The 141,180-nt window shown below is 38.4% G+C and overlaps 11 protein-coding genes, 5 long non-coding RNA genes and 1 pseudogene across 18 annotated transcripts; 8 read left to right on the top strand and 9 right to left on the bottom strand.

Moving 5' to 3' along the window:
• Positions 1–7,837: 7,837 nt before the first annotated feature.
• Positions 7,838–8,111, top strand: LOC121643064. Its single transcript, XR_006011026.1, has 2 exons — positions 7,838–7,942; positions 8,041–8,111. It is a non-coding gene; the product is annotated as an uncharacterized LOC121643064 (long non-coding RNA).
• Positions 8,112–13,880: 5,769 nt separating this feature from the next.
• Positions 13,881–16,604, top strand: LOC121643504. The gene is made up of 7 exons (XM_041990952.1): positions 13,881–13,926; positions 14,009–14,130; positions 14,445–14,768; positions 15,366–15,716; positions 15,825–15,947; positions 16,270–16,331; positions 16,430–16,604. The coding sequence occupies exons 2-7, from the start codon at positions 14,043–14,045 to the stop codon at positions 16,550–16,552; spliced, it is 1,071 nt and encodes a 356-aa protein (XP_041846886.1). The 5' UTR covers positions 13,881–13,926; positions 14,009–14,042; the 3' UTR covers positions 16,553–16,604.
• A 1,371-nt stretch (positions 16,605–17,975) lies between these two features.
• LOC121642777 (E3 SUMO-protein ligase KIAA1586-like) lies at positions 17,976–21,014 on the bottom strand. The gene is made up of 3 exons (XM_041989725.1): positions 20,338–21,014; positions 20,028–20,123; positions 17,976–19,855 (listed from the first exon to the last, which is right to left on the bottom strand). Exons 1-3 carry the CDS (start codon positions 20,489–20,491, stop codon positions 17,976–17,978), a joined length of 2,130 nt encoding a protein of 709 aa, XP_041845659.1. The 5' UTR covers positions 20,492–21,014.
• Positions 21,015–25,833: 4,819 nt separating this feature from the next.
• Positions 25,834–28,315, top strand: LOC121643505. The gene is made up of 6 exons (XM_041990953.1): positions 25,834–25,876; positions 26,007–26,333; positions 26,876–27,226; positions 27,464–27,598; positions 27,695–27,741; positions 27,809–28,315. The coding sequence occupies exons 1-6, from the start codon at positions 25,834–25,836 to the stop codon at positions 27,935–27,937; spliced, it is 1,032 nt and encodes a 343-aa protein (XP_041846887.1). The 3' UTR covers positions 27,938–28,315.
• Positions 28,316–34,397: 6,082 nt separating this feature from the next.
• LOC121643506 lies at positions 34,398–36,056 on the top strand. The gene is made up of 5 exons (XM_041990954.1): positions 34,398–34,748; positions 34,844–35,180; positions 35,299–35,441; positions 35,521–35,558; positions 35,651–36,056. The coding sequence occupies exons 1-5, from the start codon at positions 34,424–34,426 to the stop codon at positions 35,777–35,779; spliced, it is 972 nt and encodes a 323-aa protein (XP_041846888.1). The 5' UTR covers positions 34,398–34,423; the 3' UTR covers positions 35,780–36,056.
• A 4,124-nt stretch (positions 36,057–40,180) lies between these two features.
• Positions 40,181–41,840, top strand: LOC121642776. The gene is made up of 4 exons (XM_041989724.1): positions 40,181–40,223; positions 40,360–40,686; positions 41,220–41,570; positions 41,680–41,840. The coding sequence occupies exons 1-4, from the start codon at positions 40,181–40,183 to the stop codon at positions 41,838–41,840; spliced, it is 882 nt and encodes a 293-aa protein (XP_041845658.1).
• Positions 41,841–42,121: 281 nt separating this feature from the next.
• LOC121643507 lies at positions 42,122–42,372 on the top strand. Its single transcript, XR_006011117.1, has 2 exons — positions 42,122–42,210; positions 42,302–42,372. It is a non-coding gene; the product is annotated as an uncharacterized LOC121643507 (long non-coding RNA).
• Positions 42,373–48,406: 6,034 nt separating this feature from the next.
• Positions 48,407–48,982, bottom strand: LOC121643455. The gene is made up of 3 exons (XR_006011115.1): positions 48,868–48,982; positions 48,627–48,688; positions 48,407–48,524 (listed from the first exon to the last, which is right to left on the bottom strand). It is a non-coding gene; the product is annotated as an uncharacterized LOC121643455 (long non-coding RNA).
• Positions 48,983–49,047: 65 nt separating this feature from the next.
• Positions 49,048–50,072, bottom strand: LOC121642775 (annotated as a pseudogene).
• Positions 50,073–55,529: 5,457 nt separating this feature from the next.
• Positions 55,530–57,763, top strand: LOC121643276. The gene is made up of 3 exons (XR_006011080.1): positions 55,530–55,628; positions 57,232–57,455; positions 57,542–57,763. It is a non-coding gene; the product is annotated as an uncharacterized LOC121643276 (long non-coding RNA).
• Positions 57,764–63,545: 5,782 nt separating this feature from the next.
• On the bottom strand, positions 63,546–65,471 carry LOC121642626. The gene is made up of 6 exons (XM_041989400.1): positions 65,429–65,471; positions 65,002–65,343; positions 64,476–64,826; positions 64,250–64,372; positions 64,009–64,070; positions 63,546–63,906 (listed from the first exon to the last, which is right to left on the bottom strand). Exons 1-6 carry the CDS (start codon positions 65,469–65,471, stop codon positions 63,784–63,786), a joined length of 1,044 nt encoding a protein of 347 aa, XP_041845334.1. The 3' UTR covers positions 63,546–63,783.
• Positions 65,472–70,282: 4,811 nt separating this feature from the next.
• On the bottom strand, positions 70,283–71,955 carry LOC121642774. Its single transcript, XM_041989723.1, has 5 exons — positions 71,927–71,955; positions 71,423–71,829; positions 71,196–71,318; positions 70,955–71,016; positions 70,283–70,851 (listed from the first exon to the last, which is right to left on the bottom strand). Exons 1-5 carry the CDS (start codon positions 71,953–71,955, stop codon positions 70,729–70,731), a joined length of 744 nt encoding a protein of 247 aa, XP_041845657.1. The 3' UTR covers positions 70,283–70,728.
• A 6,195-nt stretch (positions 71,956–78,150) lies between these two features.
• Positions 78,151–92,114, bottom strand: LOC121642773. The gene is made up of 5 exons (XM_041989722.1): positions 91,790–92,114; positions 79,003–79,353; positions 78,777–78,899; positions 78,536–78,597; positions 78,151–78,433 (listed from the first exon to the last, which is right to left on the bottom strand). The coding sequence occupies exons 1-5, from the start codon at positions 92,112–92,114 to the stop codon at positions 78,311–78,313; spliced, it is 984 nt and encodes a 327-aa protein (XP_041845656.1). The 3' UTR covers positions 78,151–78,310.
• Positions 92,115–101,652: 9,538 nt separating this feature from the next.
• On the bottom strand, positions 101,653–103,525 carry LOC121642771. Its single transcript, XM_041989721.1, has 5 exons — positions 103,483–103,525; positions 103,057–103,398; positions 102,176–102,523; positions 101,943–102,072; positions 101,653–101,656 (listed from the first exon to the last, which is right to left on the bottom strand). The coding sequence occupies exons 1-5, from the start codon at positions 103,523–103,525 to the stop codon at positions 101,653–101,655; spliced, it is 867 nt and encodes a 288-aa protein (XP_041845655.1).
• Positions 103,526–110,015: 6,490 nt separating this feature from the next.
• On the bottom strand, positions 110,016–111,616 carry LOC121643299. 2 transcript variants are annotated; one of them, XM_041990656.1, is made up of 6 exons: positions 111,554–111,616; positions 111,154–111,447; positions 110,678–111,013; positions 110,376–110,516; positions 110,243–110,292; positions 110,016–110,163 (listed from the first exon to the last, which is right to left on the bottom strand). In XM_041990656.1, the coding sequence occupies exons 1-6, from the start codon at positions 111,594–111,596 to the stop codon at positions 110,032–110,034; spliced, it is 996 nt and encodes a 331-aa protein (XP_041846590.1). In that variant the 5' UTR covers positions 111,597–111,616; the 3' UTR covers positions 110,016–110,031. The 2 variants fall into 2 exon arrangements, with proteins under 2 accessions (XP_041846590.1, XP_041846591.1); XM_041990657.1 differs by having other exon boundaries at positions 110,376–110,513.
• An 8,433-nt stretch (positions 111,617–120,049) lies between these two features.
• Positions 120,050–127,386, bottom strand: LOC121643243 (signal-regulatory protein beta-2-like). 2 transcript variants are annotated; one of them, XM_041990556.1, is made up of 8 exons: positions 127,382–127,386; positions 125,363–125,365; positions 121,961–122,018; positions 121,530–121,859; positions 121,050–121,406; positions 120,816–120,944; positions 120,694–120,731; positions 120,050–120,601 (listed from the first exon to the last, which is right to left on the bottom strand). In XM_041990556.1, the coding sequence occupies exons 3-8, from the start codon at positions 122,001–122,003 to the stop codon at positions 120,488–120,490; spliced, it is 1,011 nt and encodes a 336-aa protein (XP_041846490.1). In that variant the 5' UTR covers positions 122,004–122,018; positions 125,363–125,365; positions 127,382–127,386; the 3' UTR covers positions 120,050–120,487. The 2 variants fall into 2 exon arrangements, with proteins under 2 accessions (XP_041846490.1, XP_041846489.1); XM_041990555.1 differs by lacking the exons at positions 125,363–125,365; positions 127,382–127,386 and having other exon boundaries at positions 121,961–122,086.
• Positions 127,387–135,560: 8,174 nt separating this feature from the next.
• On the top strand, positions 135,561–139,076 carry LOC121642573. The gene is made up of 3 exons (XR_006010918.1): positions 135,561–135,608; positions 138,141–138,205; positions 138,334–139,076. It is a non-coding gene; the product is annotated as an uncharacterized LOC121642573 (long non-coding RNA).
• The last annotated feature ends 2,104 nt before the right edge of the window (positions 139,077–141,180 follow it).

The raw sequence follows: 141,180 nt of genomic DNA, 5'->3' as shown, positions 1-141,180 counted from the left end.
ACAAAAAACAAACAAACAAAAAACAGCAATGATCCTAATGGACCACTGGGGAACCAACAAAATGAAGAGGGGATGCTGAATAGGAATGAGCCCCAATATTTTTTTTCATAGAAAAGTTCCTGCCTGTAAGATATGATTTGAACGGGTAAAGGAATTGAACTTTTCGGTAGAATTCTTGGCCTGAACACTTGGTTATCAAACGCATGTATCACCCATGGGATAAAGTTCATTGATAACTTCAATATCTTTTGGAACTCTAAGGAGCTATTCAGACCTGATGGTGTGCATCCAAATCTAACTGGATGCAGATTACCTTGTGCACACTTGCAAATCCAAACATGAGTGTATAAATAAGAGCGAAGGACACAGCAGAGAAGTGATCAACTCCCAGCTCTCCCCCCCTCACCAGACCCTTTTCTCCACATCACCCAAGGTCTTCAAAGGATGTCTCTATCCCGGTTTGAACCCCAGCGACCACCATCTACCAAGAAACACAGGGCTCCCCCACCTCCTCTTAGATCATCTGTCCTGACAGAGCAGGGCACGAGAAGATGTGCAGGAGGTTCACAGAGCAGCAACAGCAGAATTCACAACAACGATAACATGCCATGATGCGTTCAGGGTCCTTGCTGTAGTTTTGCTACTACTGACAGCTGTTCTGAGATCAAGCCTGGACCCAGTAGGATTCCTGTGTTAGTTAGCAACATAAGAAATTGATCACGGTCAATTTGTGGGGTGAATCGATCAAATCTGTTAACTAGACCTTGTATAACTCAGAATACAACCAGCGTAAACTTCATAAAACTAGCTGTACTTAATGTTAGATCTCTGTCCAACAAGTCACTGTTAGTTAATGACTTCATAATTTCTCACAGTTTAGATTTTCTTTTTCTGACAGAAACATGGTTAACAGAAGACACAAGTGCTACAGTTCTTAATGAAACAGCACCCCCTCATTTTAGTTTTATGAATAAATGTCGAAACGGGAGGAAAGGGGAAGGAGAAGCTGCCTTATTTAAAGATTCATTCCAGTGTAAAGAGATTTCATTTCATCTCAGTTTTATTTTAAGGGGCATTCCTAAAAACCAATTTCTTTAACAATTTACAGACGTCCAGGACACTGTGTAAATTTTATTGATGAATTTTCTGAATTATTGTCGGTTATCTTTACTGATTTTAACCATTTCATCTTAACTGGGGATTTTAACATTCACATAGATAACATGACGGATGGTAATGTCAAGGAATTTTCTTCCATATTGGACATGTTTGGTTTGTGTCAACATGTAAAAGAACCGACCCACATTCGAGGTCACATTCTGAACCTGGTTATTTCAAAGGGTGTTGATATTTCTTCTGTTGTGGTCACTGACTTGGCCTTGTCTGACCATTTTTGTATTTTGTTTGATTTACTGACCACTCAGAATGTCCAACCAACCTGCTCCTCGGTTAGGGAGAGGTGCATTAATGAAAGAACAAGTGCTAAGTTTGTGGAGGCCATAGCTATGTTACCAACAACCAGTGCAGAGTCAGTTGATGGACTCCTGGATCATTTCAATCTGAAAGTCTTGAATGTAATGGATGCTGTTGCAAGAATCAAGAACACAAACAGAAAACACCAGGGAGAAACACCACTGTGGTAACCAGCCTAAAAAGAGAATGCAGAAAAACTGAGCGGAAAGGGCGGAAATGGCAAATGGTCCGTATTTATATAGCGCTTAACTGTACCTGGGATGATACCCAAAGCACTTTACATCATACATCACATTCACCCATTCACACACCCCTTCACACACTGATGGCGGAAGCTGCCATGCAAGACGCTCAACCATGACCCATCAGGAGCAATTAGGGGTTCGGTGTCTTGCCCAAGGAAACCTCGACGTGAACTCGACTTGGCCAAGGATCGAACCGGCAACCCTCGGGTTACAAGACGACCGTTCTATACTGCTGAGCCATGCCGCCCCCGCCCCCTTGATGCTATGTCGCAATTTAAAATGGTTGATTTAAAAAATTCTACAAGAAACAGTTTGACATTTGAAATCAACAACATGCACTCTGGACATGATACCATCCGACTTTTTAAAAACAGTTTTTACCTCAGTAGAAAGTGATCTCCTACTGATAGTTAACAGCTCACTGGCATCAGGCATTTTTCCCAAGTCACTAAAGATAGCTGCTATTAAGCCACTCCTAAAGAAAAGGACTCTAGACGCCTAAATAATATACAACTATAGACCTGTCTCTAACTTCTCTTTTATTTCCAAGATTATTGAGAAAGTTGTGTTTCACCAGCTTAATGACTTTTTAAATGAAAGTGGAAATCTTGATAAATTTCAGTCTGGCTTCCGACCTCATCACAGCACTGAAACAGCTCTGGTCAAAGTGTTAAATGACACTAGGTTGAATACTGATTCTGGTCAAGTATCAGTCCTGGTTCTGCTGGATCTCAGTGCTGCGTTTGATACTGTAGATCACAGAATCTTATTGCACAGGCTGGAAAACTGGGTTGGACTTTCTGGAGCGGTCCTTAACTGGTTCAGGTCCTATTTAGAAGGCCGGAGTTATTTTGTTACGATCAGCAGCTATGAATCTGAGCGAGTGGCCATGACTTGTGGAGTCCCCCAGGTGTCAGTCCTTGGACCTCTTCTGTTCAACTTGTATATGCTCCCTCTGGGTCAAATATTACAGAACTATAGCATTAATTATCAAAGTTATGCAGATGATACACACCTTGATGTGTCTGTCACCAGATGACTGCAGTCCAATAGACTTATTGTGTCAGTGTCTGGAGTAAATAAACACCTGGATGAGGGAAAATTTTCTACAATTAAATGAAGACAAAACTGAGATTATTCTGTTTGGTAGCAAAGAGAAGAGGGTCAGTATTGGCAAACACCTGGAGACTCGGGCTCTTAAAATCACCAGCCAAGTTCGTAACCTCGGAGTGTTGATAGACTCAGATCTGACTTTCAGCAGCCACATCAAAGCTGTCACTAAGAAGCTTTTTACCAGCTCAGAAACATCAACAGAATTAAAAGTTTAGTCTCCCAGAAAGACCAAGAGAAACTCATCCATGCATTCATCTCCAGTAGGCTGGATTACTGTAATGATTTTAACAGGACTTCCTAAAAAGAGCATTAAACATCTGCAGCTCATCCAAAACGCTGCTGCTAGAGTTTTAACCAGGACTAAGAGATCTGAACACATCACACCGGTTTTGAAATCTTTACACTGGCTTCCAGTCAGTCACAGAATAGATTTTAAAACCCTTCTGATTGTTCACAAATCCCAGAATAGTTTAGGCCCAGAATACACCTGTGATATGTTCAGAGAATATAAACCTAGCAGAGCTCTTAGATCCAAAGACTCTGGTCAACTAGTCCAAACCAGAGTCCAGACTAAACATGGAGATGCAGTATTTAGCTGTTTTGCTGCAAACAAGTGGAACAAACTGCCAGTGGAGATTAAACTTTCACCAAATGTAGACATTTTTGAATCCAGGTTAAAAACATTTCTTTTCTCATGCGCCTATGCATGAAATTTGCATGTTAACTTTTTTTTTTTTAAACTTATCTTGCTTTTAATCATTTTAATGTAATTTATTATTTCATTGTGATTATGTGTTGATGCCTTTTACTATTTCTAAATATCTGTAATGCCTTTGTTTTATGTAAAGCACTTTGAATTGTCCTGTATATGAAATGTGCTATACAAATAAACTGCCTTCCCTTGCCTTCCCTTGAACCAGGACAAAGCTGGGCCTTTTATACCAACAAAATTGTTCCAACTGAAAAAACAGAATATTGTGGTCTATGGTATCAAAGTCTGCAGATGAGTTCAAAAGAAAAAAAAAAAAAACAATAGAATTCCCTGAATCTAGAGTATAAGGGGTAGTGCGCCTAAAAATGTGTTTTTTGAGCTGTAAACAACACATTATTACTTAATTGTGATGAAAATCACATATACTGTTGATAAAATTTGTATTTTATTTTAAAAACAGGATTTTGTGGGTAAAAAATGGCTTATAATGTCCTCTACAGGGTAAAACCAGGTTATGATTTTTGTGAAAGAAAGAGGTTATCTATGTCACGAGAAAATTTTAAAAACCCCACAGCCCCCTCCCTCCAGATGCAAACATGGATCCTTGCTTTGCAGGCATAGAAAACCACGCCCACCAATGCATATGAAGGGATATGAGCTTATATGGTCTAGATTTGCTAGTTTCAGACTTCTATTCTTTTACAGAGTTTCTGATAAAATATTCCTGCAGTGGGACGGATTTGTGCTTTGAGGGGTGTAAAAGTAACATCGCACTTTATTCTTTATCTGCCGATCCTTATCTAAAGCCTTGTACATGCATGAGGATTTTTGGGCTGTTTTTGTCCCGATTTTGCTTCTTCCCGACCTCGGACAGCAAAGACACGTACATTGTGAGATTTCCCTGTCCAATTATCATTTGGTCTGGAGTTGTTACGAGCAGATTTGTCCTGATAATCCGCTCTGAAATGGGTTGTAGCCAACAGTGGGAAATATTGAACATGTTCAGTATTGTAGAGCCGATTTCTGAGGAACGCTGATGACTCGTGCATTGTGACCAAGCGGCAACCTTCGCCTGTAAAATGTGTATCCTATGCGGAAGTGCAAAAAATTGCAGGTCATCCCTCATCCGCTAGGGGTGGCTCCAAAACACAGCAAATCCCCATATACTCCCATGTTAAAAAGACCAACTTCACAGCAGAAATGAACATGTTTAAAGCCTGGTACAAAAATCCATTGTAGAATTAATAGGTCAAGTTTACCTTCATGACAACTGTGAGGAGGGTGAATTTTTTCTAACTCATCCGTTTGGGTGTTATTTAATCTTGAAATTCTGCATAATTAGGGGCGTTTTCTTTTGATTGACAGGTATCCAATATTCTCGGAAAGAAGGGAGAGTGCAGCACAACATCATGCCTTAGCTTTAGCCCGCCTACCTTCATTAGCTGGTTAGCTACCATTTTTTGGGGTTAGCTCAGTTGGCTCTTAGCTACATGCAGCTCGGAGTTTGTCAATCATCCACCTCCACCTTCACAGTCCCCCTCTCAGTTCTACCTCTTTGCCCATTTTTGGATTTTTTGAGACTAACGACAAGCGTCACACAACCAAGATGGCGACGGTGGGAATGCCCAACAAGCTTCACTTTTGCTCTTCAGAAACCTACGGGTGACGTCAAGGAGGCTCCGCCCATCCTTTATATACAGCCAATCTTTGTGACTGTGTGGATGGTGATATGAAACGGAATGTAGCCAATCAAAGAGCGAGCTGGCTGGGGAACAAGGAAGTAAATAAAATCCGTGTTTACACCATCTCCAGTCTGTTTTTTTTTTTTTTTTTTTTTCTTTAAATTTATGTGTTTCTAAAGATTTATGAAGTTGATTTAAAAACTGCTGTTGCCAAAACTTTGGAGAGAAAAGGTAGTTTAGATATTGGCCTGTAGCTGGAGAGAACAGCATATATATACCCATTTCACTCTTGAATTGTGATTAGAAAATTCTAGCTAAGGTTGTGGCATGTCGCCTAGAAAAGGTTCTACCCAATATTATATCCCCTGATCAGACTTGTTTTGTAAAATTTAATTGTTTTAATGATTTATTTATTGAAACAAATTTGCCTCTTTTGAGCAGCTGTCAACTAAATATAATCTGCCTGCCTCACATTTTCTTAGATATTTACAGATTCAACACTTTGTTTTATGTTCCATCCCAGGGTTTCCAGAAGAACCTCATGCTAATGTAATGGATGATGTGATGTCTTTTGACCCAATGAAAAAGAATGCAATCTAGATTGCTCAGCCTGATTAACCATTAAGATTCCACCTCTATGCTGGCAATAAGAAGGTCCTGGGAGCAGGACCTCCAAATGGACATCGGTGACCCAGAATGGGATGATATCCTGAGGAAAATTCACTCATCTTCCATATGTACGAGACAATGTCTTATTCAGTTTATAGTGGTCCATAGACCACATGAACAATAATAAAACTGAAATTCTCCTCATTGGCACCAAATCCACCCTTTCCAAAGTTAATAGTTTCTCCCTCACCATCAACAGCGCCTCAGTTTCCCCCTCCCCTCAGGTCAAGAGTCTGGGTGTCATCCTCGACAGCACCTTATCATTTACCTCACACATCAATAACATCACCCGCTCAGCCTATTTCCATCTGCGCAATATCAACCGTCTTCGCCCCTCCCTCACCCCCCACACCACCTCTATCCTGATGCACAGCCTTGTCACCTCCCGCCTGGATTACTGCAACTCTCTCCTCGTTGGCCTCCCACAAAAATCCCTTCAGAAACTCCAAATGGTTCAGAACTCTGCTGCCCGCATCATCACCCGAACTCCTTCCTTTCATCACATCACCCCCATCCTGCAAGAACTCCACTGGCTTCCCATCAAGTACAGGATAGAATACAAGATCCTCCTCCATACATACAAATCCATACATAAACTCTCACCCCCTTACCTCTCAGATCTTCTCCACATAGTCACCCCTTCCAGATGTCTTCGCTCCTCCTCTTCTATCCATCTCTCTGTCCCTCCTGCCCGTCTCAGCACCATGGGGAGCAGAGCTTTCAGTCGCTCTGCTCCCCAGCTCTGGAACGCACTTCCTCCTGACCTCCGCAATACCGACTCTCTCCTCACCTTCATCTCCAAACTCAAAACTGATCTTTTCAGAACAGCATACTCTCTGTAACATTATTTTCAATCACATCCTCGCCACTCTGCCCTTTATGTTTAGGTTTTTAGATTGTGTTGTATATGTGTGCCTATCCTGTACTTTTAATGTTTTATTATTTGTTTGTACAGCGTCCTTGGGTGCCCTGAAAGGCGCTTTAAATAAAATGTATTATTATTATTATTATTATTATTATAGACTACACCTTAATAAATCTAAATTGGCCAAGATCTATCCTAATGTTGACGCTACCTGTGACAGGTGTAAATCAGTGGAGGCCACTCTAATCCACACTTTCTCACAGGGTCCCAAAATACAACAGTTTTGGGAAGGTATTTATGAAGCATTTTCCTGCATGTTTGGTATTACAGTAACTCTAAACGCCCTATTGTTTTTGTTCGGTGTCAGCCCAGAGGGATTGACATTACCTGCTGGGGGTGGAAGCTCATTGCTTTTTCAACGTTGCTCGCATGATGCCTGAAATGGAAGGATGTTGCTCCACCCACAGTATCCCATTGTATTAAAGATGTGTTATTTCACTTAAAGCTTGAGAAAATGAGATATGTCACAAGGGGTTCTGAAAAGAAGTTTTATCAGACTTGGAGGCCCCTCCGGACCTTTTTTGACCAACCGTCTACAAATATGCAAGAATGATAAACAAGACTGAAAATAATTTTTAAAAATAAAAGCTTGTTTTGTCTTGTTTTTCTTGTAGCACCACCAGCAGCATATGGATTTATTGCATTGGTGGTCTCTGTAACCTGCTTGGTCATTTCTGTGATCATAAACATTGTTTTAATCTGTTACCGAAGAAGAGCAGCATGCAGACAATTGAAGGGTAACGACTACGTTTTACTGAGTACTAACATTTTATAACTTTAGAAAAGTCAGTGTCACCACAGAAGACAACTTAAAACTTAAGTTCAGGAATAATAGTTACATGACATATTATTATCATTTGTAGGACAGTCTGAATTAATCCGTTCCACGATTACCTTCTTACAGTTAAATCTTCAAAATGCACAAAAATAAAAATTTACCAAAGGAAGTATTTTTCTTTTTTTTTTCTTTTAGTTTTAGATTAAACTAGTTTAACCTACTGTGGATCCTCTTTTGATGTATTTGGTACATGAGTCTTTTAATGCTTTCTATCCATTTTCAGGGCAAAAAAGAACCTCTTCACATGCAAGACATGACAGCTTAAGTCAAACTGGAGATGATACCGTAATTAAAATTCAACTCATTGATATTATAATTGAATGAATTCCAAAAGACTGTTGTATTGATATAATTTTGTAATGATACTTTTCTTTGCTGCACAGACTGAAGGTGGACAGGACCTGAACTACGCTGCTTTACGTTTCTCTGGAGGAAAAGCTTCAAGAGGAAAGAAGAAGAAAAAAGTATCGACTGAAGAAAGTGTGTATTCTCAGATAAAACTGTAAATATGATTATATGTTTCTGTGAGATTGTTTTATTTATAGTGTCAATGAATAAGTGTTGTTAACTTTAAAAGCAGATTTGTTTATTATAAGGCACTAATCACAACTAAAATACAGTTTTGTGTTAAATTTTTCTCTGGACTCCAATATAAGTTTTTGTACACTTGTTTATATGTTAAAGAAAATAGCTACAGCTGCTTCTCAAATTATTTAATTTTTTGAAGCCTTATTCTTTGTTAAAGCCATGAAGATTAACTTTTGGTCAGGTGTTGGTGTATTTGCTAGATAAAAAATATTAATATAAACTGATGAAGTACTTTGTGAATGTTTATGTGTATTTGGCCTGGAGTTGTGGTGAAGGAGACATCATGATGCATCTTGAAGGACACGACTTAATTTAGTTTATGGATAAATCTAGAGCATATGTAAAGACATCTTATACAGCACATCTATATATAAATATATTTTTTATTTCATGAATGTTATTTAAGATATTTTTGGTCAAATGACCTTCTCTCTGAATATTCAGCTCTCCACCTCTTCCTGATACCAGCGGTGTCTTACCAGAAGTCTTTGCCCACCCTTCATGCACATCTTTGCTTTGAGGTGATGCAATCGCTGAAAAGTTTTCTTCAAATTCAACCATTTTAAATTGTTTAAAATCTTTTCAACAGTTAATGTCTAATTTAATTGTTCTTAGACGTAATACACCATTTTCAAATTAAGAGTGGCCATGAGTTGCATTTTTCTTGGTTCTTTAGCATGACTGTTTACCTTGAGTTGACAGGACTCTAGCTTATTAAAAAACAGAACATAAGATAAAAGAAGTCTTTCGCCTTTAAATGTGACAAAAATGAATGAAACTGACTATATAGTTAAAAGTCCTTGATTTCATACAGTCAGGTCCCTGCTGTTTCCTGATTATTTTAAAACAGGGCGAAGGACCCTCAGCTAATGTGTATACTGGGTCGGCAGCCAACTCATATGTAAAAGGATGTGCAAGTCCCTTTATCTGTTGAAGGTGCTGCTCATTTCCTTTTCTGGCTCGGCACACTCTGTGGTCACTTGGCACCTTTGATTTAATTGGCCTGAATTGGATCCTGGGGTAACACCTCTGAATCAGCTGTCATTGCTGTACCCATCTCCAGTCTCCTTAGCCATCTCTCAGACCCAGCACTGAACATCTCTGAGTTGGCTAATGTTTCCTTGATTCCTCGCCCTCTTTTTCCGCTGCTGCACCCGATCTCTTTGCCACTGCTTGTGTAACTCAGGTGCTTCTGACCAACCAGTAAGAGGTGGACAAAAATGTGCAAAGTCCGAACCAAGTCAAAAGATAGGTTTATTACAAAAAAGGGTTCAGGGAACATTAAAAAAGGAATAAAACTTGGTCCGTTACTCCTAGTCATCAATCTGTAGCAACGTGCTACAGTCGGCCAAGCGATGCTTGTGTTTTGGCTGTATTAGGGGTCAGACAGCCCAGACCACCGACTCAGGCCCATACAGTTCCTCCTTCTAGGCAAAACCAGGATCCCCCTCCGAGCACACCTGGACACAGAGTTCACCACGCCACAAAGAGAGGAAGAAAAGCATAACCATGAAATGTCTCAATATAACCCCATTATATAAATACAAGAATAAAATAAGTACCGGTACAATGTGTGTTATGCCAATATCCAGTTACCTGGACACAGAGTTCACCACGCCACAAAGAGGAAGAGCATTATGTGTCTGCTGCTTAAATAAAGTAGTGCTCCCCTGAGCAGATTGCAAACACCTGGTTCACCACACCCACAAACACTCCCACAGCAAACCACACAAAAGAACATAGGCTGGATACAGCTCTACCAGGTTACATCCCTCCCTGCTTGAATGGTTGTCGTCCCAGCGACCACTTGGCACACAACGCTAGGCATCTCTATAACGTGGGGGTGGTACTCCTCTGGTCACCCTGGTGGACCCCCGTGGGTCTGCCACATCTGGATGAGCGACAGTATCATCTGTAGGCTCAGTACTCCCTCTGGTGTCTGGACCTGTAGGAGCCCAAAACCCAACCCATGAAGGACCTATATCAGGCTGAGGAACTCCCTGCTTAAACCTAGGCACAGGATTATGATGACCTAGTTGACTAGGTTCCAGTCTTTGTTCTGGCAATGGGATTAACAAGTTCCCATGCACCACTTTCTCCAGATTCCCTCCATCACGTCTAATCACATAAACAGGTAAGTCAGGGTCCGGTTGTCGCACAACTGAATATGGTGTTTCCTCCCACTTATCAGCAAGTTTACGCCGTGCCTTGGCCCTCATGTCCTGTAAAAGTACCTTTTGACCTGGTTGCAGTGAAGGTGGGGCAGACCTCCGGTCAAACTGAGCCTTCTGACGAGCCATTTCAGAGTCTTTACATTTCCTTGCTTTTTCTATTGTAAACTGGAGACGCTTTTAATGACAGGTCACCCAGTTTTCCGCAGAAGTGCAGCCAATGCTTTCAGGGAGACCTAAAAGACGATCCTGTAAAAGAAATCCATGCCTTCCAAAAATTAAATAATGTGGAGTATATCCTGTGGTGCTGTGAACGGAGTTATTATATACCTGCATCATCTCGGGTAAATGTTCGTGCCAGTTTCTCCTCTCCTCCCCCAGGGTGCCCAACAACCCCAGGAACGTACGATTAAGTCTCTCACAGGCTCCATTCCCTGAAGGGTGATACGGTGTTGTATGGCTCTTCGACATGCCATACAAATGACACAGTTCTCTCATTAAGTTAGACTCAAAATTTGGGCCCTGGTCTGAAAACAAACGTTTAGGCGCTCCAAACTGTTGGATGATCTTAGTGTTTTAGTTATTTTTTTTTGTTTTAGTTCTGGCTTTTTCTGCTAACAATAGTCCGAAGACCACCATCATTCCCTCATTCTATATATCCTCTTCCATGCTGTGTGTTGTGTTTTCCGGTTGTTGCTATGCTTCTTCTTCTTCGTTTTTTGCTGGTTGTTGCTATGTTTCTTCTTCTGCATTTCAACGTTTGTCCAGCTCAGAGGACTAGATTGTCGATGAGTTGCGGGACCGTCATGTGTGTGTCATTTGTGTTATTCTGTGATTACATTATTGGAGCACACCACCCACAGTATGATTAAAACTGATTTTTATCTTCACAGGTAAGGTCTCGACCAGATAGAAAATCTCATAAGATTAAAGAAATCGTTGTGTGTACCAGGCTTAAGGAGAGACAGCAGCTCAAATAGTAGCAGCGGAAATTTACAGCAGCACTTCCTGCAGCTGCCACAACCTGCCGCAAGTCGCCACAGCTTTCCAGAGTCTGCTGGAGCTCCTGACAGGCCAGTGTATCAGTGGTAACGGGTCAGACTGATACAGTTCAGGATCTCCTTATTTTTGTGTAGCTGAGGGAATTCAGGAGGGGAAAAGTAGCGTAGGTGCTTTGTGAATCTCGCTTTGCATCTTGCTAATGAGCTGAACTGCTGCCTGTCAATAATTTCTGCCTCTGTATCACAACCCGCCCACTCGCCGCTAAATGATCACCTCACACCTTCCACCCCAACCCTTTTCAGGCACTTTTCAAATTCGGCAGTGGGTGGAGTTCAGAAGAAGTAGAGGGTGTAGTTACACCTTAAAAACTATTGAAAGGGTTGTCTCTGTGCTGTGGCATAACGTAAAACCTGTCTGAAACTCCTCACAAATCTCATGTGTTTCTAAAGATTTATGAAGTTGATTTAAAAACTGCTTTCTCCAAAACTTTGAAGAGAAAAGGTAGTTTAGATATTGGCCAGTAGTTGGAGAGAACAGCATATATATACCCATTTCACTCTTGAATTCTGATTACAAAATTCTAGCTAAGGTTGTGGCATGTTGCCTAAAAAGGTTCTACCCAATATTATATCCCCTGATCAGACTGGTTTTGTAAAATTGAATTGTTTTAAAGTTTTATTTATGGAAAACAAATTTGCCTCTTTTGAGCAGCTGTCAACTAAATATAATCTGCCTGCCTCACATTTTCTTAGATATCTACAGATTCAACACTTTGTTTTATGTTCCATCCCAGGGTTTCCAGACGAACCTCATGCTAATGTAATGGATGATGTGATGTCTTTTGACCCGATGAAAAAGAAGGCAATCTAGATTGCTCAGCCTGATTTACCATTAAGATTCCACCTCTATGCTGGCAATAGGAAGGTCCTGGGAGCAGGACCTCCAAATGGACATCGGTGACCCAGAATGGGATGATATCCTGAGGAAAATTCACTCATCTTCCATATGTACGAGACAATGTCTTATTCAGTTTATAGTGGTCCATAGACTACACCTTAATAAATCTAAATTGGCCAAGATCTATCCAAATGTTGACGCCACCTGTGACAGGTGTAAATAAGCGGAGGCCACTCTAATCCACACTTTCTTGCAGGGTCCCAAAATACAACAGTTTTGTGAAGGTATTTATTTAGCATTTTCCTGCATGTTTGGTATTACCGTAACTCTAAACCCCCTATTGTTTTTGTTCGGGGTCTGCCCAGAGGAATTGACATTACCTGCTGGGGGGAGGAAGCTCATTGCTTTTTCAACGTTGCTCGCACGATGCCTGAAATGGAAGGATGTTGCTCCACCCACAGTATCCCATTGTATTAAAGATGTGTTATTTCACTAAAAGCTTGAGAAAATGAGATATGTCACAAGGGGTTCTGAAAAGAAGTTTTATCAGACTTGGAGGCCTTTCCTTCTTTTTATTTTATTTTTTTTTATGTGGGGTGGATTCTTTTATTCACTACTGTTTTGTATGTACAATGTGTATACATATGCATATATATATGTATATGTGTATATATGTGTAAATGCTTTCTTAGTTTTTTTTTCTTTTGTTGTGTGTTTTTGTATTGGAAAACTTCTTTAATAAATATATTGAACACTAGTTAGGGTTTTGGGGGGGTGGGGGGTGGGGTGGGGGGGGGGGGGGGGGGGGGGTTTGGGTTCATTGTCTGCTGGTTTTTCTATTCTGGTCTTGTCATTTGAGTGTTATCTTGTTTACTGTTTTTATTTAGTTAAGTTTATTCCCTTGTCCTTTCTGTTCAGTTTACTTCCTGCTCCCTGATTCTGGTTTCTCATTATCACACCTGCTTCTTGTTTTGTAATCAATCCCTCTGAATATATGCTCCAGTTTTAAAGAAACATCATTTACATAGATGGGCATCTTGGACACATCATCAGTAAATTACCCAGGGTCATTGGGTGTTTTGGGTCTTTGATCTTCACACACCCTCACCTGAGCGACCCAGCCAGGAGTGACAAGACCCCGGCTTGTGTCCAAGCAGCTTGCTACACCATGGATTCCCTCTTTTGATCCACAATTTCCTGTAAGTGCTCTCCGCTACTTCACTGATGTTCTTGGTGGGTTTCTTATCCTGCAACCCTCTGACACCAAGGAGCTTGTGTGTGTGGTGCAGAGACTGGCCTGGAAATCCCCTACAGCACACTTCAGTTGGCTCATAGTGTGCCCTCCACCCGCTCCTTCTGCAGTTCTCAAGCAGCTCCTGGTACTTGGGCTTCTTATGCTTGTGAGCCTCTTCAATGCAGTCTTCCCAAGGGACTGTAAGCTCCAAAAAGGCAAAAAAAAAATAAAAATAAAATACATAAATAAATAAATGAGCTAAATAAACCAAATAAACCTAAAGCTTAAATTCGCCTACCCCTTTTAGCAACAGGAGAAGATGAACATTTCTCAAAAATCATACCAAAGTCATTATTGGCAGAGTGTAAGAATTAAAGGTTAAACAGTAGAAATAAGGAAGGAAATTACCAGTGGGGCAGGAAATGCACTTTGATCATATATTCTGTTCTAACCAATCAGATGTGTTTGACGCTCTGGATTGCCACACCTCCTCATGTCACCTAAATATGAACACATTTTTATAGTGAAGACAGACAAGATGCGTGTGCTGTGGGTTACACTGCTCCTCCTTCATCAGGGATGTAAGTTCTGTGATTTTTCATTTAAATAGCTCCGTATTTATTTCTGACTGTTTATTTTCATGTTTATGTGCTTGAAATTATAAGCAATTTGTTGGTTTTATTCTGTTTGCTTGTTATTTATGTTTATTCTTTAATTCACAGCATTTTAGCATATTCCCTCTGCTTTTATTTAATTAATTGCATTTCTTTTAATCTTTTTTTTTAATGCACTTGTATTGCTTTTTGCACCCTGCTGTAATGATTTATGTAAAGCACTTTGAATTGTCTTGTACATGAAATGTGCTGTACAAATAATTTTGCTTTTGCCTTTGCAGATACGCTGGTTCCAGTGACCACGGGTCAACTTGGTGAAACTGTAACTTTGACCTGTACTGTGCCAGTTGAACAGCGGAGTAGTACTCCTCTCCATTGGTATAAGCAGGGTGCAGGAGATACTCTGAAACTGATTTTTACGGAATTTAAAAACAAAATTTCTAAGTCTGTTCCAGGAGATTTTGCCTCTAGAATGAATGTAACATATGATGGAAAAACCAGCCACCTGACCATTTTTAAGACAGTTCAAGAAGATGAAGGAATGTATCACTGTGCTATAACTCAGTGGAATGATATATGGAATGGGGTCTATTTGTCTTTAAAAGGTAATTGCATGGTATTATTTGAGTGTTCATTGAACATATTTAGCTGAATTTATTATTATAATCTTTAGTACTGTAATGATTTGTGCACTTTAAACAGCAGGTGCTCTCTCTAAAGAGATAATTTTCATTTCTATTATTACATTATTATTTATAACAAAGCTTGTAAATGTAAAAATGTGTTAAACAGAAACAAGTTAATAGCAGCAGACTGTCAGTAAGAAATCTGCATGTTAGAGGAAAAAAAAACTCAAAGAAAGTACAACATTTTTACAAAGTTATTCACTCTAACAACTGTAAATATTTCTCCATTATCATTTTATGAATACAGTGAGAAAATGTACTTCAGTGATTTCAGAAAAGCAACAATTTTCAACAAATAACCTCATTGAGAAAACATATATTTAATTGAAGAATTTTATTCGGGTCTGTTACGACCCCGTCTCAAATCCAGGGGACCTAGGGCCAATAACAAAAACGAGCCGGACTAAACTTAAAGATATATATACACAATTATTTTAATACAAACCAGGTAATACAAACATTTGCTGCAAATTAATTTTCATCTCTGACTCACATAGTTTATGTTTTATACCACAGGGAACAGTGAGAGGACATCAAACTATACTGTTGTTCAGACAGCATCAGATCCAGCCCGTCCAGGAGACTCAGTGACTCTGCAGTGTTCAGTCTTCTCTGACTCTGAGAATAAGACGTGTCCAAGAAATCTCAATGTGTTCTGGTTCAAAACTGGATCAGATAAATCTCTTCCACAGATCATCTACACTGATGGAAACAGACTTAATGAATGTGACAAGAGATCTCACCCTCAGAAGAAATGTGTTTATAATTTCTATAAGAACATCAGCTCCTCTGATGATGGGATTTATTACTGCGCTGTGGCCACATGTGGAGAGATTTTATTTGGAGATGGAACTAAACTGGTAACTGGTAAGATGTTATTTTTAGCTAATATTGTAACTGGTAATATAGTGATGTAAACAAGACTGAAAATAATTTTTAAAAATAAAAGCTTGTTTTGTATTGTTCTTCTTGTAGCACCACCAGCAGCATATGGATTTATTGCATTGGTGGTCTCTGTAATCTGCTTGGTCATTTCTGTGACAATAAACATTGTTTTAATCTGTTACCGAAGAAGAGCAGCATGCAGACAATTGAAGGGTAACGACTACGTTTTACTGAGTACTAACATTTTATGACTTTAGAAAAGTCAGTGTCACCACAGAAGACAACTTAAAACTTAAGTTCAGGAATAATAGTTAGATGACATATTATCATTTGTAGGACAGTCTGAATTAATCCGTTCCACGATTACCTTCTTACAGTTAAATCTTCAAAATGCACAAAAACAAAAATTTACCAAAGGAAGTATTTTTCTTTTTTTTTTTCTTTTAGTTTTAGATTAAACTAGTTTAACCTGCTGTGGATCCTCTTTTGATGTATTTGGTACATGAGTCTTTTAATGCTTTCTATCCATTTTCAGGGCAAAAAAGAACCTCTTCACATGCAAGACATGACAGCTTAAGTCAAACTGGAGATGATACCGTAATTAAAATTCAACTCATTGATATTATAATTGAATGAATTCCAAAAGACTGTTGTATTGATATAATTTTGTAATGATACTTTTCTTTGCTGCACAGACTGAAGGTGGACAGGACCTGAACTACGCTGCTTTACGTTTCTCTGGAGGAAAAGCTTCAAGAGGAAAGAAGAAGAAAAAAGTATCGACTGAAGAAAGTGTGTATTCTCAGATAAAATTGTAAATATGATTATATGTTTCTGTGAGATTGTTTTATTTACAGTGTCAATGAATAAGTGTTGTTAACATCAAAAGTAGATTTGTTCATTATAAGGCACTAATCACAACTAAAATACAATTTTGTGTTAAATTTTTCTCTGGACTCCAATATAAGTTTTTGTACAATTGTTTATATGTTAAAGAAAATAGCTACAGCTGCTTCTCAAATTATTTAATTTTTTGAAGTCTTATTCTTTGTTAAAGCCATGAAGATTAACTTTTGATCAGGTGTTGGTGTATTTGCTAGATAAAAAATATTAATATAAACTGATGAAGTACTTTGTGAATGTTTATGTGTATTTGGTCTTGAGTTGTGGTGAAGGAGACATCATGATGCATCCTGAAGGACACAACTTAATTTAGTTTATGGATAAATCTACAGCATATGTAAAGACATCTTATACAGCACATCTATATATAAATATATTTTTTATTTCATGAATGTTATTTAAGATATTTAAAATATAATGTGTATACTGGGTCGGCAGCCCACTCACATGTACAAGGGTGTACATGTCCTTTTATCTGTTGAAGGCGCTGCTCATTTCCTTTTCTGGCTCGGCACACTCTGTGGTCACTTATCCATTTCTCAGAACCAGCACTGAACATTTCTGAGTTGGCTAATGTTTCCTTGATTCCTGGCCCATTAAAAATATACATACATGTACGTTGGCCCACACTTTTAAGCTATAACAGCTTCAACTTTTTAGGAAGGCTTTCCACAAGGTTTAGGAGTGTGTTTCTAGGAATTTCTGACCAGTGGTGTAGTGGTCCATGGAGAAGTGGGTATACTCAATTTTCACCACGTTTTTTTCCTTTTTTCCAAGTAGTCCAAAAAAAGCTGTTTTAGAAACAGTGACATGTTTAGACTACTATAGTTGTTTACCCAAAAATCCATCGTTTCTACTTGCTCACTGTTATAAAATGATTTATGACTTGATTAGGAGCAGTTTTTAGTTACTACTACTGGTCACACAAGCAGCATGGATGAATGTAAAATGTATTTACAATGAGGCACACATGGTGTTTCAGTAATTTTTTTTAACATTTATTTAAAGAAAATACTTCAAATCTGAGGTTGACAATGCATCCTTGTTCATTTTTCATCATAAATAAAACACACAAATCATTCTCTTCCAAACATAAAAAAAAATCAGATAAACTTAAAAGTGCACTGTCAGCAAATGTAAATGAATAATTTTGTTTTCAATAACTGAACACATGTACATAAATATTGCTACAAATATTGAATTTCATTTTTTGAATATCAGACTAAAGACTTTATACAAAGGGAAAAGAGGATCAGCTTTCACTCAGCTTGTACTTTCTTCAGTGGGCATGTTCATTCATTTCATGTTCATTAAAGGGGATACATACTAAAGTACATTTCAGACAGATTTGCTTTCAGGGGTTTTCACCCTGCACTGTCTGGAACGCAAAGAAGAGGCATTACGATGGCTTTTCAACCAGGTCCTTGTATATTTTCTAGGATCAAACCTATAAGTTGGTGGGCCATTGATATTAATAATCATCAACTTTGATATGTTTGAGATCAGAAGGACAGCCCTCTTGTCTGAGCTTATATTGTTCATAAGGCTAAAGTTCCTCTCACACTCTGCTGTGCTGACAGGGAATGTTTTCATACAGTTGATAAGTGGTTTTAGGTCCTTAGGCTCACTACTGGGCTCTTCCAGTAGGTCCCACATCCCATTCAGTGCTTGGTCTGTGCACAAGTTAAATCGCTTGCACAGTCGCTTAACTTGTTCTTCACCATGGCGAATGCTGGGCTTTGATGGCCACTTACTCTGATCAAGGATGCTGAGGTCCATGACGGTCTCATCTTCAAAAGATAAGCGCTGCTCCAGATTGTTCACAAGGCTTTGTAAGAACTGACCTGGATTGATGGACTTCAGCTTTGCATTTGTTTTCAGGGTTATAGACCGATACTCTCCAGTCTGTTTTGCTTCTAAAGCCTCACTATATTTCTCACCTGGACTTTCTTTGAATGACTGGATCACTCTGATTGAGCGTTTCAGCAGATGCTCTGCTCTGAGGAGAGTTATAGAACGAGACTGAAGCTCCTGTGACAGAACACTTAATTCATGGAGTGTGTCGTACATAAGCCCAAGGTCACAAATAAATTCTGGACTTTGGACACGGTTTAACAAACCTCTGTACATCTGCCTCTCTTTTGTGGACCTTATCTCATCACTGCAAGCATTTTTAAAGTGCTGCACAAGAGCTCCCAGGGATGTCCAAACAGCACGAACAGTTCGAAAGCTACTGGCCACCCAACGTACATCCAAGATTCTGCCAATGCGAAGAAGTTGTGAGCCTACTTCAGCTGCTGCATTCACAAGTTCACGTTCATTTTTGTTTGACACACTATACAGAGAGTATAGCTTCTGGATAAAAGCTTTAAAGTGATTGACAGAGTTTACCTCATCAACTGCATCTGACACAGCAAGTTCAAGTCTATGGTTCATACAGTGCCATACAAAAAGCTTCGGGAATCTCCAAGTCAGCCTGGTTGCTACTCCTGACTTCTTTCCTAGCATGACACTGGCTCCATCAGATACAAATGTTACCCAGTTTTCATGAAGCCACTCTTCTGTAAAGCCAGCATTAGTTAAACAGGTAAGTAACGCCTGTACTATGCCATCTGCTCTCTGATTTTCAAGTTCAACAAGTTCCAGGAATATAAACTCAGGGCTTTCTTCTTGAATTGATGCTTTAATAGAAACTGTCATGACAGCCTTGTGACTTAAAGAAGATGCCTCATCAATCAGAACAGCTAACTTACTGGATGATGCTATAATGCTACTGACAATTTTGCTCTGCATCTCACTAGCAACATGCTGTATTATTTGCGTTGCACTGTAACGTGAATGAAGTATTGAGCCCATTTTTACACCATTCAGTTCTTGCAGCTCAATGAGGCTTTCATGGTCAGAAAAGGGTCGGTTATTTTTGGCCAGATGGTAGGCTGTTCGAAACACAGCTTCAGTTTCCTTCATGTAGGACTCAGTCATGGTCTCCATTGCATTGTCAATGGCAGCTTCTTTCTGTTGCTCTGCCACCTTCACAGCATGAGAGTGGGCCTTGGACAACGCATGTTTCCTCACCTTATTTCTCAAGACTGACAGACTTGTTGTTCTACTTTCATGGCCAGACACTTGAATTTCAAAGTTCATCCATTCTCTTGAGAGTGACACACCTTGCTCCTTGTTGATCCCAATGGAGTTCACACTGCTACAGACCAGACATCCTGTGAAGCATAAACAAGCAATGTAATACTGTACCCACAGCTGTACATGAGAATGGTCCTTTTACACACACACACACACCTACACACACACCCACACACACCCACACACACACACACACACACAGTTTCAGAAGTTACCTAGTTAGTTAACTGGCAATCTACCTAAACTTACCTAATTTTTTGTTTTTGGATCCCAACCAGGGGTTCTTGGATTTGAAGTCTTCTGTTTGTTTAGCACTCCACAGGTCTGGCCAGTCATTATTTATGTCTAAATAAAAAAAATAAAAATAAATATTTTGCATCTCCATGTCTCTCTCTCTCACATACACTCACAATAGTCATCAGCAAGACATGGATCATGGATCCCCCGATTTTCATAAACAACCAACATTCAAAATGAGGTGTTATCTGTCAAAATCACCATTTGTTGAGGCTTCACTTTTCAATAAGCTGGAGAATTTACTTCCTCTGTATGTTCTGACCTGGTGGTGGTAGACTGGGTTGACTTGCCTGGCTAGCGCCCAGGTGGGAGCTGCCAGGTTTGCTGGTTTCAGGGCTGGGGTCTGCCTGGGGCTGGTCTGGGCCTGATTTGTGCCTCTTTATAAAAAAATCTGCAATATCTCCCTTTCTTTTCATTTTTGTCTGTCCCTAAACAAAGTAAGACATTCTGATTAGACCTCAATATTGTTTTAGGCCGAATCTTAAACTATTTGTCCCAATTCTTGTGTTTTTAACTTACTGTACTGAAAAATCAACTACCAGCCTAGCTACTTTAAAATTAAAATTACCTTTAAATTAAACGTTATAATTTAGACCTTCACAGTAACAAACAAGCTTCATAGAAACTGAGATAATCAGTTTCATCTAACATTAGTCTGGTATGAAATTCTAATTAACACTTACTGAAAACCAACAATGGCGCGGTTTCCCCTCATTATTCCAATCTAGCTAGCTTCAGCAACCTAACATTAGGGTAACATTAGCCTTTCATAACGCTAGCAACTCGCACAGTTTAACTACTGGTGACAAAATCTCGTCTCTTCTAAATGTCTAGTCATATTGCCAGTAGGTTAAAACAATGACTTATTTGGAAACCACCTTAAAACTCACCTGCAGGATGATGTCCTTCATCAACTGGGTTGGCATACCGCCGCCTGCTGTCTGCTGTTAGCGAGTTTTTTTTTTCCACTGGCACCTGAGGTGTTAGCAATATTTTTCTCGGCATGACCCGCCCTCCTCTGCCTCTGATTGGCTCATCTGTACTCATGTCTAAAGTTAACCAATCTAATCAGTGAAGGCTGCGAGTACCAGCCAATTAGAGGCAGAAGAGGGTGGGTCGTGGCTTCATGATCCTTAAGGAAAAAATGGGCTACCTGGCTCACAGATATTACTGAATGGTGCGCATCAGGGGGATTTAGAAGTGGGTATACGCAATGCTGACCGAAAAATAAGTGGGTATACGCCGTATAATGACACATGGAAATACCTGTCCCTGTTCCCTGTTAGGTGTGGCCAGAACAGACACACCTTCATCTCCTCCCCTCTGGTTGGCTCACCACTCGACCAATCACAACACAAGCCACCATCCACCAGGAAATAAAGGACATCATTCTGGAGGGTGAAACTATTTGACACAGACGGTTTCTCCGTCAGCTTGGCAGACCTGTGGTGGCAATTGATTGTATGCTTTCTGTGTCTAGTTGGTAGCAAATTACCCACCCAGAATACCCCTAAAGTGGGTCATAACACCTCCATAAACACATTATTGAGGTCAGATACTGGAAGATGTTTTCTTTTTAGATGGATAGTAGTGGTGTTGCTGTGGAGGGCCAATTGTGTTTTCACAAATTCCTTAATCTTGAACCTTTTTAAAAAAAATTCCTTGCATTAAATTTAACACATACCTCATCCCACCACTGAATCCCTGGTCCACTCCAAGGTAGATAGATCAAATACTCATTAAACACACTCACACTTTACAAAACCTAGTCTAACATACCATGACCCATTCACATATAAACACCTGGAATTATTTATTTCCCTGACCAAGGAAACCACATAAAAAACACAACCAAAGCACAGAAGTCGACCATATCCCACATGCGCACTGGGAACTTTAAGACATAAATGCGTTAAACCCAGTATTTCATGAGCTGCTTTCCCACTGTAGGAACTATTTCGGCAGGGTCTTTTTGGGGTTCCATAGGAACCCACATGATGTAGGAATTTGGTGATTGGTAGCTACCCCCCTTGCTGGATTACTGCTTATTCATTTCCACTTCTTGTGGCCCAGCTATTTTTAAAAACCACTGTTGTGGCTACAATTTTAGCTATGAATGACAACAACAACACAACAACAACATGGACAGAGAACGCAATAATAGGGTGGGCCATACTTTTTTTTTGAAAATCAATCACGAGGGGTGTTCATATTGTGTACTTTAGTGTGTCGAACACAAATCTGAGTTTTTTTTTCTTCAATTCTGATAACCCTAACCTACATCAATTTGTAGTTGATTTTATATATTTTTTTATTATTTTGTTATTCTTCTGGGGGAAAAAACAACTTTTTATTTTAAAGTTAAGGTGTTTATTTTGGTAACTTCTATTTGGGATGGCAGCTGGAGTAGCCGTCTTTTTGAGGAAATCTCGATTTTGAGGAGGCTGGTGAGATTCCAAACATTGCCCTTGCTAGTGTAAGGTATGGCAAAGGGCTGAGGCCAACTGCAGCAATAGCAACTGCAGCTCTGATTGATGCAGGAATCATCACAGAAGACAGTACAAGTGATTGATAAGAACTTGGTCAAGAGAGCACAGGAGAAGTTGATGGTAGAGCTGGGAGAAGAGTTTGATGAAAAGTGCAGGGAGGAAGGTCGATCTCCTGCATCCTCTTTGATGGGCAGATTGACCTGACAAATGTGAAAGCAACCTATCAGGAAGTTAATTAACCTGTGGTGTTAATCAGACTAATGTTTAAGAAAAACTGGAAAGGATTTATAAATCCTAAAAAGGGAAAAGTTTGTCTCATCTGTTTAAGCTGGAAGTTTAACTAAGAAGCAAAATTTCTTCACTAAGACCACTCTGACAGACGACTGACCATTTCTTGAACAGGCAAGCAGAGAATGATCCAGGCAGGACGATCATTGCAGTGACTTCTCCAGGACGCCTTATATATGTTATGTCTGTCAATCTTCAAAAATATGCTGGGTATTATGAAAAGATGTGTTGTGATTAGTTGGAAGGCACAAGGTAACGCATCAAGGCTGCACACACTCCAATATATATGATATTGTGGCATATCAAACAATCCAAATAATGTTCAAAGCTAAAAATAATCTATTACCAAAGAAACATGCAGCTATTATTTACTATTCATAAGGGAAAGGGGGGAAATTAACTTAATTAATATAAATACAGTATATTCAATAAATTAATCTCTTAATTTGTACAGTCAGGAAAGGTTTTTGTGTTTCCATCATTGGGGTGAGACTATGGAACAGGGTCACCATAGATTTGAAGCATTGTCCAAACATGAAACAATTCAAAATGAAGCACAGATACACTACCTTCCAGAGGTGTAGGAATGAGGAAGGTGTTGGGTAGCACTAACTGTTACGATATTGTGCTTGTGTTTATTTCTTTCTTTACTGGTCACTTACGAGGTATGGGTACGAGTACATATGACTGTGTGTATGTAAATGTGTGTATGTATGTGTATGTTTACATTGAACATGGTTGTATTATATGTATATAAAATTAAGTCTACGTTTATTTAACTACTAATATCATGTTAGATTGTAGACAGGCCTAAACCAGGAAGATTATCATTATTATTTATTATTTAAGGAGAAGGGGTGGGAGTTCACAAGTTATTCGTCTTCACACTCCATTTTGAATAGGTATTTGTATCTACCTGTATGCTTGATTGTTTTTTTTCCTTCTTCTTTTGTTTTTTATTTTCTTTTGCTTTTCATGCTTATATTCAAAATATTCTAAATAAATAAACAATTTTAATTTCAGTGCAGCAATTTAATATTTTCCTGCCCTCTGGTTCTCGTCAGAACATGTGCAGCAGAGTTCTGGAGCAACTGTAAACTACAAATACTCTTTTTTGGAAGACCAGAGAGCAGGGCTTTGCAATAATCTATTATCCTAGAAAGTAGGATTAGAATTGCCCCACATTTTATTTTATCAATTCTTGAGGATCGTGTATCCATACTTACATAAAACCATCAATCTGTGAGATAGGGGTAAAAACAGTTAAGAACAGTACCTGGGAGGCCCACCAGACTTCTAAGTCTGTTTAATAAAATGTGATGATCTACCGTATCAAAGGCAGCACTCAGATCCAGTAGGACCAGGACTTAGTGTTTTTTGTCCTTCCAAATTTCATTTATAGTCATTAACAATCTGTAGTTACTAATTATGTTTTGTCACCAGATAACTTGTTTATCAGTAAATTTTGTTCTTTACTGATTCCAGTTTTCTGTTGAGTTGGTTTCTCACTTATGGAAACACTTTGGTTTCTTGACATTAAACATTCTGTTCAGTGTAACTACTAGCGTACCACCACACCTGCATTTGGGTCCTACCGCCTCATCTCCAGCTGCTGCGAGTCTTTAAAGCAGGCGTATGAAATTTAAAACCATGCACTACTGACTTGACTTAAAGTACACCAAACTTTGTTTTGTATGTTTGTTTGTTTAAAATTTCCCTGAAGCCCCCAGAGACTGTGATAGCACAGTTCCACTTTGGTTAAAATCAATTTAGTTCCAGTCTGGTGCCTCACCATTTCATCGATTGGTACCACATCATATGCAAACAAGTAGATAACTACAGACATTCACAATAATAATAATAATAATAATAATAATGAAACACGGTTACAATTGAATTAACTAGGGCGCTGGAAAGGGGGCATTCATTATGCAGATCTTTGACACATCTGACCCTGGAGCCCTTTGCTGTCTAAAGCCACAAAAATAAAAAAAGTACACTTTTTAAGGAAAATCACAACATGACAAAAACATGCTTTCATAGTGTTGCACCGGGCCCTGCCACGGACAAATCTGCCACGCATTGCCGCAGTCAATCTCCTGAATATTAATCAGCCACACCTGCAATCAATCTGATCCCTGGGCCATATATACTCCAACTCCACATTCACTCCCCGTCAGACCTCGTTGCAACTCTGTTGGCCTTTCCTGCTTTCCCCTTCTCTGTCTCGACTTACCTGGCTGATCCTCGGACTCCAGTGTTTTCTCCCTGGCTACTCCTTGTCGTAAGCACCTGTTTAAAGATCCGTGCCTGTAATAAATCCTTGCTCATCTCTGATCTGTCTGTGTGAGGTCCTTCATAACACACAGACAACATCTACATATTATTGGTAGACAGAACATCAGAAGCTGTCTGTGGAAAATACAAGAATGTTTACAGAGCAGTTTAATTGCAGGTCATGGTGTTCAGTATGGGTCTAATTGCAAAGGATTATGTGCCTATAATTTGATCGAATGTAAATAAAAAAAACAAGGTTCAGGATGTAAAATCCCATTTGAGTTCCCATATTCATGACTTAGTAAATCACAACAATTTCTTTATTCTTTTTTATTTATTGGTTTGTGAGTGGGTCCCTCCAATGGAGGTAAATACAAAACATAACAGACAAAAAAACAAAAATAAATCAGCTAGATTAACCAAATAAGTCAAAAGGCTATAGGCAGATACAAAAGCTTAAATTTGCCGACCCCTTTCAGCAACAGAAGAAGATGAAGACATTTCTCAAATATTGTACCAAAGTCATTATTGGCAGAATTAAAGGTAAAACAGTAGAAATAAGGAAGGAAATTACCAGTGTGGCAGGAAATGCACTTTGATCATATACTCTGTTCTAACCAATCAGATGTGTTTGACGCTCTGGATTGCCACACCTCCTCGTGGCACCTAAATATGAACATATCTTTATAGTGAACACAAACAAGATGTGTGTGCTGTGGGTTACACTGCTCCTCCTTCATCAGGGATGTAAGTTTTTCATTTAAATAGCTCCGTGTTTATTTCTGATTATTCATGTTTATGTACTTAAAATTATAAGTCATTTGTTGTTTTGATTGTATTTGCTTGTTATTTATATTTATTCTTTAATTCACTGCAGATACGCTGGTTCCAGTGACCACGGGTCAACTTGGTGAAACTGTGAGTTTGACCTGTACTATGCCACATGAAGGGCAGAGTAGTACTGCTCTCCACTGGTACAAGCAGGGTGCAGGAGATACTCTGAAACTGATTGTAAAGCAAGTGAAAAACAAAATTCTTGAGTTTGGACCAGGACATTTTGCCTCAAGACTGAATGTAACGCATGATGGAAAATTCAGCCACCTGACCATTTTTAAGACCGTTCAAGATGATGAAGGAATGTATCACTGTGCTAAGATCGACTGGTCTGAGGATACATGGAACGGGATGTATTTGTCATTAAAAGGTAATTGCATGGTATTAGTTTAGTGTTTTCATTAAACATATGTAGCTGAATTTATTATTAACATCTTTATTATTATAATTATTTGTGCACTTTAAACAGCGGGTGCTCTCTCTAAGGGGATCATTTCTATTATTACATTATTATTTATAGCATTGTAAAAGTAAAAAATGTATTAAACAGAAACAAGTTAATAGCAGCAGACGGTCAGTCAGAAATCTGCATGTTAGAAAACAAAAACTTAAAGAGAGCACAGTATTTTTTTTATTCACTCTATCAACTGTAAATATTTCTCCATTATGATTTTATTAATCCAGTGAGAACATGTACTTTACTGATTTCACCACAGATGTGACGTCTAGCTTCAGTAATTATACAACATCACAGGCTCCTTCCAAATGTTAAGAAAAGTTTTTCAACAAATAATCTCAATGAGAAAACAAATTTAGAATGGAAGAATTTTATGTGGGTTTGGTTGCTTTAACAACATTTGCTGCAAATTAATTTTCATCTCTGACTCACATAGATTATGTTTTATACCACAGGGAACAGTGAGAGGACGTCAAACTATACTGTTGTTCAGACAGCATCAGATCCAGCCCGTCCAGGAGACTCAGTGACTCTGCAGTGTTCAGTCTTCTCTGACTCTGAGGATAAGACGTGTCCAAGAAATCTCAGTGCGTTCTGGTTCAAAACTGGATCAGATAAATCTCTTCCACAGATCATCTACACTGATGGAAACATACATAATAAATGTGACAATAGATCTCACCCTCAGAAGAAATGTGTTTATGATTTCTATAAGAACATCAGCTCCTCTGATGATGGGATTTATTACTGCGCTGTGGCCACATGTGGAGAGATTTTATTTGGAGATGGAACTAAACTGGTAACTGGTAAGATGTTATTTTTAGCCAATATTGTAACTGGTAATATAGTGATGTAAACAAGACTGAAAATTGTCATTATTATTATTATTATTATTATTATTATTAGAAATGGAACTAAACTGGATGTTTAAGGGGATTTTATCATTGGATGTATTAGTTAGATTCTGTTTGTCATATTAAATGTTACATTTAACCAAGTTGATTTTTTACTCTTCTTTAACTGTAACTGCTTCTTCTTTATAGTTTCAGGATCCAGTTTGTGGTCACAGGATGTGAGAGCAGTTATTTTCCTACTGAGTTTTGTCTTGGCTCTAAGTCTGATTGTTATAGCCGTCCTCATTTATGCCACAAACAAAAACACCTGTGAGCATTGTGAAGGTGAGAGAAGTTACTCATGGTTCTCTTGATAAGAAAATTCAAAGTGCAGAACACTAATTTATTGTTATCTATTCATTTAATTACTTTATAATCCAGCTGCAGCTGTGCTGCAGAAATGCAGTGGTGGTCAGAAAAGCCAGCAGGTAAAAATCAGATTAAATTAAAATGCTTCAAAAATCACCTAAATGTTTAATGAAATAATTTTCCCAGACAGATGAGGACAGATTGGTCTATTCTGCTGTCGTCTTCGCCATGATGAAAACGGACACCAGAGCAATAAAGGAAGCAGCAGAGAAACAGAGGAGCTACGCTAATATCAAGGCTTTTGGGTTAAACTAGTCAGTTAATTGATGCTTGATGTCACTTCGTCTTCAGTATTCAACTTTGTGTTTGCTTAGAGTCAAAAGTCATATTACAGTTTTTAGAATCATGTGTATTACTTGGTCTTTATAAACAAGTTTTGACTTTATGTTTAAAGGTGTTTGGAGTGAAATGATCTTTCTCATGAAAATGTTATTGAATACATGAAAGGAGAGTCTACAAACTGTCTTTCCATGAAAAGAAAAATTAGGCCTAAACCTTATGATAATGTAATAATAGGTTCCAAGTCAAAATATGTCAACTGTGTTGTTGCTTTATTTCACCACTTAAACAAAATTTTCTTTTTTCTTGCCTTGATCCTACCTTAAATAAGGTAATTATTTGACAGGCAAAATGAATTAATCATAAAAGAAGAACATTGATTTCAAATCAGACCCTAGAATCGATAGTGGGGCAGCTACACTTTTTAAAAGTTGGATCATCATACATGAATCATGTTTTGATAGACTTTAATGCTGCAATACTGTTTTACTTAAATGTGTTTTTTCTTGTTATATTTCTGTGTGTATGTTTTCAACCTGCTTGTTAACATAATCAGCTTTTTTATTAACCCTTTCAAGTAAATGTTAGAAAAGAAAATAAAAACTTTGATTTTTGTTATGTTTACTTATTTAAACGATTTATTTAAGGTACAAATCAACTATTTATTGCTAGAAACACTCAAAAACAGCTGGGAGAATCTACAATCAGTGACAATCAGGATTGTCTATAAAAAAGATCTAGTTTAAGTTATAATATAAATAATTATTATATATAATTATAATTATATTTAAATATTTTTTTTTAAAGCAACATAGTAAAGAACTTTGCTTCCTTGGTATGTACAGGTCATAATATTGTCAAAGAGGTTAGGAAGTCTGTAGGTTATTGAGAAGCTTGGTAAATTAAAAAAAAAAACATTAATTATAAAAGAAGAACATTGATTTTAAATCAGACCCTAGAATCGATAGTGGGGCAGCTAAACTTTTTAAAAGTTGGATCATCATACATGAATCATGTTTGAATAGACTTTAACGCTGCAATACTGTTTTACTTAAATTGCTTTTTTCTTGTTACATTCCTGTGTGTATGTTTTCAACCTGCTTGTCAACATATCAAACATCAGCTTTTTTTATTAACCCTTTTAAGTAAATGTTAGAAAAGAAAATAAAAAACTTTTATTTTTGTTATGTTTACTTGTTTAAATGATTTATTTAAGGTACAAATCAACTATTTATTGCTAGAAACACTCAAAAACAGCTGGGAGAATCTAATATCAATAGATGAACCAGTGAGATGTGGATCACTAACTTTGGCCAACTCGGCTCGAAATCATCAAGAAGTTTAAAAAATAAAACTTTTTAAAGAAACATTGTGAAGAACTTTGCTTTTTCAGTATGTACAGGTCATAATAGAACAGAACAGAACAGTCAGAAGAAAGAACTGATATATTAATGAAAACTCTTTAAATTCTATGGGCACAAAGTCATCTCAGATCAGTAAGGAAACATTACTACAACAAATTTACAACATTTAAAGTCACACTATATAACTTTCGACCTTTTCACTCTGTGTTGACTCATTTGATGGCACAGTGACATTTATTGTTTACATTTCTGGATCCCTCGCTGCCCGGCAGCGTCCTGAAGCAGAGAAACTGCACTTCACAACTTTTGCATCCAGGAAATTACACCAGAGTTTCACTTTACGCACGTCACACACTAGCAAATGAATATCAACACATGGACCTTTTAGAAAGCACACAGGCAAAGAAACCTAGGGGACGTTATTGTAGGAAGAGAGGAAATAAACAGAAAAAGAGAACGAGCAAGAGATAAGAGAAGTCAATATAGGACTGACTTTCACTGTCTGGAAAGAGCTCATAATACAGGTATGATGCTGGATGGCTGCTGAATTAGCCATCTTTAGTGTGTGCTTCACAGAGAAAATCTGCCTAAGTTCCATAGTGCCTCTTTAAAAGGCCTTTCTTTGCCTCTTTCTCTTATTTACAAATTACCTTATTGGTAGCGATGGCTCCAGAAATTTACAAAATTCTTATTTATAAATGATCTTGTTCTTAGTTATTAACTTTTTAATGTCAGTGTTTTCCTCATGGGGATTCTCCACAGCGGGGGCTATGCCTACACGGTCTGTGGGTTCTTACTGTGGAGATCGCCCTGCTTGGGGAAGTTGGGGGACCCTGCACTGCAGCCTTGGCTGCGGTGTGGGCCCCAGCCTGCCCTGATCTGGGAGGTTTTCCTGTGGTGATGTCCTCTGTGGTTCTTGGTGAGGTGGCTCCTGGTGTGGACGAATCCCCAAGATATTGTTTCCTCACCTCAGCATCAAGCCAGATGTTTATCTTCAGGTATGTTTCAGTTAAAGAGACAGAAACAAAAAGTCAGAGTTTTAGCTTGTGCAAAGATAGGTGGGGTTGTATATATATGCTGTGTTGGTGTGATGATGTGTGTTTGAGGTGTGAAAAAGAGAGTATGATTAGGTGTGTGTTACTGAGCTTTTGTCTTTTATACTTATGTGTGTGGAGGTAGGCAAGATTATGGTTATTTTCCAAGCTTGTCTCCTTTTCCACTCACCTCATTAAAATATTGGCACCCAAAATACCAAAACACCCTTTATATATGAAGATTCTGACTTTTTTCAAGCCTTACATGTATAAATTTATTATTGGTTGTCCAGAAACAATGTTATTTATGGCATTATTTTAAAAAACTGAATTAGGCTATATCTGATATTTTTCATGTGTTTCATTCCCTGTGTGAAGATGTGAAGAGTGTAACAACTTGGTAAAATGAGTGTTGGAGAAAAATGTAACACAAATTTCTGAACATTTTTGTACATCTGTTTCCTTACTGTTGTATCTTTGTGAAGGCTATCTGTGTAGCGACAATGTGAAACCACATTCAGCAGCAACACTAACAGTCAAACGTTGTGGTGGGCTTTTTTTTCCACCTTTGACCAACCATTGAAAATGAACAGACCTGACTTTCAGCTTTAATCAGATATGAAGAAAAACAAACAGCAGCAGCACTGGGAGGGTGCTAATTTTCAGATTAGCTCATGTTCAGTTTTAATTCCATTCATTCTTCATCAGCTTGAACAGGCTGCCAGTCCATCACTGTGCCAAATAATATGCACTAAAACAGACTTCAGCAAGGCAGTGAGACCTACAGACAGAAACTATGCAGACTTTTTAAAGTCTTGCACCTTTTCTAAAATATAAGCAGCTATCACAAAAAACACCAAAAAAGCTTTATCAAAAACAAAAGTTGTGTACATTGATCCTTCTTGTATGCCTTCACTTCTTTTCAGAGTAATTTTTAGAATTGACATTTGCAATAATTTGATGCCACAATTTAATCCCGATAAAGGTTAAACATCAGCTGAAAACCATCTTCTTGAAATGAAAGCAGTTGGTTTAACAGGAAGAAATACCACGCTGACTTCACACCTATGCTTAGAAGCCAAACCACAACAATACTGAAGTTTCCATGCGTGATTTATATTTTCAAGTCTTTTTGTGTTTTAACTGCTATGTTGTATTCACAAAAATGGAGCACGAAATAAAAAGCAGGGGAATTTAACATCTCATTAATTCCGTTGACCTCCCAGCTGAATATTTAAATACGCCCATAGTCAGAGGTGAAAGTAAGCTGGTACGGTCCAGTATTGTGTACCTCTAAAAGATTCACTGGCGGTACATAGTACCAGGATGTTAGGAGAGTGGCTGCCTGCTATAAAGAGAACCAGTCACGACCACTCTGGATCAGATAATCAGACAATAGATCCATTAGCAACATGCAGTTTTGAAAAAATACTTTGTATATTAAAAAATGCCTTCATTCTGAATTGTTTCTGAACTGTCAGTGCTGTTTTGGTACATACTGGACGGAGCTTATATCCCTCTCTTCCTCAAGGCTCTTGCCCTGCTCATCCCCTGCCCCTCGGAGAGAGCTTGGTGGCTTTATGTTTGTTGCTGACTGCTCCAATTAAAATCAGTAGAAGAGTAAGCAGTTGTTTCATGTTTTTTTTTTTTTTAATGGCACAGAACTAAAGTGCTTAACAACTGGAACATGCACGTTTTCTTCCCAAACACAGTGATTGCTACGAAGATCAGTGCGTTTGATTTAATGGACTGGGACATTTTCCAATTAGTCAACAGATGTCAAGAGCCGCCGCTTGTGCCGGAACAAGACGAACAATAAATTACACCAGCGACACCAGCTGGCTAAAACACTTTCATGTTTCTCAGTCTCTTATAATAATAAAAAAAATCTCCCATTTGGAGGCCTGGTGCAGAGAGAACCGTTCAGCTGACCTGACCATCAGAACCACCTTTTCCAACCTACAGGACATTGATGCAAAACACTGTAGATTCTGGGTTCATCGCTGTACTTTTTCAGATCCGGCTCTTTCGCTGGTGAAAACAAAAGGTGCTAAATGTGACACCATTTAATTTTACACATTGATCCTCTAAGACTTTCTTTGATTTTCACAGGGTTTCTTTAAATATGCCAAAAGTTGTATTGTGGTCGGCTGCCATAAACATAGTTGTGCCACAGAAAACGAGAGCTCGCTCTTTGAGTTACCAAAAAGACACAATAGCCCATAAAGATGTGTTAACTGGCTGGCGGCTATTGAGCGTGTTAATGCTGACTCCCTTAGAGTCCTTCAAAATTTTTCAATTTGTTCAGATCATTTTGTGTCTGGTGAGTAAAACATTAATTATGACATTGCTGTTTAAAACTTGTAATTGTTTTTGTATAAATACCCAAAATACCATGAAATTGCTGGTTACACTAACAATAACGAACATTTATTGGTGGTTGTTGTGAAGTTCTCAGTGTTTCTTGTTAGCAGCTCTTCAGTGTGATGACAGATTGACATAAGTCCTACTGCCTTCAATCCTACTGCCACAAGCTTCGTCTCATCTCTTTTTCTAGACTTGACAATAAGGGTATCCATATAACTCTATGACAATACAGATAATTTTCTGTAAAAAAAAAAAATAGAGAAAACTTAAAACTATAAGAAGAAGTTGCACACTTAAGTATAAATGCTGGTATGGTGGGGTTTGGTTTCAACGGTAAGCTGCTCATGGCCACGTGACCACCGATTGGTGACGTAGTTTGAGCCTGCCAATGGAAAAATTGCGATAACTTTGCCTTAGAGCTTCTAACTAGAAAACTAATGCCCACAGTCAATGACAATTAAGAAATAAATAAATAAAATAAAAAATACAGTGGCTTGCCAGAGGTTTACACTGAGTGTTTCTAGTTTATTTATACTGTATTTTATCTTGCATGTTTCTTATCCTTGGGATAAGAAGTGTGTTTCTCTTTCTTTTCTTTAGTTCTACCAGTAATTTCTATTGAGTTTCTTCATCAGTGATGGTGGGTAACCTGAATGGGCAACGTGTTGATGGTGTTGTTACCCAGTTGCTGGCGTGTAATACAGTGCTGTGAAGCAAAATGTAGATCTCTTGTAATGATCCAGGCTGCAACACAAAGTTGTGACGTGTACTTTCTCAGCCCAAGGGTGCTGCATGGTAAAAACAGCTCCAGCAATTTGCTTGGTAGGATAAGATGCCTTCAATTGTACCTAACGAAGATAATTTTGGTACTTCAACAGTCAATATATTTAGAAAAAGCAAAGTCATAAAAATTAAAGATTGAATAAGAAAAAAGAAATTGTAGAAATCCATAGAAAAGAAAATAATCCTCATGAATAAGGGAAAAAAAAGCTCTTTATTTTGAAATTATGTTCAATAAAAATTTATATAGACTTTTTATTGTACAGTTTTACTACTGCAGGAAGAAAAGGTCTGCAAAAGTGCTTTTTCACACACTTGGTGTTAGTGTCTGACAGTGAAGGAGCTCTGCTCTGCAGTACCCGCAGGAGTTTTAGAAAAAGAGACTTATTCAAATCAATTCAGCTTTATTGTATAGCGCCAGTTCACAATAACGTCATCTCAGAGCACTTTACTTGATTTATTATTGTGTGAACTGTGTTTACACTGAGTAAATGATGGAAACCATCAAGCATGAAAAGATATAATGCTGTTGGTATTTTTCTATGTTCAAATTGGAAAGAAAAAAAAAAAAAGGGTTGCCATTATTTCCGTGGTGGTTTTAAAGTGAAACAAGACCAATCAGATTGTATTAAATTGTTCACTCCCACTCTGCAGGATTATATTAAAGTGACCCACCTTAAGAAGTGCTGTTATTTGATCGCAGCCACTTGTGGATTTAATCCAAAATGTTGATCATATTTTATACACTGCTGATGCTCAGTGTGGGACGTAAGTACACAAAGAAATAGACGACGTAAAGGAAATGTGTTGATTTATTTCTGTTACTGAGACAACATTGTGTTTAAGATTCTGTCTGTTGAGCAATTGTGATCTGTTTTTCTTTTTTTCTATTTGTGTGGGTTTATTTTGCAGGTTGCATGGATAATCTAAAGTTCATAACGAACACAGTTACTGTTGGACAAAATGCGACCCTGACGTGTCCTCGTCAGAAATCTCAGCACCAAGAAATCTACCACTGGATCAGACTTGTTTCTGGAAACTGGCCTGAATATCTGGGAGGAACATTTAACTTTGATTATGATGGTGTTACAGAGATAACTCACATTACAGCAAAGCAAGAAAATGAAGCATTTGTTCTCCATATTAATGGAGCTAAGATCAATGATGCTGGTCTTTATTACTGTATTAAAGTAAAACGACTTAATCTGACCTTTATTATAGGAACATTTCTTCAAATTAAGGGTAAATAAAAGTGAATTTATTATATTGTTAATAACATTTTTTTAGATATTTCTCTCCTTGAACATCGAGTAATTTTTTAAAATTATATTTCCCAGGACCAGAACCAGATATCACTGCTGTCATTCAGGAGCCTCCATCTGAGCCGCTAAATCCAGGAGACCCAGTCAATCTGCAGTGTTCAGTCTTTAAGACCGAGAAGAAAACTTGTCTAGCAGATCACAGTGTGTTCTGGTTTAAAGCCGGATCAGATGATCGTCATCCCAGTTTTCTTTATCTTCATGGTAACAGTGGTGATAAATGTGAGAGGACTCCTGAAACTAACCCCACACAGAAATGTGTCTACAGCTTCTCCAGTGAAGTTACCTCCTCTGATGCTGGGACGTTTTACTGTGCTGTGGCCACATGTGGAGAGATTTTAATTGGAAATGGAACAAAAGTGGACATCCAAGGTAACTACAGGATAATAAAATTCATGACTTAGAATCTGGTAGATTCCAAAACGTATTGTGTGATTGTTACAGATCATTTTGTTATGATTTACGGTTGTTTTTACTTTACTAGCATCCAGCCTGTGGGATTTGAAGGTGTCCAACACAGTTATTTTGCTGTTAGGTGCTGCTCTGACTGTGAGCCTCGTTGTTATATCTGTCCTAGTTTATAAAATCAAGAAGGCAACTTGTGGGTGTTGGAAAGGTAAAACAAGTTTCATTAAAAATATTTAGCAACAGGTAACTGTAAGTTAATATTAATATATATATTTGTTGCACTGCAGATGCTGTTATGAACTGCGACAATCAGCAAATTCAACAGGTAAAGTGAAAAGATAAACACATATTATTATCTGCTCGTATAATAATCTGCCCTCTTCTAAAATTCTTCTATGACTTCATATTTTTCCTCAGAGGACTGAGGTCTCTTTGACGTATGCTGCACCTACTTTCACACAGAAAAAAGCTGGCAGAGCTGAGAGAAAGAACATGAAAACATCACAGAAGGAGACAGTCTACTCTGATATCAGAGTTCTGGGATAGATTAACAATGCTTTTAATTGGATAATGGTAGTTTTTTTTTTATAGACTGTATAATGTGTGCTTGGGCAGCATTGAGGCTTTTCTTTCACCTCTTTTATTAGTGCAGATTCATTGCTGATCATTAAAGCTACTTTACATATTTTTGTATGCTTTCCATTTTGACTGAAGTTGATTTTTCTTTTATTTAGTCTCTTGAGAGCAGTGTTAGGCACCTTACTTCAAAAAAGTAATAATTATAGTTACTAGTAACTTCTTGCAAAAAGTAACGCCATTAGTAACGGAGTTACAACATTATAAAAGTAATTAATATCTATGAAAATTAACAACTCTATTACTTTAAAAAAAATGTTCAATATGTTGCCTTTGATGGAATTTCAAATCCATCCATGTTCATTTATTCATACTAAAACCAAATATTAGATCTGACTGATGAATGAAATGGAAACCAAATGGAATAAATTAAATCATTGACATTAATATCAGGCTGCTGGATGTGGTGTTTTTGTATCCTCCTCAGGAGAGGTGCTTCTTGTTATTCTAACTGCTTACAGTCACCATGAAATAAAAAACATTGTTTCTGGTTATGATGAACTTTTCTAATAACATTCTTGTATTTTATCGCTGTGTTGGAAAAGTGATGTCTGTGGTTCCAGATTAAAACTCTTTCTCTGTTTTCGTTGGAGTTGCTGTTGCTGCGTCTGCTGGTTGTTTGTGTGTGAGGCTGCGCTCGGTTCATTCCTTTACCATCAGCCAGGTGGTGACCTGGGAGAAGCATTGACAAGTAGTGGAGGAGGAAAGTGTTTGCTGGTGGAAAGGGGCTTTACCAAAACAGAAGAGGCATGCATTTTTCAGGGCAAAATTGATAATAAAAATAATAAGTTAATAATAAAGCCATAATCTTATAAGAATTTCTTTCAGCTTGTAGTCTGCAAAGTGCAACGGTGTCCATTGGAGGTCTCTGAACATATAAGGACAATTAGTTGGACTGGAGCAGAACTTCGCTGCTTAGAGCAGCTGGAAAGAATCATAAAATCAGCAGAAGTTGTTGGAGAAATCTATTAATGCGAAGTCATCAACACACACATCAATATTACCAGGTTGTAACATTTTCTAAGTTTCTTGAAAGAACGACTTATTTGTTTTGTTGTACCCAAATGTTTAAAAAGAACATTCTTGCCTAACAAGCTGTTGTATCTGAGCGGGTGAAGTGTCTGATGTCCTGGCTGATTGCCTGGTTTAAATTGAGTTAAAATTCTGTGATAAAAGGTGCAGACCCACTTGCACCCAGTCATAACAAAACACAGCTACTGTTCTACTCAAACATTGAGTGTATTATCCATAATTTCTACTATTTGTAACGATTCAATGTAAAACAGTCACAGTAAAATTGATATTTCTGTATGAGTGTTTATTCTTCTAAAACAAAAATTCTTGGGGTGCTGGATGTCTCACCTGGAGGGGTGGATACCCTAATGTGCAGAGGCTGACTCCTCAGCAAAGGCAGTATGGGTCCCTGGGCTGACTAGGGCCTTTTGATATATGTTGTCCTCCCTCTCACTTTGCCTCCTTTCCTGTCAAGCTGCTTTGAAATGGGGCCACTTTGGACCCAGAAGTTGTTTATGTTTAGTGTATACATAAAGCTGAATGTATAATAAAACTTCACATGAATTTAATAACAATCAAGAAATGGTGTGTTATTTATAAGCAATGTCATAATATTTTTACAAGTGATAGTACATTTAATAGTCATGTCTTGTCCTACATGTTGTGTAAGAAGTGGTTTCTGATTCTTTAGATAAAGACTAATTATAATCATTTAATCTTATTAAGTGTAGGTTACTAATTAGGAGTCTGCAACATTTCACAACACTTTTAACTTTCTAAATGTTTTCCTCCACACTCTTCATTCACAGACATTAATATCTGACGGTAAGCCAGCACGAGATCATCCAGCAGCAGCTTTGTACGTTTCATTTTCAGCCTGGTCATGAAACAGAGGCGATTATCTCCTGCTCTAAATGCACCTGGGAGCTGCTGCTGCGTGACACCTCTTCTGATTGCTTTTGGACAGGGGACGGGCCTGCGCAGCACCCATTCCTCATTGAGAAAAATAAACTACGTTCATATACGTCAGTCTCCAGAAGCCTCCAATACTACCAGACAAAGTCGGTAGATTTGTCGCTAGTCACCTTTTTGAAAAAAAAGTGCTAGAGGGGTATGAAAACTAGCTAAATATAGCGACAAGGTCACTAAGTTGACAACACTGCACACACCGTGTTGGTGTGTGAGTCTGCCCCCTTGAGGTGAGGCAGAGTACTGTTTGCCTTACCTGCTGACTTTTTTAACTTTGATTTTGGGACATTAAGAAGAAACTGGATGGTTGACCAGAGTGCTCTCATAGATGTGTGGATGATGAGGTTAGATTTTCCGAACTGGATGACTTTAGTCTTCTTTTTGTAAGGTTTAGAAAAATTTAACCTCATCCAGGTTTTAATTTCTGCGAGACAGTTTAATAAGGGTGTCAACAGCATTACTACTGGTTAGCTATATATAGGCCTGAATATCATCAGCAAAAAATGAACTAGTATGTTATGCCTTTTTAAGATAGAACCTAGTGGCAACATGTACAAAAAAAAAAAAACCAAAATAAAGAGGGGATGCTGAAAAGGAATGAGCCCCAAAGTTTTTTTTTTTTTTTTAAATCTTAGAGAAGTTCCTGTCTGTAAGGTATGATTTGAACCAGGACAGAGCTAGGCCTTTTATACCAACAACATTGTTCCAAATGGAAAAAGCACAATATTGTGGTCTATCATATGAAAGTCTGCAGATAAAAAAAGAATAGAAGAATAGAAAAAAAATAAATAATACAGTCACCTAACTATGGAGGAGTAACAATTCTTAAATGGGTTGTCTCTGTGCTGTGGTATGACCTAAAACCTGACGGAAACTCCTCCCAAATGTCATGTGTTTCTAAAGATTTATGTTATGTTATGAAGTTGATTTAAAAACTGCTTTCGTCAAAGAGAAAAGGTAGTTTAGATATTGGCCTGTAGTTGGAGAGAACAGTTGGGTTATTGGGTTTTGTTTTAGTGTTCTGTCTTGTTTGCTGTTTTTATTTAATAAAGTATATTCCCTTGTGTTCAGTTTACTTCCTGCTCCCTCATTCTGGTTCCTCATTACCTCCTTCTCGTTTTGTAATTAAACCCTCTAAATATATGCTCCAGGTTTTCCTTGGTCCTTTGAAGTTCATTGTGTGTATATATGACAGCTTTGTTGTTAGCTGTGTAACCACATCCTGACAGTCCCTGTACTTACTAATTGTGTTTTGTCGCTACTTTTCTTGTTTGTTTGTCAGCAAATTTCGTGCTTTTCTGACTTCAGTCTTCTGTTGAGTTGGTTTTCGTCTTAGTAAAACACCATGGATTCTTGGTAATAAACCTATTGTTCAGTCTAACTACTAATGTCTGCCTTGACAGAAAGTGCATGAAATGTAAAACTATGAGCTACTGACTTGATTTGAAGTACACCAACCTTTGTTTTGTACGTTTGTTGGCCTAAAATTTCCCTGAAGTCCCCAGGGGCTGTGATAGCACAGTTCCACTTCGGTTGATAGCACTTTTATTCCAGTCTGACACCTCACCATTTCATTGTTTGGTACCACATCACATGTAAACAAATGGATAACTGCATAATAATAATAATAATAATAATAACGTTGTAATAATACAAACAAATCACACCATGACTAACACATTTTGTTTTCATAGACAAGATCTACATATTATTATTAGACAGAACATCAGAGGCTGATCGAGGAAAATACAAGAATGATTACTGAGAAATTTAATTATCTTGTTATATAATATCAAAGTCGTGTGCAGGTTATGATGTTCATTATGGGTCTAATTACAAAGGATTATGTGCCTATAATTTGATTGCATCTAAAAGAAAAAACAAGGTCCAGGATGTAAAATCCCAATTTCAGTTCCCATATTTATGACTTAGTATATCATAACAATTTCTTTATTCTTTTTTCTTTATTGGTTTGGTTCCTTCAATGGAGGCAAATACAAAACACAACAGACATAAAAGAAATAAACTAAATAAACCAAATAAACCTAAAGGCTATAGGCAGAAGCAAAAGCTTAAATTCGCCTACCCCTTTTAACAACAGAAGAAGATGAAGACATTTCTCAAAAATCACACCAAAGTCATTATTGGCAAAGTGTAAGAATTAAAGGTAAAACAGTAGAAATAAGGAAGGAAATGACCAGTGTGGCAGGAAATGCACTTCGATGATGTATTCTGTTACAACCAATCAGATGTGTTTGACGCTCTGGATTGCCACACCTCCTCGTGTCACCTAAATATGAACACATTTTTATAGTGAACACAAACAAGATGTGTGTGCTGTGGGTTACACTGCTCCTCCTTCATCAGGGATGTAAGTTTTTCATTTAAATAGCTCCGTGATTATTTCTGACTGTTCATATTCATGTTTATGTACCTGAAATTATAAGTCTTTTGTTGTTTTGATTGTATTTTCTTGTTATTTATATTTATTCTTTAATTCACTGCAGATACGCTGGTTCCAGTGACCACGGGTGAACTTGGTGAAACTGTGACTTTGACCTGTACTATGCCACATGAAGAGCAGAGTAGTACTGCTCTCCACTGGTACAAGCAGGGTGCAGGAGATACTCTGAAACTGATTGTAAAGCAAGTGAAAAACAAAATTCTTGAGTTTGGACCAGGATATTTTGCCTCAAGACTGAATGTAACGCATGATGGAAAATTCAGCCACCTGACCATTTTTAAGACCGTTCAAGATGATGAAGGAATGTATCACTGTGCTAAGATCGACTGGTCTCAGGATAAATGGAATGGGATGTATTTGTCATTAAAAGGTAATTGCATGGTATTATTTGAGTGTTTTCATTAAACATATGTAGCTGAATTTATTATTAACATCTTTATTATTATACTTATTTGTGCACTTTAAACAGCGGGTGCTCTCTCTAAAGGGATCATTTCTATAATTACATCAATATTTATACCAAAGCTTGTAAAAACAGAAACAAGTCAATAGCAGCAGACTGTCAGTCAGAAATCTGCATGTTAGAAAACAAAAACTTAAAGAGAGCACAACATTTTTTTTTTTATTCACTCTAACAACTGTAAACATTTCTCCATTATCATTTTATTAATCCAGTGAGAACATGTACTTTACTGATTTCACCACATATGTGACGTCTAGCATCAGTAATTATCCACCATCACAGGCTCCATCCAAATGTTAAGAAACGTTTTTCAACAAATAATCTCAATGAGAAAACAAATTTAGAATGGAAGGATTTTATTTGGGTTTGGTTGCTTCAACAACTATGGCTGCAAATTAATTTTCATCTCTGACTCACATAGTTTATGTTTTATACCACAGGGAACAGTGAGAGGACGTCAAACTACACTGTTGTTCAGACAGCATCAGATCCAGCCCGTCCAGGAGACTCAGTGACTCTGCAGTGTTCAGTCTTCTCTGACTCTGAGGATAAGACGTGTCCAAGAAATCTCAGTGCGTTCTGGTTCAAAACTAGATCAGATAAATCTCTTCCACAGATCATCTACACTGATGGAAACATACATAATAAATGTGACAAGAGATCTCACCCTCAGAAGAAATGTGTTTATAATTTCTATAAGAACATCAGCTCCTCTGATGATGGGATGTTTTACTGCGCTGTGGCCACATGTGGAGAGATTTTATTTGGAGATGGAACTAAACTGGTAACTGGTAAGATGTTATTTTTAGCTAATATTGTAACTGGTAATATAGTGATGTAAACAAGACTGAAAATTATTTAAAAAAAATAAAAGCTTGTTTTGTCTTGTTCTTCTTGTAGCACCACCAGCAGCATATGGATTTATTGTATTGGTGGTCGCTGTAACCTGCTTGGTCATTTCTGTGACCATAAACATTGTTTTCATCTGTTACCAAAGAAGAGCAGCATGCAGACAATTGAAGGGTAACGACTACGTTTTACTGAGTACTAACATTTTATAACTTTAGGAAAGTCAGTGTCACCACAGAAGACAACTTAAAACTTAAGTTCAGGAACATGGAAAAACAGGAAAAATAGTAAGATGACATATTATCATCATTTGTAGGACAGTGTGAATTAATCTGTTCCACATTTACCTTCTTACAGTTAAATCTTCAAAATGCACAAAAACAAAAATTTACCAAAGCAAATCGGTATTTTTATTTTTTTTATTTTATTTTTTTTTAAGATTAAACTAGTTTAACCTTTTGTGGATCTTCTCTGAACGTATTTGGTACATGAGTTTTTAATGCTTTTTATCCATTTTCAGGGCAAAAAAGAACCTCTTCACATGCAAGACATGACAGCTTAAGTCAAACTGGAGATGATACCGTAATTAAAATTCAACTCATTGATATTATAATTGAATAAATTCCAACTGATTGATGTACCATATAATTTTGTAATTTTCTTTGCTGCACAGACTGAAGGTGGACAGGACCTGAACTACGCTGCTTTACGTTTCTCTGGAGGAAAAGCTTCAAGAGGAAAGAAGAAGAAAAAAGTGTCGACTGAAGAAAGTGTGTATTCTCAGATAAAATTGTAAATATGATTATATTATATGTTTGTGTGAGATTGTTTTATTTACAGTGTCAATGAATAAGTGCTGTTAACTTTAAAGGCACATTTGTTTATTATAAGGCACTAATCACAACTAAAATACAGTTTTGTGTTAAATTTTTCTCTGGATTACAATATAAGTTTTTGTACACTTGTTTGTATGTTAAAGAAAATAGCTGCAGCTGCTTCTCAAATTATTTTATCTTTTTTTCTCAGTTCAAGTCTTACTCTTTATTAAAGCCGTGAAGACTGACTTTTGGTCAGGTGTTGGTGTATTTGCTAAATAAAACCATGAATATAAACTGATCAAATACTTTGTGAATGTTTGTGTATTTGGCCTGGAGTTGTGGTGAAGGAGAAATCATGATGCATCCTGAAGGACACGACTTAGTTTAGTTGATGAATAAAAACTACACTGTACATAAAAATATCCTATACACCACATCTAGTGTTTTTGATTTTAGATCATGAACGGTAATTAAGATATTTTTGGTCTCTTCCTGATACCAGTGGTTACTCACCAGAAGTCTTTGCCCACCTACTTCCTTCATGCAGGTCTTTGCTCGGAGGTGATGCAATCGCTGAACAATTTTGTTTACATTCGACTTATGTAAATTGTTTTAAATCTATTCAATAGATAATTTGTTATTAGACTAAATGCACTATTTTCAAATGCAAGACTGGCCACGAGTTGCATTTTTCTTGGTTCTTTAGCATGACTGTTTACCTTGAGTTGTCAAGACTCCAGCTCATTAAAAAAAACATAAGTTAGTTAAGTTAATTTAGATGTGACAAAAATGAATGAAACCAACTATATAGTTAAAAGTCCTTGATTTCATACAGTCATGTCTCTGCTGTTTCCTGATCACTGTGAAACAATATTCCAGGACTCAGCTAACGCCTATACCTGGTCTTCAGCCCACTCACATGTACAGGCGTGTACATGTCCCTTTATCTGTTGAAGGTGCTGCTCATTTCCTTTTCTGGCTCGGCACACTCTGTGGTCAGTTGGTACCTTCAGTTTAAACGGCCTGACTCAGACCCTGTGGATGACATCTTTGAATCGGCTGTTTTTCCCCTGTACCCACCTCCAGTCTCCTTACCCATCTTTCAGACCCAGCACTGAACATCTCTGAGTTACTAATTTTCTGTTGATTCCTGGCCCTCTTTTTCTGCTGCTGCACCCGATGTCCATGCTACTGTTTGGCCTCTCCTTGTTTGTGTCCGTTACCATGTCCGCCCCTCCCTCATTATCCGTCCTGTGTCTCACTACCAAACTTCTCTTTTCAATAGGTCCTGATGATCCGCCAGCCTATGCCATGGCATCCTCCCTCTCATTAGGTACGTTCTGTCTGAAGTAAATATATTTTTTAATTTAAATAGATGCATGCTTATTAGATTTGTCAATGTAAATGCTCATCGGTTTTTCTTTTTTTAAATGCTTGGTTATTAGAATTTTTGCTATTGTGTGCCATTCTTATCTCTTTGTTTATTGCAGATGCTTTGGCTCCAGTGGTCACAGTTCTACTTTTGACTTTGACATGTTACATTCCTGATGGAGAGAAAAGCAGACGTTCACATTTTCTAGTACAAACAGAGGGCAGGAGATACTCTAAAGCTGATTGCGAAGCAGTGGAAATGAACCACACCCGACTATGGGTCAGACTTTTCTTCATCAAGACTGAATATAACACATGATGGCAAAATCAGCCATCCGATCCCTTTCAGAACAGATCAGAATGATGAAGGAATGTATCACTGAAACAGAATAGTTTAATGCTTGGCATGGGACCTATCTGGTATTGAAAGGTAATTATGTGGAAGCAGTATTTTGGAATTATTTAGTACAGGGGTGGCCAATGTCAGTCCTGAAGAGCCACAATCCTGCAGGTTTTCCATGCATCCCTGCACTAACACACCTGGCTTAAATTAAATGGATCCAACAGCCTATAAGGATTTGCACAATGACTCATTAGTTTGAGTCAGGTGTGTCGGTGCAGGGATGCATGGAAAACCTGCAGGTTTGTGGCTCTTGAGAACCGACGTTGGCCACCCCTGATCTAGTCCTTTAAAGAACCATTTTAGCAAAACAGCATCAGTACTTGTGTAATGTAATTAGAGTCTGCTGTAATACCACATGGCCACTATTTGGACTGTAACATCTGAGATGAGTATTTTATATCCAGTCGTACCTTCAGACTGTTGTGAGGTTAAATGCTAATGTTACTCAACTGCTGGACTTTAAAAGCTGAACCAGTATTAAAGAATTTAATTTTAAATCTGTATAAAGTTAAATGACTTTTAGTCAGCTGTTGTCACAGCATAACCAACTTTTTGAAATTTTTCATCTTACATCTAACATAAATGTTACAGGAGATGCTCTGTCAGAAATCACCTACAATAATGTTAATTTTAGACAAAGCGCACAACCTGCAGAGACAAAGATGGCCAGATAGTCGGAGGGGACTAAGTAAAAAGAATGTGAATGTTGGCCCTCTTATGTTGAGGAAAATCAGAAACTTTTTTGACAATTAACAAATGTGACCCAAAGATGTCCAAAAATACACAAATGGTTTTTAGATTTTGAATGGCTATTGTAATCTTTCTGAATATTTGTTAATTTACAGCTCCAATCCCCTCCCTTTCCTGATATCAGAGTTGTCTCACTGGTATAAATGCCATTTTACAATCATTACCTAAATGGAGTCTTGAGGTTGTATAAGGACATGGGACCAGGTGGACCCAGAGAAGACCTGAATCCTCTCTGGAAAAGGATTCCTGACTCAGAAAACTCTGGTGCAAACTTAAAAATGGATGGTTTATGCTGTGATAGAGTCACTTTCACAATCAGCTTTAGAGTATCCCCTTGAATCTGCTTGTACTAGTAGACTTCTCTATGGCTGATTTCAGTGCCGGGCAGAGCACATGTGAAACTTCACCAAGTTGAACTGGCGTCACTGAAATTACAGCGTATGAATTGAAAGAAAAATATGCAAGACAATCTTAACAAATCTACCAAGAATACCCTCATGTAGAATAAGAAAACACTCACATCCTTGATGAAGAACGAGCAGTGTAACCCACAACACCATCATCTTGACACTGTCACTTGTTACGGAACTTACTGGTATTTCAATGACTGTAGGAGGAGATTTAATGTGGCCACGGTAGTATATGTCACACTGGTAGGTATGTCTGATTGGTTATCAGAGAAAACAGAACCTGCAACTTGAAAGTGTTGCATTTTCTGCCACATTAATCTTGTCCATGTGTTGGACCAAAATATCATCTAATTCTCATGCATCCACTCAAGAAACATTGATTCTCTTGTTTGGGAAAAATGTTATTAACCACAAAGCCAGTACGACTGAAACAATTACGAGTTAGATATAATTAGCTTGCAAAATCTAAAGAAAATGAGCAGTGGTCCCTGCCCTGAGGTGAGGACAGTTCAGAGGTGATTTGGGTTTTACATTAGCTCAAATAAACCACGCTGACTGAAGCAGACTAAGCTGGGTTACTTAACCAAAGCATACAGCTAAGAGGTGCAATCAGAAAGCCACCCAGTGCCGGTCAAAGGTAATGTGTGTCATGGCTGAGTCCAGCCATCTGAATAAGGTGGAAGCAGGACCCAAATAGCAGACGTGTAAACTGAAAAAAGTAGGGTTTGAATCTCTGGGAGGAGAGGAGAATGATTAGAGGCAGTCCTGGTTAGAAAATAATCCAACTATCCGATCTTAGTGGGTGACTTACTGAATCCTGGTGAAAATCCTGAGAGGAGGGGAAGGTAGCTGTTGCAGTTCCTGAGCTGGAGGAGGTGGGGTGAGCAGGCAGGTAAATGAGGGTAGCAAGAGAATGACTGGCAAAGGAAGACTGGAGTTTGAGATGAACTGAAGTCCAGGAGCAGCAAGACAATGCTAGGAGGGAGAAAAAGGTAAGGCAGGGTCAGATACTCGACTGAAAGCACAAGTACCACTGATGGAGGCCTGATTTACAACGGAAATAGTGAGACAACCTGGCAAGCTTTAGCTGCTCCTACAGTCTCATAGAGGGAGGCTTGATGAGAGTAGATGGAAAACAGCTGTGGAAGCAGGAGCAGACCAGACTCTGCCCAAGGCTTCCTGAAACCTGCACAGCCCCACCTAAAGCCCAGGAAAAGGACACACAAGCAGCAGAATTGTGACAATATGGTGCTCTAGACAGACCTAAACTGTGGCAGCAACTGAGGAGTCAGTGTTTGACCCTTCATCTGGTTTTTGCATTAAACTGATGTACTTTAAAAGGGCATTTAAATTGTCTCACAGTTCATTTTTATCATATGAACTACTAATTATTTAAAGTAAAACACAATGATGATATTATACTGGAATATAATGCTACTGACATCAAAACACACAACAAAATAATAAAATCTTTGTAGTTTGAGAATTAAAATGTTCATAGTGAAAATTATTACATTATCAATTATTTAATATAGTCCACATTCAGTTCCTCTGTAAGACTAATCACCTTGTTTAGGGCAGGGATTCGTAACCTTTTTTACACAAGGGCCCAACTATTCCAGTACAAAATGGTCCGGGACCGATTCACATATTAACAATGTTCTGTTTGATTTCACTCTTGATTTAATTTGTATTCGATAACTAAACCAAATTCACCTGTTTTTTTTTTTACAGTTTAAACCTTGTGAAATATGACATGATACAGTGAGATAACCAAAAAGACATTTATATATCATGAAACTGGGGGCTGTTGGTGAGGAAGTCACTGATGCAGGTACAGAGAGATGCTGACAGACCCAGCTTGTGCAGCTTCAGGGCCAGCATGTCTGGGACAACGATGTTAAAGGCTGAGCTGAAGTCCACAAACAGCATTTTAACATAGGTGCTGCAGGTGAGTCAGGGCCATGTGAAATGCTATCAAGACAACATCCTCTTAAGAAGGGTTTTCCTTCAAGGCAAATTAATGTGTGGATCCCTGATGGCAAGGACACTTTTTTTGTTTGTTTTTTCTTTTTTTAACAACATACCTTACGGAGAAATTGGAGAAAAGTTAGAGAAATATATTTTTTTCTCCTATTGGTATATATTTAAAGGAAAAAAAAAACACACAAGATAACTACTTCCCTCAGGAAATACTGTTAGGAGACATGAGCTCCCTCTTGAGCTTTATGTTACCTCTTGTGTGCAAAGGTGAATTATGGGCACCCGCCATTAAGTGTTTGTTCTCTAATTGTGTAATGTTAATCTTTCTGTCAAAGTGTCTTTTCTAAGAAAGAATTCTGGTCATTGTTGAATGAGGAGGCCTGTCTACAATGGAGTTCTCTTGCAGAGAGTGTGTGTGGGTGTGTTCAGAGACTTGACTGAATAGTGTGTGTGATTAGAGGTTAAAATGTGAACACTGAGGATTGTGCAAATATATTGTCTGTTTTTTTATGATCCTGTTTGAATTGTTAATTTGTGAACTGTAGAATTGAATTCAACATGTTTCAAAATAATTTTGTTAACTTATTTGTTCCAGAGGTCTGCTGTGCTCAGCCTATTATGTATCTGTTATGTATGTTATGTGTCTGTCTTCTTTTTTCTTTGCACATTTAGAAAAATGCTAAATAGGAAAACATTTTTATACACTCAATAAGATACACGATAATTACTCCTTTAAGCAGGACAGACACAGCTGTTTTTCTTTTTTATTTTACAAGTGGAAACAAACAGATAACACAAAAATTGTTATTAAAATTTATATAAACTTAAAGAAATAAAACATAATAAAAATGCAGGCAAAAGATGTATGAAAAAATAGAAGCAAAGGCAAATACAGGTAAATAAGAACAAGTGTAAGTAAAATATAGACCATTTAATGCGAACATATGTAATTATTTATTCTTTTTCATTATAAAATTGATAGATGACAATAGTGTAAATAAATCTATTGCCATTGTTCATTTTCCATATAGAATTTCATTAGGATTTGACCTGAGAATACAGACTTTCTTCAGTATTCAGCTTTTTCTTCCTCCTTCCTCTCTTTGGTTTTGCTTCAGAGAAATATAATGCAGCATAGTTCAGATCATTTCCACCTTCAGCCTGTGCAGAAAATAAAAAGTGAATTACAAATCACACAGTCACATCTATCTGTTTAAATAATTTGAATTGATTATTAACATAAGAATTAGTGTCATTATTTACAATATCATCTCCATTCTGACTCAAGTTGTCATGTCTGCTTCGTGAAGAGGTGATTTCTATCCCTAAAGTTAAATAAAGACAAGAAAATCATGTTTCAGTACACAGCTGACAGGAAAATTATAAACTAAATATTTTAATAAAGGAAAAAGATTAATATCAACATAAATAAACATTCTTCATTTAACAACTAGTTGTCTGTACTTTACTGAGCCTGAAATGTAATTTATTAAAACACACTGACCTTTACAATGTTCACAAGCTGCTCTTGAAAGTCGGTAACAGATAAGAAAAATGTTAACAATCCCAGATATGACCAAACAGATTATTGTTGTCACCAGGATGAATCTGGAACATTCTGGATGATCTAAAAACATTAGAAGAAAATAAAAGAAAAAACAATAATTAATAAATCATGATGGAATTACACAATGCATAAAATATTTCCATGATTAAACACAGTCATACCAATTTCCAGTTTGGATCCATTTCCTAATAATAACTGTCCACATGTGGCCACGGCGCAGTAGTAGGTCCCATCATCAGAGGAGCTGATGTTCTTAAAGAAACGATTCACACATCTCCTCTGAATGTCAGATATCTTCTCACAGTCATCATATCTGTTTCCATCAGCATAGATGACGTCTGGATGAGATTTTTCTGATGCAGTTTTGAACCAGAACGCACTGAGATCTCTTGAAAATGTCTTATTTCTAGAGTCAGAGAGGACCGAACACTGCAGAGTCACTGAGTCTCCTGGACGGACTGGATCTGATGCTGTCTGAACAACAGTATAGTTTGATGTCCTCTCAGTGTTTCCTGCATAAGACAAGCATATTTGTACATTTAAAAAATTCCTTACATATATAGATATATTTAAAAATAATTACTTTACATGATAGTGCACCTAAATATTATTGAACTGTATAAATAAAAACAATTCATTTAAAAATCTTAAAGTAAATCATATCATTTACCTTTTACCATCAAATACGTCCCACTCCATTTAATACTTGAGGGCCAATCTGTGATGGCACAGTGATAGATTCCTTCATCTGCTTGGGTTGTCCTCGGGATGATCAGGCTGATAAAAGTTGTTCTCATCTTGAACTTTAATTCCTGAGTCAGAAAACTCTGGTGCAAACTTAAAAATGGATGGATTATGCTGTGATAGGGTCACTTTCACAATCAGCTTTAGAGTATCCCTTTGACTCTGCTTGTACCAGTAAGCTTCTCTACGGCTGATTTCAGTGCCCGGCAGATCACATGTGAAACTTGCAGGTTCACCAAGTTGAACTGGCATCACTGGAATTACAGCCTCTGTATTGAAAGACAACATAATATGCAAGACAGAATCTGTATAAATCTACTGAGAATATCCTCATGTAGAATAAGAAAACACTCACATCCTTGATGAAGAACGAGCAGTGTAACCCACAACACCATCATCTTGACACTGTCACTTGTTACAGAACTTACTGGTATTTCAATGACTGTAGGAGGAGATTTAATGTGGCCACGGTACCATATGTCACACTGGTAGGTGTGTCTATGGGGCGCCAAGTGTAAAAATTCAGTATAAAGTTCTAGCTGACACATTTTCATTATTTATCTGACTTTTCTCACATTTAGCACATTTTTCCTACATTTTCCTACATTTAACATAACTTTTAACCACATGTATAATGGTCAAACAGAACATCTAATTCTAAATTTTAAATCTAAATCTAAATGTTATATGTTAAATCTAAATGTTAAATCTAAATCTAAATGTTTAAATCTAAATCTAAATGTTATATGTTAAATCTAAATGTTTAAATCTAAATCTACATGTTATATGTTAAATCTCAATGTTTAAATCTAAATCTAAATGTTATATGTTAAATCTCAATGTTTAAATCTAAATCTAAATGTTATATGTTAAATCTAAATGTTTAAACCTAAATCTAAATGTTATATGTTAAATCTAAATTTTAAATCTAAATCTAAATGTTATATGTTAAATGTAAATGTTAAATCTAAATCTAAATGTTTAAATCTAAATCTAAATGTTATATGTTAAATTTAAATGTTTAAATCTAAATCTAAATGTTATATGTTAAATGTAAATGTTAAATCTAAATCTAAATGTTTAAATCTAAATCTAAATGTTATATGTTAAATCTAAATGTTTAAATCTAAATCTAAATGTTATATGTTAAATCTAAATTTTAAATCTAAATCTAAATGTTATATGTTAAATCTAAATGTTAAATCTAAATCTAAATGTTTAAATCTAAATCTAAATGTTATATGTTAAATCTAAATGTTTAAATCTAAATCTAAATGCTATATGTTAAATCTAAATGTTTAAATCTAAATCTAAATGTTATATGTTAAATCTAAATGTTTAAATCTAAATCTAAATGTTATATGTTAAATCTAAATGTTAAATCTTATATCTAAATCTAAATGTTGAACCTAAATGTTTAGAATATATGCTAATTAACCCCGCCCCTTTTAGCCTCAACCAATAGGCTAGTAGGAAAACACTCTCGCGCGCGCGCACACACACACACACACAGGCGCTCGCACACACGTCTTTACTGTTAATGTCTCTCTGGATGGCGTCGAACATGGCTAGTTCTCTCCCAGCAGAGGAGATTGAGCGCGCGGTCATCACAGGTGTACGAGCTGCACTTCAAAGTGCACTTCCAACGCAACCACTCACACCATTAACGGTAAGATATATACATTTATTTTTAATCTTTTTAAGCAACATTTTGTTGTTTAAAAACTTTCCTCTAACTTTCACTGTTAGCTAGCTACTTAGCCGTAGCTAGCGTCCAATGGCAAATTTATCACTAGAATAGAATAGAATAGAATGCCTTTTATTGTCATTATACACATATACAATGAGATTTAGCCATCACCAATGTCAGTGCAAAAGAGCAGTATAGAAGATAAATAAATAAAAGATCTAAGGTATAAAATATTTACAGAAATAAACAGATGTGCACACTCATTGAGTTATTTGCAGATATAAGTATGATGTATATACCTGTATACTATACATGTATATAGTGTTCGAGTTGAAAATATATAAATTACACTGAAACATATTCAAGTCAGAAAATATATTGCACATTCAAAGTATTCTTGCACGTATCATGATATGTTGTACATGTCACATGACAGAAAGTATTGCACATATGTCGTTAGTGTCCCAAGTATTTCACATCTGAAGTCCTACAGGAGTTCAGGGCAGTTATTGCTTTTGGAAAGAAACTGTTTTTGAGTCTGTTTGTTTTTGTCCTGATGCACCTGTAGCGCCTGCCAGAGGGCAGCAGGGCAAACAGATCAGAGCCAGGGTGGGAGCTGTCATTTATGATGTTTCTGGCTCTGCTGAGGCAGCGGGAGGTGTAAATGTCCATCAGGGAGGGGAGAGGGCAGCCAATGATCTTCTGTGCTGTCTTTACAACTCTCTGTAGCCTCTCCCTGTCTGCTACAGTGCAGCTGCCGTATCATACTGTGATGCAGTATGTCAGCTGAGCCTTCTTGGTGATTGACATAATATTCTCTGACCAGGAGATGTCGGCCGAGATGATGACACCAAGAAACCTGATGGTGTGGACCCTCTCCACACACTCGCCGTTTACGTAGAGGGGGGCTGGGTCTGTGCTGAGCTTCCTGAAGTTGATGATAATCTCCCTGGTTTTCTTGGTGTTGAGCGCGAGGTTGTTCTCAGAACACCAAGCAGCCAGCTTCAGGATCTCCTCCCTGTAGGCAGCCTCATCACCCCTGGAGATGAGTCCAACCACTGTAGTGTCGTCAGCGAACTTGACGATGAGGTTGTCATTGTGGGCCGGCCTGCAGTCGTGGGTGTAGAGGCAGTACAGGAGGGGGCTCAGCACACTGCCCTGTGGGGAGCCGATGCTCAGCGTGCGGGTGGAGGAGAGGTGGGGACCTAGTCTCACAGTCTGGGGTCAGTCTGTTAGAAAGTCCTTTATCCAGGCACATGTGAGAGGGTGGAGGCCAATAGTGTCCAGTTTTGTGCATAGTCTGTCCGGGATTATTGTGTTAAACGCAGAACTGTAATCCACGAAGAGCATCCGGACGTAGCTCTGCTGCTGCTCCAGGTGGTTCAGCGCAGACACTACAGCGTCCTCAGTGGATCTGTTTGCACGGTATGCAAACTGGTGGGAGTCGAAATCTGGGGGGAGATGGTCCTTGATGTGCTGAAGAACAAGGCTCTCAAAACACTTCATGGTTACCGGAGTGAGGGCCACTGGTCGGTAATCGTTCAGGCTGGTGATGGGAGACTTCTTCGGCACCGGGACTATTATGGAAGATTTGAGGCAGTGTGGGATGACTGCCTGATCCAGGGAGAGGTTGAAGATCCTGGTAAAGGTGGGGGTGAGCTGGTGGGCGCACGCTCTGAGCACCTTGCCCGGTACTCCGTCTGGGCCAGTAGCCTTCTTAGTGTTCACTGCCAGGAGCACCCGTCTGACATCGTGCTCCTGGATGGTGAGTGGGGTGGTGCGGGAGCCAGATGGGGGTGTGGGTGTGGGTTGGGGCATGGTTGGAGCAGATGCATGCTGCTGAGTTTCCAACCGGGCAAAGAAGCAGTTTAGCTCCTCTGCCAGTGTTGCACTCTGATCTGCTGTCGACACATCACAACCTCTGAAGTTGGTGATGTCCTGTATGCCCCGCCACACCTCCCGAGTGTTGTTGCTGGACAGGTGGGACTCTATGCGCATCCTGTGGTCCACCTTGGCTCTTTTTATGCCTCTTTTCAGGTCAGCTCGAGCAGCACTGTACAGTGCTCTGTCCCCTGACCTGAAGGCAGCGTCCCGGGCTCTGAGGAGTGCGCGGACCTGGCTGGTCATCCAGGGTTTCTGGTTAGGGAAAGCCCTGATGGTTTTGTTCACAGTCACATTCCCGATGCAGAACTGAATATAGTCCAGTACCGTCCCTGTGAATGTCTCCAGCTCCTGTTGTTCAAACACGTCCCAGTCTGTCTGTTGGAAACAGTCTTGGAGTCTGGCGAGTGCATCTTCAGGCCAGGTTGTTACAGTTTTTGTGGTGGGCCTGTTCCTACGTCTGAGGGGGGTGTAGGCTGGGGGAAGCAGGAGGGAAAGATGGGCTGACTGTCTAAGGTGGGGGAGGAGTACGACCCTGTATGCATGCTTGATGTTAGTGTAGATATGATCCACTATCTCCTTATAGTAAAGAGTCCTCAACAAAAATCCCTGGATTCAGGCATTGATGTGGATCACCCCGCAAAGTCGATCACTGTTTTCTTATTCTATCTCTGGGATTCCATGAAAGTTTCATCAAAATCCGTCCATTACATTTTGAGTTACGTTGCTAAAAGACAAGACAAACCAACGCCATCTAAAACACAGCCTCCGCCTTGGCGGTGGTATAGAAAATTAGAACAGTTAAAATATCCATGTTTAAAATGTGGACTCTTTTTCGCAGGCCTCCGGACTACAGACTAACTCGCAGGTTCTTCCAGCAGTGCCCAGAGGCGCGGTGACCCAGTTTTCAACCGCAGTCATGTCACAAAGATCAGTGAGTGATACAAAAATGCATTTGCTAATCCTTAACTGAGTAAACATTGTAATGTCCAAAGTTTGTGTCTGTATTATTTAAAAGCCACTACCTGTACCCAGTCCATTAAAAAAAATCTTTTTCTCTTTTTCAATACGCTCCTCTGCCATCTATCCCTCGACGAAATAGGGCTTCATCAGGCTACTTTAGCCGGAGACAATTAAAAACATATACAAAAGAAGTTGTATGCTTGCCTTTTTCTCCAGAAGCATCAGTCTTTGTTATACCCAGAGGAGAAACTTGGACCAGATTAGCTCAGGCTGGTCTTCTTGGAAAAATTTCCTTTTCCACAGAATGGTCTGAAGATCAACTAAGAGCTGAAAAAACTGCCATCTTCAAAGGAGCATTTGGACTGTCAGAGCATCAGTCATTCCCATTTAAGTTTTTGAGCACCAACTTAATTTGGAATATTTTTTAAATGCTGTTACTTTCTAATTCTTTTTCTGTCATAATATTTTGCTCAGAATGGCCTCTGGAACTTTCAGATGATAGTGATTTTGAAAGCCCAGTTTTACAACGTAGGAGAGGTGGGTAAAAGATACTGGTAACACATTTCATCTTTGTGTAAATAGCCTGACAAAGTAAACTGTTGCTCTCCTTTTATTTTTTTGTTAAATTTGTAATTTATTTAATATTAAAGCTTTTTCAAGAATTACTAAGTATATTTTTGTCATATAGTGAGTCAGCATGAGGGTCCTTCAACAAGCCAGAGGGAACAACATGAGAGAGAGGATGATGGTGAAATCAGTCTTCCAGCTCATGATGAAATGGACTTTCAAGAACAACAAAGGCCAAATGAAGCTCGTGTTCACTTTGCAGATTTCATGTACATATTCAATTTTTTTACATGAGATCTATATTATTTCTGTTATTCTGTTTTTCTTATTGAACATTTTTCAGAATTTTCCTTCTCATCTGCAGCCCAATTGATGTCGAAGGGGATGAAGCCATTGAGGAAGCCATCAGACAAAGTCTTTTAGATGAAACTGTACAGTCCTCACAAGATTTCAGGTCTGTTTCAGAACCTTTATGTAGCTTGAAATGGTTGGGCTGCATACTGTATGAAGAGCGCAATGGTATTTTTTATGTTAGTAAAAGTTATTATCTTTATGCTTTAAAGGTTTCTAAAAACTTTGAGCAAAGAAGAAATTATAGGAATCGTGAGGGCACACAGTGAGAGAGTTGTCACAACTGCCTACAGACCAATCTTCATAAGCCGAGCCAATGTGTGGAAGTCTGCTCTCCGACAGTTTAGTAGACGGAAATTTGTGGATAGTACTGATGTGCTATATGTGACCTTTGCTAGCGATGAAGACATCAGTGAAGAAGCTGATGACCTTGGAGGGCCCCGGCGGGAATTCTTCCGTCTACTTGTAAAGGCAATCTACAAAGATAGTGGCGCATTTGAAGGTTGGGCATTTTTATGTCTTATAAATAAGTTTACTTATAAACGTATTACATATTAAAACTAATGCATATGAGTCTAAGTGTGTAGGGGTCAAAATTGTTAGCTACAACATACTAAAGAACCATGCCTCAGCTTCCACTTGTGTTTAGCATGAACTTGGGTGGCTGCATAAAATTTTACAAGGCCTACTCTAGAGACAATATTTATTTTGTCCTTTTAGGGCTTTTAGAGATACAGTGTTGCAACATGGCAGACAACAAGGAGGATGCCACTTGTAAATATTGATGACAAGTGTCAGCATAACAAAATTAATGGCTCATTTAGACTTCATTCTACACTAATAACAGTTATATAGGTCTATGAATAATATTTCATGTCTTGTAACAGAACATCCTAAATGTTTGACACTGGAACTATTAACCTTGTTACTGTTTTAAGGGTAAACAGATCTTTCCTGGATGCTGGTTAAATTTATATTAAAGTTTAAAAACCATATTGTTAGGTGATTTGTAGCTGTTAAATCTTGATCATAGACAGCAGATTAAACTAATTTTTGCTTTTGACATGGTGATAATGGTGTAGCTTAATAGATTGTTATTGGTTCTGCATTAAAGGTCCTGTTAATATTTAATAAAGATCTAAGCAGTCACTATAAAATCTGGCCACAATATCTTCTGGGTTTTGGACATTAAAGACTTTGTGACTCAGCAGTTAGTGTTCCTGTGTATCATACATCGGATATCCATAACGGGATATCCATAGTAGTCCAAAGGTTGAGTGATAAACGCAGTATTCTTGTCATTCTTTGTGATCATTGTCTTGAAAGCATAGTAAAAGGAAAGGGGCCATACACCAAAGTTTTAAATAGGAGGAAGATAATCATTGGCAGTGTTACCACTAAGCAAGATAATAGGAACAGAATTTTCAGTCAAGTTACAAACATTTTGGAGTTAAATGGTGATTGTTAAATTTGTTCCTTCGCTGTGGTATTAGATATGAGGTCAGAGACTCAGTGATTAATTTGTAAATCTTCTCAAATTTCTGGTAGAAGAGCTGCATTTACAGTGAAAATTTGCTGTTTTAATTTGGTGTAAGTTCACAACTTTTGTGTGATTTCAAAACCACTTGACCTAGTTAAATTTTACAGGTATAATCAGGCAAGTAGGTAGATGGTAAACTGTACTTCTATTAACAGTATTTTAGTATTTAAGTATTTTAATAGGGACAACATTATATCAAATCAAATAAGTTTAAATTAATAAAGCGCTTTACCTGCTAAAGGCAACACAAAGTGCTTTACAAGGTAAACACAATTTATGCATATTAAAGTAATATAAGCATTCACACAGCAAAGCAAAGAACATAGCAATTTAAAAAACTCATTATCTCTCATACACACAGTCACACAGATATACACACACATGAACAGAGCAGTACACAAACACCAACTCCCTAATTTCTGTCTGTAAAAATCAAGATATCAGAAGTAATAAATATGTGATTTGAGGCTGCTAGCTATCTTAAATACTTGTTTTTAATGTATATCTACAATTTATTTTTCATTTTTTAATGAAATAATTAATTATAATACTTTTTGTCATCCAGAATCCCCAAATGGCTTCATTCCATGACTGAACATTTCTCATGTTCAAAATGGAGTGTATCGTACTATTGGACAGATGATATCTACCATAATTGTCCAAGGTGGTGAACCCCCAGCCCTCCTGTCTCCTCTTGTGGCAGACTACCTTCTGACAGGAAACATCTTTGAGGTGAATGCCACTCCTGATGATGTGGCTGACATGGAACTGAGAGGATCCCTGAAAATGGTAAGATTTTCACAAGTTTTTGTTTCCAATTTCAATTTCTGTGTTCTGAATGCATGATATTTATTATCTTTCCTTTTCACACTGAGGTTGATCAAGCAGAAAATGAAGATGATCTGGCTCAAGCTGTGGAATGCTGTGACTCATGGAGATACCAAATTGAAGGACTTCCAAACCCAGTCAACATGGAAAACAAAGATGCATTTGTGAAAAGTGCAGTACTTTTCCATGTCCTCATGCAACGAAAGAGCTGCTACGATCAGTTGGCTGAGGGTTTGAAATACTATGGGGTAAGTTTATTTTAAAGGCAAATTTATTTACATGTGCATGTGAGCTGCATAAGAAAGGGATATCTGAAATGTGTGACTGTGTCAATATTATTAACAATATGGTTTGCAAAATACAAATGCACTTACCTGTACAATACCAGTCACAAATTTGGACACATACCTGTTAGATTAAATAGGTATGGATTACTTGGTAAATGGTCTGTACTTATATAGCGCTTTTACCCAAAGCACTTTACATGTACATCACATTCACCCATTCACACACACATTCACACGGAAGCTGCCATGCAAGGCGTTCAACCACGACCCATCAGGAACAATTAGGGGTTCAGTGTCTTCTTCTGGGACACCTCGACATGAGCTGTCCGGGCCTAGATCAAACCAGCAACCCTTGGGCTACACGACCACCACTCTACTCACTAAGCCATGCCGCCCCTACTTCTTGACTTAACTAATACTGTATATTATATGCAGATTGTAAAACAATCTTCAGGTATAGTTCGCTTTTTTAATACCAAACTGTATTGTCACTTGGTAAGAGGCTGTTTTGTATATGCAGACCTTGAATTATAACTTTAGGATCATGTTTTTGTCCTGAAACTGCAGGATCAACATCTAAATTCAGATCGCTCTCCATTTCTCATCTTAGTAACCACTAAATATGCGTAACATTTTCACAGGTTCTCATGAAAGAAACCCCGACCATCAGGATCCTTCTGGACATGCCGAAAGGACCTAGTGATGTTACAGCAGATGTTCTAGCTGCAATCCTTAAACCCAGCTATTCTGTCCTGGGGAGCAACAGAAGACCAAGAGAGGAGTTAATGGTGGTTAAATTCAGAGAGTTTCTCCATCATATCCAAGGTACTTTTATTTGTAATCAAGCTTAAATGAATTTTTTTCTTCTACGATAAGCACTAAATGTAACACTTTAAGTACCTGGTACATCTACAAATGAACTAGCCAAGATAACTTAAAAAAGTGTTGTGTTCACAGGCTCAAGAAAATGTGTATATGTTTGTTTGCTTCTTGACCATTTCTTAATGTTTAAAGTCCACCAAGTTAATAACCAAGTGTTTAACCCTTTCACTATTCAACAAAGGTCTTTTTATGTCTTGCAGTGCTGATTGCCTAACAAAATAGGCAATCAGCACTGTGGCTGAAAATTTACTTTAAATCTATAGACCACAGTTGTAAATCAAATTTGCATTACATTACTAACCCACTGAAATATGCTGACAGCTACAGGGAAAGCTGTGACATAATAGATGCAGTAAAAACTAGACTCATACAATAACATTTTCTCATGTTTTGTACTTTTCTGTCTTGTAGAGAATGAGTTGGAAGAACATCTCAATTCCAGACACCTCACTGAAGCAGAAAAAGCGTTCATTCAGACTCTGAATCCTGGACACATCCTGGCCTTTGCAACTGGCAGTGGCAAAGTTCCTGCTGTTGGATTTCATCCCAGTCCAAAGCTGACTTTTGTCCATGATGACACAAAACACCTTCCCATTGCTCACACATGCTCAAATGAGATTCAAATCTTTGTTAACACAAAGATGCTGGCAGATGATGATGAATTTGAGTACAGCTTCATAGTGGCTCTCATGAATGGAGCAATTTTTAGTGCAGTATAAAACATCTCAGCACAAGCTCAGACACCATAACTGAAGTTATTGAAAATGCACTGTGAGGAAACCCACATGCTGTGTATGCAAGACAGCACACAAATGTTTGAGTTCATGCAATGTTGGCTGTTATTTTATCAGGTGTTTTAGATAAGGGAAATACAAAAAAGGGCCAAGATTCCCTATCACTGGTTTACACAATAGTTACACACTTGTCATCTTATTATATGCAAATTCCTGAACAGTGTGATACAGTGTTTTTCCCTTGTTACCATCATTTTCAAATGGGTTCACTACAACAAACAGTTCTTCCAAGTCACGATTATTAAGGGGGCAAAATGAGTTCTGCACCTGTTGAGTTGATACAAAGTCCAGTGTTTCTTCAGCTGCTGCTTCTGGGCTGTTTAATAACAGAAGATGTCTGTCTTGGGTGAATAGCTGAACAGGAGTTTTGTTATTTTCTGTTGAAATGGCATGGTTATTAAATGCAGTTTTAAACTCGTATAAGGTGCGAGTGATCCTGGGGATGTATACATAGTGAAGACAAAATAAATCTGATTCATTGTCTACATCTAAGGCCTCCATGGACTCAAGTTCATAAAATATGGGCGCAAAAACATCACGGCAGTTTCTGTTTAAGTCCCGATTGAATCTCTCAATGCGTTGGTTATGCACTGAACTTCCAGTCAATACAGAATTTTCTCCTCTGTGCTCTCTCATGTGCTCTCTCACATTCTCGCCTCCATGATCAGTTCTAATATGAATGGGCCGTCCAACTTCCCAGATGGCTGTAGTGAAAAGATCCATTACAGTTTCAGCCCTATTGTTGTTGGAACACTGGAGAAAAGTTATCATTCTGCTGTAGCCATCCATTGCACTATGTACGACTAATTTCCATCGGATCAGTTTGTGATTGCCATCGATGTGCCATACATAGTTTGGGAAGGGCACAGTGTACACTCTCCTCTGTATTGTTGTTGCCCTTCTGGACTCAACACCAGCACCATCAACCCTTTTAATTGAGTCTCTGAGACGACGTCTTTGGACAATAATGTTTCTGGCACGCAAATGCCCATTTAGCATAACTTCTCCTACATGAGGATGTTCAGCTTTAATGGCACATATCATTACATTCAGTTCCCGATCAGAAATCTCAGTAAATCTGGTGTGCCTTATGTTGTATTCCCGCATGAGTTTGTACAATGTGGGTCTGGAAATATGCAAAGCAGAGGCTGCCTCAGAAACAGTTGTCCTTTGAAACAACAGACCCTCGATATCTTCTTTGGAAATGAAGGCATGTCCATCCTAAATGAAAAGGACAAGATATTCAGATTTAAAAAAAAAGTAGTTCACTGATTTCATATTAATGTAGCCAAGTCAATTTTATTTAATAAAAAGTATTGAATAGATTATAAGTTTATATTGATATGGCAACTCCTGTATCCACTTCAACTTCGTTGAGGCGTTTGTTCTTACCACAAAAAAAAAATGTGACCATCAAATTTCTTAGTTTCACAACAGATGTTTGCAACTCTGCTGCTACACCCAAAAAATGTAATAGTTTAAAGGACATTAGTGTTTTATTTCATTACCATTTAACTAGTAAATACAGGGGTAGAAAATAGTGCTTTTTACTGTGCCTTTTAAGTGTGTTGCTATAATAACCTAACCATTTGACAGTATTTGTTTGATAGACACAGTTAAATGAGACCACGCATACTATTTACAATTTAATAAGGCCTGGACAAAAACTTTGGACATTACAATGTTTACTCAGTTAAGGATTAGCAAATGCATTTTTGTATCACTCACTGATCTTTGTGCCGTGACTGCTGTTGAAAACTGGGTCACCTCGCCTCTGGGCACTGCTGGAAGAACCTGCGAGTTAGTCTGTAGTCCAGAGACCTGCGAAAAAGAGTCCACATTTTAAACGTGGATATTTTAAATGTTCTAATTTTCTATACCACCGCCAAGGCGGAGGCTGTGTTTTAGATGGCGTTGGTTTGTCTGTCTTTTAGCAACGTAACTCAAAATGTAATAGACGGATTTCGATGAAACTTTAATGGAATCCCAGAGATAGAATAAGAAAACAGTAATCGACTTTGCGGGGTGATCCACATCAATGCCTGAATCCAGGGATTTTTGTTAAGGATTCTTTACTATAAGGAGATAGTGATAAATTTGCCGTTGGACGCTAGCTACGGCTAAGTAGCTAGCTAACAGTGAAAGTTAGAGGAAAGTTTTTAAACAACAAAATGTTGCTTAAATTAGATAAAAAATAAATGTATATATCTTACCGTTAATGGTGTGAGTGGTTGCGTTGGAAGTGCACTTTGAAGTGCAGCTCGTACACCTGTGATGACCGCGCGCTCAATCTCCTCTGCTGGGAGAGAACCAGCCATGTTCGACGCCATCCAGAGAGACATTCACAGTAAAGACGTGTGTGCGAGCGCCTGTGTGTGTGTGAGGAGATTTAAACATTTAGATTTAACATATACCATTTAGATTTAGATTTAAACATTTAGATTTAACATATAACATTTAGATTTAGATTTAAACATTTAGATTTAACATATAACATTTAGATTTAGATTAAACATTTAGATTTAACATATAACATTTAGATTTAGATTTAAAATTCTTCCATCAGGACATTTTCTCAGTCTTCCAGTTTCCAGAAAAAAAAGCATCACAGCTAACAGGATGAAGGTCTGAAAACCACCTTCCCTATTCTCCCAACTGGGGGCTGTTGGTGAGGAAGTCACTGATGCAGGCACAGAGAGATGCTGACAGACCCAGGTTGTGCAGCTTCAGGGACAGCATGTCTGGGACAACGGTGTTAAAGGCTGAGCTGAAGTCCACTAACAGCATTCTAACATAGGTATTAGGATATTGCAGGTGAGTCAGGGCCATGTGAAGTGCTATTGAGACAACATCCTCATAAAAACAGTTCTTGTTGTAGGTGAATTAATGTGTGGAGACTTCTTGTTTTGTTTGTCTATTCTTTTTTAACAGCATACCTTAAGAAGTTAAAGATCATAATAGTACTAACAGTACTAAAACTATAATAATAGTACTACTTCCCTCAGGAGATACTGTTAGGAGACACTAGCTTCCTCCTGTGCTTCACGTTACCTCTTGTGTGCAAAGGTGAATTATGGGTGCCCATCATCCAGTGTTTGTTTTCTAATTTGTGTAATGTTAATCATTCCCTGTCAAAGTGTCTCTTCTAATAAAGATTTTTGGCCACTGTTGAATGAGGAGGCCTGTCTACAGTGGAGTTCTCTTGCATAGAGTTTGCGTGGGAGTGTTCAGAGACTTGACTGAATAATTGAGTGGGTATGATTAGAGGGTGAAAGGTGAACATTGATTATAATATATTGTTTGGTTTTCTATGGTCCTGTTTGAATTGTTAATTCATGAACTGTAGATGTGAGTAGAAAATGTTTCACAATAATAATAAAAATTAACTTATGTTTTTCCAGAAGTCTGCAGTGATAGGCCTATTTGAATTGAGAAGGTGGTGCCTCTGGGTATATACATGAAGAGCTGCCCAGCAGACTGGTTGGACTGCACAGAGGGAAGTTAAAATGTTTGGTGTGCAGAATGTTACAATAAACAGTGTTTGTCTACTACCCCAAGCCTGCAAATGGACTCATTTTTCCGTTGCTCACACATCGTCTCGCCACAGATATCTGCACATAAGAGGTTCTTTTAACAGGACTTGCAGAACGTTTCGTGTCTTTTTTTCCTCTAAAATACTAAATAGATACTTTATCCATGTAAATACTTGAATTAACCTTGCTTCTTCGTATTCTCTAAAATTACAAATACATATCACTTGTTCTGCTGTACCTGTAAAAATATGAGCTTGTAATTATTTAAGATGTACTGCATGTTTTTTATGATTTGTTTATTTTTGGGGGAAATTATACTAAGTTTGAAAGAATAACAAAGTTGGCTAAATATTTGCATATAATTCTGTAAATCACATGTTTTATTGTGTATATAGGACATTTACACTCAATAAGGTACATGATAATTACTCCTTTAAGTAGGACATTCACAACTGTATTTCTTTTTTTATGTACAAGTGTAAACAAAAAGATGAAACAAAGCTTTGGTATCAAAATTTATACCAAAGTGAAAGTTGACAAGTAAAACAACATAAAGCATAAACAATAAAAATGCAGGCAAAAAAATGTATGACAAGATACAAGCAAAAGCAAACACAGGTAAATAAGAACAAATGTAAGATAGATATAGACAATTTAATGAGAACGTATGAAATGATTTATTCTATTTTCATCCTAAAATTGATAGCTGACAATAGTATGAATAAATGTTTTGTCATTATTTATTTTCAACGTAGAATGGCAATATCAGTATATTTTCATAAAGATTAGATTTTTAGGATTTGACCTGAGAATACAGACTTTCTTCAGTATTCAGCTTTTTCTTCCTCCTTCCTCTCTTTGGTTTTGCTTCAGAGAAATATAATGCAGCATAGTTCAGATCATTTCCACCTTCAGCCTGTGCAGAAAATAAAAAGTGAATTACAAATCACACAGTCACATCTATCTGTTTAAATAATTTGAATTGATTATTAACATAAGAATTAGTGTCATTATTTACAATATCATCTCCATTCTGACTCAAGTTGTCATGTCTGCTTCGTGAAGAGGTGCTTTCTATCCCTAAAGTTAAATAAAGACAAGAAAATCATGTTTCAGTACACAGCTGACAGGAAAATTATAAACTAAATATTTTAATATATGACAAAGATTAATATCAACATAAATAAACATTCTTCATTTAACAGCTAGTTGTCTGTACTTTACCAAGTCAGAAATGTAATTTATTAAAACAAACTGACCTTTACAATGTTCACAAGCTGCTCTTGGAAGTCGGTAACAGATTAGAAAAATGTTAACAATCCCAGATATGACCAAACAGATTATTGTTATCACCAGGATGAATTTGGAACATTCTGGATGCTCTAAAAACATTAGAAGAAAATAAAAGAAAAAACAATAATTATTAAATCATGATGGAATCAACACAATGCAAAAAAAGGTTTCCATGATTAAACACAGTCATACCAATTTCCAGTTTGGATCCATTTCCTAATAATAACTGTCCACATGTGGCCACGGCGCAGTAGTAGGTCCCATCATCAGAGGAGCTGATGCTCTTAAAGAAGCGATTCACACATCTCCTCTGAATGTCAGCTTTCTTCTCACAGTCATCATATCTGTTTCCATCAGCATAGATGACGTCTGGGTGAGATTTTTCTGATGAAGCTCTGAACCAAAACACACTGAGATCTCTTGAACACGTCTTATTTCTAGAGTCAGAGAGGACCGAACACTGCAGAGTCACTGAGTCTCCTGGACGGACTGGATCTGATGCTGTCTGAACAACAGTATAGTTTGATGTCCTCTCAGTGTTTCCTGCATAAGAAAAGCATATTTGTGCATTTAAAAAATTCCTTACAAATATTTAGATATGCTTAAAATACTTTATATTATAGAGCACCTACACTAATAATCTGCTAAATTACTAAATATTAAATTGTATAAATATAAACATGTAATTTAAAATCTTAAAATAATTCACATCGTTTACCTTTTACCATCAAATACGTCCCACTCCATTTAATATTTAAAGCCCAATCCAAGATCGCACAGTGATAGATTCCTTCATCTTCTTGGGTTGTCCTCGGGATGGTCAGGCTGATAAAAGTTGTTTCATCTTGAACTTTAATTCCTGAGTCAGAAAACTCTGGTGCAAACTTAAAAATTGATGGTTTACGCTGTGATAGAGTCACTTTCACAATCAGCTTTAGCGTTTCCCCTTGACTCTGCTTGTACCAGTAGACTTCGCTACGGGTGATTTTAGTGCCCGGCAGATCACATGTGAAACTTGTAGGTTCACCAAGTCGAACTGGCCTCACTGGAATTACAGCATCTGAATTGAAAGAAACATAATATGCAAGAAAGAATCTGTATAAATCTACCGAGAATACCCTCATGTAGAATAAGAAAACACTCACATCCTTGATGAAGAACGAGCAGTGTAACCCACAACACCATCATCTTGACACTGTCACTTGTTACGGAACTTACTGGTATTTCAATGACTGTAGGAGGAGAGTTAATGTGGCCACGGTACTATATGTCACACTGGTAGGTGTGTCTGATTGGTTATCAGAGAAAATAGAATCTGCAACTTGAAGGCGTTGCACTTCCTGCCACATTAGCCTTGTCCATGTCATTGAGCAAAATACATTCTAATTCTCATGCACCCGCTCTCTACGAAAAAAAATTGATTCTTTACTTGCTTAGGAAAACCTTATTAACCACAAAGCCAGTACAAGTGACACAATCACGAATTAGATATAATTAGCTTGCTAGATCAGAAGAAAATAAGTGGCATTCCCTGCCCTGAGGTGAGGACAGTTCAGATGTGATTTGGGTTTTACATTAGCTCAAATAAACCACGCTGACAGAGGCAGACTAAGCTGGGCTTCTTAACCAAAGCATACAGCTAAGAGGTGCAATCAGAAATCCACACAGTGCCGGTCAAAGGTAATGTGGAACCCAAAGGTAATTGTGGCAACAACTGAATAGTCAGGGTTCATCAGGTTTTTGTATTAAACTGATGTACTTTAAACTTGCATTTAATATATTAAATAAAATATATCTTAATGTTCTCAAAGCTTATTTTCCTCACATGGTAAACTGGGCTGTATTTATGTAGTGCTTTTACCCAAAGAGTTTACAAATATTCTTCACATTTACACACTGATGGCAGAAGCTACCATGTGAGGCACTCAACCACGACCCATCAGGAATAATTTGGGGTTCAGTGTCTTGCTCAGGGACACCTCCACATGAGCTTGACAAGCCGAGGATCAAACCGACTGTTATGAAGGACCTCACGGAGACAGGACTTGATTAACAGGTTTTATTGCTCACAAGGTATTTTGCTTCAGAAAGAATCTTACTATCTCAGAGTTCATACAAAGTTCAAGTAGTCAGCTTGGCCAGTCGGGACGGGGAAGAGGAAAAGGAAGAGTTCTGTATGCATGAACGAAGTTCGACGGAGATTGGCAGAAGAGCTGGAGCTTTTAAGTCCTGGAGCTGGGATTACTTGCATGTGTGTTTCATTAGTATTCCAGAGAGGGAGAGCGGTGGTGGTTGACAGGAGCAGGTGTGTTCGTAGCAGAGTCTGGTGCAACGGTGACACCGACAATCCTCAAGCTACAAGAGGACCACCTTACCCACTAAGCCTTGCATGAACTAAGCACAAAATGAGCATGAACATGAGCTACTAATTATTTACAGTTAAGCATAATGATGATATTTTACTGATATTTTCCTTTTTCAAATAAACAGTATAATAAAAGAAACATCACAATGTAAAAAACTGTCTAGGGTCTAATATGACTCTCACTCACAAATGTAACACTGAAGAGGATTTCTCTGAAAATATGAGTTAGTGCAGTAAGTTACCAGTAGCTCAAAAATAATATTTTTTACAGTGTAGATTGCTGCTGGGACGAAAGAAATTGAGAAACGCACAAATGCAATTTAAAATTTGCTTTTGTAATAAAGGAACAAAAATAATAAAACAATTATTATAAAATATTTTAACCCTGTTTGATCAAAATCATTTTAGAGTACACTCAGTTTTTTTATTTCTTTATTATTTTTATGCAAGCTTGCAGTTTAGACCGTTGGTGCACATTGGAGCTCAAATAAATGGAAACACTTTGGGTCTATATTTCAACATGAACCAATAAAAATAATATAAGTAATTTTAGTCATGTAGTCAAACACATTGAACCAATCTGTACTTTATTTTGTACTAAAATAAAATGTATACCTTTGTAAACACAATCAAATATACTGATTTACAATAACAGATTACTACACAGTTTCATTTAAGCTCTGCCACTTCATTGTAAGTTTTCATGTCATGTTACCGTTGTGTGTCCTCTGTTACCTCCGTGTTCGTCTTCAGTTCATGTCAAACAAACCTCGACTTCTGCCCTGTGCCCTGGGGCCTCATGCATAAAACTGTGCATGGCAAAGGACACTACAGGTGGCGTCTGCTAGGACAAAAAGGAAATGCGACGCAAAAAAACTTTAAGATTTATAAAAGTGTGTGCATGCACGTCCCATGTCTGTTTCCGTTTAAAAATCAGAAACAACTCTAAAGTTGGCGCACGTGAGGGAATGCCTTGCCACTTCCACATGGTAACTATAAAAGGTCAGGTGAATACCTACAATAAATATTCATCAGATCGTTTCCATGATGGTTTCGGAGGAGAAGAAGCAGATTTTGTTGGAATGTCAGACTGAGATCCTGATGGACCACGTTGGAAAATGTGAAAAAGGTTTAATTGGTGGACATAACGTGAGCATTACTTTTGTCGGAAAGGTAGAATAGTTGCAGCAGATGGCAGATGCTGTCAACCCTGTGTCTCAGAAGCCAAGACACACCACAGGCATCGATTGGTGAGGCTGGATATCTCAATTGGCAGGACATCCCTCTGCCATGCAAGAGATCAAAGTTTGAATCTCACATGGGTGAATATTAACACCCTCCAGTTGAGGCCTTAGGCAAGACGTTACAGCCTACGTTAGATCTCTTTGGAGAAAAGCATCTGCTAAATGACAGTCACGATGCACGTAATGTAGTTTTTTGTTTTAATATATAAAATAAATATGTACAGATACATCTGATATTGGTGCCAGTTTATTTACTGTTAAATAAGATTTCTTTTTAGTTCCTGGGTGTTCCAGCTGTGTCGGCAGTGCTACAGCTGTGGGTGGAGAGGGTGAGGCCAGAGACTCCACAAAGCACTGCAGCAGCAGTGTCCTCCGAGTCCTGCAGGTGCAGAGGGGCACAATCACAGCTATTAACAATGTGGCCAAGGAGTTGCGGGAAATGAAGACTGTCTTGACGGAAATTGGGACAACAATTAAACAAGGATTTTGAAAGAATGAATAAATAAAAGGAAATCCACCTCTTTTGTGTTTCATTAGCATTGCATCACTTCTAGACGCTCCAGCCTCCAGTCTGCATCCCACGCTGGGTCTTAGAATGAATGACCAAAGCTAATTTCTCACATTTTCTTTTACTAACCTGGTACATGTTGGCAGCAGACTCTCCACCTCATCATTTCCTTGATTTTATTCTGTACTGCTGGTGTTGCAGTTTCCCGTTTTCCCAGATTTTGTGCGTACGCCAGGGTCAGAATTGCCGTGGAGGTAGGAACATTGTCCCGCCAAGTTTGGTTTTCATAAATCCCAAAAGTTGACTACATTTGGTGTACGCCAGTTTTTGTACCTATGCCAGCTTTATAAATGACGCCCCCGATGTCTCCTCCTCATCAGGCTGCACTTGGGTCCTCACCACGACACCTCAACCTTGACACACTCTAAATTCAGTGTGAGCATGACTGGTTGTTTGTGTCTCTGTTGTCTGTACAATGGACTGGTGACCTGTCCAGAATGTACCCTGGCTCTATGGTAACTGCTGGGATCTTCCATCAGGACATTTTCTTAGTCTTCCAGTTTCCAGAAAAAAAAAGCATCACAGCTAACAGGATGAAGGTCTGAAAACCACCTTCCCTATTCTCCCAACAGGGGGCTGTTGGTGAGGAAGTCACTGATGCAGGCACAGACAGATGCTGACAGACCCAGGTTGTGCAGCTTCAGGGCCAGCATGTCTGGGACAATGGTGTTAAAGACTGAGCTGAAGTCCACGAGCAGCATTCTAACATAGGTATTGGGATGCTGCAGGTGAGTCAGGGCCATGTGAAGTGCTATTGAGACAACATCCTCGTAAGAACAGTTCTCGCTGTAGGTGAATTAATGTGTGGAGACTTCTTGTTTTGTTTGTCTAGACTTTTTTAACAGCATACCTTATGGAGTAATTGGAGAGAAGTTAAAAGAAAGATCATAATAGTACTAACAGTACTAATACTATAATAATAGCACTACTTCCCTCTGGAGATACTGTTTGGAGACACAAGCTCCCTCCTGAGCTTTATGTTACTTCTTGTGTGCAAAGGTGAATTATTGGCACCCATTAAACAGTGTTTGTTTTCTAATTTGTGTAATGTTAATCAATCTCTGTCGAAGTGTCTCTTCTAAGAAATAATTTTGTTAATTGTTGAATGAGGAGGCCTGTCTACAATGGAGTTCTCTTGCAGAGAGTTTGCGTGGGAGTGTTCAGAGACTTGACTGAATAATTGAGTGGGTATGATTAGAGGGTGAAAGGTGAACATTGATTATAATATATTGTTTGGTTTTCTATGGTCCTGTTTGAATTGTTAATTCATGAACTGTAGATGTGAGTAGAAAATGTTTCAAAATAATTAATAATAAAAATTAACTTATTTTTTTCCAGAAGTCTGCAGTGATAGGCCTATTTGAATTGAGAAGGTGGTGCCTCAGGGTATATACAGGAAGAGCTGCCCAGCAGACTGGTTGGACTGCACAGAGGGAAGTTAAAATGTTTGGTGTGCAGAATGTTACAATAAACAGTGGTTGTCTACTACCCCAAGCCTGCAAATGGACTCATTCTTCCGTTGCTCACACATCGTCTCGCCACAGATATCTGCACATAAGAGGTTCTTTTAACAGGACTTGCAGAACGTTTCGTGTCTTTTTTTCCTCTAAAATACTAAATAGATACTTTATCCATGTAAATACTTGAATTAACCTTGCTTCTTCGTATTCTCTAAAATTACAAATACATATCACTTGTTCTGCTGTACCTGTACAAATATGAGCTTGTTATTATTTTAGATGCACTGCATGTTTTTTATGATTTGTTTATTTTTGGGGGAAATTATACGAAGTTTGAAAGAATTACAAAGTTGGCTAAATAATTGCATATAATTCTGTAAATCACATGTTTTATTGTGTATATAGGACATTTACACTCAATAAGGAACATGATAATTACTCCTTTAAGCAGGACATTCACAGCTGTATTTCTTTTTTTATGTACAAGTGTAAACAAAGAGATGAAACAAAGCTTTTGGTATCAAAATTTATACCAAAGTTAAAGTTGAAGAAGTAAAACAACATAAAGCATAAACAATAAAAATGCAGGCAAAAAAATGTATGACAAGATACAAGCAAAAGCAAACACAGGTAAATAAGAACAAATGTAAGATAGATATAGACAATTTAATGAGGAGAACGTATGTAATGATTTATTCTATTTTCATCCTAAAATTGATAGCTGACAATAGTATGAATAAATCTTTTGTCATTATTTATTTTCAACATAGAATGGCAATATCAGTATATTTTCATAAAGATTAGATTTTTAGGATTTGACCTGAGAATACAGACTTTCTTCAGTATTCAGCTTTTTCTTCCTCCTTCCTCTCTTTGGTTTTGCTTCAGAGAAATATAATGCAGCATAGTTCAGATCATTTCCACCTTCAGCCTGTGCAGAAAATAAAAAAGTGAATTACAAATCACACAGTCACAACTATCTGTTTAAATAATTTGAATTGATTATTAACATAAGAATTAGTGTCATTATTTACAATATCATCTCCATTCTGACTCAAGTTGTCATGTCTGCTTCGTGAAGAGGTGATTTCTATCCCTAAAGTTAAATAAAGACAAGAAAATCATGTTTCAGTACACAGCTGACAGGAAAATTATAAACTAAATATTTTAATATATGACAAAGATTAATATCAACATAAATAAACATTCTTCATTTAACAGCTAGTTGTCTGTACTTTACCAAGCCAGAAATGTATTTTATTAAAACACACTGACCTTTACAATGTTCACAAGCTGCTCTTGGAAGTCGGTAACAGATAAGAAAAATGTTAACAATCCCAGATATGACCAAACAGATTATTGTTATCACCAGGATGAATTTGGAACATTCTGGATGCTCTAAAAACATTTAAAAGAAAATAAAAGAAACACCAATAATTACTGAATCATGATGGAATCAACACAATGCAAAAAAAGGTTTCCATGATTAAACACAGTCATACCAATTTCCAGTTTGGATCCATTTCCTAATAATAACTGTCCACATGTGGCCACGGCGCAGTAGTAGGTCCCATCATCAGAGGAGCTGATGTTCTTAAAGAAGCGATTCACACATCTCCTCTGAATGTCAGATTTCTTCTCACAGTCATCATATCCGTTTCCATCAGCATAGATGACGTCTGGATGAGATTTTTCTGATGCAGCTCTGAACCAGAACACACTGAGATCTCTTGAACACGTCTTATTTCTAGAGTCAGAGAAGACCGAACACTGCAGAGTCACTGAGTCTCCTGGACGGACTGGATCTGATGCTGTCTGAACAACAGTATAGTTTGATGTCCTCTCAGTGTTTCCTGCATAAGAAAAGCATATTTGTACATTTAAAAAATTCCTTACATATTTAGATATTCTCAAAAAGATTTTACATGATAGTGCACCTAAATATTATTGAACAGTATAAATAAAAACAATTAATTTAAAATCTTAAAGCAAATCAAATCGTTTACCTTTTACCATCAAATACGTCCCACTCCATTTAATACTTAAGGGCCAATCTGTGATGGCACAGTGATAGATTCCTTCATCTTCTTCGGTTGTCCTCGGGATGGTCAGGCTGATAAAAGTTTTTTCATCTTTAGCTTTAATTCCTGAGTCAGAAAACTCTGGTGCAAACTTAGAAGTGGACTGTTTCTGTTGCAATCGAGTCACTGTCACAATCAGCTTTAGAGTATCCCCTTGACTCTGCTTGTACCAGTAGACTTCTCTACGGCTGATTTCAGTGCCCGGCAGATCACATGTGAAACTTGCAGGTTCACCAAGTTGAACTGGCATCACTGGAATTACAGCATCTGAATTGGAAGAAACATAATATGCAAGACGGAATCTGTATAAATCTACTGAGAATACCCTCATGTAGAATAAGAAAACACTCACATCCTTGATGAAGAACGAGCAGTGTAACCCACAACACCATCATCTTGACACTGTCACTTGTTACGGAACTTACTGGTATTTCAATGACTGTAGGAGGAGATTTAATGTGGCCACGGTACCATATGTCACACTGGTAGGTGTGTCTGACTGGTTATCAGAAAAAACAGAATCTGCATCTTGAAGGTGTTGCACTTCCTGCTACATTAGCCTTGTCCATGTCATTGAGCAAAATATAATGTCATTCTCATGCATCCACTCTAAGAATAAACATAGATTGTTTTTCTTTTTGGGAAAAATGTTATTAACCACAAAGCCAGTACGACTGAAAGAATCACGAGTTAGATATAATTAGCTTGCAAGATCAGAAGAAAATAAGTGGCATTCCCTGCCCTGAGGTGAGGACAGTTCAGAGGTGATTTGGGTCTTACATTAGCTCGAATAAACCACACTGACAGAGGCAGACTAAGCTGGGTTACTTAACCAAAGCATACAGCTAAGAGGTGCAATCAGAAATCCACACAGTGCCGGTCAAAGGTAATGTGGAACCCTAGATGTCCCTCAATTGTGGCAACAACTAAGGAGTCAGTGTTTGACCCTTTAACTGGTTTTTGCATTAAACTGATGTACTTTAAAAGCGCATTTAATATATTAAATAAAATATATCCTAATGTTCTCAAAGCTTAGTTTTGTCACATGGTAAACTGGGCTGTATTTATGTAGTGCTTTTACCCAAAGAGCATTACAAATATTCTTCACATTTACACACTGATGGCAGAAGCTACCATGCAAGGCACTCAACCACGACCCATCAGGAGCAATTTGGGTTTCAGTGTCTTGCTCAGGGACACATCGACATGAGCTGACAAGCTGAGGATCGAACCGACTGTTATGAAGGACCTCAAGGAGACAGGACTAGATTAACAGGTTTTATTGCTCACAAGGTATTTTGCTTCAGAAAGAATCTTACTATCTCAAAGTTCGTATAAAGTCAAAGTAGTCAGCTTGGCCAGTCGGGACCGGGAAGAGGAAAAGGACGAGTTCTTCATGCATGAACTAGGTCCCATGGAGACTGGTAGAAGAGCTGGAGCTTATAGGTCCTGAAGCTGGGATTACTTGCATGTGTGTTTCATTAGTATTCCAGAAAGGGGGGGCGGTGGTGATTGACAGGAGCAGGTGTGTTCGTAGCAGAGTCTGGTGCAACGGTGACACTGACAATCCTCAAGCTACAAGAGGACCACCTTACTCACTAAGCCTTGCATGAACTAAGCACAAAATGAGCATGAACATGAACTACTAATTATTTACAATTAAGCATAATGATGATATTTTACTGGTGTAACCACCAGCTCGTTATGATAAAGGGAGCATTTACTTAAAATACAACTTCTTTTTTTCCTTTTTCAAATAAACAATATAATAAAAGAAACATCACAATGTAAAAACCTGTCTAGGGTCTAATATGACTCTCACTCACAAATGTAACACTAAAGAGGATTTCTCTGAAAATATGAGTTAGTACAGTAAGTTACAAGTAGCTCAAAAATAATATTTTTTACAGTGTAGCTTGCTGCTGGGACGAAAGAAATTGAGAAATGCACAAATGCAATTTAAAATTTGCTTTTGTAATAAAGGAACAAAAATTATAAAACAATTATTATAAAACATTTTAACCATGTTTGATCAAAATCGTTTTAGAGTACACTCAGTTTTTTTATTCATGTATTATTTTTATGCAAGCTTGCAGTTTAGACCGTTGGTACACATTGGAGGTCAAATAAATAGAAACACTTTGGGTCTATATTTCAACATGAACCAATAAAAGTAATATAAGTATTTTAGTCATGTAGTGAAACACATTAAACCAATCTATGCTTTATTTTGTACTAAAATAAAATGTATACCTTTGTAAACAAAATCAAATATACTGTATACAATACCAGATTACTACACAGTTTCATTTAAGCTCTGCCACTTCATTGTAAGTATTCATGTCATGTTACCGTTGTGTGTCCTCTGTTACCTCCGTGTTCATCTTCAGGTCATGTTAAATAAACATCGACTCCTGCCCTGGGGCCTCATGCATAAAACTGTGCATGGCAAAGGACACTACAGGTGGCGTCTGCAAGGACAAAAAGCGTGTGCATGCATGTCCCACAACTGTTTCAATTTATAAATCCGAATCAACTCTAAAGTTGGTGCACGTGAGGGAATGCCTTGCCACTTCCACATGGTGACTATAAAAGGTCAGGCAAATGCCTACAATAAATATTCATCAGATCATTTCCATGATGGCTTGGGAGGGGAAAAGAGGGAAGAAGCAGATTTTTTTGGAATGACAGACTGAGATCCTGATGGACCACGTTGGAAAATGTGAAAAAGGTTTAATTGGTGGGCACGACGTGGGCATTACTTTTGTCGGAAAGGTAGAATAGTGGCAGCAGATGGCAGATGCTGTCAATGTTGTGTCTCAGAAGCCAAGACACACCACAGGCATCGATAGGTGCGGCTGGATATCTCAGTTGGCAGGACATCCCTCTGCCATGCAGGAGATCAAAGTTTGAATCTCACATGGGTGAATATTAACACTCTCCAGTTGAGGCCTTAGGCAAGACGTTACAGCCTACATTAGATCGCTTTGGAGAAAAGCATCTGCTAAATGACACTCACGATGCACGTAATGTAGTTTTTTGTTTTAATATATAAAATAAATATGTAAAGATACATCTGATATTGGTGCCAGTTTATTTACTATTAAATAAGATTTCTTTTTAGTTCCTGGGTGTTCCAGCTGTGTCGGCAGTGCTACAGCTGTGGGTGGAGAGGGTGAGGCCAGAGACTCCACAAAGCACTGCAGCAGCAGTGTCCTCCGAGTCCTGCAGGTGCAGAGGGGCACAATCACAGCTATTAACAATGTGGCCAAGGAGTTGTGGGAAATGGAGACTGTCTTGACAGAAATTGGGACAACAATTAAACAAGGATTTTATAAGAATGAATAAATAAAAGGAAATCCACCTCTTTTGTGTTTCATTAGCATTGCATCACTTCTAGACGCTCCAGCCTCCAGTCTGCGTCCCACGCTGGGTCTTAGAATGAATGACCAAAGCTTATTTCTCACATTTTTTTTTTTTTTACTAACCAGGTACATGTTGGCAGCCGACTCTCCACCTCATCATTTCCTTGATTTTATTCTGTACTGTTGGTGTCGCAGTTTCCCGTTTTACCAGATTTTGTGCGTGTGCAAGAGTCAGAGTTGCCGTGGAGGTAGGAACATTGTCCCGCCAAGTTTGGTTTTCATAAATCCCAAAAGATGACTACATTTGGTGTCCGCCAGTTTTTGTACCTATGCCAGCTTTATAAATGAAACCCCCTATGTCTCCTCCTCATCAGGCTGCACTTGAGTCCTAACCACGACACCTCAACCTTGACACACTCTAAATTCATTGTGAGCATGACTGGTTGTTTGTGTCTCTGTTGACTGTGCAGTGGACTGGTGACCTGACCAGGATGTACCCTGGCTCTATGGTAACTGCTGGGATCTTCCATCAGGACATTTTCTCAGTCTTCCAGTTTCCAGGAAAAAAAATGTATCACGTGTAACGGTTTCAGCAAACTGGACCACAAAAGAGATCAGGACAGAGGGTTTGTAAGAAAACAGATTTATTGTAAGGGACTGAATAATGCTCAGGAAATCCAGGTCTGGTCACGTCGCCCACTAGCCTGTGAGAATAGGAGATCCAAGGTGAGAATAAGCGTGGCAAAATGGGGAAGTGTGAATTCTGACGCTTACGTACTGGCCGAGGAGATGGAGGACGCAGGGAGATCGCTGTACCCGGAGGGCGGTAAGGAGGTCCACTGAGGCTGTGGTGTTGTGTGAAGGGTTGAGACAAGGTTGGTGGCAAAAGGCTGAGGGGAAAAACAGTTAGTCAGGCCTAAGATCCCTACTGAGGTCCACTGAATCCTCTGATAAAGAGAAAGAGGAGGACAGGTAGCGTTAGGGATATATCCGAATCCACATCCACATCCAGATCCACATCCGAAATCCTGTATCCAAATCCAGTATCCAATCATACAATCCAATAATCCAAATCCAATAAGACAGTCCAAGGGTCAATACACGGGCAGAATCCAAACAACAGACAGCAGAGTTACCAGACAGGGGCCAGGCAGAATCAGGTATTCCAGGTCAGAAAACGGGTTGGAGGTCAGAACACAGGCAGACAGGCAGGCAATAGTGACTGGAAATTTGCAGGGTAAACCGAGACGATCTGGCAGAGAACTGTTGTCAAGCACTAGTATATAAAGCGCACCGCACAGGTGGAGCGCATCAGCAATCAGAGGCGCACTGAAGGAAGGATGCCTTCAGGGACGGCTTGGAAATCCAGACTACAGGCAAAAACAGGCTAACAGGATGAAGGTCTGAAAACCACCTTCCCTATTCTTCCCAACTGGGGGCTGTTGGTGAGGAAGTCACTGATGCAGGCACAGAGAGATGCTGACAGACCCAGATGGTGCAGCTTCAGGGCCAGCATGTCTGGGACAGTGGTGTTAAAGGCTGAGCTGAAGTCCATTAACAGCATTCTAACATAAGTATTGGGATGCTGCAGGTGAGTCAGGGCCATGTGAAGTGCTATTGAGACAACATCCTCGTAAGAACAGTTCTCGCTGTAGGTGAATTAATGTGTGGAGACTTCTTGTTTTGTTTGTCTATTCTTTTTTTTAACAGCATACCTTATGGAGTAATTGGAGAGAAGAAAGATAATTTTTCTCTTTGTAGTATATATTTAAATGAAGAAAAAAAACGCATGCAACAGTACTACTTCCCTCAGGAGATACTGTTAGGAGGCATTAGCTTCCTCCTGTGCTTCACGTTACCTCTTGTGTGCAAAGGCGAATTATGTCAAAGTGTCTCTTCTAAGAAAGATTTTTGGTCATTGTTGAATGAGGAGGCCTGTCTACAATGGAGTTCTCTTGCAGAGAGTGTGCGTGGGTGTGTTCAGAGACTTGACTGAATAATTGAGTGGGTATGATTAGAGGGTGAAAGGTGAACATTGATTTTAATATATTGTTTGGTTTTCTATGATCCTGTTTGAATTGTTAATTCATGAACTGTAGATGTGAGAAGACAATGTTTCGAAATAATTAATAATAAAAATTAACTTATGTTTTTCCAGAAGTCTGCAGTGATAGGCCTATTTGAATTGAGAAGGTGGTGCCTCCGGGTATATACAGGAAGAGCTGCCCAGCAGACTGGTTGGACTGCACAGAGGGAAGTTAAAATGTTTGGTGTGCAGAATGTTACAATAAACAGTGTTTGTCTACTACCCCAAGCCTGCAAATGGACTCATTCTTCCGTTGCTCACACATTGTCTCGCCACAGATATCTGCACATAAGAGGTTCTTTTAACAGGACTTGCAGAACGTTTTGTGTCTTTTTTTCCTCTAAAATACTAAATAGATACTTTATCCATGTAAATACTTGAATTAACCTTGCTTCATCGTATCCTCTAAAATTACAAATACATATCACTTGTTCTGCTGTTTTATTGTGTATATAGGACATTTACACTCAATAAGGAACATGATAATTACTCATTTAAGCAGGAGAGTCACAGCTGTATTTCTTTTTTTATGTACAAGTGTAAACAAAGAGATGAAACAAAGCTTTGGTATCAAAATTCATACCAAAGTTAAAGTTGACAAGTAAAACAACATAAAGCATAAACAATAAAAATGCAGGCAAAAAAAATGTATGACAAGATACAAGCAAAAGCAAACACAGGTAAATATGAACAAATGTAAGATAGATATAGACAATTTAATGAGGAGAACGTATGTAATGATTTATTCTATTTTCATCCTAAAATTGATAGCTGACAATAGTATGAATAAATCTTTTGTCATTATTTATTTCCAGTGTAGAATGGCAATATCAGTATATTTTCATAAAGATTAGATTTTTAGGATTTGACCTGAGAATACAGACTTTCTTCAGTATTCAGCTTTTTCTTCCTCCTTCCTCTCTTTGGTTTTGCTTCAGAGAAATATAATGCAGCATAGTTCAGATCATTTCCACCTTCAGCCTGTGCAGAAAATAAAAAGTGAATTACAAATCACACAGTCACATCTATCTGTTTAAACAATATAAATTGATTATTAACATAAGAATTAGTGTCATTATTTACAATATCATCTCCATTCTGACTCAAGTTGTCATGTCTGCTCCGTGAAGAGGCGCTTTCTATCCCTAAAGTTAAATAAAGACAAGAATATCATGTTTCAGTACACAGCTGACAGGAAAATTATAAACTAAATATTTTAATATATGACAAAGATTAATATCAACATAAATAAACATTCTTCATTTAACAACTAGTTGTCTGTACTTTACCAAGTCAGAAATGTAATTTATTAAAACACACTGACCTTTACAATGTTTACAAGCTTCTCTTGGAAGTCGGTAACAGATTAGAAAAATGTTAACAATCCCAGATATGACCAAACAGATTATTGTTATCACCAGGATGAATTTGGAACATTCTGGATGCTCTAAAAACATTAGAAGAAAATAAAACAAAATACCAATATTTATTAAATCATGATGGAATCAACACAATGCATAAAATGTTTCCATGATTAAACACAGTCATACCAATTTCCAGTTTGGATCCATTTCCTAATAATAACTGTCCACATGTGGCCACGGCGCAGTAGTAGGTCCCATCATCAGAGGAGCTGATGTTCTTAAAGAAGCGATTCACACATCTCCTCTGAATGTCAGATTTCTTCTCACAGTCATCATATCTGTTTCCATCAGCATAGATGACGTCTGGATGAGATTTTTCTGATGCAGTTTTGAACCAGAACACACTGAGATCTCTTGAAAATGTCTTATTTCTAGAGTCAGAGAAGACCGAACACTGCAGAGTCACTGAGTCTCCTGGACGGACTGGATCTGATGCTGTCTGAACAACAGTATAGTTTGATGTCCTCTCAGTGTTTCCTGCATAAGACAAGCATATTTGTACATTTAAAAATTTCCTTACATATTTAGATACACTTAAAATACTTTACATTATAGAGCACCTACACTAATAATCTGCTAAATTACTAAATATTAACTTGTATAAATATAAACATGTCATTTAAAATCTTAAAACAAATCAAATCGTTTACCTTTTACCATCAAATACGTCCCACTCCATTTAATATTTAAAGCCCAGTTCATTATGGCACAGTGATAGATTCCTTCATCTTCTTGGGTTGTCCTCGGGATGGTCAGGCTGATAAAAGTTGTTTCATCTTGAACTTTAATTCCTGAGTCAGAAAACTCTGGTGCAAACTTAAAAATGGATGGATTATGCTGTGATAGAGTCACTTTCACAATCAGCTTTAGAGTATCTCCTTGACTCTCCTTGTACCAGTAAACTTCTCTACGGCTGATTTCAGTGCCCGGCAGATCGCATGTGAAACTTGCAGGTTCACCAAGTTGAACTGACATCACTGGAATTACAGCATCTGAATTGAAAGAAACATAATATGCAAGACAGAATCTGTATAAATCTACCAAGAATACCCTCATGTAGAAAAAGAAAACACTCACATCCTTGATGAAGAACGAGCAGTGTAACCCACAACACCATCATCTTGACACTGTCACTTGTTACGGAACTTACTGGTATTTCAATGACTGTAGGAGGAGATTTAATGTGGCCACGGTACCATATGTCACACTGGTAGGTGTGTCTGATTGGTTATCAGAGAAAATAGAATCTGCATCTTGAAGGCGTTGCACTTCCTGCTACATTAGCCTTGTCCATGTCATTGAGCAAAATATAATGTCATTCTCATGCATCCATACTAAGAAAAAAACATTGATTTTTTTTTCTTGTTTGGGAAAAACCTTATTAACCACAAAGCCAGTACAAGTGAAACAATCACGAATTAGATATAATTAGCTTGCTAGATCAAAAGAAAATGAGTGGCATTCCCTGTCCTGAGGTGAGAACAGTTCAGAGGTGATTTGGGTTTTACATTAGCCCAAATAAACCACACTGACAGAGGCAGACTAAGCTGGGTTACTTAACCAAAGCAGACGGCTTAGATGTGAAATCAGAAATCCACACAGTGCCGGTCAAAGGTAATGTGGAACCCTAGATGACCCTCAACTGTGGCAACAACTGAGGAGTCAGTGTTTGACCCTTCATCTGGTTTTTCCATTAAACTTATGTACTTTAAAAGGGCATTTAAAATATGAAACACAATATCTCTTAATGGTGTCACAGTTCAGTTTTATCATATGAACCACAAAATTATTTAAAGTAAAGCACAATGATGATATTTCACTGGATTATAAACTTTTATCAGAATTCTTTTTAAAAAATCAAACATAAAGCTTGTTCTGACCCTTTGCTCATACCACAACTTTGTCTCGTGAGTGTTCATGCAAGCTTTATGTCCCAATTGTTCCAAATGACTGAAACATTCGGGTGCAAAATGTTTGGCACAAACAATGAGCTCTGCAGGCAGAGATGCAGGAAAATTATGATCAAAAATTAATTTAATCCATTTGTCCCTGGTAATTTGGTCCGCTGCTACATGGAGACTAAAAACATTTTGATATTTGTTTTGGCAAATGACAACCGGGCAGTTGACATGAGGGCGCCGTTTCGACATCTTCACACAACTTGTTGATAATTCCGACTGCGCAGACTGAGCAGGTGATTTTAGGCCTTAAAAAAATAAAAATCGCACTTGCTGGATACAAATCCTATGAGGCCGGCACCCCACAGGTTCAAAGCCATCGTCCGGTGATGGTGCGGCCAACACGAGGTGCTAACGGTGTGCAAGGGACCACAACACCAAAACGATCCCCTTAGGATCAGCCACGAAGGCCAAAGCAACCACAAGCTTAATAACACCATTAAGGAACCGAAGTCTTATGGGAGGACTTTATTTCAAATAAATAAAATAAAAAGAAATGGGGAGAACAAAATCAGTTCCCCAAGCTCTACTCCCTATGAGGGGAGAAAAGGGGTGGGGCAGAAACCACCACACACCCAAAACTATCGACCCGACCTACAACATGGGACACTTACGGCTTCTAGGAATAACAACCAACTGCTCAGTGACAGCGGCAGCACCCGTAAGCTGGGTTTCGCTGCCCAGTGCAGAGGAAGACGATGCGTCGTCAGAGCCCGCCAGGAAAGCAGCCTTCTCCTGCTTCAACTGCTCATTGTCTGCCTTAAGCTGCAACATGATCTCCCTGAGCTGCTGCACTTCCTCCTCCATGACACCTGCCGACCTGCTACACCAAACAAAATTAGTTAACAACCAGGTCCCTGGTCCCAACACTGCTGTTTTGGCTTTAAAAATACAAAAGAAAAAAAGAAAAAAGAAAAAAATAGCCCAACCAGTTGGCACAAAGAAAATCAATTGTCACAAACAACAAAGATAAGTCACCACCAGGATAGAGTTGCCTGGGGTCCCAGCCCCTGCATACAAAATAAATGTTTAAAACCCAAAATAAAACAATATCAAACTTTATAAAACACCGTCAGTTAAAAGTGCCCACAAAGGAATTTAAATAAATAAAAAGACTGTGCTGTGCACACACACACAAAAAAAAGAGGAATCCGGGAAGGTCCAGACGGTCAAATATGCTGGACCTATGCAGTGAATGAACTGGAAACCCAACGGATGCACAAGCACTTGAATGCTTGTGGAAAGTCTCTTAGAGCCAAAACATAATGTTCATAGAGCCAAAACAGCAGGCTGCCAGGGGTTACTGAGTCCACCAGAGGATATGTAAATATCCAGCACCCACCCAAAACTGCCACTACCATATGTCACACTGGTAGGTGTGTCTGATTGGTTATCCGAGAAAATAGAATCTGCATCTTGAAGGTGTTGCACTTTCTGCCACATTAACCTTGTTCATGTCATTGATCAAAATATCTAATTCTCATGCATCCACTCTAAGAATAAACATAGATTGTTTTTCTTTTTGGGAAAAATGTTATTAACCACAAAGCCAGTACAACTGAAACAATCACGAGTTAGATATAATTAGCTTGCAAATATCAAAAGAAAATGAGCGGTGGTCCCTGCCCTGAGGTGAGAACAGTTCAGAGGTGATTTGGGTTTTACATTAGCTCAAATAAACCACGCTGACAGAGGCAGACTAAGCTGGGCTTCTTAACCACAGCATACAGCTAAGCGGTGCAATCAGAAATCCACACAGTGCCGGTCAAAGGTAATGTGGAACCCTAGACGAACCTCCACCGTGGCAACAACTGAGGAGTCAGTGTTTGACCCTTGATCTGGTTTTTACATTAAACTGATGTACTTTAAATGGTCATTTAAAATATGAAAGACAATATCTCTAAATGGTGTCACAGTTCAAGTTCATCCTCTGAACTACTAATTATTTAAAGTAAAGCACAATGATGAAGATAGCATCATTGACTTTGACCAATGAAGTCTGATGATTGTTGATATTTTACTGGATTATAATGCAACTGACATCAACACAACAAAATAATTAAATATTGTATGTTCATAATTACTTAAAATTTTCATGATGCTAATTATTGCATTGTCATTTATTTATTATTGTCCACATTCAGGTCCTCTGTAAGACTAATCACCTTGTTTAGGGCAGGGATTCGTAACCTTTTTTACGCCAGAGCCCAACTTTTCCAGTACAAAATGGTCTGGGGTCCATTTACATATTAACAATGTTGTGTTTGATCTCAATATTGATTTAATTTGTATTTAATAACTAAACCAAATTCACTTGTTGTTTAACAGTTTAAACCTTGTGATGAAATAAATATGACATGATACAGTGAGATAACCACAGAGACATTTATATATCATCTGTATATGAAACTGCACATACAACACGAGGCCCAGTGGGATAAAAATTCAAATAAAAGAAAGAAAAAGAATTTGAAAAAGATGAAAATTTTATCAATAGAATGATGTTGTGAAAAACATGCATTCAAAAAGGTTCAATTGAAATAAACTGTAAATAAATTTATAGTATATAAATATTTAATTACAAAACATTTAATTACATAAATACAATTTCTTTAATAAACTTTCTTTAGAAATTTTTAAAGGTGTCATCACCTGGTCTTTTCATGTATCCACTTTCCTCTAAAAGTCTTTAAATTTTTCTTATACAAATATATATATATATATATATATATATATATATATATAATACCACAACTTTGTCTTGTGAGAGTTCATGCAAGCTTTTGACTAATGAGGTGCGCACTGATTGGCAGCAGGGAGGCCAGAGCCCAAAGAGGGGATGGTCCAGTGCAGGGGTAGCCAACGTTGGTCCTCGAGGGCACCAATCCGGCAGGTTTTCCAGATTTCCGTGACCCAACACACCTGACTAAAACTAACGAGTCATTGTGGAGATCCTTATAGGCTGTTGGATCTATTTAATTTGAGTCAGGTGTGCTGGAGCAGGGAAATCTGGAAATCCTGCCGGATTGGTGCCCTCGAGGACCAACGTTGGCTACCCCTGGTCCAGTGCATGCACAATGTGTCAGCCTCCAAAACATCAACAGCTTAGTGATGGTGAGCTAACCTGACCGAGCAGCAGCATTTATGTTTGAACCAGACTCCGAGCCTGAGAGTGAAGATACCGATATGGTGGAAGAAGCACTTTTACAACAAAATATTGATATTGAGATTTACGTGGCAGAGCACAAAAGAAAATACGGGGCCCATTTGTACATTGCAGGGAGTTAAATTTTTAGGCTTGTCCCTTAGCATTAGTGTTAGTATTAGCATTAGCTGCATCAGCAAAAAAGCATGACTTTTTTATCAGTAGTGTTACTTACTGACTGCATTGATGGTGAGCCACTCAAAGTTGGAATTGCCCCTCTTTCCAATTGCAGGATTGATGCCATCTTCGCCTGAAATTGTCCCAAATTACTGAAACATTCCGGTGCAGAATGTTTGGCACAAACATAGAGCTCTGCAGGCAGAGATACAGGTACATTATAATCAAAAATTAATTTAATCCATTTGTTCCTGGTAGTTTGGTCCGCTGCTACATGGAGACTAAAACCATTTTGATATTGGTTTTGGCAACTGACAACCGGGCAGTTGACATGAGGGCGCCGTTTCGACATCTTCACACAACTTGTTGATAAATGCGACTGCCCAGGCTGAGCAGGTGATTTTAGGCTTTGTAGAAGGGCTGGTTTATTCAAGTAGCCTCCTGTGATGACAAAATCAGGAGAAAATTAAAATCATGCGTTAGAGAGAGTTTACCCTTGTGACCGGTTGTGCTGTGAACAATGGGCCCAGATGGAAAAACTTGACTGTCTTCAAAAGAAAGGCTTTCAGGGAAATTAACACCAATACACGTTTTAACTTGTGATGACTCCTTTAAGGGCTACAGAGTCTGTAGCCCATTTTCTTTCTTTCTTTTTTTTTTAAATTTCATTAAAAATTCCACCCGCTTTCCTATGAGTGTTGATGTTTGGTTGCTAGATGCTGCTATAGTGAAATGTTGAAGGCTTCAGTACTGAATAATGTTAGTTAGCTTTAGCGAACACTCTATACTCACCTCTCGGCTCTGTTTTGTTGTCTTTGTTTAGAAAACAAAGTCTTCATGTCACGTTGTTGTTGTGTATCCATGTTCACCTTCAATTCATGTCTTACGACCCCAGGCCTGCAGCCTGTGGTCTTAGGTGTGTAAATGTTAATGCCCGGTGTCTCCACTGCGATTAGCGACAGTTCCAGGGGAGACCCCCCCCCCCCCCCCCCCCCCCCCCCCCCCCCCCTCCCCTCCCTTCTGCATTTCCCCACGGTCTGACCGCTTAGGCTCCATCTACCCTGTGTCAAGCTGTGTGACGAGGCTCTTCCCCCACTTCCTCCTCGACAACCAACGGGGATAACTTCAGGGCTTCAAAAGCGAGAAAGCGGCTGCATTCAAGGCAGCTGTGTTCCATCAGGGCCCACAGCTCGCTCGTTAGGAATAACGTTAGGAATGACTTCTTATTTTCAAATTCAGTTAACTTTAATTAGTTTTTAGAGCAAATTTCCTATTAGTTTTTGTTTTCTAAATATGGGTATTTGTCAGGTGCAAAATTCAAAATAATCAGAATAAGCACTGTATAATAAAAACTTAACAAGATACACAAACTTAACAGCCCAAAAGATAGCAGCCTTATGTAAAACAATGTGTGCTATGCTGCTTCTGAGATAGTGTGCTAGGTAAAAATCAACATAACGAACATACTAAAGATACACATCAACATAACAAGAATCCATTCAAGAGAGAGTCTAAAAACAACCTAAACAACCCAACAAACTCTAGACCAGAGGTTTAATTCATTCAGATGAAACAATTCATAATTAACTACATACAGAATTGTTTCTAGATGTGCAGCAACTTTAGTACAAATCACTGTAGCTGACTATCAGTACAGAACCTCACATGTTATACTGGACATGATAATGCAGTGAATATTTTAGACACTGAAAGTGAACGTGTCTGGTAGAACACAGAGCCAGCAGCTGGTTAAGATACTGATATGTCTTAGCTGGATGCTGATGTGCTTTTCTTTTCTTTTCAGAATTAAAAGTATAGTCTCCCAGAAAGACCAGGAGAAAATCATCCATGAATCCATCTCCAGTAGACTGGATTACCGTAATGGTCTTTTAACAGGACTTCCTTAAATGTGTATTACACGTCTGCAACTCATCCAGAACGCTGCTGCTGGAGTTTTAACCAGGACTAAGAGATCTGAACACATCACACCCGTTTTGACATCTTTACACTTTACACTGGCTTCCAGTCAGTCACAGAATAGATTTTAAAACTCTTCTGATTGTTTACAAATCCCAGAATGGTTTAGGCCCAGAATACATCTGTGATATGTTCAGAGAATATAAACCTAGCAGAGCTCTTAGATCCAAAGACTCTGGTCAACTAGTCCAGACCAGAGTCCAGACTAAACATGGAGAAGCAGCATTTAGCTGTTATGCTGCAAACAAGTGGAACAAACTGCCAGTGGAGATTAAACTTTCACCAAATGCAGACATTTTTAAATCCAGGTTAAAAACATTTATTTTCTCATGCACCTATGCATGAAATCTGCACGGTAACTTTTTAACTTATCTTGCTTTTAATCATTTTAATGTAATTTGTTATTTTATTGTGATTCTTGCTGTGTTGCTGCCTTTTACTATTTCTTAACATCTGTAATGTTTTAGTTTCATGTAAAGCACTTTGAATTGTCCTGCACATGAAATGTGCTGTAGAAATAAACTGCCTTGCCTACTATGCTAAGCGTACATAACCTACTGTCCAACATTGTAAACGAAAACAAATTTAAGCCTCCCAAATTCAGCTTTTCAAGATTTTGTGTTTGACTGTGTGTGTAGGTCTGTTTGCGTGTGTGTGTGTGTGTAACTGACATTGTGTCTCTGACTCACGTTCATGTTCTCAACCTGGCTGAAGCTTCTCGTTCTTAATGTTCACAGACTCAGGGACCTCCTGTGCTTGCTAGGAGACCTTCTTGGGAAGTCCCAGACTCCAGGTTGGGGGCTACTGATGTACACCACTAATCTTTGAGTTCCCTTAAATGTGAATATCAACCATGCAACTCCTTAAAGCCACTAAATTATGCAGTTTGGGGAAATCAGTGAAAGCTGACATGTTCCAAAAAGTGTCATTTTTTAATAAAATGACACCCATTGTCCAGCACATCAATAGATGGTAGTGCAGTATTTATCCTACTTTTGTTTTTGAAGAAGAAGAAAGAAAAAAAAAAAAAAAAAAACAGAAACAACAGGCATGTGAAATGATGGATCAGATGAAAACTTTTTCCAGTTGAAGTGCTTCTGTGTCTGCTGCTGCTCTTCTCTTCTGTGTTATCTCAACCAGGTTTAACTTAAGATTGAACAGTTTTCTGTTTCTTTTTATCATAATGATCTAGTCGATTACAGAATTATTGGATTTTCTGGTAAAAATGCAAACAGCGCTATTAATATTATGGAGTTAAGTGTGTTAATCCTTTTTAAAGACTGGTTGCTGCCTTCCTTTTTTTATATTTTTTATTACAGCTTCTCTGCGCCTCCTTTTTGTTTACCCTCTTTGGTTCTGACAGGTAACTGCATCCATTCGTACACAGACAAACAGGGTTTAAAGTATCTGATTGGTTAAGCCTTGTGTCTTTAAGAACCAAAGGGCTGCATGTTAACATGTCTAATGGGCTGGTCAGGAAAGAAAGTTCTGTGGTAAATAGATTAATTAGTTACCCATGCACAGTGATCACTGTGATCACATTTGAGTGGGCAAGGCCAATGTTAGTTAGTTAGGCCATTGATTTACCGATAAATACATTTACAAAAAACGTCTGCCCACCAGGAAGATGCCCAGTATGCCAGATGGCCAGTCCGTGCATGGTTTGGTCTGTTGAGGCAAAAAGTTACTCTGTCAAGGATGAGGAGTCTGTTCTGAAGTGAAAAATGATTACAAGTTTATTGAACACAGGATTAAAATATAAAGAATAGAATTGCAATCCGAGACACTGTTCAGAGGTCTGACAGCACAGAGATCTGAAGAGAATCTGATAAGAAACATACATGCAGCATCTTTTAAGCAGAATGATCAGTCACAACACATCATGAAATACAAACAAAGAGATTGTCTGTTCCTCACACAGGATTAGACACTCCAGCAAACCTAATGAGCTTTTTCAGTTTATTGAGCACATAAACAACTCCAGTGACATTAAGGCAGGATGCCCGGCTGGGTCATCCTGAGGCGCCTGGCTGGTATCAGATAAGTCACACAGGTCAGAACGAACTGTTCTAAAGAATGCATGATAGCAACAGGCTACTCAGTATTAAACTTAATTACCAAGAACCTAAACAACCTGTTTACCCTGAGAGTGATCAGTAGACACAATATAATAAAGGGAATAATATGAAATTTCCCCAACAGGTCACATCTGACAACTGCCAGCACTATGAGGTGAATCACTCCAATTATCTGAGGACAGGATGTGTGCACAGCTTAAGTGTCTGGAAGCGCCGTCACAATGCGGGAGAGGTTCTGAGTGGAAAATAGTAAAATAGTGGTGGCTGTGATGCAGTCTTTGGGGTGGCCAGGATTCAGTCACCCCGCCATTGGGTTTGTTTCCTCCTTCTTTGTCTGCCTTGCCAGAAAGCCATCCCAGCTCCAGTTTCTTTATTTAATTCATTCATTCTCTGTACCACTTATTTAATTACGGGTCAGGGGTAAGCTGGAGCCTATCCCAGCATTTTTAGCAGGTGAGAGGCAGGGTACACCCTGGACAGGTCATCAGTCCATCACTGGGAGAATTTTGAGTGACCAATTAACCTAACATGTGGATGGTGGGAGGAAGCTGGAGAACCCGGAGAGAACCCACACATACACGGGGAGAACATACAAACTCCACACAGAAAGGCCACCGTCCCCCAGGTTTGAACCTACCCCCCATTGTGCTATAAATCAAAGGCTGTATTGTGCATTGTTGCCCCTTTTTTTTATCATACAGTCATGAAGAGACATTTTGGTGGACTTGGTGAGACTGAAACCAGGCCAGCCACACATGACAGTATTTGAACAATTTTATTATTTTTTTTTTATCCGTTTTCTAATGCCCATTAACTTCAAATTACGAATAGAAACAAATGTATAAAATACAATTTTTGTGATTAAAATCATTTATAAATTGGGAGGAAGAAAATATAAAGATAGTTAAAAAAAAGAGCAGAGGAGGTTATGACGAAAATGAAGCACAGGCAAATATAGGTATATAAAAACAAATGTAAGTAAACTATAGAAAACATGATGAGGAAAACATGCAATAATTTTATTTTATCATGAAATAGCATTTTTGTAAAAGCTTAAAAAAATCAAGTAACATTTCATTTTTATGTAAAATTTCAATGCAAAAATATTTTATTTATTCATTTCACTTAATAAATAAAATAATAAATCAAATATGGCTTCATTAAAATTTAAATGAAAAAGGAGCAGCAATAGTTTTATGTTATGCGTCCCTTTTCTACTTAGCCATCAATACACAAGATTTTCAACAAAAATACTTAATCAGGACAAACAGCTACCAATCTCAAAACTTATTTTTTTTCTTTTTTTATCCTTTCCTTAGTGACATCACATAGTACAACTCAACACAAAACATACATAATATATTGTGTATTCATCCCATCATCAACTTTGTGAAGCTCTGCAATTATTTCAGATCATTTTAACTTTAGTTTATTAATATATTTCCAGTTAAAGTTTTTGTCAATCATTACACCTTTGAACTTAGTTGACTTTAATTTCAAGACCTTTTAATTGACTGACACCTTAACCATGAAGTCTGTTTTATCCAGATTCATTGATAGTTTTTATTTATAAGAATGGTTTATCAAACCATTCTTTCATTTTATTCAGTTCTTTTTGGACCACTTCCATCAGTTATAACAAATCTTTGCGAGAATAGAATAAGGTAGTATCATCTGCAAACAGATATCCAAGTTTTTATCAAGATCCTTTTTTATTCAGAATTTAACCTGAGAATACAGACTTTCTTTAGTATTCAGCTCTTTCTTCTTCCTCTCTCTGTTTGCTTTCCCCACAGAGAAATGAAGCGCAGCATAGTTTAGATCATTTCCACCTCCAGTCTGTGCAGCAAAAAACAGCAAATCATTCAGTGGTTTCCTCAGATTGAGATAAATGGAATAATGATAATGAAACAACCAATAATGTGATTTGATATGGTATCATTACTTACAGTTTCAGCTATCTGCTGGTTTAAATGTCCTCGTCGTCGAGTGGTGTGTTCCGCACCTAATGATAAATAAAAAATAGCATCATGCACTCAGTATGACATTTTAGTTATGGTACACAGCTACCTCAACAATCTAAATCAGCCAGAATTGGCAGCAACTTTGATGGAGTAATTATTTGAAACAATACCATAAAACAGTATACAAAATCCACCAGGAAAGGCTGAGACTTTCCTTTTCTTAAACCCTAGCTTTAAGGTGGATATAGGAGAAGATAAGTGAATAGTGAGGACTAGTGACCAGCACTGATTACATGGCTGATTTAGCTCTGATGGTTATGTAGTGAAAATATCGTGGGAGGCATGAACAGAAAAAGTCATATAGAGACTAAACGTTACAATAAATGCATGCCTTTTATGTTATATAACCTCTTAGCTCAACTCTTCACAATTTTACAGTTTTTATTAAAGAAAGTTTAGAGCAAAACCAAATATAACAGTTTTCACATCTAAGATAGATGAAGCAATACTTACCTTCAAACTGTTCACATGCTGGTCTTTGAGTTCGATAACAGATAAAAACAATATTTATAATAACAGAAATGACCAAACAGCTTCCTGTTATTACAAGGGCAAAATACTCAGAGCCTTTTCTTTGTTCTAGAAAAAAAAGAAAATAGAAAAACAGAATCACCTGTTATTAATTAGGTTATTGATATATTTTGTTTCTGACACCCCCCTCCCAAACAAAGAACTTTACCTTTTCCTAGTACGGTTCCATTTCCAAATACTATCTTTCCACATGTGGCAACAGCACAGTAGTACATCCCATCATCTGAGGAGGTGACTTTCCTTGAAAAATGATAATTACAGCTCCTCTGAGCATCAGATCTCTTTTCACAGTCATCAGGTCTATTTCCATCAGTGTAGATGGTCTGTGGATGAGAATTATCTGATCCAGATCTGAACCACAACACACTGAGATCTTTTGGACACGTCCAATCATCAGAATCAGAGAGAACTGAACATTGCAGAGTCTCAGGGTTCCCTGGATCTGATGCAGTCAGCTGCTGGACAACTCTGTAGTTTAATGTCTTTGCCGTGTTTCCTGTGCAATATAAACGAGTGAACAGAATAGAACTCAACACAGTTTGAGAGACACTGAAAGCATCAAATGCAACTTGAAAAGTTATATCCAGTGCAATACTCATACCAGAAAAACGTTCTGAAAGCCATATTTGTTATGAAATAGAATGAAATGATGAATGAAATTTTAAAAAGAATAATGAAATAGCATTTTAAAAACTTAAATGTGTTTTACTCAGTGACTGAAGCAACTGCACAATATTGGAATTTGTGTGATTATCTCCAAAAAATAACAACATAATTTTATAATAACTATAATGAATCTAACCTAAATTTCACTTTGCACTTGTCTTAAATGTATTCTTTGATTTTAAAATGTTAGCAAATCTAGATTACGCTAGAGATGCCAGGATTTCTCACTGTAGAGATTATTCAATTGTTCTCCTTACTATTCTGTGAATAAACACATCTACTAAATTACTAAATATTATTGAAATGTGTAAATAAAAACATGTCATTTAAAATATTAAAGTAAATCACAGTGTTTACCTTTTACCATCAAATACGTCCCACTCCATCTAATATCTGAGGCCCAATCCATGATGGCACAGTGATAGATTCCTTCATCTTCTTCGGTTGTCCTCGGGATGATCAGCCTGATAAAAGTTGTTTCATCTTGAACTTTCATTCCTGAGTCAGAAAACTCTGGTGCAAACTTAGAAGTGGATGGTTTCTGTTGCAATCGAGTCACTTTTACAATCAGCTTTAGAGTATCCCCTTGACTCTGCTTGCACCAGTAGACTTCTCTACGGCTGATATTTGTGCCCGGCAGATTGCACGTGAAACTTGCAGGTTCACCAAGTTGAACTGGCATCACTGGAATTACAGCATCTGAATGGAAAGAAAACAGAGTATGCAAGACAGAATCTGAACAAATCTACCGAGAATATCCTCATGTAGAATAAGAAAACACTCACATCCTTGGTGAAGAACGAGCAGTGTAACCCAAAACACCATCATCTTGACACTGTCACTTGTTACAGAACTTATTGCTATTTCAATGACTGTAGGAGGAGATTTAATGTGGCCACGGTAGTATATGTCACACTGGTAGGTATGTCTGATTGGTTATCAGAGAAAATAGACTCTGCATCTTGAAGGTGTTGCACTTCCTGCCACATTAGCCTTGTCCATGTCTTTGAGCAGAATATCATCTCATTCTCATGTATCCACTCTCTAAGAAAAATACATTCTGATTCTTTTCTCATCTCTGAAAAATGTTATTAACTATAAAGCCAGTACGACTGAAACAGTCACAAAATGAACTTGCAAAATCACAAGAATATGAGTGTCGGTCCCTGCCATGAGGTGAGGACAGTTCAGAAGTGATTTAGATCTTACACCGACTCAAATAAACCACACTGACAGAGGCAGATTAAGCTGGGCTAGGCAAGGCAGTTTATTTGTAAAGCACATTTCATATACAGGACAATTCAAAGTGCTTTACATAAAACAAAGGCATTACAGATATTTAAAAATAGTAAAAGGCATCAACACATAATCACAATAAAATAATAAATTACATTAAAATGATTAAAAGAAAGATAAATTAAAAAGTTAACATGCAGATTTCATGCATAGGCACATGAGAAAATAAATGTTTTTAACCTGGATTTAAAAATGTCTACATTTGGTGAAAGTTTAATCTCCACTGGCAGTTTGTTCTACTTGTTTGTAGCATAACAGCTAAATGCTGCTTCTCCGTGTTTAGTCTGGACTCTGGTCTGGACTAGTTGACCAGAGTCTTTGGATCTAAGAGCTCTGCTAGGTTTATATTCTCTGAACATATCACAGATGTATTCTGGGCCTAAACCATTCTGGCATTTGTGAATGATCAGAAGGGTTTTAAAATCTATTCTGTGACTCACTGGAAGCCGGTGTAAAGATTTCAAAACTGGTGTGATGTGTTCAGATCTCTTAGTTCTGGTTAAAACTCTAGCAGCAGCGTTTTGGATGAGCTGCAGATGTTTAATGCTCTTTTTAGGAAGTCCTGTTAAAAGACTATTACAGTAATCCAGCCCACTGGAGATGAATGCATGGATGAGTTTCTCTTGGTCTTTCTGGGAGACTAAACTTTTAATTCTGTTGATGTTTCTGAGCTGATAAAAAAGCTGTCTTAGTGACAGCTTTGATGTGGCTGCTGAAAGTCAGGTCTGAGTCTATCAACACTTGATTGGTGATTTTAAGAGCCCGAGTCTCCAGGTGTTTACAAATGTTGACCCTCTTCTCTTTACTACCAAACAGAATAATCTCAGTTTTGTCTTCATTTAATTTTAGAAAAGTCTCCTTCATCCAGGTGTTTATTTGCTCCAGACACTGACATAATAAGTCTATTGGATGGCAGTCATCTGGTGACAGAGACACATAAAGTTGGGTATCATCTGCATAACTTTGATAATTAATGCTATAGTTCTGTAATATTTGACCCAAAGGGAGCTGAACAGAAGAGGTCCAAGGACTGACCCCTGGGGGACTCCACAAGTCATGGCCCCTTGCTCGGATTCATAGCTGCCAATCGTAACAAAATAACGCCGGCCTTCTAAATAGGACCTGAACCAGTTAAGGACCGGTCCAGAAAGTCCAACCCAGTTTTCCAGCCTGTGCAACAGGATTCTGTGATCTACAGTGTCAAACGCAGCAGTGAGATCCAACAGAACTAGGACTAATACTTGACCAGAATCAGTATTCAACCTAATGTCATTTAACACTTTGACCAGAGCTGTTTCAGTGCTGTGATGAGGTCAGAAGCCAGACTGAAATTTATCAAGATTTCCACTTTCATTTACAAAGTCATAAAGCTGGTGAAATACAACTTTCTCAATAATCTTGGAAATAACGAGAGGTTAGAGACAGGTCTATAGTTGTTCATTATAGAGGCGTCAAGAGTCCTTTTCTTTAGGAGTGGCTTAATAGCAGCTATCTTTAGTGACTTGGGAAAAATGCCTGATGCCAGTATGCTGTTACCTATCAGTAGGAGATCACTTTCTACTGAGGTAAAAACTGTTTTTAAAAAGTCGGATGGTATCATGTCCAGAGGGCATGTTGTTGATTTCAATTGCCAAACTGTTTCTTGTAGGATTTTTAAATCAACCGTTTTAAATTGCGACATACCATCACAATTATTTCCAGGTTTTAGACACAGACTACTTTTCTTGTGTGACTGTGTGGAATGAATATTTTGCCTAATTGTTTTAATTTTATTTATTTTTTTTTTTTTGGCTAAAAAAGTTGGCAAATTGGTTGCATTTCTCAGTGGAAAGGAGCTCTGGGCTTACTTGTATAGGAGGATTTGTAAGTTTTTCAATCATAGTAAACAGAGTGTGAGAATTGTTGACATTCCTGTTAATCATTTCAGATAAATGCAGCTCTCTGGCCTTGCACAGGTCATTGTTATAGTTACGCAGGCTTTGTTTGTACAGCTCATAGTAAATTTGAAGTTTATTTTTCCGCCATTTCCGCTCAGTTTTTCTGCAATCTCTTTTTAGGCTGGTAACTACAGTAGTGTTTCTCCATGGTGTTTTCTGTTTGTGCTCTTGATTCTTGCAACAGCATCCATTATATTCAAGACTTTCAGATTGAAATGATCCAGGAGTTCATCAACTGACTTTGCACTGGTTGTTGGTAACATAGCTATGGCCTCCACAAACTTAGCACTTGTTCTTTCATTAATGTACCTCTTCCTAACCAAGAAGCAGGTTGGTTGGACATTCTGAGTAATCAGTAAATCAAACAAAATACAAAAATGGTCAGACAAGGCCAAGTCAGTGACCGCAACAGAAGAAATATCCACACCCTTTGAAATAACCAGGTCCAGAATGTGACCTTGAATGTGAGTCGGTTCTTTTACATGTTGACACAAACCAAACATGTTCAATATGGAAGAAAATTCCTTGACATTACCATACGTCATGTTATCTGTGTGAATGTTAAAATCCCCAGTTAAGATGAAATGGTTAAAATCAGAGATAACCGACAGTAATTCAAAAAATTCATTAATAAAATTTACACAGTGTCCTGGACGCCTGTAGATAATTAGAAACAGGATTTTAGGAATGCCCTCTTAAAATAAAACTAAGATATTCAAAAGAAGTAAAATCAGCAAATGAAATTTCTTTACACTGGAATGAATCTTTAAATAAGGCAACTTCTCCTCACCCTTTCCTCCTGTTTTCACATTTATTAATAAAACTAAAATGAGGGGGTGCTGTTTCATTAAGAACTGTAGCACTTGTGTCTTCTGTTAACCATGTTTCTGTCAGAAGAAAGAAAATCTAAACTGTGAGAAATGATGAAGTCATTAACTAACAGTGACATGTTGGACAGAGATCTAACATTAAGTAAAGCTAGCTTTATGAAGTTTACACTGGTCTCTGTTGTATTCTGAGTTATACAAGGTACAGTTCACAGATTAGATCGATTCAGTCACAAACTGACTGTGTTCGATTCCTTTTCTTACTAACTAACACAGGAATCCTACTGGGTCCAGGCTTGATCTCAGAACAGCTGTCAGTAGTAGCAAAACTACAGCAAGGACCCTGAATGCATCATGGCATGTTATCTTTGTTGTGAATTCTGCTGCTGCTCTGTGAACCACCTGCACATCCTCCCGTGCCCTGCTCTGCCAGGACAGATGATCTAAGAGGAGGATGAGGAGGGGGAGGAGGGGGAGCCCTGTATTTCTTGGTAGATGGTGGTCGCTGGGGTTCAAACCGGGATAGAGACATCCTTTGAAGACCTCGGGTGATGTGAAGAAGTGGGTCTGGTGAGGGGGAAGAGCTGGGAGTTGATCGCCTCTCTGCTGTGTCCTTCGCTGTTATCTGTACACTCATGTTTGGGTTTGCCATCCCAACAGCATGAAGCAAGTGTGCACCAAGTAATCTGCATCCAGTTAGATTTGGATGCACACCATCAGGTCCGAATTGCTCCTTACAGTTCCAAAAGATATTGAAGTTATCAATGAACTTTATCCCATGGGTGATACATGCGTTTGATAACCATGTGTTCAGGCCAAGAAGCCTACTGAAAAGTTCAATTCCTTTACCCGCTGTAGGAATGGGTCCTGAAATGTAAACATGGTGTGCTCCAAACTGACACAGTCTTTCCAACAGCAGAGAAAAGTCTTTCTTCAGGATCTCGGAGCCAGTTTTGCTCCTCAGAATATCAAAAGACCCTGTGTGGACAATAATCTTCATACCATCTGGATGTGAAGGCAGAATGGTCGGCAAGATCTCTGTCAGTTCCCTGACTGATGTATCAAAAAGTGTTAGATTTTCCGTCTTTGCCATCCTCATATTGCTGTGTTATAGAGTCCCCAATCAGAATTGTGTCTAATTGTTTTTGTGTGGAGGCCTTTCCTCCTGCTCTGGTTAGCCCTGGGCTGAGTTTTAGGGCTATTTCTTGAGTTTTTATATATCCTTGCATTACATTCATCATCATTTATTTTAATATGAGTCAACACATCACATTTATTATGCAGTGAGACTTCAGGTGGTGGAGTGAGTGCTGGAGCATTAAATTTCCTGCTGGATTGACCTCTGCGACGAACAACATCAGACCAGGTTCTGGCCGGGGTTGATGACTTTGGTCTGGCACCAACACTGTTCCAGTAGGAGAGATCAGTCTGATGGTCCGGTTTGGGATTTTCTCTAGCTATTCCAGTGTCATTTGAACACATCCAAGGAACTGTATCAGCCAGGTCTGTAGCGGCAGGCTCCACATTCGACGTGCCTTTGTGTATGAAGATTTGACTCAATCCATTTGACAACTCAGTAGCTTGTACAGAAGCTACAACAGAGTCAATAAATTCTTCATTCACATGAATTTCTTGCAGTGTTTCAATCCTCATCTCCAGCTGTGTTATCCTCAAAGGAAGTTGCTCACACTCAGTGCAGCTCACTGATACTGCAGGGTTAGGAGACATCATTCCACTAGTTCTCCGATGGCAATAAACTAAATTTATCAAAAAATATATTCGTTCCAGTGATTTATAAGTGACCAGGAGTCCTTGTTCCTAAATTTCTTGCCGGTAAAGATAAAAAAAAGAAGAAAAGAAAGAAGAAAATGCAAGCAGAAAGGAGAGCAAAGCAGGAAGAGTCTGCACGGCAGCAAAGCAGGAAGCAAAGCAGGAAGTACCCCAGTGGATGGACCTAATGGAAACAGACACGGGCAGTGGACAAATGGCTACGATCATACCGTGAACATGTTGTAAAGTCTGCAAGAACATCCATGGCTTGAAGATCCACAGTGCAAAAATGAAGTTCTACAATTTTTTGTTGATTTTTAGTTGATTCTTTAGTTTGCTTAAATGCAAGAGATTTAAAATCAGATGGATGTCATCAGATTCTTAAAATGTTTTGAGTGATTTTGTTTTGGCAAGATACTGTCTGGTGTTGTTTTCTTTTCTCAGTGAGATACTGGGAGAGAGCTGATTGTGGGAGAACACCAACGTTCTGAGTGGACTCTCAAAGCACAAATGAGACATTAAACAAGGACACTGAACGCTGAAAGCTGACACCATGATGGAGACGTCTGGACTGAAACATCAACATATCAGTCTACCAATCTGGGGGTTTCAGAGTCATATATTTTTATTTGTTTTATTTTGTTTCAATATTTAATTATATTCTGTATTAATCTGAGTCTTGTTATATTATGTGCTCTGCAATGCATTTAGCTTAACTAGCACTTGCCTGATAGATAATTTTTTGTGGCACTTATTATTTGAATACATATGGGTGACCTCGAGTGGTTATCTTTTCGTTTTGCGAGAGAATTGTTAGGCAGGATTTAGATTCACAGAGGCTGGATAGGTTACTAGCCTCCTTTAGGCATTTATGAGTTTCTTTTGGGGCTCTCATATGTGTTTATTTAATTTGAGTGTCATATAGTTTTTTTCTTATATAACGTTGTTTTTTCGAGACTATTGATTTAAGTCTCGAAATAGGGAAATGAAGTATCTTATTCTCAACATTTCATAATTAGAGTTACTTAAAATACATATATTAGAACTATACTTCATTGCAGTGTAAGCAGACTGTTCTTTGCTTTATGATCCAAGCATGGACAGGCTTATAGGCCTCTAGGAGTATCTAAACATAGCATTGTGTAAGACACACTTACAGTAGATTGTTTCCTTATAAGGGTCTGTCTTAAAGGACTGTACTCTGCAACTTAGAAATGTTCCCAGCACAGGATATAAACATGAAATTCAGAGAAGAACACACGAACATCCTATATGTAAATTTGTGTCTGATCTATGATTGGCCGATTCAGGACTGAGGAATGTTCTTTGTTTGAAAACTATAAAAGAGAGACTTACAAATCTAGTCGGGGGGTTTTTCTACAATTGGCTTCAGAAACCTCACAGAGATGCATATCTGTTTACGATGTCACTTTTTGTAATAAACCATCATTTTTACATAAAACTGATGTCCGGAGCTCTTCTTTTACCTGAAAGTATTTTTGTCACATCATAAGCCTAAAGTAATTTACTACAAAATAGTATGATCCAGAGAAGAAGATCCTCATATGATGACGTCATCATATCACAGAAACGGCTATGAAGACACCGAGGACACTAAAGGGGAAACCACCGTACAGCACCGAGAGAGGTGAAGTTGTCAACCAGATGTCACAAAACTATAGAATGTTATTAAGGACAGTAAACTACAAAATGCCACAACAGACTATTTCTCCACAACACCTGCTTCCACAAAATAAACCAATAAACCCCACCATGGCATCAAGAAATTTGACGTGCTGTTAAAGCTGATGAATGATGGTGAGAAAATGTTTCCACTTTCAATAAGAGGATTTAGTTTAGAAAGACATTAAAGAGCTAAATCTAAGATCTGATGTATCAACCTGTGAAAACAACCAGTTAACTAGGTAATACAACAGCTGTTTTAATGGTGTGTTTCCATCATTTAATTATGAACACTTAGGGTGTTTACTGCTAAATGGCTTGTATGGATCAGAATTATTGATTTTAATGGGGCTCTTTACTCAGAAAAGAACCTCAGTGATGTGAAAGCAGTGCAGCTTACCACAGCTTCTACCATCATCATCATCCACAGCAGCTGATAAAGGTATTGCTGTGGTTGAAGCGTTAATCATTTTTGGAGACTGGTTGCTGTCTTTTTTTTTTGTTTTTTTATTTTTATTACAGCTTCTCTGCGCCTCCTTTTTTCTTACCCTCCTCGGTTCTGACAAATAAGAGTTTATTATTAAACAGAGTTTAAAGTATCTGATTGGTTTAGCCTGGTGTCTTTAAGAACCAAAGGGCTGCATGTTAACATGTCTCATGGGCTGATGGTCAGGAAAGAAATTTCTGTGGTAAATAGATTAATTAATTACCCATGCACAGGGATCACTGTGAGACAGGTTGTGTTTAAACACTTGAGTGGGTCAGGCCAGTGTTAGTTAGTTGGGCCATTGATTTACCGATAAATTTATTTTGTCGGCCCATAAAACACGTCTGCCCACCGGGAAGATGCCCAGTATGCCAGATGGCCAGTCCGTGCATGGTTTGGTCACATCTGACAGCTGCCAGCACTATGAGGTGAATCACACCAGTTATGTGAGGACAGGATGTGTGCACAGCTTAAGTCTGGAAGCGCCGTCACAATGCGAGAGTGGTTCTGTGTAAAAATAGTAAAATAGTGGTGGCTGTGATGCAGTCTTTGGGGTGGCCAGGATTCAGTCACCCCGCCATTGGGTTTGTTTCCTCCTTCTTTGTCTGCCTTGCCAGAAAGCCATCCCAGCTCCAGTTTTTTTTATTTATTTCATTCATTCTCTGTACAGCTTATTCCATTACGGGTCACGGGTAACCTGGAGCCTATCCCAGCATTTTTAGCAGGTGAGAGGCAGGGTACACCCTGGACAGGTCATCAGTCCATCACAGGGCAAACACTTATAGGGACAAACAACCATTCACACACACACACACTTACTCCTAGGGAGAATTTAGAGTGACCAAATAACCTAACATGTGGATGGTGGGAGGAAGCCGGAGAACCCGGAGAAAACCCACACATACACGGGGAGAACATGCAAACTCCACACAGAAAGGCCTATTTGAACCATTTTATTATAATTTTTTTTATCTGTTTTTGTATTAAATACAATTTTTGTGATTAAAATAATTTCCCAATTGGCAGAAAGAAAATATGAAGATAGTTAAACAAAAAGAGCAGAGGAGGTTATGACGGAAATGAAGCACAGGCAAATATAGGTATATAAAAACAAATGTAAGCAAACTATAGAACACAATGAGGAAAACATGCAATAATTTTTATTTTATCATGAAATAGCTTGTTTGTAAAAGCTTAAAAAATCTAGTAACGTTTCATTTATATGTAAAATTTCAATGCAAATATATTTTATTTAATAAATAAAAAAAAATCAGATATGGCTTCATTAAAATTTAAATGAAAAAGGAGCAGCAATAGTTTTATGTTATGTGTCCATTTTCTACTTAGCCATCAATACACAAGATTTTCAACAAAATACTTAATCAGGACAAACAGCTACCAATCTCAAAACTTATTTTTTTCTCTTTTTTTTATCCTTTCCTTAGTGACATCACATAGTACAACTCAACACAAAACATACATAATATATTGTGTATTCATCCCATCATCAACTTTGTGAAGCTCTGCAATTATTTCAGATCATTTTAACTTTAGTTTATTAATATATTTCCAGTTAAAATTTTTGTCAATCATTACACCTTTGAACTTAGATGACTTTAATTTCAAGACCTTTTAGTTGACTGACACCTTAACCATAAAGTCTGTTTTATCCAGATTCATTGATAGTTTTTATTTATAAAAATGGTTTATCAAACCGTACTTTCATTTTATTCAATTTTTTGGAATTTAACCTGAGAATACAGACTTTCTTTAGTATTCAGCTCTTTCTTCTTCCTCTCTCTCTTTGCTTTCCCCACAGAGAAATGAAGCGCAGCATAGTTTAGATCATTTCCACCTCCAGTCTGTGCAGCAAAAAACAGCAAATCATTCAGCGGTTTCCTCAGATTGAGATAAATGGAATAATGATAATGAAACAACCAATAATGTGATTTGATATGGTATCATTACTTACAGCTTCAGCTATCTGCTGGTTTAAATGGTCATGTCCTCCTAGTGGAGTGGTGTGTTCTGCACCCAATGATAAATAAAAAATAGCATCATGCACTCAGTATGACATTTTAGTTATGGTACACAGCTACCTCAACAATCTAAATCAGCCAGAATTGGCGGCAACTTTGATGGAGTAATTATTTGAAACAATACCATAAAACAGTATACAAAATCCACCAGGAAAGGCTGAAACTTTCCTTTTCTTAAACCCTAGCTTTAAGGTGGATATAGGAGAAGATAAGTGAATAGTGAGGACTAGTGACCAGCACTGATTACATGGCTGATTTAGCTCTGATGGTTATATAGTGAAAATATCGTGTGAGGCATGAACAGAAAAAGTCATATAGAGACTAAATGTTACAATAAATGTATCAATAAATGCCTTTTATGTTATATAACCTCTTAGCTCAAATGTTCACCATTTTACAGTTTTTATTAAAGAAAGTTTAGAGCAAAACCAAATATAACAGTTTTCACATCTAAGATAGATGAAGCAATACTTATCTTCAAACTGTTCACATGCTGGTCTTGGAGTTCGATAACAGATAAAAACAATATTTATAATAATAGAAATGACCAAACAGCTTCCTGTTATCACAAGGAAAAAATACTCAGAGCCTTTTCTTTGTTCTAGAAAAAAAAAAAGAAAATAGAAAAACAGAATCACCTGTTATTAATTAGGTTATTGATATATTTTGTTTCTGACGTCCCCCTACCAAACAAAGAACTTTACCTTTTCCCAGTACGGTTCCATTTCCAAATACTATCTTTCCACATGTGGCAACAGCACAGTAGTACATCCCATCATCTGAGGAGGTGACTTTCCTTGAAAAATTATAATTACAGCTCCTCTGAGCATCAGATCTCTTTTCACAGTCATCAGGTCTATTTCCATCAGTGTAGATGATCTGTGGATGAGAATTATCTGATCCAGATCTGAACCACAACAATTTGAGATCTTCTGGACACGTCCAATCATCAGAGTCAGAGAGAACTGAACATTGCAGAGTCTCAGGGTTCCCTGGATCTGATGCAGTCAGCTGCTGGACAACTCTGTAGTTTAATGTCTTTGCCGTGTTTCCTGTGCAATATAAACGAGTGAACAGAATAGAACTCAACACAGTTTGAGAGACACTGAAAGCATCAAATGCAACTTGAAAAGTTATATCCAGTGCAATACTCATACCAGAAAAACGTTCTGAAAGCCATATTTGTTATGAAATAGAATGAAATGATGAACGAAATTTTAAAAAGAATAATGAAATAGCATTTTAAAAACCTAAATGTATTTTAATCAGTGACTGAAGCAACTGCACAATATTGGAATTTGTGCGCTTATCTCCTAAAAAAAACAACATAATTTTATAATAACTATAACGAACCTAACCTAAATTTCACTTTGTACTTCTTGTCTTGCTTTAAATGTATTCTTTAATTTTAAAATGTTGGCAAATCTAGATTACGCTAGAGATGCCAGGATTTCTCACCGTAGATTATTCAATTGTTCTCCTTACTATTCTGTGAATAAACACATCTACTAAATTACTAAATATTATTGAAATGTGTAAATAAAAACATGTCATTTAAAATATTAAAGTAAATCGCATTGTTTACCTTTGACCATCAAATACGTCCCACTCCATCTAATATCTGAGGCCCAATCCATGATCGCACAGTGATAGATTCCTTCATCTTCTTGGGTTGTCCTCGGGATGGTCAGCCTGATAAAAGTTGTTTCATCTTGAACTTTAATTCCTGAGTCAGAAAACTCTGGTGCAAACTTAGAAGTGGATGGTTTCTGTTGCAATCGAGTCACTTTTACAATCAGCTTTAGAGTATCCCCTTGACTCTGCTTGTACCAGTAGACTTCTCTACGGCTCATTTTAGTGCCCGGCAGATCACATGTGAAACTTGCAGATCCACCAAGTTGAACTGGCATCACTGGAATTACAGCATCTGAATTGAAAGAAAACATACTATGCAAGACAGAATCTCAACAAATCTACTGAGAATATCCTCATGTAGAATAACAAAACTCACATCCTTGATGAAGAATGAGCAGTGTAACCCACAACACCATCATCTTGACACTGTCACTTGTTATGGAACTTACTGGTATTTCAATGACTGTAGGAGGAGATTTAATGTGGCCATGGTACTATATGTCACACTGGTAGGTATGTCTGATTGGTTATCAGAGAAAATAGACTCTGCATCTTGAAGGTGTTGCACTTCCTGTCACATTAGTCCATGTCTTTGAGAAAAATGTCATCTCATTCTCATGTATCCACTCTCTAATAAAAATACATTCAGATTCTTTTCTCGTCTCCAAAAAATGTTATTAACCATAAAGCCAATACAACTAAAACAGTCACAAATTAGATATAATGAACTTGCAAAATCACAAGAATATGAGTGCCGGTCCCTGCCGTGAGGTGAGGACAGTTCAGAAGTGATATAGATCTTACACCGACTCAAATAAACCACACTGACAGAGGCAGCTGGGCTCCATAACAAAAGCAGACAGCTTAGATGTGCAATCAGAAATACACAGTTTTAGCTGTTAAACATTTCAGTCATTTTTTAGTGTGGAGTAGATTATCAGCTTTTTCAGTCTCCAAATTTCATTCTCATGGGTGGTCTGTCCTACTGAAGATTTAACAGAGACTTTGTCAAACCATGAACACAACAGCAGTACCCCAGTGGATGGACCTAATGGCAACAGACACAGGCAGTGGACAAACGGCTATGATCATAAGGTGAACATGTCGTAAAGTCTGCAAGAACATACATGGCTTGAAGATCGACAGAGCAAAAATGAAGTGTTTAAGTGGTAGAAGAAGCAACAAAAATGCACAAGCATTCAACCTGGTGAGATGCAGGAAGGGCCAGTCAGTGCATTCATGGATGACCCTACATTCACATCAGAGTCAGAGTGGGCCCGGATGTGTTTCAAACCTACTAAATCTAGATCTATGGTGTTGAGGAAAAGAAAGGTGGAGGACAAGTTCAGGTTTCACATCACAGGCACAGTCATCCCAATGATCACAGAGAAGCCAGTCAAAAGCTTAGTTAAGATTTTTGACAGCTCTTTGAGGAACACAACATCAATTCAGTCAACCTGCAATGAGTTGGATGGCTATCTATCTACACATACACAGACACACACACACACACACACAGACACATGTACACACATATACATATATATATATATATATATTTATATGGAAAAATATGGTGGCAGACCAGGCAATAAAACGGTGGCAGAGGACCTTGAAAGTTTGGGACCACTTCAAACTCAACATACAAAATAAATTATGTACATGTAAGATTTGTAAAACTGACCTTGCATCCCATGGAAGTACGTCTGCAATGCATGAACACTTGAAGAGGAGGCACGTCGGACTTGAGGATGAATTGGTTGTAGCAGACAGGAACAACTCTGCATGCATGATTTTAGAATCAGTAACAAAAACTGGCTTACACATATATTGCTAAGTCATATTTTAGCTTAAAAGCTGAAAGTTTCCCTGTATGTGACAAAAGCATCCTTAATCAAATTTATACAGGCCAAAGCAAAGCGGTAGTACTGTAGATGGCTTTCTGCAAAAGAAACAGACGTGCACTCCACAGCAGGCGACTGCCCTCGCCAATTCAGTATTAAACCTAATGACATGAGGCCACTCTCCATGGTTGATTGTGAAGGGTTTCAAGAAATGATTCGCCATTTCAACCTAGAGTGCATTCTGCCATCCAGAACCCATTTCACCTAACTGATGGAGAAAAAATATGAGACTGCACTCCTGAAGGTAAATGTTTAGTGTGCACAGACACACCAATCATACAGTATTATACAGCAATGCCACAGAGTCATAGCTCGGAGTGTCCTGCCATTTCATCACCAAAGATTGGCAAATGAAGACTTTCAATCTCACCACCATGCCTCTGGAGGAGAGGCATGTTGTTGCCAACATCGTAACATGGATGGAGGAGGTGATAGGGAAATTTGCCATATTACCGAACATTATTAAAACAGTTGTTCATGACAATAGGTCCAACATGGTGGCAGCAATGCGAATACTGGAAGAAAAACATGGTTGGGCTTCAGTCCACTGTACTGGGCACATCCTCTAGCTCATAGTCAATAGTGCCCTCAAAGATCCCAGCACCAGCAAAGCAGTTGGTGCTGCAAAAAACCTTGTGGAACACTTCAGGAGAAGTGAGCTGGCTAATACTAAATTAAAGAAGAAAAAGTACATACTATATGGTAAAGAGGCTCCTGAAACAGTGCTGGCCAGTTACTGCAACTTTATCAGATCCTGAGGTAACTCACAGAGGTAAGCATTACTTTGACTTAAAGCCAGATCAGTGGGTGCTGCTTAAGAAGCTGGTGCAAGGATTGAAGCCATTTGAATGTGCTACCATTTACCTCAGTGGACAGGAGTACGCTCCTGCTTCATGTCTTCCACAGATGGTCAAAGGGCTGCAACAGTCCATGGAGCGAATTCATTTAGAAGGAGCCCAGGAAAAGCCTTTTTTTTTTTCTACCCGGTCCTGTCCAGCATCCTAACATACAGAATGGTGGTCTATATATATATATATATATATAAGCTACCACAGTACTACATGATACATAAAGAAAATAGGATAATGATGATATGAAAAAGTAGTTATCAAACATACCAACACACAAATATCAGCAACATCTAGTCAGAAGCAGATGGAGAGACGAGCACGTTTGTAAGCATGCACGCATGAACATGCGTGTGTGGCCATGCAACGAGGAAGAAATGTGTGCTTGCAAGGGGGCCGTGGTCAAGCCGCACCCCTAAGCATCAGTGGGGGACGGGGGGAGCCCGAGGCCCCAAAAGCCCAACAGGTCCACAGAGCACCAAGCCCAGGAAAGTGGCCCACTCAGACCAGAGCAGAGGGGTCCCCAGACCGGAGGCCCCCAGCGCAACGGGGCAGGGACACCGGGCAGCACAGGGCGACGGTGAGCAGGCCCAGCGGGTGCCGAGCGCTGCGGCATGGCCCGCACGGATGGGAGGCACCCCACAGGCCCAAGGGCCACCCATTCCCCCCAACTGAGCCCAGCCCAGGAACCCGACGGGGCCCAACCGCCCCAGGCAAAACCGCCGCCAGCCACGCTAAACCAACACCAAGGCTAGGCACCCCAGGGACAACAACATTTCCGCAGGTCCCATCCCCCGTGTGTGGTGTGTATGATGTGGGGTGGTGGGGGAGGAGAGGGGCTCGGGGAGGCACAATCTCTCTCCCATGCAGCCAACTCCTCAGCTGGCCGCTGTAGGTGCCTCCTCCTCCACAGGACTACCCAAGGGCAGAAGGGCAAAGGCCCAGCCCGGCCAAGAGCCCAACGCACCAGTGCCCCGGACGCCCACCCACACCCGGCAGCCCACGCCACCACACCAGGGGACCAGAGAGCCCCAGGTTGCACACACATATCCTGGTCGGACCTAAGGCAAAGCGCCCCCACCCACCCCGAAGGAGACCCCGGCGAAAGGGGAGAGAGCGAGGAGGAGAGCAAACTTCATCACCCATGAGCCCTAATCCCCCCCACTGCCCACCAGGACCCCTGCCACCCCCTTCCTCCTACACCCCCCCCCCCCCCCCCCCAACCCCCCACCCCCCCCTTTCGTCCCTACGGATGGTATTATTGAGGAGTTGGGTTTTTTGAGAAATTCCCACCAGGCTGTCAAAGTCATTTTAGGACATAATACAACCTATTAGCTAGGAAGTAATTTTGAAAGTTAGGCAGGTCTCATCCTCCCCTGTCTTTCGACTTCTGTAAAGTTTTTAAACTGATCCGGGGAGGTTTATTTTTCCAGAGAAATTGGGAGATGTGTGATTCTAGTGATTTAAACCACGTAGAGGGGGGTTTCATAGGAATCATAGAAAACAAATAGTTGATTTTGGGTAGAACCATCATTTTTAGAGTGGGAACACTCCCCATGAGTGAATTTGGTAGAGATTTCCAGCGTGCAAGATCATCTTCTATAGTCTTAGGAAAAGCCTTTCTGTCTAGTGCAGAAAAAGAAGTAAAGGAGAGATTGGGGAATCTGAACACACTCAGCAGACAGACCCAGCTCACGTGTTCTTGCAGCTGCCATAGACCCAAGAATTTTATGGCAGCTGAAGATGACACAAGGTTGAAACGAACAGCTGAAGTTCTTTTTATCAAAGAAGCAAAGGAGAAGACTGGAATACATGATGGCTGCGACCCTGAGCTGCAGCAGAAGAGGGTGAGTGTTCCAGGTGACACCTCAGCACTGGCAAACCTGCTTAAGTCTGACACAGACAATCTGAGTGAGGAAGAGGAGGAAACCCAAGAGGACAAAAAGATGTTTCAGATGTTCTTCACAGAGCCAGTAATATCCAAAAAGGAAGACCCTCTTAGATGGTGGAAGGAAAATGAGTGGCGTTTTCCCACACTGTCAAATCTGGCAACATCTACCCCATCAGCAAATCTTCTCTGCAGCTGGGAATATCTGCTCTAAGAAGAGAGCTAGTCTGACCCAAGACCACGTGGAGATGTTGACTTTCCTTAGCATGAATGAATGGTCAGATTGACATATCGTCTTGTAATTACTTTCAACAGACACAGTATATGCCACTCAATGTACTGCACAAAATGCACTTTTTTTAAAAATAAAAATTCAAGCTTATTTGCTGTTTTCTGCTGCTAATTTGCATTTTTTTAAATGGATATTTAGTTTGTATTTACTTCTTCTGTTAAGATAATCCTTTGTCCCACAGTGGGGAAACTACAGCAGCAAAGTTATCAGTACTAGGGTAATAAGTTCAATAAAAATGTATTTTTGAATGAAGTGTCCATCTCATCTTTTTAATTAGCACATCTTTTAAACAAACTCATGCAAGATTTAAAAGCTGAAAGTGAAATAAGAGCCATTTAATAATTATAAGATACATAATCCGATTGGTTGACAAGTCCTTTTAATAGCCGATGACTAGTCCACTATCAGAACAGTCATTAGTTGCAGCCCTACAATGCAGTTTTTTATGCACCCACCAAGTTTCCGGAGCAGGCAGTGGAAATTTTGTCCTTTAGTATGGCTGAGGTGAGTGAGTGGCTCATTCAAAATCAGTTGGTGCTGAACTTAACTAAGAAGGTATCAATGTGTTTTTCTATTGGAAAACAAAACATACAACAAAGTTTCCAAATACATTTGCAAAATAAAAACATACAATCTGCAACAGAATTTACATATCTTGGGTTGGTCCTTAACCCCCAACTGACGTTTGATAATCACATTAAGAGACTCTCAAAAACAATACAAGCTACCTCAATTGTTTTAACCTTTAATTTTTGAGAAGTAAAAGGCTTTGCAAGTTTACTAACTTGTGCTTTCTCAACTTATTATTTAAATATATCAATAATTTAGCAGCAGAGCTAATTAGTTCATTTCTTCAGAGACAGAGCAGATAGAGAGGCACCAGAGGTTCCATCAACCAGAACTGTGAACTTCCACACTGCAGAGCTTCGTTTGGTCGGTCTAACTTTTCTTACAAAAGTGCAAAGCTGTGGAACTGAACTTAAGACCATATTTGAGTTTAAAGCCTTCACCTCTAGGCCCATTTGTTAATAAACTGTGTGTGTGTGTGTTTTATTTAGGTTTTGTAGAGTATTATTATATTTTAATGTAGTGTATAAAGGTCAAACCAGGGACAGGGATTGAGAATTAGCTCTGGCTAAAAATGTCTGTGACTATGTATAAATGCAATGTCCCGGTGAACTAATTAAATAATTAAAAATAATAATAAATTCTCAAGATGATCTATCAAAATTTCATTATCCACAGTATCAAAAGCTTCAGATAAATTAAGAAGTAAAAGAAGAACACAGTCCCCACAGTCAGTAACCTATCAAATATAATTAAAAACCCTGCTGATTCTGTACTATGTAGAGTTTTTAAACCAGACTGAAACATCTCCAAAATATTATGCTCCTTCATAAATCTTGAATAAAAAGGAAATTTGAAAATCGGCCTGCATTTGTACACACTGAGTGAGGTTGAACTACCCCAAGTTTCCTGGGATTATTCCAGAATCCAGACTGCTATTGATGACTGTAAGAAAAGATGGATGTACAGCTGGAAAGACCTCTTTAAGAAAGTTGAGGAGGGTTGGCATCTTTTGAAGAACCTGTGGGCTTTAAAACACCAACAATCTCATCTAAAAAGCACAGTCACAGGTTAAAACAGATCATATTTTCTCTTAGCATCTTGCACATTAGTTTAATATTTGTAGAGCCTTACGACACAACTCCTCTGAGCTCCAAATTTTTTGCATCTTAAATAATATTCATAGATCATTTCTTAATTATTTCACAAAATGCTGCTTTATACAGTCACTGTTCTGTGTCCAGGAGAACCAAGAAAAATGTTTGTGAGACCATATTTGTCACAACATTTATACTTTTCTTAATATGACAAAATGTCTTATCAGCTATAAATCTTTAAAAAAAAACAAACAAACAAACAAACAAAAACAAACATATTCCAAACATTTTTCAATCTTCATAAAAGCCTTGATATTAGCACAGCAATTTCAAACACCAAGAACCCTGATATCTGAGTAAACTGTTTCTTCTTCTGCATGTTTAACACCCATTCTCCCTGTTTTACTGGATTTTCTTCTGATAAAATCTGCTGTAGAATAAACCACTGAGTCTTCATTTGCCTGAAAAAATAGAAAATGAAATAAATAGGCTATAAAATATAACAACAGCAATGTTTTTTTTTTTTTTTTTTACAATTACCTGTGGACTGTTGTGATCATCTGGTTCTTCTGTTTGCACAACAGTTGAAGCTGAATTAAAAGATAAAACACAGCTGTATCATGATTTTGGAATCTACTGTTTGACAAATCAAAGTATAAGGGACTCAACTTACCATCACAGGAGCCATTTAATCTTTTCACAAGTTTTTGGATGAAATATATGAGAACGGCAATGACAATCAGACTTATAGCCAAAGCAGCACATAACAGGTGAATAACTGCATCATCCTTCCTTGACTTCCACATGTTTACTGCTGACATCAAACACAAAGGAAAAAAAAAGAAAAATAATGAAATAAATAAAGAAAATTTGTAAGAGTGTTACTATGATTATTGTTTATAAATATTTCAGACTTATTTCAAATCTAACAAAAGTATCTTAATTAATGCAAGTATAAAGAAGTTGTGTAGTTACCTTCAGTGTCAAGTTTGGATTTATTTGTGTTCTTTTCCTTCTCACATTTGGCCGCAGTACAGTTAAACACAGAAGAATCAGAGGAACTAAAGCATTTGAAATTGTTGTAGAAACATTGCTTAAATGCACCTCCTTCAGTGCTGTTCTCATATATATGTCCATTTACTTCAGTATTATTGAAAGCCTGAGACTGATTGGAGCCAGTATGAAAACAGAGCACTCTGTAATCCACTGGGCATGATTTATTCTTGGCATCACTGAGTTCTGAACACTGCAGAGTTACTGAGTCTTCTGGACAGACCGGACCAGATGTAGGGACTGGGGTGGCAGTAGGCTCTGGTTTATAAAGGAGAAAAAGTAAACATCTAGAGGAATTCCTAAAACAACCCTCTTTTATATCTATGAATTAAGAAATCCAAGGATTTTGACTTTGTTTAAAAATCTAGAAGATGTTTTACATTTTGTGATGTACTTACCTTCAATTCTTAAGTATGTTAGATTCAAAACTGTATCCTTTCCATCATACTTCCTCATACAGATGTAAACTCCGGCATCACTTAGCTTTGCTTTTTTAATTTTCAAGTCCAGTATTCCAGGCTCTCGTTGAACTATAACATCCCTCTTGGTATATGTTGTATTAAGGACTTCAAAAGAATTTCCCCAAACAGCCCTCATCCAAAATATGTCTCCAGCTGACCTACGTGAGCATGTTAACTTCACAGAATCACCAACATGATTAGTCTTTGTCTCTAAGATTGGATCAGCACAACCTGAAAAATAATCCAACACAGAGTCATGATTGCTCTGAAATTATCTAAAGAAAATTACAAAAAACTGAAATGACACATCTTAAATTAATCAGACATTTCTACTTACGTCCATCTATGAGCATCAGTGATAAATAAACTATAATCAGCATTTTCACTTATTCCAGTGAAGGGCTCTTTATAAAAAAGAAACCCCTTTTAGAGATGATTCACTCAAATGTAATCATATAAACAGGGAGGGGACAAATTAAGAGTAATCTGATTGGCTCATTACAGTGTTGCTTTATGGTTTTACCTCACCGGAAATAGCATGAGCCACTTTTCCAACCAAAAAACAAAACAGCTGCAAAGCCCTTGTCATCTTATATTTAACTACCATTGTGGGAGTTTCTCTTGTAAGTGAAACTCAGAGTAAATATGACATGCCAGTTTAAGTGTTGACTCTGATGTAATCAGTGTTAATGTGAAGACATCCTTTTCAGTCTGAGTGTACTTGTTAAAAAGAAAGTTTTCTGGAATATTTTTAAATAATAAATGTAAGGGCCCTGCAATGGATTGGCAACTGTCCACGGTGTGCCCTGCCTCTGGGATTGCTGGGAAAGCCTCCAGCTTCCCTGAGACGCCTTAAATAGACTAAGTGGTACAGAAATTGAATAAATGAATGAATAGATTTAAATTAAAAAGTAGAAGGACTCAGAGCGCAGACCTCTGCCAATCCATTGTAATTTTTTTTCTTCTTTTTCTCTAATTTTTTTTTTTATTATTATTTATTTTAACGAATGATTCTGGGCATTATTTTTGAGTTAGAAGCTCCAATGGCAAAATGACCCTTATCTTCGCATAGTACAGTTTCCTTTAACAAAATCCTAGATCCAGGCAGTGACCAGAATCACCACCAAAATCTAATCACTTGTTTATTTTTCCATTTCCAGTCCTGACACCATCCCCTGTGACACTTTACACCACCTCCATCCCACCATCTCGACCTCCCCCTCCACAGCAAGGGCCTGGGTCCTCCCACGACTGCTCACCCTAGAGGCCCCCTCTTCCCCCACCACAGTGACGACTTTTTCCATCCTAGAGAGTGATGTCAACAAACTGTTCCAGAGAACCCCCGTAAAGCAGCCGGACCAGACTCTGTTTCTCCCTCTACCCTGAAGCACTGTGCTGATCTGCTGTCTCTGGTGTTCACCGACATCTTCAACACCTCACTGAAGACATGTGCCAGCCTGCTTCAAAACCTCCACCTTCATCCCCATCCCCAAAAAGCCAAGGTCCACAGGACTTAATGACTACAGACCTGTTGCCATGACCTCTGTGGTAATGAGGTCATTTGAGACCCTTGTGCTGTCCCACCTGAAAGCCATCACCAACCCTATCCTGGACCCACTCACCTACAGAGCCAACAGGTCTGTGGACGATGCTGTGAACATGGCCCCCCACTTCATCCTACAGCATCTAGACTCCTCAGGAATCTATTCGCCACTAGGCTCCTGAGGCATACAGGAAAGATTGTGGCTGACCCCCCCCCCCCACCCCGGTCACAAACTCTTCGAGATGCTCCCCTCTGGTAAGACGCTGCAGCCCATCAGCACCAAAACATCACGCCTTAAAAACAGTTTCTTCCCCACTGCAACCAGCCTCATCAACATGGCCCAGGACCCCCCTATGTCTGACACTGGATCAACCATAACCAGATTGTACTTACATTTATATTGCATTTATTTGCACAGCTCCTCTTTTTGTTATTGTAATTTTCCTATTTAGTGGCTTATTTAATCTTTATTAATATTACAAAAAAAGTTGTAAACCTACTTGGCAATAAATCTGATTCTGATTTATGGGTTTTCCTAAAAATGTAATTAAAATCTGTAACTTTTTAACCTCCTCCTTGCTGGAGGTAATAATCTCCCATAATCTAGTCAGTGTGACCACATTCTTTTTGTGCTATCATCAATCACCCCAGGGAAAATAGTTATCAAGATATAGCTGATGATTGGTGGCCAAAATGATAAACACTTATAGTCTGATGTGTAGGCTGAAGTGATTCATACTTTCTTTAGTCTAAATCACCAGAATCATCCAATAACTTCGACCTTCCCTATCTCTTTTGCCTTGTCTCTTTGGATGGATCCAGGCTAAGGCACCAAATGGATGGACATGTCTCTTGCCAAAAAACTGGCCCCACTCCTTAGAAAACTGTCTCAAGGATAAAACTCTAAAACCAGTTCTTAGAAGCTTACGAGTGAACCTTTCTGAGCATTTAATTTTTTTTTCTTCATTCCTTGTGATATTTTCCTTACAACACTTACAATGATTAGAAATATTTAAACTAGTAAGAGCTAATAGACAGCCTCTACAACTCTCCACATGACAACTTGCAGACCAGTCGTTGGGGTATCACCTGGATTCCATTGGGCAGATGTAGAGGCTCAATCTAGAACTGGATATGGGACTTTGGTGCTTTGTATGAGAATTTGACATCTCATAATGTACTCATTATGCCCTGCCATGTTCTCCCCTAGTTTGTCTACCTTTCAGTACCAACCACCATATTTCTCTGTCCAGGAACAAAAGATAATGTCTCCTCTGCTAGGGATACCAACTAACCGAGAGGGTGTAGCTTTTCACCCATTAACTTCCCTGTACAACTAAATCCTACAAGTTACTATCATTTTGTTTAGCAGTTGACCATATGGAAAGTGTCATAACTTTATCATTGTGAAACTGAAACTCTCCAAGTCAATAAAAGTCCAGGTGTCGTATCAAGTCAGCTGAATAAATAAATGAGGCAGAGTTCCTCTATACCCACATCTAGAGGGCCTCCCCTTTCTAACCTCAAGCAACATACTCCCCAAAAATTTGTAGTTGGTGCCTGAAGTAACCTGGGCCATCTGGTACAGGGCATTAGGGGTGGTGGAGGGTTACTGTAACAACTCTGTTACAGGAAACGTAAAGCACATAATTTTGTGTTTCCTGATTAATTTTGAGGTCTGTTTGCATCTTTTGTATCTGCATTTAATTCCTCATTAGTAATCTGCTGAAGCTAGTAGACACTAACAAATAACCCCAGATTTTGAGGTGGCACTGGATTATACTCTATTTTAAATATCTAAAAATAAATAAATCAAAAGAGAGCTTTTGCATGATCAGCAAAAATGAACATGGGTAAATGTGACATCTACCCTACAGCTGGAAACATGAGTTATAAAAAATGAAAATGTAGAAGCTGAAAATTGCATAACCACATCTGCTATGCAGTAATTAAAGCTTCTCATCTGTGTTTACTCTTCCTCTTAACTGTTCACTGGTCAGTAAAGAGCAATTATAATCTTTAAACGTTGTAAGCAAAATAGCAAATTAATGACTTCCTGACATAAACGCTGTTTAGAACATATGGGCAGATTATCAGTAAAATCGTTTAAGGGTGAAAGAAAGAGAACTAACAGCTTTAAAACAAACAAAATTATAAATCAATCATACATTAAGTTTCTGTTAGTTGGGTGCTGTTGTTCACTTCTTTGCATTTTGATACACACCTTTTTTTGCATCAGACAAGAGAAGACAAACAAGCAAAGAAATTAACAGTCACCTCTGACTAACAAATGATGCATGGAAACTTTAGCATTGCTGTGGTTTGGCTCTCAGATGGGGGTGTGAATAGCAAAGGGCTTTTCTTCCTGTCCTTATCACCACTTCAATCTCACTTTAAGCTGACTTTAAACTACTGTTGTTTTTCATTTTCTCTGAAGACACAAAGTACAATGTAATTACTAAAATGGACAGTGATATCAGAAAAAACATGAAAAACAGTTTAAGAGCTTGCAAAAAATAAATAGCTTTCAGTAGTGTAGTGTTCAGTAGTGTGGTTGCTATTAGGTGCCTTTTTTTTATTCTGACGGTTCATTATACTTAAGGAAAGTTGCAAGTCATCATTAATTTTCCCACTTTATCTTTTAATACGGTAAATACTTTAAAACTTTTGCCAAATCAATATAATAAGTTGTTAGTTTGACAGTTTTTATGAAATTTATTTTTGTGCATCACTAGATGTATTGGGAGCCCTCCTTCAAGTAGAGGTGGGATCATTTTAATATTCAAGTATATGTTTGTGCTTTGAAAACAACAATAACAACAACAACAACAACAACAATAATAATAATAATACATTTGAATTAAAAAAAAAAAAAGAGAGAGAGAGAGAGAGAGAGAGAGAGAGAGAGAGAGAGAGAAAGTAAAACTGAAGCAGTCGGTTGATGTTGCCCAGCTAAATTTAGCCTACCAAAGCCACTTGTTGCCCTTGTCTCTCTTCATGTGTGGGTGAAGCTTATTGTCAGGCCTATTCTGATAAAACAGCCTTACTAGTTTGAATAAATGGCTCACCACAGTTCTTCAGTGAGTGTGGCTATTGCATATGGGTTTGCTTGTTTTTTCATGAGACAACTACATATGTATTGTGAGATCAGTGAGAGCAATATATGCATCTGTGAAGAAATTTTTTACGTCAAAATTTTGCATTTTAACAAAAAATAATAGTATTAGAGTTGGCAGCATCAGCTGTGAAAACAATCTTTGTGTGCAAGTTAGGTTAGGGATAAAGAAACAAGCAATGAGTGCAGCTGAGGCTATTAAAGTCTGATAAATTGACTTGAGGGGAAGAAGAAAAAAACTGCCATTGCTACTCAGTCAAACACATTTGTCAGTCTAAATTATGTATGAATTTATTATGCGTGTGTACTCACAGTTTGCATGCGACAATTTTGAATTTGCATTAACATTTTAAACAAAGGCAGAGTCTTTTTTGAGATAGAATGAAACTTGACCACAAAACAGCAAAAGTAAGATTTGCTTTATGACTTAGATATTTTTTCATCGCTACTCTTTGACTGCTAGCTTGCAGAGTTTTTGTCATACTGCTGATTACAAAGATGAGACAGTGGAGTTGCTTCTTTGACATGAGACTGTGTGGTTTGCTTTAAGTGGAAAACATAACAGCAGCTCTAAAGTGGACAGTGCTGTTTTCATGTTTTTGTTGTATTCCCAAATAATTGCTTGGGATGTATCTTATGTTCATTTTAGTATTTGCCAATGCTTGGTACAGTCTTGTTGCTGAGAGTCTTCTCATCAATTTGGTATACTACATGTTAGGTTTGCTGCTTACTAGTGTGTGCATAGAGCTTCTGTATTGCACGAATCTTATGTTGCAATCTGTGCAAGGGGCTTTTGTCGAGAGGAAATTAATATTGTTGACAGGAGCTGCATGTAGAAGGCTGCACAGAGATGTTGTGGTTAGCAAGGTTACCTCATAGGAAGAGTGTTCCTGGTTTGAACTTTTGTCTGAAGTATATATTTTCTCCTTGTGCATTCATCAGTTCTGTCTGGGCATTCCACATTCCAGAAATATGCATCTTAGATATATTGCCTGTCATGCCTTGTGAGTTTCTGGTTTGGATTTGTGTTAGTTTGATGACTATAAAACAAATATATAATGATATAATTCATATAAAATGGGATTTTACAGAGCCAGACCTGCTGATGGTGCATTTGCATTGCTCAGCTGACAACTGATCAGATGTAGACTCCATCTTTATTTGCATAAAGACCAGGCAACTGTGATCCGATCACAGGAGGTAAGTCTGGACACTTCTGGGTACACACTGTGACATGGGGTGTGAACGGATACTCAGTACTGTGCACTTATGATCAAGGCGACTGGGATGCATGTTAGCCCAAAATGTAAATAGACCATCAGGCTCTGCCCATTTGTTGCTGTTTGACCCACAGGGTGAGAACAATGGCAAGAAAGCAGATACAAAATTGGCCTATTGTGATTTTATAAACTTATAAGTGTTGCGTGGTACGGGACCGGGCTGCTCTGCGATGGGGGTGGCTCTGGGTCTGGCCCTGTTGGAGGCTGTGTGGGCCAGTGGTTGGAGTCACCTTGTGGTGAGGGGGTGAGGCCACTGGTTGCGCCTGGGTCGGTGGGCGTCGGTCCTGGGCCGGGCGGCCAGGCTATTCCGGGGTGGGCTGGGCAGGGGTTCTGGGCTCTGGTGCCTGGGGGTGGTCCCCTTCCCTCCGAGGTGGTGGGGTCTGTATGTGCCGGGGTTCTGGGCCTGCCCGGATGTACTGCCATGGTGTGGGTTGGTGCATGCCCTGGTGTCTGGTTGCCGCCCTGGGACCCAGAGTACGGCCCGGGGGCAGGTGGGGTGTAGGGGTTTGAAGGAGGGTCTGAGTGGGGTTCGGGGGATTATAGGGGGAGGTTCTGGGGTGTGTCTATGCTTTGGATGATGTTTGTGTGGGTGCGTATGCATGTGCTAGAATGAGTGGGAGTGTGTAAGATCATAGGTGAGTAGGTGGGGTGGGGAGGGATGACATGACCCTGTGGGGGGGGCCTGGGTGGGCCTGGGGGTGGTGCTCCATGGATCTGGGCTCTCCCGCTATTCTCCTTCCACTCCTCTCCTTCCCCCTTGGGTGTCTGGTGGGTGGGTGTCTTCTGGGGTCGGTGGCGGCTCATTGGCTGCAGTCGCTGCGTGGCCTGGTCGTGGGGGGCAGCTGCCTCTGGCCTGTCTTGCCCTGGGTTGCCTCCTGGGGAATGCTGGTGTCTAGTGCTGCTGGCAGCTCACCATCCGGAGGGAGGTTCTCTTCCCTTCGGACCTACATCCCTGGATCCCTCTTCTTCTCGGCTCTCTCTATCTTTCTTACATACACACATAGACACACACACACACACATAGGGATTTGGGAGGCGTGCACATCATGCGGGGTGTAGCCAGGGGGGCCACCCAAGTGGCTTTCTATAGCTGCACCCTGTGGCTACTCTCCTCTCAGTTTAAATTACACTTATATTTCAAAACACTAACACAACACACAAACAACTGCTGGGGGGCGTGTCATGTGGTGCATGGAGGGTGGGAGTCGGGGGCCAGTGCCCCAGTTTTACTTGCAAAAAACACACTCATCACAAAGTCATGAGCAGGAGCATGGAGCAGCCGCCTCTGGGCTCCTGGGGCCCTTCGCTTGGGCTGCCCTGGGTGGCTGGTCCCTGGTGGGGCCGGCAGTTGCCGATCTTGGCTTACTGGGACCTGCGCCCCAACACTGTGGGGGGGCTCTAGCTTGGGCTCTCCTCTGCCGCCCTTCGGGTGTGGCCGGAGTCATCTTCATGGTAGGATAGCTTGTGTTAGTGCTCCGGGGCTGCTGCCGAGGGCCCGGGTCTTTGGGCTGCCCTGGTCTGCCGCTGACCTCCATAGAGGCGTATTCGAATTTGCACAATCTCACTCACCACTCTTCATCACTGATCACTCCTTATTCCTCATGTCACTGAGTTGTCCAGTGGTTTTATTTACTAAGAATTTTTTATTTTATTTTTTCCTGTGAGTTAGTATCTGGTTGCCTTTATGCTACTTTCATGATATGTCTTTTTGATTTGGTTATTATTTAAAAACTCTTAATGACTAGCAAGCAGCTCTTTTTTTTGTGTGTGTGTGTGTGTTTGTGTTTTTGTTCTTTGTAAAGTTGTAGGAAATTTTCTGTAGAAGTGTAAAAGTTTGTTGTCTGGTGATGGCGTGGATTTTTGTCTCCTTTCTTCTTTCCCTTTTGCATATTTTTGCTATTTTCCATATTTTTCTGTCCCCTCCGGTCAGGTCTAGCAGGATTACATAGATTCTGTGATTCAAAGTAAATAAATAAATAAATTAATGAGATTATCAAGAGGAGCCTTACCCATAGGCCTCTCCTTGGTAGAGCAAATTTGTTCAGCACGATACAGCAACGAGATTATCAATTTGCTTGCTGTGGTGCTGGATAGGACAAGTTTAAAAAAAATAAAAATAAATTATGAGTGACAGATGACTAGGAGTATAATAGAAGACTGAAAAAATAGGGAATACTCTTGATTGTGAGGTTTAGTGCTCCTTAAACATTTCTTCACTTTGATTCTTTCCTATAACTCTAACAACCAAATGATGTCGCTAAGCCCTCTATTGATCTCTTAAACACTTTTATTAGTCATTGAAATTCAGTATGAATTACCTACTGCTATAACTATAAGTTATAACAAATTATGTAAAGAATTCACCACAATATTTTCATTGTTTACTCATATTTGAAAATATTGATAACTCATATTCTTCCCCAGTGAGTATATGTTTTGTATAGAGCATTGTAGTTGTGGCTGCACATTTTCTTCTTTCCTAAGAATATTGATAAAATGCTGTACCTGTAATTATCAAAGTGAATTCTGACATCTCATGTCAATGCAGTGTTTGATTTACATCCCTTAAATACACATTATCTAGACATAATGTTAGACAAACACTAAATTCCAGTCTGTGTAAAGTGTTTAACTCTTCTTCTATGTAATGCAAACACTTTAAAGAAAGATGACAGTCTCAAATTGTTTGTCTTATCATTATTGTTGCAACTACTTAATTTTAAAGATAAATAAGTAATTTCCAACAAATTAGAAATTAAGTCAAACAAGTGCCAATATAAAATTTAAGAAATTTAAGAAATTTAAGTTGATGCCCTGGAAAATAGAATATGTTCTCAAACTAATGTGAAATATAACAGGAGATTTAGTAGAACAGAATATTCCTTTATTAGTCACAGTAAATGTGTATAGTATTTTTTAAATTACATTTTAAAGGAGCAGTATAATTGTTTTACAATGAAACAATATCAGAAGTTAACATTCTAACAAATGTAAAACAAAAATGCTACAATAAAGGAAATAATACAGTGTATGAGATGTGCACTGCTGAGGGTTATCAGTGAGATTTCACTCAAAATAACTGCAAAAATATTAACTTAATTTCATAAGTAACAGCAAGAAAAATGTTTATGACAGCAACTAAACATGACGGAAAAATAATGTTAAACATGTAGCAGTTTCATGCAGGCTATACCAGTTTATGAAATATTGTTCACTTACAATAACGAACAAGCCCAAAGACGTCCTTCACTGTGCATTTAACAAAAAACAAAACAAAACAAAAGCGACAATTATTGGTAAAATAATGACATTAATGATTAATAAGTTTCCTTGTTAATCATTTCCAGTTGCACTGACAAGTGTATAGATTGCTTCGGATGTGTCTATCTTCCTTCTCCCGGCTCTGGTGAAGGCCGGTGCAGAATAAATCACTGAGGCCTCATCTCTCTGAGGAAAACATCAATAAATGGAAGGATATTGTAAAGTTTCATAATTACATATGTGCCAAACATTATGTGTAAATTTCTTCTCCATTTTACCTGCTGACTCTGCTGATCATCATGGGCTGTTACCGTATCTGTGAGAAGTGACAGAAACATTTAAAATGGATAATTAAAAGCTGTAATTATATGATTAAATAGGATGATGAGTGATGTGTTACCCTCTGAACAAACGTGAGTTTTCTTCTTAATGGTACAAATGAGGAAGGCTATGATGACAAAACTAGCAGTCAAAGCAACACTTAGCAGTATGAAGACTGCTTTGCCCGGCTGCATATCCCACACATTAGCTGTTGAAAAAATAGAAGCAACAATCAATGGTAACTAATTTTTCAGGTAAGATTATACAAATAATTTAATAGATTCTACCAGATTCTAAAATGTTATGCAAATACCTTTTATGTCCAATTTTGTGCCATTTCCAAATAAAATCTGTCCACATGTAGCCACAGCACAGTAGTAAGTCCCAGCATCAGTGGAGGTGGCGTCCCTGGAGAAGCTGTAGACACATTTCTGTGCAGAGTTTGCCTCAGGAGTTCTCCAGCATTTATTACCACCGTCTCCATGAACATAAATCACACTGGGATGAGATTCTTTTAATCCAGCTCTGAACCAGAACACACTGTGATCTGCTGAACAAATTTTCTTCTCAGTGTCAAAGAGGACCGAACACTGAAAAGTCACTGGATCTCTAGGATGGACTAGATCAGACTGAGGCTCCTGAATGACAGCAGTGATATCTGGTTCTGGTCCTGGAAAAACAACAAGAAGCAAACAGGTCAAACTTTTTTTTTTTTTTTGACTTAGAGGTTAAATGTTTGAAAATATGTATATATCTGCTAATGAAAACACAAACTCTGTTTCTTCTAATTTACCTTTAATTCTGAGGAAAGTCCCTTTAGAAAATGTCAGCTGAAGTTGATTTGTTTTTATACAGTAGTAAAGACCAGTATCACTTAGCTTAGCTCCATTAATCTGCAGTATATAAGTTCCAGGCTTTTGTTCTGCTGTTATGTGAGGAGTCTTGTTAACACCATCGTAATCAAAGACATATGTTCCTCCCAGAAATTCAGGCCAGCTTCCAGAAACAAGTCTGATCCAAAATAAAGTTGCACCGTAGTCAGATGTGGGACGGGAACACTCCAGAGTCACATCCTCTCCAACAGCAACAGTTTTTGTTTCAAATTTCAGGTTATCTGTGCAATCTTATAGTAAAACAAAACAAATCATAGAGAGATTAGTACAGGTCATACGTTAAGAAATAATAGTAAAACATATGCATATGAAGCTGATTTTATAAACTTACATCCCACTTTTAGCTTCAGCAGTAAATAAAGGATGATCAGCATTTTCTCATTGATCCACTGATGTCTGCATATATGCCAGAGCATTTCATTATCAGTGTCATAAATGATTCATCTTCATATGATCATGTAAGGTGGGAGGGAAGAATTTCAAACCAGTCTGATTGGCTTTTTGTTGTGTTGGTGTTTTACTGTACTACCACAGTGGAAATAAAACAACCATCTTTCCAACCTGAACACATAAGACAGCACCATCAGCATGTTTGCGTTTCATGTTTTAAGGTTGGTTTCCATCACTAGCAGCCTGAATTAACTGTAGTCATCCACATTCTGTTATCGGCACTTTGTCACATTTTCAGAATATAAGAATCGTCCATCTAAAACTCAAATAGTCAGGCAGATTAAAAAAACATACACACATACGTCATTTAGCTTTAGAGGACCAACAAGTAACAGAACTTGAGGGAAGAACAGAAACGTGAAATGATGCAGAAATAATATATATATATATATACACTACCGTTCAAAAGTTTGGGGTCACTTCCCTATAGAATCCCATGGCAAAGTGACCTCAAACTTTTGAACGGTAGTGTATATATATATATATATATATATATATATATATATATATATATATATATATATATATATATATATTTATATATATATATATATGGGCAGCCATGTGTGACTGTTTTCTGTGCTCAGGCCTTGGCCAGCAAAAAAATGATGATTATTGAGCATCTCTTCATGCTGCTCAAACATACCCATATTTTTCTGTGATTAGGAAAAGGCTGTACACCATGAGTCATGTCTCAAAGTTACCCAGTTGTTGCTGATGGAAAACAGTTTCTCAACCGAGTGGCTTGAAACATAAGATGGAAGTTTAGATTGATACAGATCTTATTGGCCAAGCATCTGTGGGGGTGTATGACACCAGTCCACCTTTTTGCCATGATTTTGTAACTAGCTTGCTTTTCAAAACACATGTTTGCAACTTCTTTGTTTGAGTGAAGGAGATATATTTGCTAGTTATTCATCACATTGTGTGTTGCAGGGGACCATCTGTAGCCTCTGTCTCCTTTTGCATCTTTATACTGTATTTTCTTCCTTTAAAAACACATTTAAACTGTATTTTAAAGGACTATTCAAAACAGCATTTAAAGCTGAAGTCAGACTTCATGGTCTTTATCGCCAGTTTCTGACATGCTACCACAATAATGTTCACAAAAAGTTTGTCACACTGAGCCAAATAGGAATAAGTGGTTATTTTTGCTTCTGTGGCAAAAAGATGATTCCACACCGTTTGTGCTATAGTTTACAGACAGAGAAGACATATCAGATGGTGTCTAAGACAGCCAATTCAAAAGCTCTACATATTTCAGTCCCACTATTGAACTTGGGCGCCCCCTGAAGAAGGCTTCATTTAGCATCTGTCTCTTTGGGTGGGCCAATAAAGTAGTGTTCAGCTTTTTTGCCTGGGGGACACTGCAGGGCAACAATGGCTCCAGAAATGTACACAATGAATATCAGTGTACTATTAAAATTAGTGAAAAAGCACAAAATTTTAAGTTAAGAAAGTTATGTAGTGTTACTTGAAAAGGACAAACTCCCCACTCTCTCAGTTGGTAAACTAAAGTAAACCGGTAGGTGTTGTCACACCTCACTGCTATCTTTATAATATCATTTTAGTATCACAGAAGCATGTTCACCTTGAAAAATGTAAAATTTGGACAGACATGTGGCCCTGGAGGAAAAACGTGTTTGTTAAATAAAACAACTGTGACTTCAATCTAAAACCTCTTGATGATGTAATGCATAAACTAAAATGTAATATAAACTAGAAGAAGCAGAGCAAAGAATTGAGGAAACAACATCTTGCAAAGCATAATGAAAATATAAGTGAAAGTATTAAAACTGTAAGTGCTGTAAGTGTATAGTGGACTGGAAAATTTTTGATTGTGGTCTTCGCTGAGTTGATCTTATAACTGACCACAAGCCAGAACATATTTATCTGACAACAGTTGTTCTAAATGCTCAGTATTTTGGTGGCTCATCACCACAACATCCTCCTTTTGACTGTACTTATGTTGATGTCCCACCCCCTGTCTCACATCATGTTTCATGTCAGCTTCTTGTATGTGCACCATGCAAGTAAGGATAAACAAAATGTATAGAAATAGTCTTTTGAATACTTAAACTGGTGTTTCAGTACCTATAATTGTAATTAGCACCCCAAACTGATAATTCTCTGCCACATTATTCCCAGGTCCCACACGTATAAATCATAATGAAGGCAAAGCTGAAAATAGAAAAATAGCAAAAAAAATTCTATTCTAATAACAAATTTACAACAAAACATCAAATTTATTTAAAATGTAGTCCAGTTATACCCCCCATTGTTCCTTTGATTGTGCAGATCTGCTTGCATCTACAACAGATTAGACAGAAAAACATGATTGGTGCATTTAAACTTCAGCATTGCTGCAGTCAGGCTTTTGAAGGTGTGAACACAAAGACACTTTTCTTCTGTATGAACCTTTGCTTTAATCATGGGAAGCAGGTCTTGAACTGGTATATATAAAAGAGTAAGTGCAAAAACACTGAAACACAATTACCATAACATCACTCGCACATGATGGATGGGCAGTTTGTTGATGGGTACCATTTTAACTTTGAATATGCACCTAACAAGAATGTTATTCTTTATTGCTGTTCACACTTCATGTGTAGCTGGTGCTCAGGAAGGTCTGTTCTGAGTCACCAGGTTCAGTGGTTGGTCTAAAGGCGGAGAAATGGCCCACCACAGCTTTTGTTTGTCAGAGTAGCTGCTGCATGTGGCTTCACCTTTGTTCGCATGACTTTATAAAGTGCTGTGAGACCAGGGAAACATCTTTCAAGTTTTAAAAACACGTTGAGAGAGCAAGCTGATTTTTACCAGCTATGTTTTTTTATGGAGTTGCATCTATGATTAGGCGATATGATGCAGAACAAAAACACAATGTGCTGATCCAATACAAGTTTTCTTGGTACAGAAGAGATAACTGAAGAGGAAACATCAGGGTCATAGTCATGGCTATCATCAAAATTATGTAAAAATGTCTGTGTACAGTCATGGACAAAATTGTTGGTACCCTTCGGTTAATGAAAGAAAATATCACAATGGTCACAGAAATAACTTGAATCTCACAAAAGTAATAATAAATAAAAATTCTATGAAATTTAACCAATGAAAGTCAGACATTGCTTTTCAACCATGTTTCAACAGAATTATTTAAAAAAATAAACTCATGAAACAGGCCTGGACAAAAATGATGGTACCCCTACAAAAGACTGAAAATAATGTGACCAAAGGGACGTGTTAATCCAAGGTGTGTCCACTAATTAGCATTACAGGTGTCTACGATCTTGTAACCAGTCAATGGGCCTATATATAAGCTACAGGTAGTCACTGTGCTGTTTGGTGACATGGTGTGTACCACACTCAATATGGACCAGAGGAAGCAAAGGAAAGAGTTGTCTCAGGAGATTAGAAAGAAAATTATAGACAAGCATGTTAAAGGTAAAGGCTATAAGACCATCTCCAAGCAGCTTGATGTTCCTGTGACTACAGTTGCACATATTATTCAGAAATTTAAGATCCATGGGACTGTAGCCAACCTCCCTGGACGTGGCCGCAGGAGGAAAACTGATGACAAATCAAACAGACGGATAATACGAACGGTAACAAAAGAGCCCAGAAAAACTTTTAAAGAGAATAAAGGTCAACTTCAAGCTCAAGGAACATCAGTGTCAGATCGCACCATCCGTCGTCGTTTGAGCCAAAGTGGACTTAATGGGAGACGACCAAGGAGGACACCATTGTTGAAAACAAATCATAAAAAAGCCAAACTACATGTTGACAAGCCACAAAGCTTCTGGGAGAATGTCCTATGGACAGATGAGACAAAAATGGAACTTTTTGCCAAGGCTCATCAGCTCTATGTTTACAGATGGAAAAATGAAGCATATGAAGAAAAGAACACCGTCCCTACTTTGAAACATGGAGGAGGCTCTGTTATGTTCTGGGGCTGCTTTGCTGCATCTGGTACAGGGTGTCTTGAATCTGTGCCTGTACAATGAAATCTCAAGACTATCAAGAGATTCTAGAGAGAAATGTGCTGGCCAGTGTCAGAAAGCTTGGTCTCAGTCGCAGGTTATGGGTCTTGCAACAGGACAATGACCCAAAACACAGCTAAAATCACCCAAGAATGGCTAAGAACGAAACATTGGACTATTCTAAAGTGGCCTTCTATGAGCCCTGACCTAAATCGTATTGAGCATCTTTGGGAGGAGCTGAAACATGCCGTCTGGAAAAGGCTTCCTTCAAACCTGAGACAACTGGAGCAGTTTGCTTATGAGGAGTGGACCAAAATACCTGCTGAGAGGTGCAGAAGTCTCACTGACAGTTACAGGAATTGTTTGATTGCAGTGATTGCCTCAAAAGGTTGTGCAACAAAATATTAAGTTAAGGGTACCATCATTTTTGTCCAGGCCTGTTTCATGAGTTTATTTTTTTAAATAATTCTGTTGAAACATGGTTGAAAAGGAGTGCCTGATTTTCATTGGTTAAATTTCATAGAATTTTTATTTATTATTACTTTTGTGAGATTCAAGTTATTTCTGTGACCATTGTGATATTTTCTTTCATTAACCGAAGGGTACCAACAATTTTGTCCATGACTGTATATCATGTCCTTACTTGTTAAATTAAATTATATTATTAACTTAATTGTGAATTTAATAACAAAGTTGGTTGGTTGGTTTGATCTTTCTATATATACTTACATCATCAGCAGTTAAGCCTGCTACAGTATTTGCTCTCATTACTTCACCTGTGACTTCACCATTAAAGCCTATTATTAGATGGTTCACTTTATTGCAGTCATGTAAAGTGATAGGAAACAATCTCAAAACCTGTTTGGCTTTTACTATGTTGGTACTTTGCTGCAAACATCTTTAGAGATAACATTAACCATTTTTCCAACCTGATCCCATAAAACAACAACAGCAGCAAGTTTTTCTTTCATATTTTAAGTTGGGTTTTTATCACATGCTTGGCTTAAATAATGAAGCAGCAAACAGAGTTTAAAAATTAGAAAGGTCCAAACTGAAGCAGCAGCACCAACATAAGCTAATGTTAGACCCTCTCTGTCAGTCACTTCTCAGGAAGACCACAGCAGAGAGGAGAAACCGTCGCCCTCAGTTCTCAGTGGATTAGATCACTGCTGCCACAGAATTGTATGTTTCACAGAAACACATTTATTTGGAGCTGATCAAATAATAACTTCAGTGATGTGAGAGAGCAAGCACAAACTAACCTGTGAAAATCTCTGGTCTGCCTACAAATGTAGCTCTCGGTTCACTTCAGGTGAACCAAATACAGGAAGAGCACCACAACACAATTGTGGTATTGTGTGTAACACAACTAAAACATGCTTGTGTGCAGGATGATGGGCATCTCTGTCTGGAAGACATCGCTCATGGTCAGACATGGAACAAGAACAAGATAAAGGTTCTGATAGAAATATTATCATAACCATTAGGAATTAATGCAGTTGCTGTTTTACTCTTATGTAGAGGAAACAGAAATTGCTTTATATTAACCAATAGCTGAGTGAGTTTTCTTATTCACTAAGCCCATTTAGATGTTAATAAAAATATCTGATATCAGATATTCTGCTCCTGGCCTTTCTTGCCCTGGGGGGCCTCTCAGGGAGCAATGGGGACCTCTCACACCCCTGTTCCCCTGAGCTCTGCCGGGGGCAAGCAGGAGGAGGTGGTTGCCTGACATCTGGGCTCTTGGTGCCCTGGGCCCTTTGCTTGGGCTGCCCTGGATGGCTGGTGCCTGGGGGGTCAACGGCTGCTGGCCCTTCTGTCCCCTCCTGTCAGGTCCAGCAAGGTAGGTTCCATAATTCAAAGTAAATAAATAACAGTAAATAAATAAATGAATCAGATTATGAAGAGGAGCATTATATCCATAACCCTCCCCTTGGCAGAGCAAATTTGTTTGGCACAACACAGCAACCAGACTATCATTCGGCTTACTTATATGCTGGACAGGACAGGAAAAAAAAAAATTAAAAAAAAATTAAACCTGCAAAGCTGACACTAGCTGGTATCGCCCTGGCTTACCATCAGATATTAATATAGCGTGTTGACAAAAACATTTAAAAACTTAAAAGCACTGTAACATGTTGTAGATTTTTAATCAGCTGGAGCTGTTAGTTAAAGTACTTAAAATCACACTTTAGGTCTGTTCAGTGTTTGCCAGAAACATTTTCTGTTCTTTTTCTACTGTTTTGAATGCATTTTCCCAGACATTACTGGAGCTTGAGTTTAGAAGTTTCATTTCTCTTTCTATTATTTGAAGCAGTCATCCACTAAAATCCGTTTAAATAAAAAATTATGCTTTTTTTGGGCAAATATGGTTATGTGATAAAAATGCAATTAATCAAGATTAAAAGTGATAGTAAGAAGTGGAAGCACAAAGTAAACTAGACACATTGCTGTGGTTTTGGCTTCAAACAAAGGTGTGAACACAAAAGGGCTTGTCTCCCTGTCAAACCCTGCTTTAATCTTAAATGGAAACTAAATAAGAACTACAAACATGCTTTTTTAAATATCTAAACAGTTGTAGCTGTATAGTACATCTTTAACAACACACAGAAAGATATTATATTTAATTGTAAATAAAAGGATAGAGAACAGTTTTATTTTTTGTTCTTTTTTTTTTTTCTTTTTTTTTTTATCTGCCTGAGGCTCAAAGCTTGGTCTATTCTGAGTAAACAGCTTCTGGTTTTGGTCATGGGGCAGAGATACAGCCAACCACAGGTTTTGTTTGTCAGTGTAACCGCTTGTTGATGGAAATTTTCATGGTAAAAATAGAATTCATGAAAAGATTAACCGTCAAATTGGTGAATGTGAAAGCTATCATCTGAACCAGTTAAACTAGCTGTTATAAAAACACTATGACACCTAATATACTAGAAACTATAGGAAAGTTATTCTATTATAAGCAGTTGTACCACCTTTTATCTGTTTATGCAGGTCAGAAACATTAGGGCACAAGTTAAGTTGAAGTTTGCAACTTTTTTTGCCTCACACAATGTTTTACTCAAAATCTTTTAAAGACTATTCTGTTTAATTTTGTATTCATAATGCTGTGTTTCTGAAATAGGGGTACACTCCCGGAGGTACATGAGAAAATAATAAGTGGAATAACTTGCTATATCTTCTATGTCTTTCTTTAAATCTGACTTGAGTTTGTATTATGAGGTGAGTCAGTTCTTTTAGTCAGGATAAATACACACATGTGGAACATTTAAAATAACATAATTCTTGAAAAGTTACTTTGATCATAAAGCGAAATTTGCTCTGCCAAGGGGAGGCCTATGGGTAAGGCTCCTCTTGATAATCTGATTCATTTATTTATTTATTTACTTTCAAGCATGGAATCTATGTAATCTTGCTGGACCTGACCGGATGGGACTGAAAAAGATGGAAAATAGCAAAAAGAGAAAAAGGGAAAGAAGAAAGGAAACAAAAACATCACAGACAGAAGGAAACAACCCTTCAATCCACACCATCACCAGACAACAAAATTTCCTACAACTTTTACAAAAACAAAAACAGAAACACACACACACAGAAAAAACAGAGCTGCTAGTCATTAAGAGTTTTTAAATAATAACCAAATCAAAAAGACATAACAGCGACCCGATACTAACTCACAGGAAAAAAAAAAAAAAAAAGAATAATCTCTTAGTATATAAACCCACTGGACAACTCAGTGACTGTGTCAGCATGCAGAGCATGAGGAATAAGGAGTGATTAGTAATGAAGAGTGGTGAGTGAGATCGTGCAAATGCGACCACGCCTCTACGGAGGTCAGAGGCAGACCAGGGCCAGAGACCCAGGCCCTCAGCAGCAGCCCTGGAGCACCAACCCAAGCTACCCCACCACGAAGACGACTCCAGCCCCACCCGAAGGACGGCAGAGAACAGCCCCAGCAAGAGCCCCCCACGGTCTTGGGGCACAGGTCCCAGTGGGCCAAGATCAGCAGCTGCCGGCCCCACCAGGGACCAGCCACCCAGGGCAGCCCAAGTGAAGGGCCCAGGGCCCCAGAAGCCCAGAGGCAGCCACCCCACCCCCCAAAGGCAGAGGGCCCTCAACATGCCTAGGAGGACCAGCCCCCCCCCAGACAGTCACCCGGCGTAGACCAGCACACACCCCGATGTTCTAGCCGCACACCCCTGGAACCAGGGTGCCCCCCACTCCCTACCTACTCCATTCTTCACCCCATATAACCCTACACTCACACCCTCCCCTGTGCGGTACCCACAAGCACTCACTATCACACAGTCACATCACACATAACCCAACCACCATGCCCCATGGGGGACACCCCAGGCGGACCAGAGGACAGCGAGCCCCAAGCACCACATACAGGGACCACAGCCATGTATAGCACATTTCATGTACAGATATTTAGAAATAGTAAAAGTCATAATCAACACATAATAAATAACAGCGTATCTAAATGTGTAAATGATTTTTAAATTTTTTTACAACTGCACTTATGTCTCAGTGTCTTCATAATGTTTTCTACATGGATAGCTCATTAAATGTCAACATCTTAATTATGTTCTTGACTTTTTCCTCACTAAGACAAAGAGCAAAATGTAGAGTTCTCATTATTTATAGGTTGATATGCTGCTATTTAACTGGTCTGGCTATATGTGGCTCCCTAACAAAAATGTATACTGACACATATGGTGCAGTGGTTCCTAACCTATTTCCTTGAGGACTGCCTTCAAGTAATAAAAGGCCATGGACCCCCTGCCCAACCCTGTGCTGAAACCATGCTTGGTTTTCCATCTATCCATCCATCCATTTATTATACTGCTTAGTCCAGTTTAGGGTCACAGTGAAGCCTATCCCAGCAATTAGCAGGCGAGAGTCAAGATACACCCTGACACAGGTCACCAGTCCATCACAGGACCAACACATAGAGACAAAAAACCACTCACACACACGCCTAGGGGGAATTTAGAGAAACCATTTAACCTAATATGCATGTCTTTGGACAGTGGGAGGAAGCTAGAGTACCTGGAGAGAACCCACACATACACATACATACAGTTCAAAAGTTTGAGAACCGCTGGTAATGCATTCACTACACCTTCTTCATCCTGCAGGTTGTCCTATTGTAGGTTTGTCCTAGACCGGAATCTTTTTATAGTATCAAAAAGCGTTTGGAAGAAATTAAGTGGGTTTTTACATCATCCTTTACTGGATTTGCTGAATTCACATGTCTATTGGTTTTCCGATGAAGAAATTAAATTAAAGCACAATGAACACTTTTCAGTGTGGCTGAGTTGAGGACGTTTTTGCAGTTTAGTTAGATTTAGAGTTTTTTTTAGATCTTAAACAACCAGGGGATTGTAGGACAAAGCGGGATTAATATACCCAGGGTATCTCTGTTACCTGGGTAGACTTACCCAGACATTCGCAATCCTGATAAGCGGTACTACGAAGCTGGTTATCAACTCGGTAACTCAACCCATGGTTTTGCCATCTCAGTCAGTGCACTCACATTAAAGATGTGGTATTTGCATTGTCTGACCAATTGAAAACGTTGAAAAACCCTACAGATGAGCATACTTTACCATGGAGGAGCAGACAGTTATTCTTCAAAAATTGAAGAATTCAAATACATCATCTAGGCCAAAAGCAACACTGTTGCCACTGCAACAGTTTGGAAGGAATGCTGGCAGAAAATTGCAGACTCTGTTAATGTGTAAATTCGAAAGATTATGTAATAAGTTGGACAAAATGGACAGCACTCTGGTCAGTTTCACTTCATTATGGCCCAAATGTTTTGGGCAGAGCACTTCTCAGTGCACTTCCTTTCCTTTATATTTCCCGTTGAGTTCTTTTGAGGCCCACCACCCCTGTGTAAGCACGTTTCATGTTGGAATATAAATTCTTTACCATGACGCCACAACAGTGTTCATGCTTCTCATGAGCTAGTTTAAAGTTCAGTTCTTTTTTCATTTGTTTTAACACTCTAAATGGTAAAGTCGCAAAATTGCAAAACACAATGTCACCAGAGAGATTAAACCTTTCACCACTTTCCATCACAAGAAGGCAGAAATGAGACCCGGTCATCAACAATTGACTGCCGTCAACAACCATTGTCCAGCACTGCACCAATAACTCAGAACGAAAAACCGAACTTGAGAAACCTGTAACTACAACTAACCTGTTGCTGGGAAGTCATACTCCTGCATGCAGTATGATCTGGGTCATTAGGTGCTGTTGGCAGGGGTTTTTGCCCTTTCCTTATGACTTTTTTCTTTAATGGTGAGGACTTGTAGATATCTTCTGGAACTGGATGGATGCTTCAACTACAATAAGGCCTTGATGAGGCTGATGTTGTAACTTGCTTTTTAAGTGCACACAGACATAACTTGCATAGAAATTCTCAGGATGTGGCCTCTTCATGGTTGCCAGTAGCCTGTAGTATGCCAAGGTACTCGTAGCTCTCCTCAGCATTTGCTATTCTGTCCTCTGGAAGTGCAACGTCCTCAGTGTTACCATTGGCCACATTTCTCCAGTCCAAATGGCATTCCAGTGGCCTTGCTGTAGATTCTGGTGGTGTGGATCAGTGAGTCAATGTCTTGCCCACTCAAGCTGGATTTATACATAAGGGGCTTCTTTACCCAATAGGTGTGATGTTATATCTTTAAAGAATAATATAGTTATTCATTTATTTGTTTGATTTAGATATGTAAAGGAGGCAGATGTGGTTTAAACTGTGGATTATTATGATCACCTCAACCTCTGGAAAAGCAGAGCAATGAGAATTGTTGAAAAATATTACCCAGCAGCACCTGTTGAACGGAGAGCTGCACAGCTGAGAGATGTGACAACAGGCAAAACTCTATATTAATAAATATGACAGTGACATATAGAAATGGCAAGAATTCTGGGATCAGTTCGAGACTGCCATCCACGGAAATGGTGAGCTGAGTAAAAGAAAAAAATTTTACATATCCTAAATCATATCTTGTGGGTGCTGCATCGAGAGCCATTGTCGGTCTAAAGTTAACTGAGTATAACTGCAATGCTCAGAGACAGATTTGGCAGAAAGATCTTATAGTGAGTGCCGACATGACAAAGCTGTTAATTCTAACCCCAGTCAAGATGTTCTCTAACATTGTTGCCTTGAAACCACATTATAATGATTGTGAGTTCTAAATCAGAGGATTAGTCACTTGAAGTTGTCTCAAATTCATAAGGTGAATAATTGTGTCCTATCTTGCTCCAAATGACGCCAGAAGACCTTGCTGTTGTTTAACAAGAGCAATGACCATCATTAAGGAATGACCATCATTAAGTTGCAATATAACATACATCTAAAAAGCCGATAATTTAAAGGAAAGGTTTGATGTACAATTCAAAATCTAGCAGCAAACACAATACCTGATGTGACAGTCTTGGAACTTAAATCCCCAATTTATTCATAATTTAAAATGAAAATACCATTTTAATCATACTTGTGAAATGCTGATTTCAGACAACTATAAAGGCAGACTGATGCACCAAATTCTTGTTTCCAGAAGAAGGCTAAAGAGGTTAAAGCCTGTTACTACCATGACATTCACATTCATTACACATATATATAAATTTGCATTGTTAAATGAGAAGTAAAGTTGTGACTTTACAGATTCATTCCTTGTTGGTTATCAGGAAATTAAAAAAATATATAGGTTTTCATCTGCATGTTAACTTTACTTTCCAGACCAATAGATTGCAACAAGCTTTAGCAACAAGTTTTTTTTTTTAAAAATGAAACAGAAACACTCAATTCGATTCCAATAAAGACCTCAAGAAATAAAAACATTTGCATCTCTTCTCATACGAAAATGGACCCCAGGTTTTCTAAATGTAGTGGGACGCCCATCTTCTACAGTTCAGCCAATCACTGAATTCTGCTTTGGAAACTTTGGTCAACCCTGAAATATATCCCCACATTGGGGTGAGGTGACATCAGTATTGTGACACATTGTAGAGTAACTTCAACACAATGATCACTAGATTGACTGCTCGGAGTCTTCTCATTACATTATGTAAGTGTAATCCTTGTTTTCAGAAAGAAAAAAAAAGATACAAATTTCAGTTTGTACAGAATGTGAAAACTTTGCATTTCTTCTATTGATTGTTTGTAACTATACTTCTACTGTTTTGATGTATTCTCTCTTTTTCTACAGCTCTGATTCAAACTGCAGATCTCTCTCATTTGATCTCTTTGAAGGAGGTCGGCCTGGGTGAAGATGTTACTTTTGACTGTAAACTCTCTGAGAAGCCTATCTACCTTTACTGGTATAAGCAGTCTCTTGGACATTTGCTCCAAACAGTAGCGAGTGTAGTATATGATCAAATAATGATGTATGAACAATTTAAAGACTCTCGTTTTGAAGTACTTCAGTATCAGTCTTGGTATTCTCTTAAAATCTCAAATGTCAGAAAAGAAGATGAAGCTACATTTTACTGTGGAACCGGAGCAGGTTACTCACAAACGTTCATCAGCGGCATATTTTTGGCTGTAAAAGGTAAAATGTGGTTCTTTCACTGTCTCTATTTGTCTAACTGATCACCTATGTTTTTTTTTTTACTGAAACATAAGTTTTTCATCTGTATTAATGTCTTTCTTTAACTAAACCCCACAGATCCCAATCAGAAAAAATCTTTATGTGAGAAACAAAGTCTGAAGACTGACTTGATTGAGTGGGAAAACTCTGTGACTCTCAAGTGTTCGCTTTCCTCAAAGAACAAAGAAACCAGGGTGCAGTGTCCACCTGAACACAGTGTTTACTGGTTCAGAACTGGATCAGAAGGATTTCATCCAGGAATTATTTACACTCAGGGAAACTTTAGTGATGAAGATGAGAGAAGCTGCTCTCACAGTCTCTCTATAAAAGACCCCTCTGAAGCTGGGACGTACTACTGTGCTGTGGTCACATGTGGAGCCATCCTGTTTGGTGAAGGAACTAAAGTGGAAACAGGTATGTATTTACAGTTGTATTTAATTCATCATGTATGATCTGTTTGGTTAAAACACATCAGCTGTGGAATAGATTATTTGTTACAGCTCTTTAAAATTAAGGAGTTTAACAAAGTCCAAACTACAAGACAAATATAATCATGTAGGTTTAATAACTATTATCTTGAGACACTTGAGACACTGAAAATGTGTCAGGACCATTAAATGTGTTTCAGACCCTAATTAATTCTTTACAGTGACTTTGGGCTTTTTAGTTTATTATTTCTTGAATGGTTTAAAATGTGTTTATTAGTATGTTATCTGCCAACACAGGATAGTTGTTTTTATTTTATTTTGTTTGTTTTTTTCCACCACATACATTTCCTGTAATTTTTTTTTTTTTATATATTTTATTTCATTATGTCTCTTAGGATTGTTTTCTAGACCAAAACCAGATCCTGTTGTCATCATACTTGGAGGAGTATTGGCCTGCTGTGTTACCGTGATTGTCGTCTTAATTATCTTTGTTAAACAAAAGAAAGTTTGTGAACACTGTAAAGGTAGGTTCACACACAAACACACATACTGTACATCTGCCAAAAAGACATGTAGGCTTCTCAGAGCAGGAGAAGCATAGCTCTTAGTTGTCAAAAACATGAGCATCTTCTGTTTTTCTGAAGTAAAACTTAATTTTTGTCATCTTGTTCCAGGATCTTTGATCAAATATTGAGATACACTGCCAAGGCTCACTCAATGACTTATGTCCATCCTTTCATCCCCTCTAGCGGGGTTTTTTGCTTCAGTTCAGGGGTTGAAGTTAAATGGTTTTCAGTCTTTTAACAGCTTAAATTAAAGAAAAATTTAAAGAAAATTAAAGAATAATTGATTTACCTAAGGTCTTTAGCACAACACATTGTACAAGGTTTATAAAAAAAAAATTGATTAGTCACTGTTTTCACCTCCTCCAGTTAAAACACATCTTCACCCAGATGATGATGATGATGAGTCACACAGACCGCTTCACCATCAGCTGAACACAGGAATGTTAGATGTTAGATCAGGTTAACACACGTAAAACTAATTTAACAAGGTTTTAATTGTTCTGTGACCTTCAGACTTCTTAAGGCCACATTTTGTAACAATTTTTTAAACTGTATTTACTAAAAACCAGGAAGAAGTGTGAAATCTGTGTAGGTGTGTGTTGTAAAGGATGAAAGACTGGAGAGTTAATGTGATCGTGTCTCATGGTCATCATGTGGTACCGGCTTTTTAGTTGTTCTCAAAGTCAGCACCAAAACTTGTGGTGAAGAATTTATGGCATGCACGTTGTGTGTGTGTGTGTGTGTGTGTGTGTGTGTGTGTGTGTGTGTGAATGCATGTATAAGAGAGAGAGATTGTGATGTGTGTTTTTAAAATAGTTAGGTGGTATATTTTGGAGTGTGAAAACTACTGTTTTTGTTTATATCTGCCAAATTGTTTTTATGTAACAATCTGACTAAATGATGAGGCAATGAAAACAGCAAAAATCTACGTCCAACATGAAATGATCCATGCAGTTTAGTTTGTAACATTACAAAGAAAGGAAAGCTGACTATCTTATGTACCACTATCACTGTGACCCAACATTCCCGTTCAGCCACAAACTTTAAACATAACACTTCGGAAGTGCTATACTATATAATAAAACTATAAAACTATATCAAAATCTATATAAAAAATCTATATAGAAGTCTATATCAAAAGCCTATATACAAAATGTATTGACATTATTGCACTAGTATTGATATTGCACGTCTGTGTACTGTTGTGGCTACTGGGAGCAGCGCAGATTGTAGAGTCTGTCAGCAGCGGGAAGGACCAACCTGCGGTATCTCTCCTTAACACACCACAGGTGAAGCAGTCTGTCACTGAATGAGCTGCTCAGTGTTGTTAAACAGTCCTGCATGAGGTGGCATGTTTTCTCCATCAGAGATGAAAGCGTAGCCATCATTCTTCTCTCCATCACCACCTCCACTGGATCGAGGGGGCATCCCAGTACAGAGCTGGCCTTCTTAATCAGTTTGTTCTGTCTCTTCCTGTCAGCAGTCAAGATGCTGTGCCCCAGAAGACCACACCATAATAGATGGCTGATGCCACCATAGAGTTAAAAAAGGATCTCAGCAGTGTCCCCTGCACTTCAAAAGACCTGAGTCTCCTTATGAGATACAGCCTACACCATCCTTTCTTGTACAGTACGTTAGTATTGTCTGTCCAGTCCAGTTTGTTGTTCAGGTGAAGGACCAGGCACTTGTAAGTTGTCACCCTTTCAATGTCCATTCCCGGATGTTCACTGGTCCAGGAGGAGAGTGTTTACACCTGTGGAAGTCCACCACCAGCTCTTTGGTTTTCCCTGCATTGATCTGAAGGTGGTTCCGCTGAGACCAGCACACAAAACCCTGGATCAGTTCTCTGTACTCTCCGTCGTCTCCGTCTGCGATGAGGCTGACGACTGCAAAGTCATCTGAGAACTTTTGTGGGTGGCAGTTTGCTGATTTGTGTGTGAAGTCTGCAGTGTAGATGGTGAAGAGAAAGGGAGCCAGAACTGTTCACTGTGGGGTCCCCGTGCGGCAGACAACTCCGTCAGACTCACAGTTTGGTGTCCTCACATACTGTGGTCAGTTGGGCAGGTAGTCCAGGATCCATGTTGTGAGATGGAGGTTTACTCCTGTGACTTCCAACATTTTTTTTCTTGTAATAGCGTACTAGTGTACATTTTTGCTTTAAAATCTTACTTAGGTTTTCAAATTTTATTACAAAATTCTTTTTCAGAAGGTCAAGATGAAAAACATAAAAGCTGATTCAAACAGTGTTCCTGATTTTGTGCTGGTGCCCCTACGTTCATGTTAAGAACACAAATGCAATGCAGAAAATGAATTAATTCATTTAGGGTTTTTCCCTCCATGATATTAGAAGCGTACAGAGTGTTTTTCTGGGTATTGGTATCGAGTTACAAATCCTAGTATTGTAAAAACCTTATTGCAGAATATTTAGAAATGAGAAATAAGGAGCAACATTTAACATCTGAATACTCAGGAGGGTTTGTTTCTTTGCAGGAGAGATGAACATTTGTCATAATCTTGGACATCACATACCGAGTATGGAGCTGTCAAATGATTTGGTAAATATGCCTTTGGTGAATATTTTATTGTACGTATGTATTATATACAGAAATGATAATCAAGATTACAATATACCTCTTACCAAAGAAACATTTGAATGAAAACTGTGTCTCTGTCCACCTTTCAGGCTGGTCAAGCAGTGGAAGCAAACTATGCATCAGTTGCATTCTACACAAGAGCAGAAAGAGAGAAGAAGAAAGCATTTGAGCATGAATGTGTTTACTCTGATGTCAGATCAGACCATCAGCAGGTCTCTTCTTCTTGATGAAGGCAGGACCCAGACACCAACCTCGTCAGGAATGCTTACTTACTTAATCTGTATTGTGTATCATTTAATTTTCAACTGGCAAGTCAAAATTATGGGATTAGGTTCACATGTCAGAATGTGTACTAAGGAGTTTCTGCAAATAGTTACAGTCAGCTAATGCTAAAGCACAATATTAGCACTTAATTAGTTACAGAATTGAAATACTGTATAGATATACTGTGAAACAAAACAAATATATCCATATATCACTTTAAAATGTCAGTTGAATTAAAGAAATACATCTAATGTCAAAGAGAATTTAGCTAAACACAAAAAGTACTGGAAAAAAGGGAAAACACTAAATTTCTGTAAGATTCTCAGGTTTAAAACTTGATAAACTCTTGGTTTGTAGTATTTTTATATAGACTGGTTCCCATCAATTCTCCCAAGTTTTCAGAGAGCTGCAAAACAATCATCAACTGTTCTGTTCTTTAAATCACACCAACACCAAAACAGCTTCAGTGTTTCCACACCAGGCAAATAACACACTGTATGTTACTAAGATTCTAAATAAATAAAAAAAAAACATTTGAATTGAAACCTGATTTTAACATTAAATATGTCTTTGTGTTTGTGGATTCCTCAATTAAATAAAACATTTTATAAATTAGTCTATGTCCTGATTACACCATCTAAACCATGTTTACCAAGTTGCTGCTACAGATGCTGCACAATGTGAGATTTCTGCATGGAGGTCAGAGTAAACAATAGTTTGTGCACACCAGCACTGACCCTTGTGAGCAGAATCTGTTCATCTGTTTAAATGTTTCATCCAGCTGGCCTGCAGGATGTTCCTCTCAGATTTATTTGTATACCTACAAAATATACTTCCACCCTCTTTTCCTAAATTGTGAGAGCAAAGGAAACATGACCTTTTTTGGGCCTCATACACAGGTTATAAGACATGACACAGTTATGACACATATGGCTCTTAGAAAATCTCTAGAAAGTTAATCTTGCACAATCGTGAAAATATTTACTATATGGAAAAGTCTTTAAAAGCTGTGCCTTTATTTTCAGTGTTTTTGTATAAGCTTGTGCTAATGTTGCAGCCTGGAAAGATTAAGACATAATATGTTCTAATTTAGATATTGTCCAGGAGAAGTATTTCAGCAATGTTAATTTTTCTTTTGTATTATTTAAGCAATTTTTCAAGTCTTTTGTTCTGTTAGTATTTTTTGTTGTGTATGCTGCAGGAATATGTAACACTTGTGAACTATAGTCATCAGCCTGTGCACACGGTGTGTGTGTGTGTGTGTGTGTGTGTGTGTGTGTGTGTGTGTGTGTGTGTGTGTGTGTGTGTGTGTGTGTGTGTTGTGGTCATTTTGCATGTTCTGGCTGCCTCAAGAAAATCCACATATTAACAAAGAATATGCAGCACGGGGCGAATAAAGTTGCCAAAGTCAAGAAGGAGTCCTGTCTGCTTTAAGGATGCAACACTAGCTTAGCATTCAGGAAATCACCATCACAGAAAGCGAGTACATATATATGAGTATATCAGCCACGAATGCTACAGGATTTTGTGCAATATTTCCTATTTCTAAATTTCAGACATTAGATTTAATGGTACATTGTGGGCTTTGGTTTGCAGACATGTTTAATTTGCTCTCACAATTTAGGCAAAGAGGGTGGATGTATATTTTGTAGGTATACAAATAAATCTGAGTGGAACCTCTACACTAATATGTGGGAGGCTTGGTCCAGGTCCAGAAAAACTCTTCTTAAGAGAGGGCAGAGGGTTAGCGTGGATCTGAAAAGATGTTTGGTAATAACAGCAAGATCAGCGGCTTACTATGATCCAGTGCTTGTCTGATAGTGGAGGGGTAAAGCCAGGGAATAAACTCTGGTTGAGGTGAATAAGTTAGGTGGCAGGCAGGCTAAGCAGGCAGGCACTAACAGCAGGTGGTAGGCTGGCAGAAAGAGAAGTCCGAATCCTGAGTTGCTTGTAAGTCTCCAAGGGATGAACATCAAAGTGCTGAGGAGTAGAGATAACAAGGTGAGTTTACTTGCAAAGAGGCACAAGAAAAATCACTGGAACTGGCCTGATTACCACGCAGTAAAGAGAAAAAATCTGGTGAAGACTGCAGCTCCTGCTTGTCCCTAAATAGCAGGGTGTTGAACAGGATAACGAGCAGGATGATGAGCTGCAGGTGGTGTCAATTGAAGCTCCAGACTCTGCCCTGAGTCGAATGGCAACCTGCTCAGCCCTACCTGCAAACTCAGACACCGACACACACACACATGATGTAAATATAAAGTCAAACTTGATCACTGCTGCTCTGTATCTGATACAAATGGAACTTTTCTAATAACTTAAAAGCTAAGCAGAATCTAACGTTTTTATTTCTTTTTGTTCTGGCATATTATAATATGCAGAGTTACATGAGTCACTTTTTTTTTTCTATGCAAAGACTTCACACATGCAAATTTGATTTTTTGCATTATGTTGTGTCAAGATCTTCAGTTGAGACCTGTGGACTTTTTTTATCATTCTAACTTTATGTGTTAATAATGTTTTTTTTGACTGCCGTCAACAACCATTGTCCAGCACTGCACCAATAACTGAGAATGAAAAACCGAACTTGAGAAACCTGTAACTACAACTAACCTGTGGCCACATTTCTCCAGTCCAAATGGCCTTGCTGTAGATTCTGGTGGTGTGGATTA

This window comes from Melanotaenia boesemani, chromosome 7, assembly GCF_017639745.1.
Source record: "Melanotaenia boesemani isolate fMelBoe1 chromosome 7, fMelBoe1.pri, whole genome shotgun sequence".
Classification (NCBI taxonomy): Eukaryota; Metazoa; Chordata; class Actinopteri; order Atheriniformes; family Melanotaeniidae; genus Melanotaenia; species Melanotaenia boesemani.
The sequence above is the reverse complement of the archived record's forward strand: the minus strand, read 5'-3'. Positions and strand labels throughout refer to the sequence as shown.

What these genes read in the sequence shown, in the direction of transcription:
- LOC121642777 (XM_041989725.1), bottom strand. Translation starts at nt 20,491, where the DNA reads ATGAAAAGAAAGGGAGATATTGCAGATTTTTTTATAAAGAGGCACAAA. An exon ending in ACCCAGTCTACCACCACCAG is followed by an intron (nt 20,124 to 20,337) that starts GTCAGAACATAC and finishes TTTTTTATTTAG; the next exon opens with ACATAAATAATGACTGGCCA. An exon ending in ATCCAAAAACAAAAAATTAG is followed by an intron (nt 19,856 to 20,027) that starts GTAAGTTTAGGT and finishes TATGCTTCACAG; the next exon opens with GATGTCTGGTCTGTAGCAGT.
- LOC121642626 (XM_041989400.1), bottom strand. Translation starts at nt 65,471, where the DNA reads ATGATGGTGTTGTGGGTTACACTGCTCGTTCTTCATCAAGGAT. An exon ending in GCTCGTTCTTCATCAAGGAT is followed by an intron (nt 65,344 to 65,428) that starts GTGAGTGTTTTC and finishes CTTTCAATTCAG; the next exon opens with ATGCTGTAATTCCAGTGAGG. An exon ending in GTCAGAATGGAGATGATATT is followed by an intron (nt 63,907 to 64,008) that starts GTAAATAATGAC and finishes TTTTCTGCACAG; the next exon opens with GCTGAAGGTGGAAATGATCT.
- LOC121643299 (XM_041990656.1), bottom strand. Translation starts at nt 111,596, where the DNA reads ATGCTGATTATAGTTTATTTATCACTGATGCTCATAGATGGAC. An exon ending in AACATACTTAAGAATTGAAG is followed by an intron (nt 111,014 to 111,153) that starts GTAAGTACATCA and finishes TTTATAAACCAG; the next exon opens with AGCCTACTGCCACCCCAGTC. An exon ending in ATCCAAACTTGACACTGAAG is followed by an intron (nt 110,517 to 110,677) that starts GTAACTACACAA and finishes GTTTGATGTCAG; the next exon opens with CAGTAAACATGTGGAAGTCA.
- LOC121642773 (XM_041989722.1), bottom strand. Translation starts at nt 92,114, where the DNA reads ATGCCAGTTCAACTTGGTGAACCTGCAAGTTTCACGTGCAATCTGCCG. An exon ending in GACGTATTTGATGGTAAAAG is followed by an intron (nt 79,354 to 91,789) that starts GTAAACACTGTG and finishes TGTCTTATGCAG; the next exon opens with GAAACACTGAGAGGACATCA. An exon ending in GTCAGAATGGAGATGATATT is followed by an intron (nt 78,434 to 78,535) that starts GTAAATAATGAC and finishes TTTTCTGCACAG; the next exon opens with GCTGAAGGTGGAAATGATCT.
- LOC121642771 (XM_041989721.1), bottom strand. Translation starts at nt 103,525, where the DNA reads ATGATGGTGTTGTGGGTTACACTGCTCATTCTTCATCAAGGAT. An exon ending in GCTCATTCTTCATCAAGGAT is followed by an intron (nt 103,399 to 103,482) that starts GTGAGTTTTGTT and finishes CTTTCAATTCAG; the next exon opens with ATGCTGTAATTCCAGTGATG. An exon ending in GACGTATTTGATGGTCAAAG is followed by an intron (nt 102,524 to 103,056) that starts GTAAACAATGCG and finishes TATATTGCACAG; the next exon opens with GAAACACGGCAAAGACATTA.
- LOC121643504 (XM_041990952.1), top strand. Translation starts at nt 14,043, where the DNA reads ATGTCACCTAAATATGAACACATTTTTATAGTGAAGACAGACAAGATG. An exon ending in GCTCCTCCTTCATCAGGGAT is followed by an intron (nt 14,131 to 14,444) that starts GTAAGTTCTGTG and finishes TTGCCTTTGCAG; the next exon opens with ATACGCTGGTTCCAGTGACC. An exon ending in GGTCTATTTGTCTTTAAAAG is followed by an intron (nt 14,769 to 15,365) that starts GTAATTGCATGG and finishes TTTATACCACAG; the next exon opens with GGAACAGTGAGAGGACATCA.
- LOC121643505 (XM_041990953.1), top strand. Translation starts at nt 25,834, where the DNA reads ATGTGTGTGCTGTGGGTTACACTGCTCCTCCTTCATCAGGGAT. An exon ending in CACCTGTGAGCATTGTGAAG is followed by an intron (nt 27,599 to 27,694) that starts GTGAGAGAAGTT and finishes TTTATAATCCAG; the next exon opens with CTGCAGCTGTGCTGCAGAAA. An exon ending in GTGGTCAGAAAAGCCAGCAG is followed by an intron (nt 27,742 to 27,808) that starts GTAAAAATCAGA and finishes TAATTTTCCCAG; the next exon opens with ACAGATGAGGACAGATTGGT.
- LOC121642776 (XM_041989724.1), top strand. Translation starts at nt 40,181, where the DNA reads ATGTGTGTGCTGTGGGTTACACTGCTCCTCCTTCATCAGGGAT. An exon ending in GATGTATTTGTCATTAAAAG is followed by an intron (nt 40,687 to 41,219) that starts GTAATTGCATGG and finishes TTTATACCACAG; the next exon opens with GGAACAGTGAGAGGACGTCA. An exon ending in TGGAACTAAACTGGTAACTG is followed by an intron (nt 41,571 to 41,679) that starts GTAAGATGTTAT and finishes TTCTTCTTGTAG; the next exon opens with CACCACCAGCAGCATATGGA.
- LOC121642774 (XM_041989723.1), bottom strand. Translation starts at nt 71,955, where the DNA reads ATGGAGTGGGACGTATTTGATGGTAAAAG. An exon ending in GACGTATTTGATGGTAAAAG is followed by an intron (nt 71,830 to 71,926) that starts GTAAACGATTTG and finishes AATCTTTTTGAG; the next exon opens with AATATCTAAATATGTAAGGA. An exon ending in TGGATCCAAACTGGAAATTG is followed by an intron (nt 71,319 to 71,422) that starts GTATGACTGTGT and finishes AAATGTTTTTAG; the next exon opens with AGCATCCAGAATGTTCCAAA.
- LOC121643506 (XM_041990954.1), top strand. Translation starts at nt 34,424, where the DNA reads ATGGATAATCTAAAGTTCATAACGAACACAGTTACTGTTGGACAAAAT. An exon ending in AACATTTCTTCAAATTAAGG is followed by an intron (nt 34,749 to 34,843) that starts GTAAATAAAAGT and finishes TATATTTCCCAG; the next exon opens with GACCAGAACCAGATATCACT. An exon ending in AACTTGTGGGTGTTGGAAAG is followed by an intron (nt 35,442 to 35,520) that starts GTAAAACAAGTT and finishes GTTGCACTGCAG; the next exon opens with ATGCTGTTATGAACTGCGAC.
- LOC121643243 (XM_041990555.1), bottom strand. Translation starts at nt 122,045, where the DNA reads ATGCTCTGGCATATATGCAGACATCAGTGGATCAATGAGAAAATGCTG. An exon ending in GACTTTCCTCAGAATTAAAG is followed by an intron (nt 121,407 to 121,529) that starts GTAAATTAGAAG and finishes TTGTTTTTCCAG; the next exon opens with GACCAGAACCAGATATCACT. An exon ending in AACTCACGTTTGTTCAGAGG is followed by an intron (nt 120,732 to 120,815) that starts GTAACACATCAC and finishes CACTTCTCACAG; the next exon opens with ATACGGTAACAGCCCATGAT.